The 144,179-nt window shown below is 40.6% G+C and overlaps 1 protein-coding gene across 4 annotated transcripts; it reads left to right on the top strand.

Moving 5' to 3' along the window:
- Positions 1-39,900: 39,900 nt before the first annotated feature.
- Positions 39,901-135,016, top strand: RORA (RAR related orphan receptor A). 4 transcript variants are annotated; one of them, XM_057722653.1, is made up of 11 exons: positions 41,680-41,695; positions 98,147-98,232; positions 111,662-111,956; positions 115,005-115,146; positions 117,886-118,281; positions 123,747-123,868; positions 125,485-125,617; positions 126,256-126,363; positions 127,769-127,879; positions 128,820-128,932; positions 130,531-135,016. In XM_057722653.1, exons 4-11 carry the CDS (start codon positions 115,134-115,136, stop codon positions 130,693-130,695), a joined length of 1,161 nt encoding a protein of 386 aa, XP_057578636.1. In that variant the 5' UTR covers positions 41,680-41,695; positions 98,147-98,232; positions 111,662-111,956; positions 115,005-115,133; the 3' UTR covers positions 130,696-135,016. The 4 variants fall into 4 exon arrangements, with proteins under 4 accessions (XP_057578635.1, XP_057578634.1, XP_057578633.1 ...); XM_057722652.1 differs by lacking the exons at positions 41,680-41,695; positions 111,662-111,956 and adding an exon at positions 39,901-39,919; XM_057722651.1 differs by lacking the exon at positions 111,662-111,956 and having other exon boundaries at positions 41,518-41,695; positions 125,488-125,617.
- The last annotated feature ends 9,163 nt before the right edge of the window (positions 135,017-144,179 follow it).

The raw sequence follows: 144,179 nt of genomic DNA, 5'->3' as shown, positions 1-144,179 counted from the left end.
GATTTTTCTCCAGACCGGTCCAAAGTGAATTGGGTTGTGTTTTTTTTTAAGTTGAAATTAAAAGCAAAATGCAGAGTGTACTTTGTCCAGTTCGTTTACTCTAACAATGTTAAGCATGTTTCTGTTTCTAAGGAAATGGAGGGCCCGAGTCTCTGATTCATTTCTGTGATGCCATCCCGCATCCTTGAGTGAAAGCATCACTGTCCAGAAAGCCTTGAACGCTTTTGGAAAGCCTTTTAACCTGTTCTTTTCTTTTCCCTTTAGATCTTTTGGTTGCATTTGGACTGCGGAAAGCATATTTTATATCAATAGCAGCAAATCTAATTAAAATCTGAGTACACAGATTTTGGGTGTCTGGCCAGAAACACCTTGTCAGTGATCACAGCTTCCTCCAGTTTGATTATATGATTCATCGTGGCTATGTTTTCTTTATATCTAGAACCCAGGAATTAGGAAAACTTAGCTTTTTCATCTAATTTTCTTTGGATTCAAAGATCTCTTTTCTCCCCTCTCTCCAACAGCAACAACAAAATCTAATTTATTCGAGTCAGACTAAAAGACATAATTCAGCAATAGGCCACCATCACCCTAAGGTTTAATGTTCTCTCTCCTGAACATAAGTAAAAATAGCACATTATCCTCAAAGTTGGTGGTTAGAAGGAGAAAAATACGGAAAGAGCGTAACATAACAGCTATCCTTAAACTGCAGTTTGAGGGCCACCCTCATTTGCACCCCTCCGCCTGCCCTGAGGCAGCACCCCATCTGCAGAGTCATGGCCACTACTGCTTGGCCTGGGGGGCAGAAACCATTCAAGAGAAGCAGAGAGCCAGGCCACGCTCCATGGGTTTCATTAGCTCACTTGTTGTGTAGGATGTAAACGATGTCTAAAGGGCTCTGGACTTGCTAACCCAAATGTTTATCACTTAGAAACAGCAAGAAATTAGTTAGTGAGATGCTTATCAAGTACCTAGAACCAGAACTGACTTTCTGTGAAACATCATTGTGGAATCCAAGCCAAAATCTCTCTCTTCTATTGAGCTGAGCCTGAAAGAAATCATCACGTCAGAATTAGTAAGGCAAACAACAAAGAGAGGGGAGTGAGAACAAGCTGATACTGAAAAGGGCTGGGGGGAGGATACCTACGCTGCAGTAATCACAGAAGAGCTCAGATTCTGAGAGCTTAAAAAAGATTGGTTGCACTGCTTCTCTCAGAAGGACAAATGTCTCGAATACAGAAGGGGTATTGAGTTTCTCAGGTGGGTCAGGGAGAGGACTGTGCTTAATAGGGTGCGATTATGAGGGGACACTAAATGGTCTCCTTAAAATTCAGGTTGAAGTGAGTTTTACTGGGAGAGTATGTGTTTTGTATCTTTGTTTCTTACTTATTATGAAAGTAATAAGTAAGTACAGTTATTTTAAAAATAAAATGTGTATGTTTTATACATTGGATAAATATGTAAATAGAAGAGAATAGAATCAGAATATACCAAATAACCCTATGGCTAGAAAACAATGAAATAATATCAAAATATTTTAAAAGTTGGGGGTATTTTTCATGTTTGTAAGCATATGCTAACATATATTTCAGAGTATGTGTGTGTGTGTGTGTGTGTGTGTGTGTGTTGTGTGTTTAGTGACTACTTCTTTGCCTCCAAGAGCCCCTAAAAGTTTCCAACTTCCTGGCCATGAGAGAAGAAAAGAATATCTGAAGATCATTGGTAAATAATACTTTGAATCTCTCTGCAGCTTATCAAATTGAATCAGTCTTATTTAAAGAAAAGTTCCTGTGGTAAAAAGTCTTTATATGTGTTTCTAAGGCAGGAGAAGGACAGAAGAAACTACCCGCAAAACTTGGGTTGGGCAATTGATTTTAATCGTGGTTTCTATTAATTACTCAGCAATTTCAGGCAATTCTCCGTGTTCACACCATCGTTTTCCCTTGCGTAAAATGGAAAGGGTGATAGAAACACTGAACTTGAGGACTCGGTCTCCCAGCACTGCTACCAGCTGCACGTGCCTTTTGGCCACCTTTTCTCAGCTGAGGTCAGACGTTCTGCCAGCTGACAGGAGCCAGGAGGCTTCATTACCTGTGGTTTCAAAGACCTCTGAACTCTCTTAGGAGGCGGGCTGTTGAAGTTCAATGTCATAGTCTCCAGTTCCTGAAGCATTCATTTCAGAGAGAGAGAGAAAGGAAGAGTACAGAGATTGTGCTATGCTCCAAAGGAAACGTAGAAAAGGGTTTTCTGTAAGTTTTAAGTTGAGGAAATGCTTCCTGATTTGAGAAAAGTCACAATAGACTCCCACACAAATAAGATGCTTCTCAGAAATTAAATCCTTAGATTAGCTATTAAGTTAAGGTCATCGAAATTCAAACTGGCCATGTTCACCTTCTCTCTCCTTTACTAGAAGTTGCTCTGTGATCACCTCGTCCCTTAGCTTGTGCTGACAAGCCTGTATGATGTGCAGCATTGCTGCAGCTTTTATGCTCCTGTGGCATACCCCAGCTGGGTGTGCTCGGATCCCAGGGCCAGCACCACACGGCAACAGTTTCCACAAAACTGAGGGTGGTGTATTGGAAGGTTGCCAACTTTATTTAAGAAGTATTATTCTTTTTTCTAAGAGTGTGGCCTTCCTATTTGGGGGATATTCAAATGTTATTTTCTTTTACAAATTAATGATCATTGAAGATGGCGGTTGTGGTATTTTTAACATTCTTATTTGATCGAATTTAAACTTGGCAACCACATATTGATCTCACAATTTCACAATTTCCTTTTCTTTTTACATTTCACTGCTCTGCAGAATCCACACTCTGGAAAACATCAGTCTATGGCTAATTCTGTCTATATGGTAATAGGGAGGATGCAGCTAATCACCATTTTCAATCCAAAGTATCAAATTCCTCCCCTACTAGAACATGAGCCTCAGCTGATGGTAAGTAGGGCACCCAATGTGTTTGAATTGTATTTCTCTCTCCACCCTCTAATAGGGTTCCTAAAATTAAGCCACCAAAAGGTCAAGAAAGAAGGAAGCAGAGGCAAAAATTATCTGAATAATAAATAAGCCGGCCGAGTAGCAGACCCAGTGTCAATTAAAAATGAATAAAAGTATGTCCTATGCAATGTTTGGAACATACTTACACTAAAAATTTGTGCATTGTTTATTTTTAATTCAACTCTAACTGAATATTCTGTATTTTATCTGGCAGCCCTACAGCCAACACTATCTGACCTTTTAGAAAATACATAGGTAGTAAAACATGACTTCAAGTAGCCCATACATACAAATGGCTATTTAAGGAAATACACCTAAGTGGCTATTAATGACATACTCTTTTGGTTGTCTTTATGTCGTCTAGTTTTCTCATCTATCTGTGAAATATTTAAATGATTGGGTTCTTATAAAACATAGCAACCTTCAATTAAATCCAGAGAAGAATAAAACACGTTAACTTACCCCCAGTTGGCTTACCTTGCGAATGAGCTGATAACCAATGTTTACAGGCTGGTCCGGCCAAGTCACCTCAGCTGCCCACCGCCGAGCTGGCTGTTCAGGTGCTGCAGAGTGATTCTTTTCAGCCCACGCGATGTTTAAGAATCTGAAAGTTTGTGCATGGGAAGAGAGGTGGAAAGCCAGGATCCTGTGAGGTGCTCTTCCATGTACAGCACGCAGCCAACATACTTGTTCTTTGTTTCTTGTTTGCCCTCTGATGTTAAAACTAATGCAAAGTTAAAAACTCTACCTTTTGAAATAATGCCATTTGCAGCAATATGGATGGACCTAGAGATTATCATACTAACTTCAGTAAGTCAAAGACAAATACCATATGATATCACTTATATGTGGACTCTAAAAAAAAGGAAAAGGATACAAATGAACTCATATACAAAACAGAAATAGACCCACAGACATAGAAAACAAACTTATGGTTACCAAAAGGGAAAGGGGGGAGGGATAAATTATTATAGGAGTTTGGGATTAACATATACACACTACTATATATTAAATAGATAACCAACCAGGACCTACTGTATAGCACAGGGAACTATACTCAACATCTCAATATTCTGTAATAACCTATAAGGGAAAAGAATCTGAAAAGGATATATTATATATCACTCTGCTGTGTGCCTGAAACTGACACAACATTGTAATTCAACTATACTTCAGTAAAAAAATAAAATAAAATAAAAATAAAAGAATTAAACTCTACCTTTTTTCACCAGACTACCTAGCAAAGGCAGAGTTCCCCACCTTAGCTTGAAACAAAAGTAATAATAAAACTGTCCAGTGGTGCTAACAATCGGCCTGATAATATTTGCAGGGAAATTACTTTCCATCTGCAAAGTTGACACCTGTTTTCTGTTAGGGAAATGAATTGATATGAGCTGGAGATTGGCAGGGAAGTAAGAGTCCAGGTCAGATACCTGGTGTGCATTTCATTTGAACAAGTGTGAATGTGGGTAGTGTTGTGTTTTGTTTCTCCCCCAGCCACCTCAAGGTTGTTGTGGAAGTAATGGAAGGAGAAAAAATATATAGTGAACAGTGATTGATATATTTGAATATATTCAAATGAATGAAGAGTGAAAACCAAAATGTAGAATCAGAGCCAATTTTGTGGTCAGTTTCCAGGTGAGTAACTGAGGATTGGGAAAGGAAAGCTGGGTTAGAAGGTCTCATCCTGGCTCCAAAGCCATCTACCCAGGTGACTGTGGGCAGATCACGTTGTCCTCTGGACATTAGTTTCCTCCCTTCTTAAATGAAGGGATTGCAGAGGTTAATACCTGCCGTCCCTTTAGGCCCTGATCTAAGGGCGCACAGAGGAGAAAAGGAATTCCTATGTTACAAGTCGGTGAACAGGACTCACGTGCTTACCTTCTAGGAGTTCAAAGGCTGTAGATTTAAAATAGCAAACACACATTGCTTGATCTCGTGTTCTGACCTTCAGATGTAGAAGTGCAGCCATTCTTCATACCTTCCTCTGCCCACCCCTACCTTGTCAGAGGAAGATTGGTTGGACCGTGTTCTTGGTCCTCGTGGGAACCCTGTGAGCCCTGTCACCGACGGCCCCTCTGGACTCCCAAACACACAGGTCATTGTTACCTTTCTTCTTTAGGGCTGTTACTTGGGTTGGATGAGAAATAGGCAGAGTTCAAGCATTGTAATTATTCATATAGGTATACACAGACGACACATACCACTTCAGTTTCTAAATCATCCTCTGGACTCAGAGTTTCTTTGCCATATGCTTTCCAGACCTTTTCCCATTGGGCTTGTTCCAGTCAGAATCTATGAAACACTGCCCTTTGGTCAGCATTTTTAAACTGAACTCAGATGGGAATATATATACTTTTCAAGGTAATCAGCACATACTCCAATCCTGTCCTTTGTAACCATGTAGAAAACCTGGTGGAAATTATCCAAGATTTCAATAGAGTCCTTTCCATCCTGAGCCCAGAAGCTTATTGATTTCTTCATGCTTCCAAAGATGGCTGTTGTGTCGTGGTACTAAATCCTAGAGCAAAAATCACAAGCCTTCATCTTCCATTTTATGTTTCTCACTCATTCAGAAGCATTGACTTAAGTGCCCTTTTTTCTCCTTGGGTTTATGCCAACACTAGAGAAGTTAAAGCGGGCACCCCCTTTGCTTCCCAGAGCTTCTGTGTTATTCTCATTCATGGGGTACATTCTCAGCTTAGACAGACATTCCTACAGCCCCCAGCCCTCCCTTGACCCCACTCATTCCTTATTTCCCATTTTTTGACTGTGAACCCTTGTTGGTCTTCCCAAAATGGAAAATTACTGAATGGCCTCTACCTCTGTGCACACCACACCTAGTACATTGCTGGCATTTGCCCAAATTATGCCACCCTGTTCAGGATCACCTGACACCATTGTGATCAGTCTCATGACCTGGCAGCATCCCACTGCCTACCCAGGTCATTGCTCCATCCCAGGGCCTCTTCTAGGGCTCATGGATTATCTCGCTGTCTCATGTCTTATCTGGTTCATCCAACATCAACCCTTTTATTTATTCACCAGGATAACTGGCGTACCACTATGTGTGGGTCATGTGCTCAAAGTGAATTAAAAAATACAGTCCTTGTCCTCAAGGAGCTTAGACTCTAGTGAGAGAGACAGACAACAAGGAAATAAACAATCAGTATACACATTGACAAAAGCTATGAAGAAAACAAGCAAATTTGCTGACAGGGACAGGTGGAGCCTATTTTTGATAATGTGGTCTGCAGGGAGAAGCCAGAGAGGGGTTGGAAATGCCTTCCAGACCTTGGGCTCAGCAGGTAAGCAGACCCTAAGGCAGGGAAGGAGCGGGGTGTGTTTGAGAACTGAAAAAGGCTTCTCTAAATCCTCCCTGCTTTTCCAGTCCCTTCTTTCACATAGACGTTGCTGGCTTCACCCACTCACGCTGATTAATCCGTCTCCTGAGCTGCCACAGGTCATTCTCCTGGCTCCCTTGTTTGACACATGCTGTCTTTTGCCATTTAACAGCGTGGAAGATCTTTACAAGGCTTGGGCTCCTACCTCATCTCTCCAAGAGCATCGCTCGGCGTTCTATTTATATCGAAGGTGCTAAAGAAACACTTGAATTCTACTCAGTTCATTAACCATTAAATCAAAAGCCTGGTCTATGCTAGGTGGTACATGTTAGGTATTTTGCCCAGTGCTGGTGTTTAAAAATTAAAAAAAACCTCGGTCTAACCATGATAAAAACATTAGATAACCCCAAATTGAACAGCATTCTACAACATATGTGACCTGTATGCCTCAAAGCTGTCAAGGTCATCAAAAACAAGGAAAGTTCAAGAAACTGTCACAGACCAGAGGAGGCTAAGGAGACGTGACAACTAAACGTAATGTGGTACTCAGATGACATCTAGAATAGAGAAGGACATTAGGGAAAAACTAGTGAAATCTGAATAAACCGTGAAAATTAGTTAATAGTAGCAACCTGGTGTTGATTCCTTAGTTGTAACAAATATACTATTGTTAAGCCAGATGTTACCAATAGGGGAAACCAGGCAAGGGGTATAGAACTACTCTCTGTGTTATCTTCATATCTTCTTTATAAGTCTAAAACTATTCTAAAATAGTTTATTTAAATTCAAAATAAATAAATAAGACATAGAATCTGCCTTCTGTGAGTTTACACTCCCATCAAAAACCACACACCTAAGTAAACATTTGCAATACAGCATGATAAGAGCAACACTGAAATTATGTACCAAGCACAAAAGTAGCCCAAATGAGGCCATGATTGTCCCTAAGAATTTTTTTTAAGTAATTTATTTGGTTGCACTGGGTCTTAGTTGCAGCAGGCTGGCTCCTTAGCTGTGGCACACTGGCTCCTTAGTTGCGGCACGCATGTGGGATCTAGTTCCCTGACCAGGAATCGAACCTGGGCCCCCTGCATTGGGAGCTTGGAGTCTTAACCACTGTACCACCAAGGAAGTCCCTGTCACTAAGAATTTAAGGAAGGATTTACTGGGGAGAGAAATGCCTGGAGCTGGGTTTTAAAGGATTATTAGGAGTTTGAAGAATGTGGAAGACAAGCTTGGAGAGGTTTGTTCAGGTCAACTATTTGACAAGGCATGGAATCCTTTCAAGCAGTTTGGCACTGACAGAAGAGAAATAAGGAAGGAAAGAGAAGAGCACCGCTTGGGTATTTGCTGACCAGTTATAGTGGAATGGTTGGTAACCTCATTATTTGTGGCTGGGGCTTGAGCATTGTCCACCAGAATTCCCTCCCATCACTCTCCACCCAACTGTGAAGGCCATCTGCTTGGTCCCCTTGGACTCTGTAGTACACTGGGCAAAGTTTCTGGACCTGGAAAGAAAACCAGGAAAAGGCATGAGTACAGGGAACCATAGGAGCTGTGACGTGGGGACTGAGACAAGAGCTCAGTGGTCAATCATGGTCATTGTCTCCAAACTGCACAGGCCAGAATGTCTGCCGCCCCCATCACTGCAGGTCAAGGAGGGAGAAAGTGAGTCCATGGAGAGCAAGGGCTTTGTGCTCTGCTGGTACTACACCCCCAGTGCCCCAGTGCCTGGTTTGAGGTCAGTTCCCCAAAAAAAGCTTTGATGCGTGAAGCAGAAGATTTAACCCAGGGACTTCCCTGGTGGTGCAGTGGTTAAGAATTCTTCTTCCAATGCAGGGGACACAGGTTCAATCCCTGAGCTGTGAAGATCCCACATGCTGCAGAGCAACTAAGCCCATGTGCCACAACTACTGAGCCTATACTCTAGAGCCCGCGAGCCACAACTACTGATCCCGCGTGTTTCAACTACTGAAGCCTGTGTGGCTAGAGCCCGTGCTCCGCAACAAGAAAAGCCACCACAGTGAGAAGCCCATGCACTGCAATGAAGAGTAGCCCCGGCTCACCACAACAAGAGAAAGCCCGTGCACAGTAACAAAGACCCAGTGCAGCCAACAAATAAATAAATAAATATAAAAGAAAATTTTAAATGATTTCAAAAAAAAAAAAAAGACAACCCCAAGAGGCCTGGTAGCCCTCAGCCACGGGGAAATGAAACAGAATGGGAACGTGACCTGGGACAGCCCACACTCAGGTCTGGAAGTGGCCGGCCTCCAGGGGGATGACCTCTCAGATTCTCTCTCATGGGAGTAGACAGGAGGTCTGAAGAGGAGAAGGCGGTTGGGAGGCAGCTGGAGCACAGAGGAGAACGTGAGGTGGAGGAGGGTCTTGAAGGGCCGCGCTTGAAGGACTTGAGGAAGCAACCTCAGTGAGTGAGCCCAGCGGGTAGCCAATAAGCCAGCTGAGACCAGAACAGAGAAGCAAAGCTACAGGGAGAAGCCACAGCCCTGAGCGACCTCCTGGGAGCTGCCCAGGGGAATGAGACTGGGGGAGCAGCAGATTTTCCATTTCCAAGGCCCTGTCACTCTGTAACACCTGGGACTTCTACAAGGTCCTATAGAATGGGGGTAATAGTGGTAGCATCATGGGTTTGTGGTAGGATTGAAGCGACATTATCTGAACAAAGCACTTAGCACAATGCTTAGCACCTAAGTGCTCTGTGTGGTTATTTTTGAGATTATTGTTTTATTATTCTTATTAGATTCCCATAAGAAATATTCTTATTACTCCACATATAGCCTTGTGACGAGCATCCCCTAGCTTGGTGAGTCTTTGTTCCTTGCAGCACCCCTCCCAAACAAACACTTAACTCCACAATTATCACGGGTCCGAGTTGCACCAGGTGTTTGGCATAGCCCAGTGGGGTCCTAATCCGTAGGGATCATTTCCCCCGTCAGTCCTACAGAGAGGGTCCTGCAGACTCGGATCTCTGTTTGCTGGGTCTGGTGCTGATCAGGGATTTCCTGGTTTGGGGACCGTTAGCTCAAAGAGGTGCCATGCTGACCCACCCTGAACTGAGCTGTGGACAACCAGGAAAGTCAGAGGATGGGAAGCCAGGTATCAAGAGGAACATGGGAGAGCTCTGAAGACACACCTCATCCAGCCCCATCCCCAGAAAATGGTAAAAGGTTCATCATTTTACTTTGTCACTTAATCAGTGGTTTCATACACATTAACATTATTTAATTTTTGAAAGGGTCACATGAGTACATGATACAGTATTCAAAAAGGATATAAATCCATTTTTGTATCCTTTCTATGAATATATGAGCATGATGAGTCCAAACATACATATTCAAATATATTTACACACACACACACACACTGTTCTGTATATGGGTGCTTTTCGATTAACAGTACATCTTTAGAGCTAATTCTGTAGAGTGTGTACAGAGCTGCCTTATTCTTATTAACAACTGTGTCATACTCCATTTTATGGATATACCATAAGTTATGTAATTCCCTACTATTAAACTTTTAAGTTGTTTTCAGACTTGACTGATACAAACAGTGCTACAGTGAATAGCCTCAAGCATGTACCATTTTGCATATATGCAAATAGATGTACAGGATAAATTCCTGGATGTGGAATTGTTAAGATAACGGGAAAGATCCATTTGTAATGTCAGTGGATACTGCAAAGTGGTCCTCCATAGAGAGTTTAGCAGTTTACGTGCCCACCAAGAATGTATGTGAGTGCCTGTTGCCCTACACCCTCGCCAACCCAGAATGCATACGTTTTTTATTTAGAAAAAAAGGATTTGGTTTTGTAGCAAAAATAAACATACGAGCAAAAGCCTTTTGCCCAGTTTTTTTCTGAAGCCCAGTCTCTCTCTCTCTCTGAATGTCTGTCTCTCTTTTCTCATCTCCTGTGCAGACATGTGCACTCACAAAATACTTTGCCCTCTCCCTGCTGCAGTTTGATTTTAAAAGCTTTAATTCTTTCTTTTTCATATTGCGGTGGGTTTTCATCTTAGGTGGTTTCCATTTGCAAAAAAAAAAGAAAAAGTAATTCTTGGGCGAGTGTGTCCACTGAATCCTGCATTCCCCAGTGCAGAGGGTCTCTTAATCTTTCCAGAAGCAATTGCAGCTGCCAGTATGCCAGGACCCATTTTTTCATTACTTTTTCCTAAAGTCCTGATAATACTGAGGGGCCGGATACTGGGGTCGATAAGACCCAATAATTCTCAGTATTTACAGAGTTTCTTTGTCTGAGATCTCAAAGCACTTGACAGCATTAAATCCTCACCCCCTTGGCTGTCTCAGAAGCATCTTTGAACCTAGATGGCTGCTGCAGAGAAATGAAAACTCTGCTTTCTAGCCAGATTGTCTGAAAGATGACCAGGAAGAGAACACAAACCAGCATAGTTTCTACCATAGCAGCATGTGATTTTGGTTACTCTAATTTTTTTACTTTGTGTGGTTGCTTTTCCAGCGATTCACCTGTGTATAAAACACAAATAGAAAAGTCTCTCTTTTGTGCATGTGGTAAAGGGGTTAAAGTATACCCCGGGGTGTGAGTCCCTGGATGCAAAGACAGGTGTGCTCAGGCCTTCAAGTGACTCACGTTCTCTCTGCTCTGAGTCTCTGCTCAGCTTTTCTACCTGAGAAAACGCATAAATATGACAGAATACGACTTCCACTGGCCCAGAAGAAGAAAGGGGGGGGGGGGGGCGGGGAGGCAGGCAAGAGGAGGGAAGGGCCTAATTCTGATCTGATGTTTTTGTCCCATGTTGGACTGTATCTTCTGAGCGGAAAGCCCAGCCCAGCCTCACGCATTACACCTGATCCCACCAGTGAGTAACCGTCCTCGTAAAGAGATTTGCCCTCACCCCATCCTACTCCTCCCCACCTTTTCCCACCCCCTAGTCTCCACAATCTCCATATCCCACACACAGAATATCAACCATAGAGCAAGTATCTTAATGGGGAAATGTTAGCAAATATGATGTCATATTTCCGATACAGAAACCAAGGCACAGGGAAGCTGTAATTTATTTAGTGACCAAGATTCTATGTTAGGCACACATTTCCCAACCTGCATCCACTGGGTCAGGAATTATCCATCAATAGGGTTAATTTTTTTAAACCATTTCACGAATAACACTGAACATTGAAATGAAAGTAAACATCACCGCATTCCTACCACCCTCAGCCAATCATACTGCTTTCTTCCCCCTCCATGTCCTTTGAAATTCTTAGTTCACAGGCACATAAAATAGTAACCAGAACCTAGAGAGCATAAAATTGCGTGCAAGAGCCCAGGCCCTGGAGCCACGCTACTTGTGCTTATATCCAGCTCCACTGTTGAGTAGCTGGGCCTCAGTTCCCCCATCTGTAAAATGGGAATATTAATAGTACCCACCTCATGGAGCTGTTATGGGGAATCAGTGAGATACCCATGTTAAGTAGCTAGTGCCTAGAATATAGCCTGCACCTCGTAAATATTAGCTGCTGCTACTGCTGCTATTATTAAAATTCGCTTTCTGCAAGTACAGCAAAATTGTTTGATAGATCACAAACCCTTACTAAGCTGACTGCCCACTCCTGGTGGCGCTATTTCCTCTAGGCTCCTGGGGGAGGGTCCTTCCACTGCAGAGGGACAGGCAATATCTTTTAGCCCCTTTCCTTTCGGACCCTCTGCAGAGCACACCTGCTATGGGCTTCCCTGCTATCCTGACTCTCTCACCCTACAAATCTCAAGGTTTTAGGAAAAAAGAATAGGGTGGGGATATTGTCCATCAGCTGTACATCAGTTTAAAAAAGAACAGAGTGGGGAAGTGAAGAGGAAACCACAGAAGATGCCACACTCCTCAGGGCTCCCAAGTCCTGGGTGGGTAGCTGCATCCAGCTGACCAGCCCGTGTTCTGATGCCTGCTTTTCAGAATGATGGTAATAAAAAGCTGTGTCATTCTGGTAGTTTTAAAACAAATCTGGTATTTTTTGTACTTTAAAGGTTTTTTTTGAAATTTTTGTGTTGGTGTAATTTCAACGTTATAGAAATTTGCAAGTATAGCACAAGTGCCCTTTATCTGGACTCACCAGTTGTTAACTTTTTGTCCTATTTGCTTTCTCATTCTAATTCTCTCTCTCTCTGCCCCCCCATATACAAGTGTGTGTGTGTATACACAAATATATATATATATATTATATCTATAGAAAGAGAGAGAGAGAGATTCCTCTTTACTCTTAGAGTAGATTTCCTGGGAGCCAGGTCTTTCTCCTCTGTGACCGCAGTACAGCGATCATAATCAGAGAATGTAATGTCCTCCAGCCCCCAATCTGCTTCTGTATTTTTAAAGCCTCACTGGAAAAAGCAGGTATGGGACAAAGACGATAAATGTACATGACAGCCTAATTAGGCCACTTGTTCACCTGGCGACCTTCTCGCGGGAGTCATTCTTCAAAGCCCGGCTCGAACAAGACTCCCCTGCAAGCCTTTGTGGCTTCTCTCTCACCTGGCAGAAAAAACACGTCTCTGCTGGGCAGCCCTCTGTGCAGCCACCGCGGTAGCTCTCCGTAGCGTGTAGCTACCATGCATACCGTCTGTCTCCACACCGGACTGTGAGCTGCTCAGGGTTCCCAGAGCCCCCTTGTGTAACTGACAGATAACTGGTGCTTAGGAAATGTTTGTTAAAAAAATGAATGAGCAAATAGACAAAATGGAAGCCTCCGGTGAGTTGAACGTGATAAAGAGATTGTTTCTTTAAATCGACGAGCTGAAAACTCGGCTGTGCCCAATACAGTGGGTGAGATTATATATTCATCTCAGGAACATCTTAGGGCAAGCAGAAAAAAACATACACGGCATCTTGGCGCACGCCTTGCTGCCACTCCCTCAAACTTTTTTTCTCCTCCCTCTGCTCCAAAATATAGTGACTGCTGAAAAGAATACAGTTATGTGCCGGGGACGTGTATAGACTAGACTCTCAGAAGAGCCGTGCCTGCGAGCGGAAGAAACGCAGCCCAGGATTCCAGCACTTGGCAGCCCCGGGCTTTCCGTGGTTCCTGCCACGTTAGCACGCAGTAACTTTCCGTGCCGGCTCGGGGCGGCGAGGCGGGGGGCGGGGCCCCGGGCTGTCCCCATCACCGCGGGAGCCACCCGCGGCGGGCGCCAGGGTGCCCGGCAACCGCTCCTCCTCCGCGGGCTAACGCGCAAAGCCACATGTCCCCGTCCAGGGAGCGCTCCAGCTGAGTGTGTGGCAGAACCTGGGAACTTCCAGGGCCCTTGAACGGGAGCGTGGAGCTCGCTGTGTTCACAAGAGCTGCCCCTTCTGGAAGGCGCTGTCACCCACCAGCCCATGGGTCCTGGCAGCCCATGCTGGTTCACGGGTCTCAAAACAGAGACCGAGGTTGAGGTCAGCCTTTATTGAGCAGGCTCTCTGGTAGGTTCTGGCATTGCGATGGTATCTAATTTTCGTTTCTTTGTAACAGATGCCTCTGTGGCGTTTGCTGCATACCTGGCACTTGGTCTAAACAGTTTACAAATATGAACTCATTTAATCCTCGTGACAGCCTGTGAAGTCGGTACTGTTATTGTTTCAATTTGGGGGCACACAGGGAGGTTAAGTAACAGAAGAGGGTAGGACTGGGTTTCTGCTTTTGTGTAAATTGAAGCTGTGATGTCTTTTTCTCTTGCACATTTTCTACACTGTTTTCACTGGACTACTTTGCCGTTTGACAATGATCTCATCAACATTGTTATTGGGATCAGTCTGTAAATACGAGTGAATAACTTCCCATGCACTCCAGAGAAGTCTGAAGGATATTCGTCACTCTAAAAACAGTAGTTTGATTAGGGAGGTGAAACAGCTACACTTTAGCAACAAAGGGAGAGGGTGAGAGATGCTGACCGTGGGAGCGTCAAGGAGTCAAAAGGAAGGGGCAGAGTCCTCCTGTGGGCAGGAATGGTTGGGAAGGGCTTTAGAGAAGGTGGATGGAACCCTTTGAAAATCAGATCGGCTTTGGAGAAATGGAACAGAGAGGGTCAGCCTTATGTGGACAATGGCTTCCTGGGCTTTGAGGCCTGAAAATATAGGCAAAGATGCTATGTACTTTCTGTAGAAAGTGTCTCAAGTAATGTCTGTGGTTCTACACCTGAGTCATGAAGCCCTAAAATCTTGGGTAGTTTGCTTGTTCTACTAGCTCCCTAGCCCCAGGAAAGTGTTGGAGATGGCTGATCCTTGTGCTACAGTCCATCAAGACTCATGTGATGAAGTGATGATAAGAAAAGCGTGGGGAGAGCAGAATTCCAACTTAAATGTAGACAGATTTCAATGCTATGAGACTCATGAAGAAGGAAAGCAGTTAATGTGTTTAAGGTTCCAGGACTGTAAGTTTTTCAGTTTCCTTATACTTTATGATATTCTTATGCAGTACAATTTTCATTTTTTAACAATTAAAGCAAAACCAAATATTTTTCAAACCCACTCGTCATGAATGCACCCAAAAGGAATCATCGTGATACATCATTTGTGATAGGGGGTGGCCATATCCGTAGCCCCTAGATATTTTACACCAAAACTGGCCAAAAGAAGCTGAAATGACTGCTGACAGTGCAAAACACTAAATTCGATCCTCTGTAATCAGAGGAATCAGAACGTGCCTTTGTCTCCAAAGAAAGATAATCTAGTGAAGGAGATGTGTCAATTTTTGTAGTGGTTTTATTACCATAATCATGCTTTAAATCAAAGAAGCCATTACTGTGTATTGAATTCTGGAGAGTGCACTTTCCATTATGAAACGTTACGGTAAGCAGCTTATGTCCGACATGACTGCAATTAGAGTTCAGTAAACCATAAGGGACAACGCATGTAGGATACATCGTGTAAACTCCTTTGCCAGGAACAAGTTTTAACCTTTGTACAGCTGTTGAGGGGAAGGTTCCAGTATTCCCTGTGAGAATATCTGTCAGGTTTTCATTTGAACAGGGAACACCTAATTTATGTTTTCGAAGACCACTCCCTTCTTAAGCTGAGCACCTTTGGGCGTGTGTCAGCAGGAGGTGTTGGGAAAGATTAAAAAAAAAAAATTGCACGAGCTTCAAACCCAGCAGATTAGCAAGACTTGGGGAAATGGCAAGACAGAAAACAAATCCAAAGAAACTGTCCTTTCCTATCTCGTAGATGTAAATTTGGGGAAGCGATATTTGGAGAGTTATTACGGGAACGGTGAGGAAGGGATTGTGTTTAAAAAATAAAGTTCACAAGAAAGATGACTTTCTGTTCTCTTGAAATAAGAAAGTAAGTTATTTTTATTTGTGCCACCAAAGTACGAAGAACATATTACGTACATATCCTGACTTTCACAAAGCCTTTTTATGGACAATAAATATGTGAGAAAAGTTGTGTCCACATAATTTTATAGCGAGTTAAAGCTTGGTAGGGTCAAATAAAGCATGAGTAGGTACCCTGCCTGCTAATATTTTAATCCAGTCATTCAACATTTGACATACCCTTGGCCCTATGTTCTGCGGTTTCTGCCTCCACGGATTCAACCAACCACAGGTTGAAAATATTTGGGGAAAAAATTCCAGAAAGTTCCAAAAAGGAAAACTTGAATTTGCCTTGGACCCAGCAACTATTTATGTGGCATTTGTGTTGTATTAGGTATTATAAGTAACCTAGATATGATTTAAAGTATACAGGAGAATGTGCGTAGATTATATGCAAATACTATGCCGTATTATAGAAGGAACTTGAGCATCCTCGGATTTTGGTGTCTGTGGGGGGGTCCTTGAACCAATCCCCCATGGATGATGAGGAACAACTGTATTCCTTAGGCACTGCTGTGTGCCAGGTGTCTGGAGTGCACACAACAGGACATGCATCAGGATGTGTATATGTACGTGTGTGTGTAAAGACTCTGTGTCAGCATGTACTCTGAGCGTTTGTGGGGGGGCTGTGTGGGTAGGTGGGGGACAGCAAAGAGAGGAAGGTAGCAGAGGTCACCTCTTGGCCTTGGCCAGTGTTGGGAGAGGCTTGAGTCCTGACATCCAGGCACTGCTCCATCGCTCTTGCTCAGCATGGCGTTGCCGTCCCATTCCTGGAGCCCCCATTTACATCTGCCTCACCTCCAGGAACACAAGGGGGAAAATCCAGCCAAGCTAAGTGTTAATGGCCAAGAAAGGAAAAATATGTGGTGATAATTAGAAGGACGTTTAACAGCTTATCTGTGGCCTATAATTGTCCAATCCCAATCAGATCATTAAAAATTGCCCTCAGATACAAACCCCAGTCACTTCTTTATCACTTAATAGTTTTAAGAAGCAGAGTTTGACTTACCATCATCACTCTTAAGAGCACAACACCCTTTCCAGGAATCTCTCATTCCCAGCTGCCTCCCTACCTTTTCCCCATCCACCCCAGTCCCTAACGCACTAGGGCCCTACCTCTGAAATAGCTCTTTCCCAAGTTAGGCTTAGCAACTGTGTCAAGGACCAGAGGAAGCCAGGCTTTCTGCCCTCCCTGAGGCAGATCTGCCCATCACCAGGTAGATCTGTGTGAGTGTATATTTTTCTTTGTGAGTGTGTATATTTTTTTGCTTTATTCTTTCTTCCTGATTAATAGGGCTCGTCACCCACGGTGTTATGAAACTGTAACAGGCATTGAAATTGGCGCATGACAGCTCTACCACCAGTCCCTCTGAGGGGGCCTGTGGACAGGGTGTTCTCGGAGAGGGCTTCTCACTGTCACTGTTCTGCTTCTTGCTGAGTTGCTACCGCAGACCTTGCTGCCCTTTAAGACTCCGTACAGAGTTCACCTTTTGCTCCTGTATCTCTGAAGTAAAAATAGAGGCCCCACATTTCACTGGCACCAGGTGTAATTTTTTTTTTTTGCCTCACTTAGTGGACAAGCCCTTATTGGGGAGCCACTGGGTTCCCCGCCCTGCACGATTGATTGATTAACAATTATGAACAAGGAAAATGGCACACAGTGGGCTAGCACTGCACGGTGGGCTCTGAGACCTTCTCACTGAGCCAGACTGAGACATTCCTTGTCCTAATGGGCTCAGCGGCAAAGACCCTGTATAGCCCCTGCCTTTAATAAGTTATGGTAAGATTAAAAGGAAAGATCGTGGGGCTGCTGGTGGTTTTTGTTTTTTTCTTTCTGATTTTTTGTTTTGAAGCATTTCTGTATGGTAGAAGTTTCCCCCAAAATGAATTATCTTTTTAAATGAAGCTTGTCTGTCACAGTAAGAGCATTTCCATCAAATCTTCTTTAAGTTATTCTCTGCTCCAGAGGTATATATGTGACACTGGGCTGAGAACAAGGGATTTCCTACAGCCTTGCCGTGGACTCAGCAAACCTTTGAGCTAGCTGGGCTGACCCTGGATCTGCCCCAGCCATAGAATGGAAGTGTGGTCATTTTTATTTGTGCAATGTACAAGATTATTCAGGGAAAATCAGTTTATTTTTACCTGACAGGCTTCCTTTCTCCAAGCACCCTTCCTGGAACGTCGTTCTGACACATTTGGGGTCTGTTTTGGTTCCAAGATCAGAATCTCTTAAACCCTGTGACCACGGGAATTCCTTGAGACTTCCCCAAAACGCTCTTTTGGGGCTCTTCCAGACTCTTGATTTCTTTCTGAACCTTTCTAAGGACTACAAGGGATATTTTCTAACTTTTGGTTTACAACAGATACCGGTAAAACAACAAGCAGTAGTCGAAATTTCTCAATTGTCGCCAACCAGCAATGGCCCCCGTGTAACTGGGAGGGTGCCTGGCAAGTGTGGGAGATAGATTTTAATAGACAAGGGGAGAGAGAGGAGAGAGCGCGTGCATGTGCTGGCATCCGTCTCATACGCGCCGAAGACACGTCACCGCACCACCCTGGAGAAACACACACCCTCACGGGGTTGATCACCACTTGTACTTAACTGTTTAACACTATCGAGTCACGTGTTCCCAAATGTACCTTGCTCTTATTGATCCCCAAACCACAGATGCATATTTGTGTATGTATACATGCACCCATTCATTAAACAGGATGTAAAGTATATATATGTGTATGTGTGTGTGTGTATTTACAAAACTTTCTGTATTTTCTAATCCTCTGCATACTAAATCTTATGAATCGAGTGGAGTTGCATTAGCTTTCCCTGGAGCTGTGGCACTTTGGGGACGAAATAAATGCAGCTCACCCGCATGAGACGTATCCATACCGGAACATTTCTGGATTGCCCACGTGTAGAGGAGTAGGATGGAGAGTGAGAAAACAGACTCCCTTCCAAAGCAGCCCTCTCACCCTTGGTCCACCAGCCTCCAGGCAGCTGAGGGTTTTCACAGCAGCAGGGCCTCATCAGTCCTTCTTTGCTCATTAACGAAAGGACTTGTCATCTGGAGAACTGGTTGCCATGTATTTATTATTAGGAGTTCAGGACAAACAGGTTCAGCAATGCACAAAGGGTTTTTGGCAAACAGAAAACATAAACAATTTCTATATGAGCTGGGAGCTGCCGGGGAGGGAGCAGCCTCCCCAGGCCCTGGTTCTTGTGTGCTTACGTACTTCCTCTGCCCACCAGCCACTGCCTGTCGTGGGTTTTCCTGGGTAAACTCACAAGCCATCATTAGCCTTCTCTTCCCCGGCTGCTGACAGAGCCTCAGGTACAGAGTCACCTGCCAGCTCCCAGGAAGTCCTCGGAGCCCTCATCTCATGTGACTTTGGAGCGAACTTCCCTCCCTTCCTCATTTTATACATGTTTCAAGGTGCAAGTTAGAGGGGGCTGGGGTGTTATTCTTTCTACTACCTGCCTCCCAAATAGGCAAACCTTCAGGACTTAGAAACTGTGTGTCGGGGCTCAGTAGAGAACAGAAGCCACCCTGTACCCCTTTATCTGTATCCTCTCACCCCCAGCGTGGGGTATGACAGGATTCAGAATATAGGAATCAGAGCGATCAGCTCAGCCAAGTGCTCCAGCCCTAAGATGAAGAAACACGAAAGAGCATTAGGGCTTTCGACTGGATAATGGCAGCGAATCCCCCACCACGTTCTCAGCAGCAGTGGGGGCCTGCAGGGTAGGGTGGCGCTGCTTCTTTTCACTGGCAGCTCTTAAGCCATGGCTCCCTGAGAAAACTGTCCTGGTCCCTCCTTGTGTATAGAGACCTGGATGCAGCCACAACCTTAACCTTATTAATTTTCGTATTATCTCAGGATGGGAGTTCCTATTTTTTCTCATCCCTGTAGCAAGCATAGGTATGTAATTTGGGAGCTTACTGTGTTCCAGGCATTTTCTATGTATGTAAGTGTGTGTGTGTGTGTGTGTGTGTGTGTGTGTGTTGTGTATAATCTCATTTAAACCTTATGAGAACTGTGACTATTAAGTGTAACTATGAATATTCGTTGAGGAAGCTGAGTTTCAGATGTTAAGCAACTTGCTCAACCCACATAGCTAGTGAGTGGCGGAGGCGGACTTGAACCTGGCTTCTTCTGTCAAGCCCTGAAACCCTTGTCCTACCTGCTGTGCCAGGCTGCCCCGCACCTCCCAAGGTTCGTAGGACCGAAGGCAGAGGCCATGTCTTTGTAAGCCAGAGTGTCGGTGAGCTATATTATTATTTTTTTTAGTTTTTTTGCCCACGCTGCACCGTGTGTGGGATCTTCGTTCCCTGACCAGGGATTGAACCTACACCCCCTGCACTGGAAGCTCGGAGTCTTAACCACTGGACCCCCGGGGAAGTCCCAGTGTGAGCTGTATTCTAAACTCTTGAATACTTGGGGCCTTCTCAAGGGGTATCGAGCTTATCAGTGCACTCTATGCATGCCTCTTTTCTTCAAAAATATACACAACCCCCCCCAAAATAACCAGCCCCTTAAGGGTCCTCCCTGTACTTCTTGCCCTGCCTCTACTGCTTTCTCTTTTCCGTTTTCCACCCGCTCCAGCTCCTATTTAGAGCCCACTTTCTCTAAGTCTGCTCCCCGCAGCAGGTAGCCATCCTCCAAAATTGTCCTTCCTTCCTCTTCCTCAACTTCGTCGACGCCCGCGTTCACTCTGCTCTTAGGAGGAAAGTATTCCCTGAAGCCAAGCTTGATTCAAGTTCCATTTCTGAGATATTTACCTTTTGACCAGATAGCCCACCAACCTAAACAGATGAATTGCCAATCATAGGATACCCTGTTTTCCACCTAAATGTCTAACCTCATTAGACACATGATAAAGCATATGATACAGGAGGGAAAAAAAAGTACCCATTTTTCTCACTAATCTACCAAAAAGATGTCCAGTTTTCCTGTCTCATGTTTTATCTTATGCATAGGTCACTTTTATGTTTTTGTGATTATAATGTAGATTCAAACTGGTGTTATTTTTTTCCTATATAAACTCTCTGTATCAGGGGAAAGGCCTGTTTGTCTGAAGGAAAGTCCTGTTTGTCTGAAGGAAAGGCTGACCAAGGTTACAGCAGCAAACTTTTTGTCCCCTAGTGCATCAGTTATTGACTCGGGAGTTTGAGGGTGCCGCTTTACTAAACAGTAAAGATAAAAGGAGAAAGTCTTTCTCTTTGACACCGGCTTTCCAGGTGAGTTTGGTGACCCTGATCCTACCACGAAAATCAGACATCAGATTTGAAATGTTATGAGTAATATCCTCTCTTACATACTACTAACTGATGATTTTTAGGATTTTCGAAGGTCAGAAAGAGACATTCATTGAACACCACGTACCTGGCACCCTGGTGGGCACGTTCAGTGAGTTGTTGGATTTCAATCACACAGCAACCCTGGGGGGAAGGTACTGTTACTCACATTTACAGATGAGGAAACCAGTTTCCGAAGGATGAAGCTCCCTGCACCTCTGACAAGTGACAGGACAAGATTCAAAGCTCTTCTCAACTTGCCACCTGACTTTCCTCTTAGAAAAACCTTCACTAAATAAATGAGTGTTAGTTCATGTTTCATTTCCAAGACATACCAGAGCAAACGTAACAAAGAAAGGGAAATGGACAAGGTTTTCCAGTCAGTGACACACACATATACTACAGGCACACAGAGAATATGAAACAAATGTAAATTTATTCAAAAATTATGAGAGAGGCAGCTGTAGTGATACATGTTAACAAGAGACCTATTACTCATAATTGATTTTACTAATATTTTAGCATCTGACCTGTTTCTCTTAATTGAATTGAAATGTCTTATGCAACACATTTGTTTTACTGACTTTGGAAAGATATAATCACCTTCACTTACACTATTCATTTTAAAATAGAGGTCTTTAAAAAAAATAATAATTCCTGAACAGTGGCCTTAAAGATAAGTAAAACGCAATTAGAGTTTTCTTTGCTAGGAAATGCCTAGAAAATTGCAGTGACTTTGTTTTAAGGGGAAAAAAAATAAAGAAATGGCATTTTGCACAATGATCGGTGAGGTCACCCTGAACGAAAATAAAATATGTCCGTTAAACTCTTCCCAAGAATCACAGATCGAGTCACTTGGGAGTCACTACTCTGTCCTGTTTAACTTAGTCAAAATTAGTCATTCCAAAGCCCTTAAAATATAAGCTAATTTCATGTTTGCAGAAAATACTTCACCACCGGGAACAGGGTAAATCAGAGAGACACAGAGAGATTCTTATGGGAGCAGAGGCGTCTCAGATCTCAGCTTCTCAGGACAGATGACTTGCTCTGCCTAACTACAGAGAATGCCAGCCTGCTGGGTTTGCTAATGCCTGGGCCCGCAGTATACCAAGAATGAGAATTCAAGAACATACCAGGAAATTGTTCGTGAAAGCAGGTAAAAAAATGATGGCTCTCACTTCAGGCTTCAACTGGGCTCACATCCACCAGTCTCTGCCCTGGGTTAGTTGAGGCTTGGAGAAACATGCCAACATTAGGGGAGGCTCATTTTTGTTTTTCAAGTTGGCAGGTCTTGTCTTGGAAAAGAAACAGAATTGGTATACCAGCTTTATTGGATTATAAGATGATTGAGCATTGGGCGAGAGCAGAGGGGAAGGAAAGGCAAGCAAAAAGAACAGAAAAAAATTTTGAGAACTTGCCGGAAAGAGGTCTTGCTGGCCAACAGTGGCCCTAGGTTGACATCTGTTGTATGTTAGTTTCAAATGTGTCTGTTTCTTAGTAAATGATCTCAGAACTTCAGTGATAGCATCCAAGGGAAAATTACAAAATGAGCTTGAGGAAACATTTTTCTGGGTTCCTTCTCCCTGTGCCCAACAGGGAAAGAGAGGAGAGAAGCCCTGCCTAGTCTAACTTGAGGCCACCCATTGGCTGGTAGGACTAGGATGAAACATCAGCACCTTTAATGTGGGGTTGAAAAACGGAATGCCAGGAAGTTAAAAGGACTTAGGGGAAAATGTCCTTTGGCCTTCCGCTGCGTGACAGGATTCTGAAGTGACAGCTAGTGAGCAGAGTAGACTCAGTTAGTCCAGTCAGAGGAAAAAAGCAGCAAAACCAGAGGACCAACATCAGTAATATCTTTGAGTACAGTGATGAAAGAGTGAGGATGGCTCTGCCAGGAAGGCGGGCCTCTTCATCAGGTTTCCCAAAGCAGTTTGCGTCTCTGGGCAGCTGTCGGAGGAAATGAGCGCTGCCTATGGGCTGGTATTTACTGAGCACCTACTAGGTGCTCAGAGTACTCTAGACTCATTGTGCAAAGAAGACTTCATCCTTCCTTATTATTGCCAAGCTTAAGATTGTTTGAGATGGAGACAGGTGGTGATTTAGTTGCCTACCGGGAAAAAGAAACTAAAATGTGGAATGGAATAATGAAAAAAACATATTTTCATATCGATAGGAATCCAGTAGTGTACAAACACCAAAATCTTTGAGGAGGGTTAAAGCTATGGTGAATTGAATCCCTTTTGCCCTCCAACTGTACCCTCTTCTCATGCTGATTCGGTGCTGGATGCCTGGTGGGGTATGGGATGAACAGGCAAAGGTAATAGAAGAAATCAGAACCAGGCTCCAGCCTCTCCTGTTCTAGAGACTCGCTTGGGGATCTTTGAGATCTGAGAGATTGAATCCGTTCAAGAGTAGAGAATTCTCCCTTCCCCACTGCCTAGGTAATAATTAAACTACAACCCAGCCCAACAGAGTGAAGATAATCAAATGGGAAGAGATGGTTTAATTTCCCTTCACATGCAAACTCCCTTTGACTTATCCCTACTAAGGCACACCTCCTCCCTCCCTTTTGTCCAAAATTAGGTTAATGGTTACCACAGGAAAAACCACTGGCCCATTATCTTTAGATGACGTGACTTCTTAGCTTTACTACAGATACATCACTTTTGATCATCTGAAGATTCTGTACCTTACATGAACCGAAACACTCTCAATTCAGGGGTGTTATAGACAATTATCTGCATGAAAACAGAATAATTTTTTAAGTCTATATATTATATCTTCACAGTGCAATTCACCTGCATTGTATTTGAGTGAAATGCACAGTTTTTATTCAGATGATTGCCCTGGATTGGACACAGTCCTAAAGACTCTCTCTGATCCTTTTAATTTTCTCTTTCACACTCTCTCTTTCTCTCTGACCTGGGTGCGATTGCTCAATTGTGCTGTTTCTATCATTGCCTACTCAGTAACAGCAATGGGAAATGAGCCATAAAAGTGATAACCCATCGTATTTTTTTTTTTATTCTGCTGGTCTCATAAAAAACTACCAGTCACTTATTTCATCTCACTTATGGTAGATCAGTCCCACATTTTTCACCTCCTTACCGTGATTTTCTTTGTGCTGTGGTTCCCAGCCACGGCCCGCTTCCTGCTGAATTAAACTGCAACCCAGACAAAACCAAAGAGCACATCTCTCCCCAAGTTCACTCAGAAGGTCGCCCCTGGTGAGATGGACATTGCAGATGTGCTCGAAAGATTAGAGGCTGCTTTGATAAAACCCATTTCTGTTCTCTGCTCCGGGTCCTCAGAGTGGAAGATCGGGTGGATTGCCATTGCCTTGCATTATTTAAAAGTTTTGATGAGCAGCTCCCATCAAAATTCCCCACAGACTGTGGACAGTGCATGTGTGTGTGTGTGTGTGTGTGTGTGTGTGTGTGTGTGTGTGTTTTAAACAGCACTTTAGAATGATTGAGATGTTCAAAGGGACATTGCTGTGTGAGCTCTTTGCAGGGCTCACGTTCCATTAGATTGCCCTTCCTTGAGGTCTCTTGGTGGCCCTTCTGTTCTATTTGATGGCAAATTCTGTTCATTCCAGATTGTATTAAATCCCTTTAGCAGCTTCAAACAGCTCTCTCGTGCTGCAGTTTTCGCATGTGGGTGCTGATCACACCAGCCCCTGAACTTTTGTTATTTTCCACGCCTTTGATGGCTTTCCTTCGTTCTTCTGTTTTCGTTGCTCTCCTCTTTCATCTCTACTGTCTGTTCCGTGATGGTGTTATCTATTCATCCGAGCGAGTCCAGCCATTCAGCCCTCTGAAGATACGGCCATTTCCTCTCCTCCTTGGCCTGGCTGTCCCAGTGGGTTGTCCGTGATTTGTACCTTTCATCACACAACTGTGGAGGCCTCTCTTTGGGCAACCACTTTGGTGATAGGATCAGGATGGGCACATCATGATTACATTTTTATCAACCTCTTCTGTGTCTTCCCATTGTTAGTTGAGATGCAGCGGTTTCTATTATGGCAGGTATTTTTATAAATGGCTTCAGCTCTGATAATTGCAAATGATGCACATTAGGCCACCTCATTTCCATCTCTGGACTTTCCACAGATGTATATTTTTTATCTCTTCCTAGAGTGTGACCAAATGATCAGAACATTGAATGGGAATGAGATGTTGAGGATTTTATTCCTGGGTCTGTCAGTATCTCTACCTGAGACTTTTACCCCCTACAGCTACTACACTTTTGTTCTGTCTAAAATCCTTGCCATAGATATAGCATGTTATTTTGCACAATTAAAATTTTCATATTTTATTTCAAAAGCCTTACTATCAAATAATACAACTTTTGAAGGTAATATAACCTATTATGTTTCTTTGATAAACTAATTCAGTATTTTATACCAAGCAAAGGCTGGTAAGAGCAAAGTTATGGGGGAAGGATGCCAAAGGAGCACCGCTTAAATGTGAAAGAGGTTTTGGAATTAATCATAGCAATCGCTCCCTTATACAGCTGAAAAACACATGTGATACTGCCTGCCTGGACTCCCCCTCCCCAACCTGAATGGATAAAATATTAAAAGGTAGCAGAAAAGTTTAATTAATAAAAAGAGAGATCCATAAAAAAAGAAGAGACATAACTTCAAAGTATACAGTTCTTAACTTCTGAGGCCATTGTAGCGATGGGCACTGGGGCCCCTTACAAGCACTCTGTGTATCTCTTTCACTCAGAAAGGGCAGAAACTATGACACAACCATCATATGACCAGGCTTGGTTTATAACCTGCATCATATGAGCTAGTTTTCTGTGGACCGTCATGAGGTCCAATAATTAACATTTAATTGGTGATTTATTGGTGGCATATCGTTGAAGAGCCGTGTAAATTCTCTCTCGTGGCAGGAATGAATAGATAACACAAAAATGTATGAACCGAAAGGAAGATATAATTAGTGACAGAAGTCTTCTGAAAAAATATGACAGCCTCGTGTTTCACTTTCAGAAATCCTACAGTGGAAAATGTTCCCTGTAGGTGCCAATCTGAGTTTCTCAGAATATACATTCTTACAGAATAGGAAATCGGTTTTCAATATCTAGCATGTGGCAGCATTTATTGAGCACTGGACTGAGAGTCAGAAGCCCGGGCTCAAGTCCCAGCTTTCACTTTTGCGGTGTCCCAGGCTAAGCTGGAAAACATCCCCCAGCTTCATTTACCCTATCTGCAAGTGGCAATACTGACTCTGCCTGCTGTCTTCACGGGCATTGGTGAGTGCCGAGTGGGAGCCTTTAAACTGCCTTCTCATTAACGAGGACGGCAAGAGTCGTAATGAAGATAATAATTCATATAACAGCAGTTTAGAGGTGGCCATGGTGATTTTAATGCAAAAAGCATTATTCTGGAGCATGGACAATAGGTGGAGTGAAAGCGGCAGAAATCCGAAAGTATGGTCCAGGCAGTTCCGAGCGGTGGGTTCCCTTTCCTCCCTCTAGCCTGGAGCGGAGAGCATTCGTCTCGGGACCTTCGGCTCCTGCGTTGTAGCGTCTGCACAATGTGGATCTAGCTGGCAGGTGTAGAAGCAGCAGTTTCCATGACTCCAATAAATTAACTAGTGTTCATGGATGTTTTGCAGCTGCCCTGGAAACAGGCTAGCAGTTTTGAGAAAGGATTATTGCAGCCATGAAGAAGGGTGTTGGTGTCATGCGTATGCATGTAAAAAGCATACTTTTAAAAAACCTATCACTTCACCTGCCCTGAATGAAAACAATGCCAAGTTGTACCGATGTTTTTCTTTCCTTTTTTTTTCCCCTTTGAACTTATTTCACTAACTTTTCCTTCTCCAGAATTCCGGCAGGTTAAACATTATTATATAAATAGCCTTTACTATTATATAAATAGCAAGTATCTTAATATAATGATATGTATTTAAACCTCATCCCTGAACACTCATAATTCAAGTAAACATTTGCAAAATCATTGTCGCTTTAAAAATAGAGGGGGTATTTGAACAGTTTTTATTTTATTTATATTTGGCTAATAATAAAATTGAATGAAATACCGGTGTATAAAACAGTTATTCCTACCAAGGAAAGCTCTTTATTTTTCCAACCGGCTTCAGAATATTGCTTGCTGAAACTGGAATAACCTAGACCCTAATTGTAAGGTCTTAAGTAATTAGGGTTATTATTTGTAGTATGTATATCAATACCACATTCACAGACATTATTAGAAAACGTGATATTCCATATAAACTAATTTTCTGGAGTGTATCTGTCTAAGTGCTACTTCATTCTATTTGGCAGTGGGGGAAGCCTTTCAAAATATATTATGTAAGTCCCTGGCTTCTTAGAGTGCATGGGTTAATCCATTCTTAATGTTTCAAAGTCATTATAAACACTAATTATGATGGTGTGTACAGTATGCTGTGAGACAGGATGGCCTCGGAGACTTTGCAGGTGTGGCTCGTCTGCCCCTATGCTAAGTAGTCCCATGCTGCTATACTTTTTGAGTTCTTATGTCTAACTTATTTTTTATCTTTTCCTGCAGTATTTATTGTTTCTCCTTGTTCCTATGATCAGAACTCTCTACTCCTTTCTGCTGGGCTTTTTTATTTTTAATATATTCTGTATACTGGAAAATCAGATATCAAGGTTGTCAGAACTGTCTTACATAAGAGTGAATAGTCTCTGAGTGAATGCCTGAGGGATTTTTTTAAGCACAAACATGAACTCTAGTTATTGGAATTTTGATCTTTGTGGATCTTTCTTTCTTTCTGTTTTGTTTTCTTCCATGTTCCATTTCATAAGGTTTTCCAATGAGCATTGACTAATTATGAAAAGTGTGGTAATTATTTATACTACTTTGATAGCAGTTCTAATTTAGTATCACTTAGATAAACATTTGCTTCACCTGTGGATATTCTGGAACCTGCACCCCTTCTACGAGTCTTAATGACCATTCTTGGTGTGTAAGCAAGGGTAGGATGTTTTTAACTTTATGTTTCAAATATCTCACACAGCGCCTCCCCCATAGTCTGTGCTCAGAAAATATCTGGTGATTAACTGAGATTTAAAAATAATTATCGTGTACAAGCTACATACAAATGAAACTTTCGAAGAACTGAAATTGTCTTTCATGTTCTAGAAAATGCTTCAGTGCTATTCACACCTTAGTTTAAAAAAAAAAAATCAAGAAAGACCAAGTTAAGCAGAAATGATTTTAAAAAATTGTAAAGGAGCTGAAAATAGAACTCCTCATAGATATGAATTCCAAGTACATTGCCACTTCCCTATGGGATTATTTTGTTGATGGAGGAATTTGTAGCTCATAATTAGAAACTCTTTAATTCATTCACTTATTCCAACAATAGCATTTATTGAATGCCTGCTGGGCCCCACCAGGGATGCACAGGCCTATCAGAAACAATCTCAGGAAATAGACATTTTGGCCAGAATTTGAAGGTTGCTGTGAGTCAGAGCCCAGCAGCCATATGTTAGAAGCATCTCCCCCAGTTAAAACTGACGCTTCACGTGAAACTAGCCTTGATTCCATTAGAACGATCCCAAATATTTCATGTTCTGGGAAGAAATCTGGAGAAGCGGTGTCATAATGTTTTCTTGTTCCCTGACAAGTCATTCAGTAGCCCCATCCAAGATCATTTAGAATAGCCTGGACGTGATCGGAAGTGATGTCCCTCTGTGGAAAACACTTGGGGGATGCCTGTCAGCAAGTAGTGTTTTAAACTCTAGGTTTAATTTAGGGCTGTGGTTAGGTTCCTTATAAGAATTTATATATCGAAAAAATATCGTCTCGAGAAAAGTTACTATGAATCTAATTTCGGAAACAAGGAAAATTTCATATAAAATAATGATTATTGATTCTGAGGTTTTACTATCTGTTCTGCTTTGTAATCAAGTACACTAAGTTAACATCTCTCCCTCCCTCCCATTACGTTACTTTGCCAGTGAATCATCATGCTTTGCATCTACTAAAGACCAGTAAGCTTAAAGAGTGTCACTTAATCATATCTGATGATTATAATTTTGTAAGGCAGTCCTCTGTATACATTTTGAGTGATGTAACCATTGGATTGTTTGTGCAATTTCTTTTCCACAGGACTTGAGCATTTAGTTTATTTTGTTAGCCTTAGCTACACACAAAAGGATTGTGATAATTTTGTAGAAATTATTGATTTTGATTGCCTTGAAGTCTTCAGGGATATAAGAGATCTTTGCAAGAAAACCTTTTAGGCAGAATCATGATACGCTTATTAATTAAATTTAATTTTTTTGTTTTTACAGTAGTGATTGAAAGAGAAAAAAAAATCTTGTTTCCAAAGAACACAAATTCTGTGTTACTGAAGAGTGGCTTTCAAACATTCAGAAAATATTTTTGAAATGGAATAGATAAATCATCAGTTCGTATGAAGATATATTCATAGTATACAGTGTATATAACCTTTGATCCTGAAGAGTGTGTCTTGATGGAATGCCAAAACTTCTACTTCTAAAGTGAGAAATTATCTCAACTATTGGAGTACCCTGAGTTCATAAAACCAAATACACAAAGAGTTGGTAGTATGTGGATGGCTAAATAAACTCACGGCTCATGGTGTTCATCCGTGTATTTTATATTGCTCATATAGTTATAAAAGTCTAGTTGTGGTTCAGAAACCATTCCAATCCAGTGACTTGGATATCAACAGTGTGCCAGATACTAACATTTTCATGTTTATTGTCTGACTTTAAAGCCTTAAATTTTTTTGAAATATGGGTATTCTTTTTCCAGTTTTATAGGTGAGAAAACTGAGGCTCAAGGAATATAAGTAACTTGTCACCAGTCACACAACCACTAGGTATTAGAACTTGGATGGGAATACAGATTTTCCAGCTCCAGTCCTAGTGCTCTTTCCACCATACATGCTGCTTTAAAAGAAGCATTCATTTATTCAACAAATAGTTATCCAACATGCAGTGTATACCAGGCACTGTGCTAAGCCTTCATATTACAAGAGATACAAAGGTGAATCCCTGCCTCTTAGAGTGTAAAATCCAGTGAAGAAGACAGAAAAGAGAACAAATGATTACAAAAAACGAAAAACAGTGTGAAAGCATTAGGTTTACAGAAAGGGAAGAACAGGATGCCAATGGGAGTCCAAAGCTCATCTAATGAAGGCTAGCAGTTTGTATAAGACATCCTCAAGAGACTATAGGATGCAAAAATAGATAGAAGATAGATAGATAGACAGATAGATAGATAGATAGATAGATAACTGAGACTTTAGGATGAGACTTTAAACTGAGACTATAGGATGCAAAAATAGATAGAAGATAGATAGATAGATAGATAGATAGATAGATAGATAGATAGATAATAGATGATAGATAGATGATAGACAGATGGATGATAGATGATAGATAGATCGATAGATGATAGGTGGGTGATAGATGGATGATAGATAGATAGATAGATAGATAGATAGATGATAGACAGATAGATGGATGATAGATGATAGATAGATAGATGATAGATGGATGATAGATAGATAGATAGATAGATAGATAGATAGATAGATAGAGTTGATTCACATTATTTGGCAGATTCTGTATTTGATATTTGCCTACTCACCAAAATTTATTTATAATCCCCAGATCAATACTTGCTGCCATTAACATTACTCAGCCATGAAAAAGAATGAAATAGTGCCATTAGCAGCAACATGAATGGATCTAGAGAATATTATACTTAGTGAAGTAAGTCAGGCAGAGAAAGACAAATACTTTATGATATCACTTACATGTGGAATCTAAATAAAACAAGTGAAACTATATACAAAACAGAAACAGACCCACAGACAGAAAATAAACTTACCAAAGGAGGGGTGAGGATTAGGAGTATGGGATTACCAGATAGAAACTGCTATACGTAAAATAGATAAGCAACAAGGATTTACTGTACAGCACAGGGAACTATATTCAATATCTTCTAATAACCTATAATGGAAAAATAATCTGAAATAATATATAAGTGAATCACTTTGCTATACACCTGAAACTAACACAATATTGCAAATCAACTATACTGTAAATCAATTATACTTCAACTATAAAAAAAAATGTACTGGCTGCCTTTCTCACACTTATGCAAGCACAGAGCATCCTGACATACATGTTCCCAGCTGCGGGCAGGTGAGGCAACCCTCTGCCTCCTTGTTTCAGCTCTCAGACGGTAAACAAGTGTCCTTTTCGCAGTCTATTCAGTGCCACATTTTTCTAATTTGTGTGCTTTTTGTTGGTGATATTGCTGTTTAAAGTGACTGCCTAGCGTAGTGCTGAAGTGCTGGCTAGTGTTCCTAAGTGTGAGGTGTCTTACAGAGAAGATACGTGTTAGATAAGCTTTGTTCATTGCTGTTGGCTGTGGGTTCCATGTTAGTGAATCAATAGTATGTACCAAATAAGATGTCTTTAAACAGAAGCCCACAGAAATAAGGTTATATATTGATCAGTTGACAAAAATGTTATAAGCACAAACTCCCGGGAATTTAACCCTATATTTCCCCTAGAGAAAATTATTCAGTATTCACTAACTCAGTGATCCCAGGGACTTTATACAACATAACTACCTCAAATAACAAGAGAGATAAATACCTGCCAACAGCAAGTGCTGGTGAGGACATGGAGCAACTGGAACTCTCACACATCGCTAATGAGGAATGCAAAAATGGCACAGCTGCTCTGGAAAACCACGTGGTATTTCTTATATTTAAACTTCTATGGCCCATATAATATAAAAGTCCCATTACTAGATATTTACCCAAGTAAAATAAAAACCTGTGTTCACACAAAAACCTGTACGTGCATGTTCATAGCCGCTTTATTTGTGATTGCTGAAAAATGGAAACAATCTAAATGTCCTTCAATTCGGTAATGAGTAAACTGCAGAATGGAGTACTACTCAACTATAGAAAGTAACAAATTATTGACTTGCTCATGGAGTGTATCTGAAATGCGTTATGCTAAGTAAAGAAACCAGAGTCAAAGGGCTCACATGAATGTATGTTTTCATTTAAATGATATTCTTTAAAGGCCAAAGTATAGTGATAGAAGACAGATCTGTAGTTGCCAGGGTTTGGAGAAGGGGAATAAGTTGGCTACAGAGGGCACAAAAGAATTTGGGAGGAGAGGGAGATGGAATTCTTTCATCTTGATTGTGTTGGTCATTATGAAATTAAAAACCTTTGTCAGAATTCATAGAACTGTACACTAAGAAGAGTGAGCTTTACTATATGTAAATTATAGTTTGATAAGAAATGAAAAACACTTGAGATCTGAAGGTGAATCAAAATACAATTCTTCTAGTTTGCCACAGTAACATCAGAGAATACTATTAAAATATGTATTTTACTACAGTTCTCATTGATAAAACAGTTAGTGTAGAATAAACACTATGTAATAATTTGTTACACCATAAATTGAGCAGTGGATACTATGAATGTAAAAGACATGTTTTCTTTTGTATTGTTTTGGAATGCTGAAATTTTGTGTGGTTCTTACTGGTTTACAGGAAATATTTTCTTACTGGTTTTTGACAAGCAGTGAAATCTTCAACTTATACCATAACTCTAATATTCAATATATGCATTATTCATAAAAGAACAAAACTTTCATTTGACTTGAATTACCCAGTGAAATGGCATATGGACCCTGGGATAATAGAGAAAACACGACAACGGAAAAAATACAGTATCACTTATCTTGCTTATATGATTATTTAATGATAGGCAACAGTCAGACATGGACATTTAGCTGCTCAATCCTCGGAAGCAAGGAAGACCTACCACATGACCTCTTTGAGTGTCTCCCAATTCTTATATGTCCTTCTAAAATTGTTTCCTTGTTTACAATGACTGTGCCACGTTATCTCTGTTATATTTCAAGGAGCAAAGATGTGATAAAGTTAAAAAATTACTTTATATTTTACGTAAGATGTGTTGTCAAAACATCTTGAGGCTATGTATGTACCATGTCTTTGTATAAATAATGAGGCGATGTGTGACTATAGTCCCTTAATAAATATAGACAATGGTTTATTCAAAGTGTATTGAAAATTAAGTAGCTCTGCTTAAGATTATTATACTATGGAAGCCATTTGTTGAGTGATTAAAATAGGTGAAGGAAATGCTATATTATATGACATGTTGCAAAAACTGTTTATAGAAAGAGCAGTGATGATACAATTGAGAAAAGTAAAAACAGTAACTGTTTCTATCTTGTGCTTTTTCTATAGAATAGCATGAAGTATAAAATTATTATTTTTTTGTGTTTCTGACAGATTTGTTATTTTGTTTGGCGTCTTTTAGAAATGCCAGCTTTGGCTTTTGTCAGTTTTCAGTTTCCTTCTATTCCTATGTCGCGTTCCATTGCCAATAGAGTGGTTTAATTATTCCAAAAGAGCAAAGAATTCCCCTCACGAGCTAATTTAATGTGTAGCAAGTGTTTCTTAAATGGACAAATGACAACACTGTTTTCAAACAGGATAATTATAGCCGTGTACAGTATGTTTCTTCATTAGTAAGTAATTAAATAATTTACTAAATTGTGTAATAATTCATAATGATACAAGCTAACCCTGCTCCATGATGGGAGCCAGTGATAAAAAAATGTCTTGCACACACGCCTAAATTTCATAGTAGTCAATTTTGATTCCTGAAAATGGCAGCTTGCCTTTTTCAAAATACTGAGTAGTGCACAGTTAAAGGAAAATTCAGAAAATGTTTGAGTCATAACAGGGGTTAAGAGTGCACACCCTAGATTCAGTTCACGTGGGTTTTTCTTATCCTTCCTTGTGTTCTTGGACGAGAGATAATTTAAATGTGTGTCAGTTTCCTCATCTATAAAAAGAGAGTTTTGAGAGAATTCAGTGTTAAAAAGTGCCTACCACAGAGTAAGTTCCAGGGAGTTGTGAACCAATAGGTGATGTAAAAGCAAGAACAGCAGTAGTGTGATATAATTAGTGGAAAGTCATTTTGATTTCACAAAATCGTCTTTGGGGGACACAGGGTTTAACTGGATACTAAAATCTCGTGAGTTTTGGAGCATCTGAATGTAATGCCTAATTTCATCAACCTCCATCTTACAAAATGTAGGAATCTTTTTTTTCCCAAGAGAAAAGTATTTTTTAATATGAATCTACATATTTTGAAGGATTTAACATTTTTTATGAAATGAAAACCACACCCAAGTCTGTTCTTATTTCAGTCCTCATAGCCCTGCTTCCCCTGTACAGGACTGGACATAAGTAATAAGCATACTTCTGAGGGCAGAGAACAGACTTCTGACCCGACACTGTCAGCCCAGTGAGTTCCATCCTATGAGATGGAGCTTAAATGGGAGCCTCAAAACCACTATTGACATGTGGCACGACTGTCTGAAATGTCAATAGTTATAAAATGAGTATTTCATAACGCAGAATAATTGATTACTTTGCTTGACTGAACAGAAACATATTTTCTCTGCAAAAGCAAAATAACGCCAGCATTTGCTCCTGGAACGCTCCTAGCTGCGAGACTCGGATTTCCCAGTGAAGCCCACGTTACACTGTGGTCCTTGATCATGCGTGACAAAAATAGGGAAAACCATCTGTAACTGCTTATCTTCTCTCCATTATTTGAAAATACATATTTTAGGAGAGCTCTTAAAAAATAAAATATGGCCTCTATATGAGGCATCTGTATTAATCGAACTGTCTCAGATCATTTTCAGAACTGAAATGGATGAGATACAAAATCAAATAACATTCAATTTATCTTGTTCCTCTTAAAATGCTCTGCTTAGCTTTTCGCTCAGATGAAATAACACCCATTTCCAGTTTTATTCTTCCTCAGTGTGCTGTGATGTGGAACTCTTTCGCTCTATGTGTTTTATTAAGTGTAATTTAACTTTATGGCTATCAAATCAACTATTAATCCTTAGAATAAGACTATGAAATAGGCAAGCTGCAAAGAGATTTATTTTCTAAAGCACAGTTCCCTTCTTCTGCCCTCAATTCTTTTTTCAAAACTCGTTCTTGAAATGTGTATAGTTTGCAAAGCTCTGTACAAGGCACTTTGAAGGAAAGCAAAAGAAATAGCTACAACCTACATTTGAGGCTTTCTCCCTTCCTTATCTGTATGTACTTCATGTTACTCTTCCATAAGTAAAAAATGCATTTTCTGTCTCTATGCTTTTACCTGTATTCTGCCCTCCTTCTAGGATGCCCTTTTGCCCATTATTCCTTTTTCTATCCACTAAAATTTGATTTGTCTTTCAAGGTCTAGTTTAAGTGGTACCTCCTCCATGAAGTCCTTCTGCTCATAAAGTGTAAGATTAACCCTGCACAAAGTAACCTCGCACTCTTGGCTCACATAGCACATTCTGCCTTATATTATAAGCATTGCATTCATTTTCCTACTAGATCACAAGCTCCTTTAGGGAAGGTCTGACATCTTTTTCCTTTCTTCGCCATGTCCCAGCACACATCTGTGTAATGCATAGATGTTTATCATTGTTCATTGGATGGGAACTTGCATTGTTATAGGAAACAAGACATAAAAAAGCCTGAACTCTTATAAAAAATAATACATAAAAAAGAGGCCCCTTATGCCAAGGGGTAATTTTTGTTCATCTTTGTATTCCCAATACTTAGCACGTGCTTAATAAATGCTTGGTACACACACACGTGCACACACACATTTCAGAATTGTACAAAGCTTATCAAAAGTGCTTGCTGATAATCATTTCAACACATCTTTATTAAGGTCAATAACTTTTGTCAGGCACAGGGTCTGTGTGTATAACAGTGTGGGAGTGGTGATGGTATTTCCACTTATAAGTCTGCTAAGAGACCATCGCTGTGTCCTTTCTTTAAATTGTTTCATTTAATCCTCCCAGTGTCCCTACAAGGCTCTACTATCCTTTCACATGTGAGGAAACAAAAGTTTGCTCAAGATCACTCAGCTAGTAAGTAGGATGAAGGTTGGTTTGGAGCTCAGCTTTGTCTAATGCCATACCGTGGGATTCAGTGAGACAAGGAAGGCTCCTTGGAGAAGCAAGTGGACATGGCGCCCCAGAGAGAAAGGCCTGGAATATGGTCCTGAAAGTCGTCATAGGATGTTTGAGTTACAGGAGCCCTTTGAGGTCTATTACCATTTCTTCATTCTACAGGTCAGGGGCCTGACAGGCTGAGAGAGGATATAACTTGCCCAAGGTGACGTAGAACGCTAGTGACAAGTGTGAAACTTGAACCCAGGGCTCCAAGTTCTGAGTTCGCTTCTACTACCCATATTCCTTTAGCTAAAAAAAAAAAAAAATCATTTCCTGCACTCTTTACAATAGCCCAGAACCAGAAACAACCTAAATGTCCATTGACAGATGAATGGGTAAAAAGATGTGGTATATATATATGATGGACTATTAGCCATAAAAAGGAATGAAATAATGCCATTTGCAGCAACATGGATGGACCTAGGAATTGTCATACTAAATGAAGTAAGTCAGACAAAGACAAATATCATATATCACTTATATGTGGAATCTAAAGTATGAAACAAGTGAACTTATCTACGAAACAGAACCAGATACAGATACAGAGAACAGATTTGTGGTTGCCGGGGGGCAAAAGGGTGGAGGAGGGATGGATTGGGAGTTTGGGATTAGCAGATGCAAACTGTTATACATAGAATAGATAAACAACAAGGCCCTACTGTGTAGCACAGGGAACTATATTCAATATCCTGTAATAAACCATAGTGGAAAAGAATATGAAAAAGAGTATATATGAGTATATATTGTATATATATACTATGTATGACTGAATCACTTTGCTGTGCAGCAGAAATTAACACATTGTAAATCAACTATACTTCAATAAAATAATTTTAAAAATCATTTCCTGAATGCCTGTTCCACTGCCAGCTGTAGGAGTAGGGTGAGGACATCTCATGGGAACACCTGGGATGACAGTGCCTCTGGCCTCTGACTGGGTCTCCTTCCTTCCTGCCTTGGCAGGTGTGGGTGTAGTGAGGCATCTGCCACCTACCTATTCTGTGGAGGTTGCGCAGGTCTGAATGCCTATGAATTTTACCCTTTCCCTCCTTGTGATGGTTACAAAAACATCTGCCAGTTCTTGAATTTCCTAATAGGTATATGAGATATATGGTTCCAGAAATCTCAGAATCCCTTCACCATCGTCCCAATTTAGCCAAATCCTTCACCTCCAGCATCCCATTACATTAACAGCCACGCTAACAATCTGCAGCCGTCCATCAACTGTGAGGGGTGAAGTGCTGTACAAACATCTTTTCAGTGGGTGGCCAGACATTGCCTTTCTTTAGGAAAGTTCAGACTCAGGGAACTGACTTCTGTATAAAGTTTTCAGAGCCAAGGTCAGCTGATTAGAGAGCTTCTGAAGATCAGAGCTATTGTCTTGTTCTTGTTTGAGTCTCCAGTCCAGGGCCAGGCACCTGAGAAATATTCAGTAAATGTGCTTGATAATGTGAAATATATATATATGTGTGTGTGAGTGTGTGTGTAAAATTGAAAATGTCTCTTGCCATCAAAATACTATTAATTTCACCATATTTCATGGACTATGTATGTGCATACATACATGTACATTTAAATCTGGCATCTATATCTGCTTTAAAATCAAGAATAATACAGACAGGTTATATTAATCCGTTCATCCCCTCCCCCTTAACACACATAAATAAGGGGACCGCTCTGTCACCTTGGTCTTACCAGTATTATTCCATTTATAAATGTTTCTTTGTGAGACTTTGGCTCCTTCCAGTCTCAAAACTAAGCAAGGCTGTGATCTGTTGTAGGTAAGTTAGAGTCTGCTCTGTAGCTGCCCAAGTAGTCTTGCTTAGAACTCTCTAGGTCTGACCCTGTTTGCTCTATAGGAGACCTGGTCCCCTGGCTTTATGTTGGCCCAAATGGCCCAGCTCCTAAAGATCACAGTGCCATGGAGGCTAAGGATTCAGCTGAATCGAGCTGCCTAGGACCACGCTAACCTTTTACTGATCCCTTTCTTGTTCAGCTAGAAGGAAGTTAATTGAATTCGCAAGCTGCCACACACTGGAGAGAGAGAATCAGGGCCCAGGCGAGACAGAACCTCAGAGCCACAATGCTCCCTCTCATGTGCATCGGCCAGCTTTGAAAACATCTTGGTACTGCGAGCCACTTGCCAATTCTGGACAAGCTTGTCAACCCATCGTTTTGCCATTTTCCCCAATAGCACTCCATGTGTGAGTCGGTGTAGTATACCATGAGATCAGATTCCGTTTGGTAGAAAACCAAATATACTTTCCTAAAGTCAAGGATCATTTGTTTAACCTCTGAAAGTAGGAAGACAGGCACCAGTGTACTGATTATATGCCAGTCTAGACCTCTGCAGAAATCCAGCAGGCTTTTCTCATAGGTATTTTGGAACAACCTGACATCAGTCATGGCCCTCCACTACCTTGCTGAGTGACAGATCCAGTGTGAAACCCAGTACATAGGGACACCATGTGGGGCTGTCTCTATAGGACTCTGAGTTGAATTACATGTGTTTTAAGTATACGGTGTGCCTTCATTTTCTGAGATTAGCCAGCAGAAATATTTGACTTGAGGTTACATATATGATAGAATCCCATTCATGGTCAAGAGTTCCCATCCTGTTTATCTTCATGTAAGCAATATTCTATTTATGTTTTTTTTTTTTTTTCAGAACACTTGGTAAAAATTTTTCAAATGGAAAAAGTATACTGCTTAACACTGTTTTCTCCCTGTAGTATGTACTCCAGGAATGTGTATTTAATGGAATCCAAATAATTATTCCTGCATTTTAATATTTAGCTAGTAAAATTTTGCACTGAAATGTGCATCTTTTTTAGTTCCAGTTTGGTAGTATTGAAGAGAACTATACATCCTTTCATTCCTGACCGATTTACTTGGTTGAGGGCTTATAACTCTGTAGAAAAGTTGTATTTCAAGAGGTTTAAAAAAAAAAACTCTCATTTTTACTTTTGAAGTTGCATGAGAGCTTTGTGTTAATGTAAAGAACACTAATATACCCTGGGTTAAAAGCTGTGTTAAAAATGAAAAAAAAAAAACATTTAATAGAGGCATGTATTACAAATAGCATCTAGCCACACAGGAAGGTTATGACTTAATATCTGAAATTCTGTTGCTCATTAGTTGTAGCGTGAGAATGAAATACATTTCTAAAGGGCAAGGTCAATATTACATTATCCTGGAAATGTCTTTGTTGAATAAATGTGTAAATATTTCAAATAAGTATTATGAGATTATATTTCTATTGGGGACATATCTATAGGATAAATGATTCTTCTCCTTGTAATTGCAGGAGCACATGTCACGTTACGTGTCACTCCCTATTACTGATTTCATTTGAAATGGTCTGGAAATAAATACCGATTACTAGTAATGTAAGACTATTTACCTTGGAGTCAGATGTCTGACAGGCAGGCTGGAGCTAATGGATTTGGTCATTTTCAGAGTGTTATTTTCTAAAGCAGGATGCTGTTTTAAAGTAACACTGAGTTTTCAGAGTTGCATATCTGGATTCGTTTGTAGTGAGTATGGAAGGACACCCCTATGAGCATGCAGTCTCTGATGTTTTTCCATCCTTTAACAGTACAAAGGAAAGAAAATTGTACCCAGGACCTACCAACAGGACAGCTTGGCATCACCCGTCCTTGTTAAAGTCATTAGGACAAGGGAAACCAAGAACCACATATGAAGGATAGTGTCAGTGTAACTGAGGGCCATTGCCTCACTGGGAGATGCAGTTGCATCATGGGAACGTGGTGTGATTTAATTTCATCATTGTAAACATCACAGTGGGTACGGTTGATTCATTTGAAACTGTTGTCCACTTCGCTATGGCTGGACAGCTGAGTTAACATGGGTAGGTCTTGGTTTCACACTCTTATGATTTCTTATTTTTGTGGTTTTATTTGGAAAAAACTCTACAGTAAAAAACCATGTTAGGATGACTTTAGCTGAAATCAAACTTTTATAAAGCTACAGCTTCATTTAAGTTATGATGAATTTTTTTGACCTTTTAAATCAGAGCACTCTGTAAATTTTGCCTTGAAGGGGGTTGCAGGGGTGGGAGTGTATGAATCCCAGCTTTTCCAGTGCTGATTGTCTGCATGTGTTTTAAATTGTGGTCCAACTCAAAGGCAAGGACAGCTCTGTTATATGGGAAAAATGTTAGGACTCTCCTTGTTTAATTACCATGAATGCAACAATTAATAACCATCTAATATTTGAGTTGTAAATGGAGACAGAGACCATCAGAAAAGAAAGCAGAGTTGAAATTGTGTGAAGGAACAGTAGTATGTAGCAAACCTGGCTTTTGATAACTTTTTCTGCTATGCGCAATACTGAAGATAAGCCTGCTAAAATTTTAAATAATACAGACTCTGGGTATGTAGCAACTGAAATTCATACCAAGGAGATTCATCTGATAATAATATCATGATTTAAGTTTCCATAAGGCCGGTAAAAAGGATTAAGTGTCATAGTTTGGAGGGAATTAAGTCTTAGTTGTAAGTTAAAATTCACAAAGTTGACCTTTAGAGGTTGTTTGGTTTTTTGTTGATGGTGGTGGTTTTTTGTTTTTTGGGATTTTTTTCCTGTCCAAAGTACTACAATATCTCATTTTTAGGGTGTGAAAACTAGAACCCTTTCCCCTTGTAGATGGGTTCTCTGGAGAGAATGGTGGAAATAGAAGAGCCTGGGAAATTAGTAGCTCAAATCCTCTGGCGACTGGAGTTCATTTAGGTGATTCACACAGTTTTCTGCTCTCCTTCCAGGTATCAGTGGTCCTGGGGGAAGGGCGAGGTGTAAACCAGGACCTTAGGTGTTGGTGCGATGAGAAATATCAAAGTCTGGGTGCGCGGAGTCCCCACTTCCCAGGCCGAGGCTCCCAAGAAAGACTGAGGAGGCGCTTATTACACGCCCGAACAGTCCGGATGACTGCGTTCTCCACGGCCCTGGAGAGGGCTCTCCCTTCCGAATAAAGCTGGGGCGATCTGGGAAATTGGAAGTGAGGGTGACTACAGCCCTCCCCCCCCCCCCCCCCGCCAGACCGAACAAACCCCTCTTTTCCACCAACGAGTTGACTCATTTATCCTCCCTGGGAGATCCGGGAAGGGAGCGGGAAAGTAGCACCGGGTTGCGCCTCTCTTGCCCAAGGGGTCGGGGGGAGAAAGCAGACGCGCGATCTGCGGGGCGCTGCGCGCAGAAAACTCCCGGGCGGCCACAGGTGCCCGGGGAGGCGGACAGAAGGCTGGGGGCCCGGGCGAGGACCGGGGGCGCAGCAGGGCAGCGCCGGCCGGGGTGCGCCCGGGAGCCGCGGCCGCTCACCTGCCCGCGGGGGCGGGGCGGGGTGCGGCGCTGGGGCGCGCCCGCCTCCCGCCGCCCGCCTCCCGCCCGGGGAGGAAGCGGAGGGGCGCGGTGTAAACAGAGCGGCGGCCGTGATGTCAGCCGGTCACATGGAGCCTCTTATGGCTCGGGATGGCTCTCGGCGGACGGGCAGCTGCGGCAGCTGCTGCTGTGGCTCGGGCGGCGGCGGCGCGGCGGCGGCAGAGGGGGCTCCGGGGTCGGACCATCCGCTCTCCCTGCGCTCTCCGCACCGCGGCTTAAATGATGTATTTTGTGATCGCAGCGATGAAAGGTGAGCCCGGGCGCCCCGCCGGGGCCGGGTGGGCTGGCTGCTCCGGGGGGCGGGGAGGCGGGCGCGCAGGGGGAGGGGTGGGCGCGCCTGCCGGAGCGCACGTACCGCCCGAGACCGGGCGCCGGAGCCCCGCCGGGGCCTCTCGGGCCCCTGCAAGGCGCCCCCTGAGCCCGGCCGCGGGACCTGCCTGCCTCCGGTGGGGGGCAGGGGCGCAGGGGCTGGGCCCCCCTCTTCGGTCCCCTCCGGCTCCTGTCCGTCGCCCGGGTCCGCCTGGCACCCGGCGGGGCTCCCGGAAGAAAGTTTGCCGGGAGTCGCCGCGCTTCTGGAAAGGAGGGCAGGGTCTGAGGAGCGCGGAGGAAGTCGGGGGTGCCCGCGACGGCTCCCCAGGGCCCGCACCCGGCTCCGCTCCGGCCTGCGCGGGGAGGGCGCCGCGGCCGGGCCGGGCCGGGCCGGGCCGAGCGTGCGCGCGGGCGCGGTGTCATCTCTGGGGACTGGTCAGCGCCCCGGGCCTTGCACGCTCCCCCCGCCGCACGGCCCGGCAGCCCCGAGCGCCCCGCCGGCCGCCGGCCGGTCTGCCTTGCGTGCCCGCCGAGGCCGCTTCCCAAAGCGCCCAGGCCCGAGCGAGACGGGCTTCGGGAGCGTGCCAGGGCTCCCTCGGCGGCAGCCGCAGCGCACCCCCACTTGATACTTTGGGTTGTGGACGGCCGCGGGCAGCCAAGTCCTCCCTTCGGAGGATTCGCGGGCAGTGGTGGCGGTTAGACGGCGGCGCGGGCTGCTCGCGGCCAAGCCTCCTCGCCCGGCCTTCCGCCCTGATCAGAAGTCCTCTGCAGGGCTGCTGGCGGGATGGCAGCGGGGACTGTTTGGAGGGAGGGCTGGCTTCAGGTCCTCCCAGGTGAGGGGGGGGGGAGACACCGTGGCAGGTCAGGGAAGTTTCTAATGGGAAAGCCCAAGTTTGGAGGTGTGCACACAGGAAGTCGCCTGCGCGGTCCGGAGAAGCCGAGACACGCAAACAGCCCGAGAGAAACTCAGCCCGCCGCCCGCCGCCCGCTCGAGCGCCGGCAGGTTCTTCGGGGAAGATAATCTGCCCGAGCGGCTTCGCAGAGCCGGCCGCCGGCAGTGGGGATTTAGAGCCCCATCTGTTTGCGGCGCACAGGGCTCCCCTCTTGCGCAGCAGTTTTGCACACCCAGCCTGTCCTGCGGGTTCTGCCCATCCGCACGGGCGCGGGGCGCTCGTTAAACGTTTGCTAGGGTTGAGGTTTTGTTGCAATCCTGGATGAAGGACACCGGTCCGGTATCTGCGCTGGGTTTACTTTCGGAGCTTTGCCTTTCTTCACTAGCGATTGGGTGGCATCTCTTGTATTAATTATTAACAGGCCGAAACGTACTGGACGCTAAGATGAGCTTGCTTGAGATGAAATCTTTCTATACGACGTGCCCAGAGCAAATTTTTGTCTTTTCCCCGGTGGCTTGCGGGAAGTGAAATTTAATCATTTTTAGAATATGCAACCGATAAAGTAAGGGGGAGGAGACCTTCCTGTGATCCACGTTCTTAAGCACTTAACTTTTTTTTTCTTCCCAAAATGATTTTAAGATTTTCTTACCGACTTCTTATGTAGAAGAAATGTATGCTCCTCCCCTCCCACTCGAAAAAACTTTTATGCTATTTCCTGCTATTCATTAATCCTGTAAGAGTAAAACGATCCAGATGGCCTTTGTGGTTAAAACACTTTCTTCCACTTTTTCCTTTAAGGTGTGAAATAGATTTGGGGAGGAGTCAATGCTAGTCCTTATCTGTTTTATTTAGTATAATCGGTGTCGATTGCGGAAGGGTGAGACGCTGAGACTATTTTCCCTAATGAACAGTAACCACCAAACAATAAGGAAAGTGCGTTTTAATATTTTAATTTTGATGTTTCTAAGTAAATAGGCTTTTGCTTTCGTAGTTCTAGTACAAAATGAAGTTCCATACTATCCCTTAGTGATATAATCACGGGAATCACACCACTACCATATCCCCCAAAAGCTCTAGCCCACACATGTGTCTTGGAGTGACCTCTGGCTGCCATAAGATAATAGATTCATAGTATTGTGCTTTGAGAAAAGTAACTCAGATGTACTGGCAATGCAGCTTTTCTATAAACTCAGCTTGGGGGGGGGGGGTAGAAATAAAATGCATCTAGACAATTAGAGTATTTCATTCCCAATATCTTAATATCCTGTGTCATAATGGGATTATCTTGCTTTGGTGCATTTTTAAACTGAAGAAAAACAGTTTGTGGGAAAATAAGGAATGCTGTAAATGTTTCCATATCAGATTTAAGGAGGAAGAAAACTGGCCCAGCATCATATTAAATACTTCCCTACTGCCTCTCAGTTTTAATAGTTAAATTGGTTCCATATGTAAGAGAGTTTGTATAATTAGATTTTTCATACAAAACAGAAACATTCTTTACAATACAGTTTTTTGGTGTGTGTATGCATGTGGCCAGGGGAAGAGAAAGCAAGTCACCATAAAAGAGAACCATTCTCTTTGTTGGCTGATTTACAAATGTTTTTTAAACATCATTAAATCGGGCCTTTTGAACTCACCAAAGAAGAAAATCCTTCCTCTGCGTTAGTTGTCAAATAAATTTAGGCTTAAAGTGGGTTCATGTTTAGAAGTAATAAATCTTCATTTGAGCAACTCTAGTCTCATCCTTCAGTTTTGTTTTTGTTTAATTAACAACAGGATTCCAATACCATGTGGATTGCTTCTTGGGCAAACGGAGAGAGCCAGCGATAACATTTATAATCAGGGGAGCACTTGTTCTGCTCGTCATAAAAGTGCTTTGGCCACATGTCAGGCGGCGGCCAGTGCTGAAAGGAAATGCGAGTGCTTCATCAGTTTCAGTAGATTATACACCTCTTTGCTTACTGGGAGCGCTCAGCCTGTGTTCATGTAAATAGAGTTGAGTGAAGGGAGGCTTAAGGGGACTGTCTGTCCCATCATAGATTCTTCCCCCAGCACAATCCGTGTGCAAACACAAGGCACGTTACCGCTTTGAAAATACTGTATATGTGGGTGATGAGGGGTATTTCCAGCTCTAGTAAGTGTGATTTTATAGTTTTGAAGAACTGGCCTTTCTCTTTCCCAAATGAAACTTGAATTTTATCCCTCGTCTTATTTTAAGTACTGTGTCTTATTTTAATCCCTTAGCTGGGATTTTTGTTCCATTTTGTCCCATCCTTTGATGGGTAGGATTGGGAGAAGGTGATGGCTGGATCTTGTAAAGAGAAAACCCACATGGCTATTTCAGCGAGCAGAGTGTGTAGCAGGCAAGGAGAGGTCATTTCTTTTAAAGACAAAGAGTATCTCTGAGTCCATTTGTCCACTGGGGGAGGAGGGAGCTCGGACCTTCTGTGAAGTAGAGAATATTTTAGAAGTACCATTTTCATGAGTAGCCTCTCGATTTTATATATTTCAATCACATCACTTGAAATGCAAAGCAGTATCATACTCAAGTAAACCACTTGGCCCTCGATTTGAATTGAGTATCAGATAATTTCTTTAATGCTGCCCAGTTATAAAATAATACACTTTCTAAACAGACTTAGTGATTTAAATATTAGGGTTTTTTAACTGTCTAGTAGATGTATTAGTAAATATATTAATAGTTCTTACTAGACTCCTTTTTCTCACACCTTTCCCTCCCAGCCAAGTGAATCGTGATAAAATGATGGGATCAGCAAGTAGATGATTGCAAAGCATCTGCAGTAGCACCCAGGTACTTTGTCATTTGCCCTGGGGCATCTAAGAAAATAATATTTACAAATGACCACTTACTGGGAGAAAAAGTTACTGGATGGATACATAGATAGATAGCTAGATCTGCAGAGGTAGAGCTGAGTTTTCTTAAAATTTTCTCAACTTATTTTAGGGATCAGTAAACCCCTTGTGTGGAACAAATCTATGAATACTTTGTCACAGAAATTTTTTGCATGGGTTCTAAATATTCAGTGTTTATTAATAAGAAATCAAGCCTGCTTTAATGTATGTATTTTGTATTTATTAATTTAAAAAACCATAATTAGATGCTCAGTTAGCAGCTACACTGTGTTTATGTTTCTTTGCTATAAAAATGACAGTAATTTGGAGAGGTCCACCAGTGACAAAACAGCTGTGAATTCACATTTGATATTATCTCGGAGACCACATATTGACCCTCTGAGGAATGATTTACTCATTCTCTCTGCCCCCTCTAGCTCCTCCACTGAGGATGCCTCCTTCCCACACCAGCCTTTGAGTCATGGACTTAGAGATTTGCAGTCAGAGATTTTTGTATCTGTCAGTATTGTCTGTGTCCTGCTGGAACATGGTTTGTCTGTTCATTGTCAGAGTGCTATATCCAGAGATAAGAGGTCTAAATAGACAGATAATAGCATATGTCAGCCAACAGGCAAAATGCAAGAAAGCAGTTGAAGTCTTTCGTTTCTGGATTTTCTCTTTTAAGTGGCATTTGTTAGCCCTCATCGTATTATAAGGAAGTAATATGATGACTTTAAAATCTTTGTATAAAAAGTAATGTCAAACCTATTCCCTAGGTTTGCCAGCGATTTCATTTTTTGCTTTTGATTTCATCGCCTCTGAAATTTACTAGGCATTTCATAAACAGAAGTTTGATGTTAATCTATATTTGTTTTTTGCTTTATGGTTTACAGACATTCTTGTCTCATTTAATCCTCCCTGGAAAGTCATTGACACTGTCATGGTTTTTAGTCAAAGAAAGTGAGGCTCATAGAGGGTATGTGTTGTAGCCAAGCTCTTCCATGATGAAGCGAGGACTAGAAAGAGCCCTAATTTCTACTGTCTTTGTGCTGCCTCCCCTGGAGGAAGCTGTGAAAATGTCCTGGATATAACTTTGTCTCTAGTTAGTGGAAATTATAACTCTGGCATTTATAAGGAAAAAAAAATAGATTCAATTATATAATGCTTTGCTGAGCCTAATATCTTTAAATTACTATTTAATAAAATCAATCTGGTACAAATGGGGTTACTCTTATTTGCTTGCCATTAGCTCTCTTCATCCACAATTTGCATTAAGTCTGCTGTTTGTAAGAGGATCTGGGTGAAATATAAGCATTACTTTCCTAAAGAATATGGAATACTATGAAATGCAGCTAACCTGTGTAACCTATCTCCATTATGATAGAATCGAGCTGGAGATTTATCTATATGGTCCACTTTTCTTTAGGCAAAGGGAGCATTCACAAATACATCTTCTAAATTTAATATCCCTTTGTGGAGCAGAAAGCTCAGGAATCCTTGGGCTTATGAATGCTGTTCTGGTTGTTTCCATGACAGCTAAGGGGCATGATCATGGACGTATTCTTGAGAAATCTGTTGTCTTTTAGAACATCAGAGTCAAAGTTTCCGAGTAGATAGATCTGCAAAAGCTCATTTCTCACTTGATGGGGGTTTATTTCTCTGGCAACAGGATTGAGTTGTCTTTGCCTGAACGCAAATAAGCATCACTTCATAGAGTCTGAGGGAGAGCAGAAACCTAAGATGTCATTCAGATACACACCCTATTGGCATTTGGTTCCTCCCCACAGCATTCTGGCAAACTGTTGTCTGGTTATGCTTGAACACCTCCTATGATGGGGAGCTCATCATCATTAGAGGAAGCTTATTGCATCTTGAGTAAGAAAATCCTTTTTATATCAAGCATAAATCTCTTTTTTGTACTTTTAATCCCTTAGTTCTGATCCTTTCTTTTGGGGCTGTATACAGCACATTTAATCCATCTTTCATATGAAAGATTGAAAGCTTGTCAGTTGTTTGAAGACTAAGTATGAAACACACACACACACACCCTCAATCTTTGCTGTGCCTCTCCACTCCATTCTGTTCACAGTCAGCCTTCAAGCAACTTTGGTCCATTTTTTCCTCAAACACATTTCAGTTTGTCTAGAACCTCTTAGAATTCTTGTACCAAACTTTTTTTACCACAACCCGCATCCTAGTTGTGATATGATTGACTCAGCACTTAACCCACTAGGTAGTAAAGGGTAAAGATTTTAACTTTTATTTTAAATTGTTTGAGATACATAATCCAGGTTGTATCTTTTGACCATGTCATGACTGGCTTTTGTGATACCATTGTAATTTATGAACGTGGACTTTTGACCTACTTAGAAATACTTTTGGATGAACTGAAATTGATATTAAATATCCAAGAAAATCAAAGATATTGAAAAAATAATTAAAGGAACATTAGAAGCATTTCTGAGGTGTTTTTCTCCGAAGTAGTGTCAGAGCTGAAATAAGACTGCCCTCTAGTGGTTACTTTCTCATGGAAGGCTAAAAGTGGTAACGGTGCCAATGAATTTCCCATCAGGCTAGTGGAGAAGGTCAAAGGTTGAAGTTATTTTCTCGATTGCTGTGGGGCATTCTACATCAGATTCAAAAGTGTAATTTATTGTTTTGCATGGTTATTAGAAATGTATCCGTGGGAGAGATAATGAATGTTAAAAGTTTGCTTAGAAGGAAGGGAATTTTTTTTTTTTAAACTTAAAGTTGATTTATAAAACTCTGTTTGGCTCCCCATATTAAAGTTAAATATTGGGCTTCCTAGGTGGCGCAGTGGTTGAGAATCCGCCTGCCAATGCAGGGGACACGGGTTCAATTAAAAAACTAAAAAACTAAAAAAATAAATAAATATAAATGTAAATAAAAATAAAGTTAAATATTTAACTGAGATTTGGTTTGTGAGTGAACAATTATCATCTTCGCGGTAATCCTTGTTTTTTTTTTTTTTTTTTTAGAGTTTAAACCTCAATTCCATTCCCCTACCCTTGAATATTTTTTAAAAAGAGACTGTCAGTCATTTTGATCAGAAAAATCCAGCATTTTTCCCTTTTTAAATCTAAAGCTTTTTTTTTTTTTTCCAAAAAAGGGAAACATTTAGAAAGAAGTAAACTATTGTAGCTCTTTTTGGCAATAAAACAGTTTTTCAATGGATGCAAAACTATTAAGCCGTTGGTTTCTGAAGACTTAAGGTTAGAGGATTTCGTTCACTTAAATATATAAAATTTGCCAAAGAAATCGAGTATATGTTATGCAGGTTTTTAGGACATTGTATCATTTATGCTTTAGAACACTGCTCGAAGTAGAGATGAGCATTCCTTTGTGTAATTCTCAGGATAAATAGATAATATAAGTGAAATGTGTGCTTAGATTTCGGTGGTATATCGTGTGAAACAATTATGAAACAATCTGGTTTCTGTATTGGAATCAAAAAAATAAGTATTGATCTTCCTATTTCCTTAAATATCATTTGTCACTGATGCTATGGAGAGACAAGAGAATGCAAGTTTACGTGAATTTTGCATTGCTCAAGTAAATCGAGGCTTCTGAGCTGAGCTAGAATAACTAGGGTGACCATAATGACAGATACTCACCAGGATTTTAAAGGACGACAGTGCTTACTTATTCCTACCGGAAAGATGAAATTGCATCCTTACGTGAAAAGAAGGAAAGGAATTTTAAAAAGCCAGGAAAACCTGCTGTTTAAACCTTTTCATCATAGAAATAAGGCAGTGGTTCAAAAGTGAAGACTTGTGGTTAAGTTTCAGATCAGTTATTGAAGCAAACCGTTTTTCAAACTGCGCCACCCAGAAGTGTGATTCTTTCACCACATGAGAAATAGTCTCTTTTTTCACAGAATGTTATTTTCATTTTTCAGTCATTGGGTTTTTTTTTTTCTTCTCTTCTTTATCTCGTCAAATCTTTGGTAGAACCCTGGGTATAAATAATGAAATAAAGTTGTTTCAGCAAATACTTATTAAGTGCCTACTGTGTGCTACATTATTTAGGTGCCACCCATGTGCTTTTATAATAGAACAAAGACACCTTCTTCCCCATCGTGTATCTTAAGCCATGAATCAGCGTTTAAAGACGTGCACTGAGAAATTGGCAGCCACGCTTAACCAGAGAAGACTGCTTTAAGATTATTGCGCTTATAGGTTTGTAGTTTCTATGAGCTCCATGGCATTTAAAACAAAGATTTTGCAACACGCAATGAAACATTAATGTAATTGGATAAAGTTAATCCTTCTATTTATGTGTGAGCACGATTCCCTTCCAAATAAGCCATAGAGTAGCTCTAAAATCCTGCCTTAGCAGTGGCCCTGAAACTCTGGAGAACAACCCATAACCTGGAGAGTTACAAAGGCAGATTCCCGGATACCCCCTGGGGAGACCCCGATTTTGTCAGCTTGGTCTTCCCAGCCCAGGAAGGTGAGTATTTAAAAGGTGTCTCAGGTGTTGCCAATTCAGATGGTCCTCCTCGCTCCCTCTGTGAAACCTCGCCCCTGCCTGTCAGAGCTCAGATGGGCAGCAGAATCCTCCAGCCTTTCAGTGGTTCCCAAATATCATTGATCTTCACGGTTAGCTGAGAAGCATTTAAAAAAAATAAGTGCCCGGTCTCCAGCACCACCTATATGGATCCTGATTCTGATCATCTGGGGTGAGGCCAAGGAATTTGAATTTGTAAAAACTGCCCTTGGTGACTGAGGATCTGACGGATTTGGGAACTACTACTCTAGTCTAACCCTCTCCTCTTACTAGTGAGGAAAGGATGGCCAGAAGGTCAGTGACATTAAGGTAAGCATAAACTTTCCTTTGAGGCCACTGAAATCTTTCAGAGTGGAAGTGGTGCCCATCATGAGCTGTTTCTGCCATTGTTTGGATGTATTAACACATTTGAGACTTTCTTCTGCTTATTTCTGGCCTTTCTATCCACCAGTGTGTAGGAAACAAGTGAGCAGACTCCCGTCTGTTATCCCAAATGGTCCAAACAAGAGAGGACCCTGTGATACTTTCCCAACCCAGTAGTCCTTTGCTGCATTAATCCTGCCCAGAAGCTCTGGCCTTCTAGCCCTCCGTGAGCCCCCAGGGCTGGGTCTTGCCACCATCATGACCATCCAGTGGGGCAGGCTGGGGATGTGCCGCAGAAGTCAAGGCCAACTCCAGTGGCAACAGGGATGGCTTTTCTATGTTGCTTTTTTTCAGCAACAAAGTACAGATTTTAGAGCCCTGCAAGCTTGTGAATGCTTCCTATTTACCAGATGGTGTTTCTCAGGCCCTGAGCGCCTGACCTGTATCTGCTCCCATCCAGGCACTGAAATGGCCAAGTTTGAATGACACAGACACAACACTGCCTTTGTGGAACTTAGATTCTAGTCTGGTGAAACAGAGAGAAGTCGAACTGCTCTGGTTGATGCGGAGGAAGGCCAACCCCCTTCCACACCAACTCCAGCCCCCTCCTTCTTTGGAAAATGGTGGCACCATAGCCCATCATGTGGCAGATGTGATGCCGGGGGCCGCGGGGGCAAGAGCGAACACAGCCAACTTCATCTCTGGTCTCTGCGAGTGTATGTTCTGGTGGGAAGAGGTAGATAATACCTAAGTAAACATATAAATGAACTAGATAAGTACAGACAGTGACAACAACTCAGCCAACATAGAAATTGTAATGGCTTAGAATTGCTTATGGCCTCATGGATGAACAGCAGGGACGAAACCCAAGAATTTTTTCTAACCGGTGGTGGATGCTCTGCCGTAGACCCAAGAGGGCGTTTAGAAGTCATCTGCTGTCTTAGTTCTCAGCCTCCTCTGCCCACTAGACTGTCTAGAGAGGTTTTTGAAAAACACCAGCCCAGGCTCCACTCCTGGAAGCTCTGATTTTATTGCTCTGCGGCAGGTCTCAAGTATTGATAATTTGTTAAAGCTAGATGATGCTGGTCGAGAAACCTCTGAGGTCCAGCACCCTCACTTGACATGTGAGTCATCTGTCCGCAGTGCAGGGCGGCAGCGTTGGATGGTGGAAACCACCCACGCCCCCACCCCATATAGGGTGGGAGAAGACATGGGTTCTCCTACCAGGTCGGCTACTCAATAATTGTCAGACTACCTCAATTGCACCCTTTCCCCATTTGTAAAATTGATAGCCATCGAGAGGTTTTCCAGCTCTCCCATTCTGTGAAAATGTTTCTCTTAAAACAGAAGAAAAGGTCTAGTTTCTTGTCCAAGACCGAGAGGAAGCAAAACAAAAGCCCTCGTTTCCTTAACCCTTGTCTCAACCCCTAATTGCTAGAGGTGCCTCCATCGGCTGATCAGTTCCTTTAGGGAGTGAAAATTTGAGGTAGAAAGAGATAATTACTTCTTGCCAATTATTTACATAAATTTAAGAATAAGCAAGCTTTCATTAATATTAACGCCCAGACGTAGTTCTGGTACATTACAGTCATACCTTATTTATCAAATTCTAGCCCAAAGCCTTTTCCATTTTTGATGGTTGAGTTAAAACCGAGGCGGTTGGGATAGGGAGGTTGCTTAAAAATGGAAACCCTGAAATAGTCTTAACCATCACACACCACAGTAATTTATTCCTTACCAAATCTTCCAGGCCAGAAACCCAAAGACATTTAGTTTCTCCCACTATATTGTTTGCAGTTTTTTAACAAGCAGAAACAGTATATCTCCTTTGTTGCCAGCTTATAAAAGAAAACTACAGAACTAAGTTCTATCAGGAAGAATATCATTGTGCTTCCTCATCTGTGACCCTGTATCTCTAGGAACTTGGGTTACATTGAAACATTTATTCAGAAAGATAGCAGTTCGTTATAAACCAGCATGGTGTGATGTAAGCACCTTATTTCCTTTTTGTGTGGAATCTCCCAGTGGGGGTTGAAAATATTCGGCAGTTGCACAAGTGATAAAGGAATTTGAAAAGTAAATCTCAGGGGAGCTGGTAAAGGAAATTAGAGTCATGTCTTTTTCAACAGATTTTTTTCAGGATGAGCACACTGCCTGTTTTGCATGTATATATTTAAGAAATTGGACACACGTTGATATATATCCATATGTTCTCCTTAGACAGAAAATTATAGAAAGCCCTCTTCCTGTAACTTAAGTTGCATCCATAAATAGCAAGCACCTTCTGAAAATGATACCGTTTAACAAAATAATTGGCAGCAATCTATTTCAAAAGCAATGTTTCTATCACAAGCATAATCATGTAGAACAGAAGTGTTTTGTTTCCAGAGAAACAAAGTCGTCTAATATGAGTTAAGATGTCTCAAAGTTTTGGCAGACTTTCTAAGCCCCCTGCTGCTGTTGCATTCAGAATCCCTTTTAAAGTGGCTTGGAAGTTTCTATGTGATTTCAATGGCTGCTTAGGGGAAATATTGGCTAAACTCCTCATTTTGACTGTGAAGATGGCTTGAGTGTTTTCAGAATGTTTTCATTTGCTAGAAATATGTTTTGCGCTCAGGCGTCTCTTGTTGAAGAAGGTTGGTTACCAGCCATCTGATGACGCCTCAGGGTGTTTACAGAAAATGTGGGTGCTGTAGTTATACTGGAGCACGGCCCTCCCCCAACAAAGATAGTGTGGTAATCAGCAGAAATGCGAAAACATGTACTTAAGGATTGATGCTTGTAAAAGAGGTGCCATAAAGAAACATAGTTGTTCAGATGTAAGACATGACTGACAGCTCTCCTTGTAGGCATGCTAGTAACAATAAAGTCTAGAAGTTCAACATCAAAGGGATCACAGCTTACTCCACCAGTGACTTGCACATCAAAGAGGGAGCGCAAGACAAAGGAAGTGCACGGAGGTATGTTTCTGCCTCGTAGCCAGATGCTCAGAGGGAGCTCCCAAAGCTCCTTTCTTGAATGCAAAGTGATTTTTTGCAGATCAGCGTCTTCATTTCATAAATGACCAGGAATATAAAAGGAGGGCAAATGAGTGCTATAATTGCTCCCCATCACTCTAAGTTTGGTTAGGAGAGACTCATCGCAGGAGAGATTGGTCTCTCTGGTTTCTTTAAGTAGTGAATTCTGTACCAACGTGGGCAACTCTAGCTTCACCTAATAGGGTCCAGGGAATTATTCACAAAATAAGAGAGTACAAATTGGATACATTTCAAGTTATTTGTTTTGAATTATCCTTGACATAAAACTGGACCTAACTTTCTGGAGTTCTCTCTCTCTTTTTTAACATTCCCCTTGTGGGTGGATTTTTGCTGAATCAGGTGTGTGTTACCTAACAGGTGTGTGTGATAATGAAATTTAGACCTGTTAAACTGGCTCTTAATTAATCACAAGATCTGTGCCTCAGTTCTCTAAAGCAAATGGTGTGTACTCCAGAATGCTAAAAGTAGAACAGGAAGAAGAGTCTGGATTTGACTTTTCCTCCCCTTCTCTTGTTATTAAATCAAAAATAAAATTAACCATGCAAACATTATGGGTGGTTTGAAATAATATGCTTTTTTTCCTTGCTTGCCTTTGAAATTTGAAATTCTTTTATAGTTCATCCAGTAATTTACTCATTTTTAAATGCTATTGGAAAATAGTAGTGCTCTGTGTAGTCATTAATAAATACAAAGCAGCTTTCTCAAGGCTCTAGGGAGACCTAATAAACACAACTGTGTTACTAATTGATGCTATACTGAGCTGACAAAAGTAGTGCATCGGTAAACAGAAGTTAGAAAGCAAGAAGTTAAAGAACTATAGGGGGTTATGTAGACATCAAGGGTTGGAAATTATCATAAGGCCTCTTTAGGGGAGCATTAATTTGCATGTGGCTGAATTAGGACACCCAATTATTTCTAAGGACACCATGAAGAGCTCAGCCAAAATACCCCCGAAGTGAAAGGTTTGGGAGGTTTGGGAGTTAGATGGGATAGAGGGGGAACTGAGCATGTCATATTTCCTATAATTCACAGTAGTTTTCCCAATAGCTTGTTAGAGTAGCTTTCTTTGTTGGGGAGAAAAATGCTGATGAACTCAAGAGTACTGCAATTTCTTTGTTCTATACACTCAATTTATGTTGGATTGCCACAATGGAATTTTTTTAAGTGGGGAGGGCAGGAATGTGGAGACAGAAATAAACCTTTTAAATCTTCTTTCTGTGAACCCCACAAGGACATAAGCATTGAGCAGATTAGACATTGGATTTATACTGGTACTATCTGCTACAGCACTGGCCCTCAACATGTGAGCCACGCATCCCTGGGGGTCCCCAAGGCCCTTTCAGGGGTTCCAAGAGATTAAAACTCTTTGCATAATAACACAAAGACATTATTTGCCCTTTTGATTGTATTGATCATTTGCATTGATAGTGCCAAAGCATTGGCAGATAAAACTCCTGGTACCTTTGCAGGAATCAAGGCAGTAGTCGTTTTCACTATTACAGTGGACTTGCTGGTAACAAAAACATTACCAAGTTCATATGAGACTGTCTTAATGAAGCAGTAAAAATTGTTAAGCTTATTAAATTTTGACCCTTAAGTACAAGTCTTTTTGACGAAATGGGAAGTACATATAAAGCACAGAGAGCGCTTCTGCTCTGCACCAAAGAAGGATGTTGATCTCCAGGGACAAGTACTTGTACCATTGTTTAAGAGCTGAAATCACTGCTTTTTTAGTGGAATGCCATTTTCTTACTAGAACAACTGACTGCAGTTCTTCAGACTTAGGTATATGTCCTACATTTTCTCAAAAATGAACCAAGTAAGCCCATCATTTCAAGAAAAAATAGTTGACAGTATTTATTGACAATAGATTCAAGCTTTCAGGCAAATATTAGAATTTTGGAACACTTGTATCCAACACCATGAACTTGACAGCATCCCAATATATAAAGAATTTTCTGATGATGTAGGTGGTGATATCAATAAATGTGATTACTCGATATAATCCCATTTGGTAATGAAATTTGGTAATGCAACATGTCAACATCTGGAAGAGCTACATAATTCATTGAACTAATAGCTTCCAAGTGACCAAACGCATGCTATTATAAAAATATGCATGGGTGTAAAAGATTCATTCAAAGTACAAAACATACCAATGTATTTGAATTTAGCAGAGTACAGAAAATTACTGATACGGTTTCAGGTTCCATATTCCAACTAACCTTTAAGAAACTATCACTTGTTGAGTTTTGGTATAGTATCAAAGAAGAAAATCCAAAATTATCAGAAAAGCCCAATAAAATGTTCCCTTTTCCAGCTGTATATCTGTGTGAGGCCAGACTTTCTTCACGTACTTCAACCAAAAGAACATAACAGATTGAATGTAGAAGCAGATATGAGAATCTACCTGTCTTCTCTTAAGCCAGAGATTAAAGATACAAAAATAATGGCATTTTTTTACCTTTTTTTGTTTTGTAAATATATATTTATTTTTCATAAAAATACTTTGTCAATATGTAATGAATTTATTACTATTTTCAAATTAATTATAGATAAATATTGTTAAATGTTCTCAGTTTTAATCCCTTGTACAGTAATTATTGCTAGCTAGCCCACATAAACAAAAGCTCTCCTAAGAGCGTGAAATGATCCGGACACCAAAAGTCTGAGAACTGCTCTTTGTAATTTACTCTAGGAGACACAGATTTTGTGACAAAGCACAAGGTAACAATAGAAGGGGCTTTAAATTAAGACAGATTTAGCAGATGAACCCCAAACTATATATTAAACAAAGCACTTTCAAACATGAACTTAGGAACAAATTTTCTACCCCCCATTTTCTTTATAATGTACTTTATTGGCTATGGAAGACCATTGCTGATGGTTATCTTTTGGTTGCTTTTTTTAATAAAACAGAGACTTGGCATAAAATTGTGGTTTATGGAGGCTTTACGATTTATCTTTAATCATTTGCACCCTATGTTAGCAAAAGTAGTAGTAAATTACTGCCATTCATCTTTTCAGGTTGGACTTGTACCAAGAAAAATATATTTTGTACAATTAGTACAACTTCCGGAAGGATCCCAACTCCTGGTAGATGTGAGATTTTGGCCACTAATGTGGGCGCTTTGGGAAATTTATTGTTGTGTGTAGTGATGGAAAGCCCTCGAGGTCCTGCCACCCCTTAAGGGATGGGTCCCTTCCCCTGAGTTCATTAGTCACACTTCCCTCAGACCTTCTCCAAGAGAGAAGAGTTTTGCCCAGATTGGCACCTAGAGTATGACAAGAAGGCTGAGACTTCAACTGAGTTCCAATGCACTTGGCAGAATCAGTTCCATTACGCTAATGAAATGTATGAAAGTCCAACCTTCCCTGAAATTTCATGTGAAAAATAATGGGCAGTTAGAAAGCAATGCTCAGATACTTAATTTTATAATTGCTTTGTTGGCATCTAACATATAGACATTGACATTGCCCTTTGTAGCTGGGCCGTTGGCCTCTTTGCTGTTATCAAATAAGGGGCATGCAGGTCTTGGTTCCATTTGGTTACCTATCAACAGGCTGTCAGTTAACTGGGAGCAGATGCATTTTGGCACATTCTGTATTGCCAGTGTCTTGCTCCTGACTCCTGTTGCTAAGAGAAGAGTCGGTGCCCCTAGAGCCAGCTCAGTGTCAGAGTATCGGGATACCTTGCTCCTGGCGTGGTTTTATTAGCCAATTAAAGGTTAGGCTGAAACACACTCACTGTGTCAACAGAGGTTGTGCAATGGCCCAGAGCGAGCCTGGCCAGGAGAAAGAGTGCCTCATTTCCTCTTGGATCTGCCCAAAAGCAGGAGGGCTAAGGAGAGTGAGTGAGAGGGTGAGATGGCCTCGTTGCAGAACAACAGGCAGTGATAATATGAGGGAAGGGTGGGAGTGGAGAGGAAGGAAACAGAGATAGCGTCCTCTCTCCTGGGAAAGGTTGAGGGGAAGGCAAAGCCCTCACCTTTGTCAAAAGGGTTAGAGAGTGAACTGCACGCCTAATCGTGGTTACAGAGAAAACAAAACTTCCTCCAAATTTCCAAGATAATTAATTCTCTTTGAAGGAAAATGGCTCTTTTTTAGGCATTGTATTTTATTAAATTTCTAACATTTTCCTGCTAACTGAACTTAAAATAATACATTTTATACCTTCCGTTTTGCATTAGTCAGTGGTTTTAACCCAGACATAGAAAAACTAAAAACCAAAAAGCATTTATTTCTCTCGATCTGAGAGCGTTTACTGTGAAAATTCATCAAGCTTACATGTGTGAGTTGGGCCTATTCTGTGTATGTGCACGTCGATAAAACACTTACTGAAAGGTGGGGGCATTCTAGTACCCTTTGTGTAAGTAAGACATTCACAGTTCTGAAAATATTCTCTAGACTCCAGGCTTTGGAATTTTTCACTGTCATTTAACACACATTTTGTTTATTCTTAATTCCTTCATACCACCGCCTCACAAACAGAAGACTGAATCTGTGACCTGATAAAAGGGAAACGAAAGGCATTTATATACTTCAAAAATGTGTACAAAGCCATAACTATATCACAGTAGCCACCCTTACATTTTTCTTTTCTTTTCTCTTTTTATTTTTTAATATTGGCTTTTGAATGAGCCAGGAGGAAGGTAGGAGGAGAAAGTGAATCAGAAGACATGGTGATATTGTTATGGATACAAGAAGTTCTTCGAAGACTTAATGCTTTCTGTGTACTTTCTAGCTCTTTGCTAAGGGTTCCGGTTCTAGGTAAGGATGGGCTCAGCACACTGGCGGAGTTTTCAAAGTCCATCTTCTTCTTTCTCAGCATTCCCAGTGGTCTCCTGGCTTCGCATGGAGGGGAGAGTTGCCTCCCCACCCCCACCGCCGCGACATGAAGATAGGTAGTGCCCCTTTCCAGACCACCTCCTCTTCCCTCTCCCCAAGCTCAGTGTTTCCATCTTGTGTCCCATTCGGTCCCAGCTCTTCCAGGTGACATAAAGGAAATAAATAATGAAGTAATATAAGAAATTTGGCATAAGAGCATGGATAGATTTGGAAGTTTTACCAAATAGAAGGTTTAAATCCCAGAAATATGGCATGCTAGCTGAAGGATCTTAGGCAAATCATATAACCTCTCTACACCTCAGTTTAACTGTAACATTAAAAAATAATAACATGGACCTCATGTGGGTTTTGGAAAGTAGGAAGTAACACATCCAAGATGCTTTCTACAATGTTTAGCCCACAGTGGGCAGTGAACAGGCGTTATGATGGATACCGTGCCCGTCGTGTTCACATAGGAGTGGGACACACACCGTGTACACAAATTTGAAGTCGGGGTAGTGACTCCATCCAGTCTTATCTCAGCTGATGCACACTGGCATTTTAACGGGAGCCCTTGCCAGTGCGCAGAGACATGAGCTATGTGATCTAGTCAGATGGGGCTGGTGGAACGGGCACTTGGATGATATTTCTCATATACCCTCAGAGGCTTCTAATTCTGCACAACCCAAGCCCTGCCACTGTGAACAGTAGTACAGGTCCTAAGCTGTGGTTTTTTAAGTGCTTCCTCTGTGCCAAGTACTATGAAATGTATTCCCACATGTCACATTCCTGTGAGCCTTTCACCACCACCCCCCAACTTGGAGGCTGGGCAACCTTTCCACAACCACAGAGCTAGCACATAGCTGCTTTTGGAGGCCAAGCCTGTTGACCCCCAAGCCCATGTTTCAAACCTGTTGCTACTCAGACCCAACAGTAGGGCACCAGGGGAGTCTCACAAGGATACATTGTTCCAGACTCTGAGCTTGGGTGCAAGCCGGTTAGGGGCTCCAGCAGAGCACGTCCTGGGAGTGGGAGGTCGGCAAAATATGCACCAGATGTTTAGGGACCATCTTATGTGTGACAGGGACTGTACAAAGTGCTAGAGGCAGAGACAAGGGAAGCCGTTGTCCCTGCCTTCAAGGAGCTCACAGGCCAGTGAGGACCCGAGGTGGAAACAGAATCGTGACACAGCGTAAGTGCCAGGTTGGAGTAATGGGGGGTTTGTTGGGAGCACACAGGAGGAGCCCGAATTAGATGGAGGGGGTAGGAACAGCTTTCTGGAGGAAGCAAAGGCTTAGCTGAGCTTTGAAGCAAAGGAAGGTATTTCCAACAAAGGGTAGAGCTTGTGAAAATTCTCAAAGGCTTGACAGAGGGAGGCAAGTTTGGGGGTGGCAAGTACTTGAGTGTGGCCTGTGGGGACCGCAGGAGAGGAGGCAGCTAGAGGAGGCCGGCGGGGTTCAGACCGTGAAAGGCCCCAGCTGTCGCTCTAAGGGAGTTGTTCTTTAGAAAGAGGGAGATGGTGAGCCACTGAGGGGAGTCACCAGACATTTTTAAAGCACGTGGAATCATTAGGAACAATCAGATGTTCTCAGTATCTTTCTTGCCCTTAATCATTTCAGGGAAGGGAAAAAGAAAAGCTTTTTAGATGTAGCAGAAGACCCTTCTGTGGTATGATTTGGGTTTCTGTGCGGACACTTTGCCTCTTGCGTGCTGTTGAGAGATATATGAAAGGTACCTGCCACAAGACTCCTTCAATGGATTTTTGCGCTTTGCTTGTTAGAAATTGATTCCAGGACTTCATTAGGATGTCGTGAAGATGAATGGGGCAGTAGTGTTTTGGCTTATGCTGCCAGGAGGAGGGAAAACAAGGTTCTGTGGTGCTGCAGTTCAATCACGCTGCTTACAGAAGTAGGGCCATGAAAGGATGGAGGAGTGTGTCTTTGATACTGGAAACCCTGTAGCCCTGTTGGTGCTACAAGCGAATGCTTAAATTAAAGGTTGGAGCCCACTTTCAAGTATTGACTAGCAAGCAAAAAGCTCGGCCCACGCTCGTGCACCTACTCAAGCTTGTTAAAATAAAAATCCACTCTCAGCGAGGCTCATGTCACAGCCAGCGTAATTGTGACATGGAAGACTGCTGTTTGAATTTGAGAGGCTGGAGCACACGTTTATTTAAAGATATGCTTGGTAATTGAATACGTGTTAGTCAGGACTCAGGCCCAAACTGCGAAGAAGTAAATATCGTTGCCAGCTGCCTCTCAGGTGGTTTCTCCTTCATGTGTTCAAGATCAACACTTGGCACTGGGCAAATTCATCCAAAAGAGAAGTGATTTGACTCCCTTATCTTAGGATGGGTTACTTCCCTTTCTCAGCTCTCCCCCACCAACAGGGATAATCACGGCATCGCCTCAGTGAATTGAGGACTAAATGAGATCATACATTTAAGGTGCTTGGCCCATCACTGAGTGCTTCATTTCTTTTTTAAGGTTTTGACTCTATTTATTGACGTAGAGTTGACTCACAATGTTGTGTTAATTTCTGCTGTACAGCAAAGTGATTCACTTATACATATATACATTCTTTTTTTAATATTCTTTTCCATAACGGTTTAATCTCAGGATATTGAATATAGTTCCCTGTGCTATACAGTAGGACCTTGTTGTTTATCCATAATGTAGTTTTATTATCAATAGTATAGATGTTTTTTAAACAGTGGGCAGGAATATGATTTAAATGCCCCTCTTTTTGTCTGGCTACCACTAATAATAGCCTTGGGCTTATTAAGCCTGTTGAGTTAGACTCCCTGCATTTCTGGTGGTTAAATAGTATGTTCACATTATCCACGTGTTTGGGAAGGCCGTGGTATCGTGCTCATTTTGTGACTGGTTTCTTGTGGTTCTTCCCCTTGCCATACAAACTTTGAAGTCATTCTCCCCTCCTTGCCCTGTATGGACCCTGTGAAATGTAGGGCAACGTCTTCTCCAACCAGTGAATCCCCTTTATACCCACTTTATGCTGAGCTTCTTTCTACATTTAAGGCTGCTCAACCTTGCTATGTCATTTTAAGACCCCAAAATTCAAATTATGGATATTGAGGAACAGAAGAGGGTATACCTAGTATCTTTTCTGCAGAATCTGCAGAATCGCATGCATGGAACTTAGAGCTTAGGCCTCCTGCTCCCCATCTCGGAGTGCTGAGATTTATGACCTCTGCAGCATGCTCTGGTATATTTAAGTTAGGGCACAATGCTATTTATATAACATCCTCTGCACTTTTGCATGGATTATTACATTTTAACGAGAAAAGCAGTGAGGTCAGTTATGAGTTGGCACAGTGCTCTGATAAGTGAATTTTGATAACTCCCCAGCTGGGAGCAGGATTTTGATTGTGGAAGATGAATTAGCTGAAAACAACAGTCCCTTAGCTAGTCAGGCATTTTATAGGATATTTGACATATAGCAACTTCAAAAGTCATCTAGTCCAATCTGTGTACATTACATAGCAGGTCCTTGGGAGATGAACTCTCCTGCCCAGGGTAAGCTAGTAGCAGGTTGACTAGAATCAGAGTCTCTTAACTCCTCTTCTAGAACTGTTTTCACTGATCCTGTTTCATCTAAGAGAGCTACAAAGAGTTTACTTGGAATATTCTTTTTTTTTTTTACACTAAGTATATGCAGTTTATTGTAAAAAATAAAAAAAATTAAAAAATAAATTCATCAGTGATATTGGTCTGTAATTTTCTTTTTTTTGTAGTATCTTTGTCTGGTTTTGCTATCAGGGTAATGGTGGCCTCACAGAATGAGTTTTGGAGTGTTCCTTCCTCTGAAATTTTTTGGAAGAGTTTGAAAAGGATGGGTGTTAGCTTGTCTCTAAATGTTTGATAAAATTCACCTGTGAATCTATCCTGTCCTGGACTTTTGTTTGTTGGAAGATTTTTAATTACAGTTTCAATTTCATTACTTGTGATTGGTCTGTTCATATTTTCTATTTCTTCCTGATTCAGTCTTGGAAGATTATACCTTTCTAAGAATCTGTCCATTTCATCCAGGTTGTCCATTTTATTGGCATATAGTTGCTTGTATAGTCTCTTATGGTGCTTTTTATTTCTGCAGTGTCTGTTGTAACTTCTCCTGTTTCATTTCTGATTTTATTGATTTGAGCCCTCTCTGTCTTTTTCTTGCTGAGTCTTGGAATATTCTTATATCAGAGCTGTAAGTGATGTGTTAGGTCTGTTTAACTCTTTTAGTAATGAGGCCATTCGTTTTTATCAAAATGTCTGATTGCATCATTATTTGTATTTCATGGGAAAGGGACAAAAATTCATTCCAGCTAAGAGTAACAGCACAGAGAAGACCTGGGCTTTAATGTAGTCTTTAAAACACGGAAAAACACAGGAAACCACTTCAAATATACCATCACCATGAGTTCAGACTGTGTCAGAGATGCCAGCAGAGCAGTGTCCCTTCTTGCTGAGTATTGTGAAAATCTATCCTCGTTGTTTGCTGTGGTCTCCCTACAAGGGACACATCAAAATTCCTCCCCAAGGGAAAAAAAATAGCAGGAACAGTAAATAACAACCCTCAGATAATACAGATGGGTAAACATTTCCAGCATTGATTATATAAAGTACTGTTGACAAGCCACGAGCAGGCAAAACGAGGAGAGAGTAGAAAAGAGGACTTTCATCTGCCATTCAACTCTGGGCTTATGAGGCAGGAGAGAAACAGCAAAAGACGTGATTAACATGGTAATGTACTTCATGGCATGCCTAGGATCACAAGAGGGTCCTGAGAGTTACCTGGCCTGGGCCACTCCTGTTACTCCAGAGGAAGCAGAAACTCGGAAAGGTTAAGTGGCTGGCCCAGCGTCACACACTTCACAGTAAAGCCAATTTTGGAACCCTGGTCTCCTGCCTGTCAGTCCAGTGTTCCAGCTACTGTAGCATGACCCCCTAATTGAATCTATGACAGGAGCGGTGTCAGGGGTACAGGATGAGGCTCATAGACATTTCTCTAAATAGATAGATGTTTTAAAATCATCTCCAAAGGGCAAAAACGTGTTAATTCGATACTGTATAAAATCGTAAGCTGTCATCAGATCCAGAAAGGAAGGAACTTTTCATGTGTATTTTGTTACGCAACAAATATTTACTGAGTGCCTGTGCTGTATTTGTGTGACCTGTGGTCCACACTCAATTATCCTCTCTGTTTTCTCAGACTCTGATACGCAGGGGGATCTCTGGATCTGTTTGCTTCACCTTCCCTTCTGTCTAAGGATGTCATGCTCACATCGTCTTACTGTTCTCTTCTTTTTCCTATCCTTTTAATCTAGTCTTTAAATGTCAGTCTCTGTTCGCGTCTCCTTTTCTAGCCAGTGTGGGTTTCTGCCGTTTCTCTTACTCTCCCTTTGCTGACGTATTTGCATCACTTTAGCTGCAGTTAATATCTGCTAAATCAAACCATTTGTATTGAATAGCTTCCATTGATTTGTGAATAAAAGGATGCTTCAGCTGCCCAGCCCTTCTCTCTGTCCCTTCTTTGTCACCAGTAGGTTTAACTTACTCAAAGCCCTCCTTGTCCTTGTCCCTCTGTTACCCCTGTGTTGTTCCTTCTCCCCCTGTTCAAGCTGGCTCATCCTTTTGAACCGTCGTTACTATCAACACGATCTCTGCGGAGGTGCCTGCTATTTTACTTACTCATTATTTACTGAATGAGAAGACCAGTTGTCATTTTCTTTTTTCTTACTGTTGTTCTGTTTTTACTTTTACCCATCACCCCTCCCCCAAATTATCGTGAGGACCAGAATCCTTGTAGTCATGAGCTAAACCATATCGAGCACCTACTCCCTATTTGCTAAATATTGGAAGACTTGAATTTTGTAAAAAAAAAAAAAAAAAAAGGTGGAGCCTTTGGTTTCTTTTGAGAAGGGGTACACAATGAACAAGCCACTTTCCTTGATTAATTTAATTCAACCAATTTTCTCTATATAACACCTTTCCCCAGAGAGAAGTGATTAGATTCTATATGCCGAAAGAAGGAAGTGTGAAAAGCACTAACCACAAAAATATGATTCTGTAGGTCATATCATCAGCTTATCTATTTCACACTCCAGGAAATGCCATCATCTTGATTTTTGTTTTTTCTTAGTTCAAAACCACTCCAACCTGAAATCCATATGAAAAATATCAAAACTCTTCCGTCGACTTTTACCTACTTCTCGGCTTTGTCACTCAACAGTTGCCCACTCTCCCCTGTAAAAGAAGCTCGTCTTTTTTGCTTATACTAGGAAAGCATACAAAATCACACTGACAGATTGCTGGTAGAACAATAATGCTTAGATTTAAGAGAAACATATTCCAGGAAAGATGAAGGAAACTCTCAGATACGTGAGCTCTGTGTTGGAGCCCTTAGAGTTGGAGACGAGGAGGCCCTGGAAGAGGTCTGATGTGTTCCGAGGTCTGTACCTGGCCTCTCCCAGGTGTTAGCACTGCTCTCCCCAGTCGCACACAGAGTGGACCTCACCCCTGCCTTGCTAGGGTGAAGAGGCTTCATCTGTCCTCAGAGACATTCTGACACCACACCTGGCCAGAGTATGGGAATGGGGAGGTTTGGGTCTTGAGAGCAAAACATGTAAGTTCCTGTCTTCTTTCCCTCAACTACATCAGTAATAAAGAGCATAGAAAGAGGGGCCCTTGGTACAAATGAACTTATGTACAAAACAGAAATAGTTACAGATATAGAAAACAATCTTGTGGTTACCAGGGGGGGATTGGGGGTAGGAATAAATTGGGAGATAAGGATTAACATATACACACTGCTATATATGAAACAGATAACTAATAAGGACCTACTGTATAGCACAGGGAACTCTGTACTCTGTAATGGCCTCTATGGGAAAAGAATCTAAAAAATAGTGGATATATGTATCAATATCTGTATACATGATTCACTTTGCTGTATACTTTACCTAGCACAACATTGTAAATCAACTATACTCCAATAAAAATTTTTTAAAAAAAGAAAGAAAGAGGAGCCTTCACGGCTGCACCGCCTCCTGAAGGCGTTTGAAGGTTCTTGCAGGTAGGAGAGGCTTTGGGGGCCTATTTTGGCATCACTAGCTGAGGCTGCCTGGCTGCTCCGCCTGCCGGTAATTGGGGTAAGCTGTGTCTCGGCAGAATGGAAAGGTGCACAGCGGCAGAAGTAACAGTAGGAGGTACCAGGCATCATCCTGTCCCTTTTCTAGCAGAGTACTACTCCTCTACCCAGAGCTTATTTTCCTGGAAACCCTCCTCCCCATAGAGCAGCAGTTCTCAACGGGGAGTGATTCGAACTCCTAGGGGACATTTGTCAATGTTTGACACGTGGAGACCCGTCTGATTATCACAAGTGGAGAGTGCTACTAGCATTCAGTGGGTGGAGGCCAGAGATGCTGCTAAACATTCTACAATGTCCAGGGCAGCTTCCCAAGATAAATAATTATCCAGCCCTAAATGTCAATAGTTCTAAGGTTGAGAAATCCTGCCATAGAGCCTGTTCTTTACCCCCATGTGCTCCTCACGCATGACACCTGCCTTTTCAACCCACATACGTTTTATTTAAAAGTACTTATCTTCACTTTTAAATAAAGCTATAATCGGAAAACCTCACTGGCAGGAGAGGCCCAAGAAAGAAAAGAAAAAGGTATGTTCTTGCCAAAGCAGCCAGAAATCATAGTATCAATTAACTCACTGAAGTTAATTTATGCTGCTTGTAGTGGTAGAAAGACATGTGCTGTTGAAAGGGACATCTCTTTAAAAGAGAAGGCACAGATCCAAGTGGTTAGTGCCCCTGGGCAGGTGATGTGAGTGTGGCAGAGACAAGAGGCACCTGACCCACTGGACAGCACACGTGCCATCTGGAGTGGGCCACCTCCCTTGGCTCGGACCAACTGTCAACATTTACAATAACTGGTCCACCATGGCCAGGTCGTTTGCTTTTTTCAAGAAAATCTGGAGAACTGAGCTCTTATTGAAATTCCCTGGTTTTTAACTGTGAGAAACAAATTTTAAAACTCATAAGCTTCGTGCCGTTGAGCATGGATCAGAATCTCTTCTAATACGTGGATCTGCATAGGCTGCCCACCTCCGCCGTTCAAAATCTCTCAGTGACTTTAAGTCCGAACTCCTTTGCAAAGTATTCGAGACCTTTTAAGATTAGGTCTCACCAACCTGGCTACCTACTTTCCATACATTAGCTCCTCCCCACCCTTCCTTTGAACACACCATGCATGCGTACTTGGGGACCTCAGCCTGGCTTCTTCCCTCACTCGCATTGCAACTTTCACTGCCTATTGAACTGTGATATTCATTCTTCACGGCCCAGATCAGATGACAAAGGATCTTCCTGCATTCCCTCAAAAAAATCTGGTTTGGTGTCTTTTTGTTATCATGATCTTTACAATTTACCATGTATTCATCTCTTTTTTTTTAAATAAATTTATTTGTTTATTTATTTATTGGCTGCGTTGGGTCTTTGTTGCTGCATGCAGGCTTTCTCTAGTTGTGGTGAGCGGGGGCTACTCTTCATTGTGGTGTGTGGGCTTCTCATTGTGGTGGCTTCTCTTGTTGCGGAGCACGGGCTCTAGGCTCGTGGGCTTCAGTAGTTGTGGCACATGGGCTCAGTAGGTGTGGCTCGCAGGCTTAGTTGCTCTGGGGCATGTGGGATCTTCCTGGACCAGGGCTCGAACCCATGTCCCCTGCATTGGCAGCTGGATTCTTAACCACTGCACCACCAGGGAAGTCCCACCATCTATTCATCTTGTCATCTCCCCATTTCAAGTAACACATAAGACTTCGAGGCTAGGAACCCACCTTTATTTATTGTTCTCCCCTGCACATAAACTTAGTGTTCAGTAAGTTTAAATCACCTTCTCCTTAACCATCCATCAGTATGCACTGTGATTAATATGGTAGGTTCTCTGTGTAACACCAAGCTTTCTCTCTTTCCTTTCTATGACCAAATTCTTCCCCCAAATTAAAATAATACTGAAATAATGTTACTAATGGCAATAAGGGAATTGTGAAATTTTTTGCAGCATCTAAGACCTTTTTATTAAGAGAAAGAAAGTAAAACTTCAGAGTAATACTTATTAAACATTTGGAATAGCATTAAAGTAACTATTTTTACATAGTTAAATATTTGCATCTATACTTAGATATATAAATTACTATTCTTTGAACTTGAAGTGGATTTTGAACTGTACGCTCCATAATTATAATAATCATCCAGTTTATTTACATATGGTTGGGCTGTGTAGACATTAACCAATTAATTCTTGATCACATTGCCTAATAAGAAGACTTTCCTTGGTACCCTATTTTTAGAGTGCGCATAGGAGTGTGTGTTAATTATAGACCTCTGTTATTAACTTTGCATTATATTGCCCAAATACATACTTAATAATTTACCAACATCAAGGGGGTAGGTGGACAAGAAACTTGTATCAGACTTGAAGTTCTGTTTTCAAGCCAGGAGGCAAGTGACATTTATAAACCCATCAAATACCTGGCCTTAGTTCAAGGACAATTTATTTTCTTTAAGTGTTTGAGTAGTTGTTCAAGGGGATGTGTTGGCTTTCTCAATCAAGTCTCATCATAATTAGCTAATTTTTGTTAAAAAAGGAAAAAAAAAAAACAGGGATGATGGAATATGTGTTTGAGCCAAGAGTTTTATTACAAGCCTGGTTCTCTATAGATGATATAGGTAATAATTAAGTTATCCCCATTCAGTTATGCTTTCAGAAGTTGCTGTCACCTGCTGCCTATCTCATTAAAAAACTACCTTCATTATTAATTTTAACATGAAACAGATCCATGTAGAGAAAATCCATTATGAAGGAGACAGAGTTGTTTGTTGAGTAACATAGATTCAGGCTCAAGGCTAAATATAAATGTGGTACAAATGGGAAGTTATTGGACAAATGCGATTTATCTCATTATTCAGCAGCGAGGTATTCCGAATGCCTAATGAACGCAAAAAAATAGATTGCATATAACATGCACACTGTGAGTCGCATTTGCAGAATTATTTTTGCCACCTCTACCACTGTCTGAAACCAGTCCTGTTTGAATAGTAACAGTTCTTGAGCTTCTGGTTACAAGAAAGAGCTCCTTAAAAAAGAAAAAAGAGAAGTCAGTGTCTTATCTGTGGAATTTACCTTTATGCAAGAATTCTTTGGAATCCATCAGTTTTATCTAAGTCCAATTGTGTTGTCCTCTGTTAAACCTCTATTGTCTCTTGAAATCAGTCCACGTGAAAAGAAGGCAATGTTCTTCTTCAAAGCTCTGGTAGACGAATGCAGAGACTGAGGTTTCTGGAACACTCCGTCTCTTTGCTGAGATATTGGTAGAACACAATAGATAATATTCACCAAGCTCACGGTGAGGACACTGCTTGCCCATAGCAGTTTGTAAGCAGTTGGTTGTGGCACTGAATTTAAAAGCCCCAAAGAGTAAGGCAGAAATGTGTGATGATGCTATTACTGCCCTGGTTACAGGGTTTTAACTCGGGTGTTATTCCGATATTGAGTGATTTAAATATCACTATATGCTCTCTTATAATTTTCTGAGAAGCATTATTTTACTTTGAGAAAAGTGTTTAATCTAGAATTCTCTCAGATTCCCATTCCCCCAAATATATCTGAAAAATACATCTGTTGAAAGTTCAACAAGTCGAAGATGACTTGCTCTCATGGGCCCCCATCTTTCATCATTAGAGGATTGTCCTAATGAGACTGAAAGATCAGATTTACAACAGCCCAGGAGACTTCAAACACCGGAAAACAAATTTTTTGCAGCCCTCCTTTGTACTCCTAACCCTAGCCAGCTGTCTCCTAAGTGGAAGTAAAAGCAACCGGATGAGAAAGTGTGGATGATTCTCTGTAAGTTATCATGCAACCGGATGAGAAAGTGTGGATGATTCTCTGTAAGTTATCATCCCTGCAAGTTAAAAACCAGCTCTGGAAGAAGATCCTAGTTAGAGAGCCAGATGTGATACCATGTTAGGGTAAAATCAGCAACAGTAACAACACAAGCTGTCATTTATTGAATCTTTTATATCTGCCAGGCCCTGGGCTCAGCAGTCAATGTGCATGGTCACATTTCACTTTTCACAGCTCCCTAAGTAGGAACCATGGTTCCTCCCCTTTTACAGATGAGGATGGGAGAGGTCAAAGTGACTTGCACAAGGCCACATGGTGCTATGAACTGGATTTGCATGTAGGTGCCTAACCCGGAGCCTCTCGACCATGTCTCTATAGCCACGCTGTGTACCAATTGTTAAGTGTGCACATTTCTCAGACATCAGTCGTTGTCTGGACATATAACTTACAGGCTGAAGGAAAGAAGCATGTGGTGACAAGCACGCTTAAGTTAGAAGGCCTGTGGAAGGCTGCACATGAGAGGACGACTCAAAGGCTGGATCCAAGCCCACATTTCACCCAATCCTGAGTCACTGTTCAATAAATATGTAGGCCATTGTTACCAACGTGTGTACTCGCCATTATTGGAACCAATTTCCTGATGACAACTCAGAGGGAACCACAGTGAATTAGAACCTAAGTCCTCTGATAAACAATGTCTGTGATGTCGCCACACAGGAAAAGCCATGGTTTGAACCTCTGGGAAGCCAGTCTCCTACATTTACGGAGAGTCCTCTATCCCCCAAGCACTGTACTATTTCATTTTGTTTTTAGGACACCATGAGATGAGGTGATTGGTAAGGTCCCCATAGATACAATTTTTAAAAATTAAAAAAGAAAAATATGAAGCCTGGCAGGCTATATCCCTCTTAATTTGTTAATTTTTCTTTTTGCTTTTCCACTGTTTGTACAGTTTTCCCTAGGCTGTGGAATAGGGTAAAGAGGAAAAATATGTATGAAAATATCAATTTAAAAAACTCTCCTCATGAAGTGCTATTTACATTATAAGGAGAGTTTTTTAAATTGAAGAAAAATCTTGAATTTGGTGTAATTTGCATCTGCATCGTTCTTTGAAAAACATGAATTAAAGGTGTTGCCAAAAAAAAAAAAAAAAAAAAATCCCCATGCTACAAGTGGAGAAACCAAGGCTCAAGGAAATTTTCCTAAGATCTCTTTATGTAAGTGGCAGAACAGAAATCCTGTGTGTTCTTCAGAACTACAGTAGATGAAAATATACATAGGGGCTAAAATCTCAGAAAGCTTCCCTAATCAAACTCACAAGGTAGACTTCATTTTGAAGTGAAGGGAGACATCTTCTAAATCAAAGCCTGTTTAATATCTTCTATCCATTAGAATAAATGTACACTTTCGCCAAAATACAAGAAGTGGAATCCCACGTGGAATCCCACAGACATATCCAGTTAGGCAGAGAAACACAAAAGACTGGGCAGCTGTCTGGCACACCTGGTATCTGCATAATTAGGATCTTGCACATAGTAGGTATTCAGCAAGTATTTGTGATTTGTTTCAGTAATAGCGATTTTGGTCTGAATATTTGAATACTCACCTCATTCTGGATTTGCTTTGGTGGGCTAACTCTGTGTTCCCTTTGGGAGAACTTCAACTTCCACGGATATAGTTTTGAATTGACATTTACTTTCCTTCTGTTTTTCCTGACCCTTTCTAAAAATACGCTGGTATTTTATGATTTGGAATCTGTGGAAGGAGGTCCAAAACCTTGGGGGCCATCTTGTGGTTAAAGCATCTCCCTAAAGTTTTCCTGCATTGACGACACTGGGTGAAATTCTTGCATTCATTTCAAAGTTAAAGAGCTTAAATTTTTCTTTATTACTTTTTTAATCACAATTATAATTTGTCTCAATTATTTATAAATATTTGCATTTTCTAGTATTAAAAAAGTACAAATTAAAATCCTGTGCATGGAAGCACTTGTATTTTAAAACATTAAGTGTTTTGAAATGCGTGTGGTGTATGTATAAAGGCATGTACATATTTAAAGCTATGATTATCTCTAGGAGTGAAGACTGTGAAAACACATTTTTTATACGTTCTCTTTATTTTCTAAATTCTGTTCACTAAGCCTGTGTAACTTTTAAACAGGAAAAAATATTTTGCCTAAAATTACAGTTAAATATTAGCAGCTGCTGCTAAGGGCAAATCAACACATTGCCCAAGCAGCCACGGTAGAGGGAGGATAACTACTTGAATCCAGTTGTTAATCAGAAATGTAAAAACATGGACTAGCAGCTCATTTCTGGTGTTAATAAAATATTAAGGGTGTGACTGGGGCAAGATGACCCTGGCCGGGTCATGTGATTTTTGATTGTTTCAGAAAGCACTCTCGAAAACCAAAAGAAGAAAAGAAAAGAAAAAAATGTTAAGTACTCTTGTTACGCGACGTTTTTTAAGTGGTGTACATTTTAACATACAGCCAGCGTGCATTTTCTGTCTGTATAATCATTTTCAACCTGAATCTCCTTAAGAAGTGAGGCAGATACTCTAGAGAGATTTAAATGTAACACAGTCTCATAGGAAACAATAAAGACTTGCTCTGATAAACTTCTTGCTTTGCCACATACGAATGACACATGATTGGTTGATGGGGTCTAAGATGAACTCAAACCACACATTCAGGTCATTCACAGACAGCTTATTAAGCTTAAGGTAACCCCTTAAGAAAAATCAACTATAGTAACTTTTGACTATCTGTAAGAAGGGAAAAAAGACAGTAACCAGAATTTATAAAGTCTGTGTATTTGGCTTGGAATATTTGAGGGGAGCATAAAATTTGTCTTGCTAAAGTAATATCAAATCAATTTGCTGTTCCTTAAAACATATCCACTTGAAGGCATTGAGAAGGGTCTGAGAAACTTCCTCAAACTGAGTGTGCTTTCAATAATTATCAAGCCCTAATGCTTGATAGTCATATCTGCACACACTTTCTCTGGGTAACTTGAAGAACATGGTCTTACAATGACTTTGTTTGCCTTCCCACTGTAGCAATACTTCACCCATGATAAATCTGTCCTCTTGCAACCTCTTCTATCAGGAACCATCTGAGGACTTACACAGGAAGCAAACGGGCCTTTGGGTTGCCAAAACAGAGGCCCAGAGTTCAAGCACAACAGCTCATGCACTTGACTCGGAGGAAATCCCTGTAGACCCAATACATCCTATTTGTAATTGGTTTTTATACAGGTCCTCCGACAAGTTTGGTTATCTGGTTGAGTTCCAAGCACATAGCTAATTCTGAGATGAAATATTAATTATAAGTAGAAGGAGGGCCTCATAACATGTAGTACATGGCTACAGATGGAAGGAAAGCAACTCATAAAGGGGAAAAAACTATAAAAGGGACAAGAGACTAGGGCATTTAACTTTGGGGCACAATGTCATATAAACCTTAGAAGGCCTTAAGAGTATTACAGCATATAAAATAATTTTGTACTGTTTTGATAAGTTTCTAGTAAGTTTTTAAAATAGTTTTGTAATGATACTTCATCATCAGGAAAGAGTAAATTATGTTCCAAATATTCTAAGAAGCAAAATATATCGTGATTTTAGAAATATATCATGATTTTAGAAATATTCCATAAAAAAGATTTACAATAGCTACCCTCTTTGTTTTGATGTGCTTGCTTGGATAAAACTCCAGCTATTAGAAAATTTAGCTATCCTAAATTACTTAGTAAAGCTCTAATCATCTGAGATTCATTGCTGTTTGCTCTGGTGATGCTATAAAATACATAATGTTCACACAGTTTTCTGCAGTTAGCAGAATTTACTTCATTTAATTCTTTGAGAAAACTATTGAGAAAATGACTTCTATTTGTTTCCAGTTTGCAAGATGTTTCTCATGTAGCCCAAGGGAATATGCTCCCAATGAAAGGTGGGCTTGACAGACTAAGAGGAGGGAGGTCAGAATTTCCTGTGTTTATCCTCGCATCCCAGAGTTTTAACAGTTGACTCTGGTTATTTAAACTCAAGCAAGGCTGAGCTTGTACTTCATTACATAATAGTACAAAGTAACTTAGCCAAAACACAGTGTTCACTACCCTGGCCCTTCGTGTCATGTAACCACGACCCCTATGATTTTTGCTGCTTCCAAATGAAGGCCAAACCACATCTTACACATTCTCTTCTAGGGCCCAAAAGCCCCACTCTCTAGTTCCCAGGTAACCGTAACAGTTGTGTGCAATTTAGATCTTACTTAAGAAAGTGGGTTAATTTTAGGTATGACTATAGAGGAATAATGCAAATTCTTCCATGGCAACTTGAAGTTCAGCCTTCACAGAATCAGAGAATACTGGCCAGAAAGAATACAGGTGGCAAAAAACTATTCCTTTCAGCAAGGAGGAGGAGGAGGGATTTCTTTAGCAAAAAGGAGAAAAAGACATCCAGTGCCAGTGGGATTAAATCAGAGAGTCATCGGAGTGGGCTGTTTAAAGGGTATTTATGGGGTACTTATTGCTGTTCAAGCATTTGGAGATGATACAGAAATATCCACTGCAATAAATCTGTTCCTTGTCACGTGTCGCTGAATTGGGGTAGACATACAAATGTTCCTGGAGGGAAAGTGGGAAGGTAACATGTTCACCAAAGGAAGATGAGGAAGTTCACACTGGGAACATGAATGGAAGGAAGCATTTGTTGTAATTTAAAAGGTTTCTTTGTTTTAGAAGGCTTTTAGGAGGAAGTAAGGTTTGAATCCAGCGTGGAGTCTATGGTAGAACCTGGAATGATGGATAGAGAGGGGAAGCCATGAACTTTCAGGCACAGCAGATCTCATTAGTGGCCAGTGGATTTGTGGATGCTGACTTTGACTTGGCCCACAGCACTTTCACCCACCCCACCTTCTCAGAGTGTGGTGAGTAGTCAGTGGCACTGTCTTCACCTGCAGAGTAAACAGAACCAAGGAGATAGCCTGCATCTTCAGAGTAGGAAAAATATCCCCCTAAAATATTTAGATGCGTAACACAGAACTTGTTTTTGGATAACTGCCTAGTTCTCTGTTTTTACATGATGTGCTCGTGAAAGAGAAGGGGCATGAGAAGAGGTGAGGATCAATGGTATAAATTCAGAAGTTGTCACTTAGGCCAGATGTTTTTCCTCCCTGCTCCTATTCATGAAACTTTCCACAGCAGCTTCAGTTTTGAGGACAGATTTCATTTGGAGACGGCTAGGGAACGGCCGGGTCTGAGGGAGGAAAAGTACGAAATAAAGATGAGAGACACCCAAGAGGTATCCCGTTTTTTCCCTAAACACTCACCTGAGATGCGAGATGCTCTAAAAGTGTTCATTACAGATAATGCAATACCCTTCTGTTGTCTGTGCTTCTTGGGAACATAGATGGACCCCTCTTTCAAGTGGAGGAGATTTGTGTAACAAAAAGAATTAGCAGAAAATAGGTCAACAAAGTCAAGTGACCTACACAGATGGGTGCTTTGAGATGTGTAAGCTGTGGTTCCACGGTCACTACCCAGATTCACTTAAAGTAAAGGCTGGAAGTGGGAATATATTCTCTGGGCAGGTAGCAGAGGGGAAGATGGAGATGTGCGTTATCATCCTTCTTTCAAGTAACTATCACTTGAAACTTTTTTTAAACTTCCCTTAAAGTCATTTTGCTCCACAGATGACAGTGCTACTTAGAAAAGAAGCAGAAGAAAATGTCAAGCAATGTGAGTGTCCTCCCAGCCTTCCCTCGCTTCCTACCAGTGGACAAAAGACAATTCCTTTTTCCTTTATTGGCCCCATTCTGCTTGAAAATCGCAAATTCGTGCAATCACTTCTTGTTTCAGACAGTAACCTAATACCAAACAGAATTTAAACATAGCCACTAATTCTTTTGAACAAGTCTTTGTTGGCAGTTATGAAACAGGGCAGACGTTGTTGGCAAGCGCTTCGGAATAATTATAGGGTTCCTCGAGTAGTACAGTATAAATAATTGCAGGTTTTAAAGCATTATGGTGAGCAGCAATTTATACTCAAATTTATATTTGCTCCTTGAAACCAATATACGTTGAGTGCCTCGCTCCCACCCCCACGTCTCCACCTTGAGATCTCAAGGGCTTTGGAAGCTTTTGATTCCACTGCACTTTTAACTCAGCAAGGCAACTGCAAGGCCTGTCTGGGCTGTAGTAAATAAGGGCAAGACTAATGCACTTAATCAGTGGGCATGAATGAAGTAATGAAACGCTTCCAGCTCTGGCCACCCGGTGTGCTCCCAGGATACTGATGTGCAGAAAGGCCATTTTGGTACAGAGAGAAGCTAAGAAGTGCAGTGGTATCACTTTTGCCTGGCAAGTAGGACACATCGAAGAAGATTATCGCCTCCTCTTTGGCTGGTGATGGTGTGGATGTGAGGCACAGAGGACTGAGACACAGGAAACTCGTGGAGATAATGCAGCTCTAAAATAGCCACAGAGACTTATTAAAATATCTATTCTCCTCTCTGTGGAAATTTTCATTTTATCCTATGGCACAGGAACGACGGGTAGGGATGTCAGGAAAGTAGGGGGTGGAGCTGGGATGGGGGCCGGGGAAAGCCTGGGTGATGGAGGGAGCTGTTTGTTTGTAAAGGGCTCTGCTCTCAGGGTGAATGCTGAATAGAGGCCTTTCTTATCCAAGCAGGTGACTGGATGTGACATCTTCTTGTCTTTCTCTTGATCCTAGTGGCTTCTCTTACCCGGTCTGAGAACTCCCCTGAGATGTTCACATCCTGAATGTTTCTCACCAAAGTAGCCGGTATCCTCGGCTAATGTGGTTTTCGTTTCAATTGCTGTTCCCAGTTTCTGCTCTTTAAAACCCTTTTAAACCATATTTTCCATGATTGTTCAGTGCTGGCTTTGGTATTTAAATAAGCCTTTCAATGGGTCATTAGCTCTGTAATTAATTCCAGCTATTTTTAAATGGTGCCTTGGTTATTAAAGAGCTGCCATATTCTCCACAGCCTTGTCTTTCTTGGAGCATCCCTGAGCATTAGCTGATCCTTCTTTTTTTGTGTGTGCCAAAAATATGGTAATTTTTTCCTCCTTTCAAATATATTCCTCCTTGGTAGGAAGAGTCAAACTTTTTGAATGAGAAAATATTGAGCTGTTACACTTCCGCATAACAGCCTTGGGCTTTTATTTTTCTTTCAAATGATCTCAACAGATAACCATCAAGGACTTCCTGTAGGCCAGGCCCTGCCTTATGTATTTTTTACTTATGTTTTTAAAATCAAGATTGGTAAATCACAGGATTTGAATAGAAAGTGATGTTATGGAGAAGTGGCTGGAACAAAATCACTTTAGCCAATTAGTTACAGAGCTCGGGTTAAAACCCAGACCACCTGACTCTTAGCCCCTTCTTTCCATTTCTTTATGCTTTGTTATATAATATTAACATAGCTGTTAGTCTCTGTGACACCAGAAGAGGCTTACCAATTCTAATATTAGCACCAGCGAGCCTGTCCCCACACCCTTGGCACACATCACAAACAACCACAGCACAATGCATCGCAACCACCATCCCAGGCATCCACTAGAAATCCATCTGACTTGGAAAACGAGCTGAATCCCACTTGTCACCTTGACCTTATAGTAATCCCAGGGTAAAGGAGTAATGCCTGGTTCAGAAAAGCAGATGGAGATTAACTTTGATGATTGAGTATTATCTGAGATCAGATAAAAATACCAATAGCTCATATGATGATAGTAATAGGGCTACCTTTGTGTGCCAGGCACTGAGCTAGTTGTTTAGATGTCTTCTTGCATTGAGCCTCCTGACAATCCTGTGAAATCATTATATTACCTCCGTGGCACAGATTACACAGTAGAGGATCGGACAAGTTAAATAACTTGCCTGGGATCACTGAGCTGATAAGTGGCCAGCTCAGCTTTTGGACCCAGCTCTCTCTATCTCTAAAGCTACTCCTTGCCATCTGACAGCCCACACAGGGCATCCGTGTGCTGACCACTGGCGGACCAGCCCTCGGTGTCAGAGGAGTATTCCTACATTTCTTATCCTCTGAGTCCCCCTTGCCTCCAGCCCCAGCGTTTTTTAAAAATTTTCAATCCTGTGAATTCCTTTGACCTCTTTGGGTTGCAGGTTCTAGTAAATGTAGTTCAGAAAAGAATGCTTGCCCCAAGTGATTTATGTTTGTTTCGTTTTTGTGATAAATTAGGAATCCTTTCATTTATTTTGGTTCTCACCATGGTTTCCATGCTGGGAGGAAATGCCTAGGGCTGTCTAGGATAGCTGTAACAACGCTTTCATTCCCTCTAGGGTACTAGAGAGTACATGCCAGAAGCAGGTGATAGAATTCTCTAATTTATTCATTTCTTTGGAGCCCCTGCTGTGTGTCAGGCACTGAACTAGGCACTGGGGATATTGGATAAGGAGGAAAGACTGATTTCTGAGCTCTACACCTTCCATTCTCAACGCGTGGAGACAGCTAATAATTATGTATCATTCCAGGGAGCGTTAAATGCTGTGAAGAGTGAATCCAAGTATTATAATAGCAGATGACTTGGGGGTAGAAGTCTAGTAATGCCTCTGGTTTTTTATTTCCTGTGGACCCTAGCACAAATATTAAGGAAGACTTTAAAAGGCAGGTTAAGCTTCTGTATCTCTAGATATGTCTGCAGTACACGGTGGCTAGGACTGAGACTGGGGGAAAATGTCCAGTGGACACAGTTTTATTACAATAAAATCTTCTTTGGTACCACCATCATTTTTTTTAATACATCTTTATTGGCGTATAATTGCTTTACAATGTTGTGCTAGTTTCTGCTGTACAACAAAGTGACTCAGCTATATATATACATGTATCCCCATATCCCCTCCCTCTTGAGCCTCCCTCCCACCCTCCCTATCTCCACCCCTCTAGGTCATCACACAGAACCAAGCTTATCTCCCTGCGTATGCAGCAGCTTTCCATTAGCTATCTGTTTTACCTTTGATAGTGTATATTGTCAATGCTACTCTCTCACTACGTCCCAGTTTCCTCTTGCCCCACTGTGTCCTCTAGTCCATTCTCTACATCTGCATCTTTATTCCTGCTCTGCCACTCTGTTCATCAGTACCGTTTCTCTAGATTCCATATATATGCGTTAGCATACATGGTACCACCATCATTTTTTTCAATCTGCCAGAACCTTCTCTCCCGGATAGCTCTCTCCACCCGCAGCTGCTCGGCATTGTGCCTGGGATGCCAAAGCTCTCTGCTTCTCCCTTCCACAGCCACCGTGAACCATGAACTGTCCTGTGTTTCATGTCGTCAAGGTCAGGCTCCCTGCGGCTGCCAGGACCTCAACTAGCCACCCTGATTAAATTAACCTCTGCTCACCCCTCCCAAGTGAGTGATTTCTGTTGACACCGATTCTGTTTCTTCAGCTGTGAAATGGGGAGGTTGGGGTAAACCTGGCTGGAAGCATGGCAGGAGAGTGAGCACATGTGGGTGGCAATCTCTCCTGGGTCTCCCACCAACTTGGTAATCTCGGGATGGTCATTTTACCTCTCTGAGCCCCAGTTGCCTTAGCTAAAAAGTTAGGGGTGTGATTGGGGGATCTCAGAGGTCTTTACAGAGGTCTCCTGGAATTCTGTTATCTGAAACATTAGGTTTAGCTCTTTAGAGCATACTAAACAAAACAAAACTATGATTCACAAGAGGTGAATCATACCTTTACTGTCTAACCCAGAGAAGGAGTTTCAGACAAGGAAGGGGGCCATCGAGGTATCATTGCAAGGGCAGTAGGAGAAATTATTCGAGGTTTTCTAACTTCCCTTCCCAAGAACAGTTAGTGTGATGGACTCTTACTGAGATTGTTAATGAAATGAGAACAGAGAGAGTTCTTCGTATACCCAAACTATGTTTACTATCTTAAACCTTGGAAATAGCAGCTTTTAAGTCCACCACATCTGCTGACCAAGATGTGGGAACTGAGCAGAAACCAGAATGAGCCAAAGCATCACAATCACTAACTTGTGTAAGCAACCGGCTTCTTCCTTGGTATCTGTCATTGAACTCCACATTGAGGTCAGAGTGGTAAAGCCCTTTTGCAGTATATGTTTCCTTTTGCTTAAAAGATTAGAGATTATCAAGGCAACAGGCAGTCACTCTTACCAATAATTTCCAAATGCTGAAGATAAATGCGTGGATCTGTTCTACATGGGTATATTAATGTGTTGCGTATGCCTTATATAGCTATAGTTATCACTCGATTGGTGTCACTTATGGAATCCTGAGACATCTCCTTGCAGAAATCTGAAAGATGAAACGATGTGACTTAATTCATAGCTGTCTTGTCTTCTTCTGAAGTTGTTGGTTTAGCGTGATAAAGAACAAGCAGTCCACACAGCACATTTTCTGCACAAACTAAATTAGCAGAGAGAGCAGCAAAACCAGTGTGTTTCTGCAAAGTGCCTCTCTTGTTTTCTATAAGTGTGGTAATGATTTCTCACAACTGGAGACCCTTTTTTGTAAGCCTGTATTTGGTGTAATATTGAGGTGTGAATTCAGCCATTCATTGCCTGAACTATTATTGTTTTAGAATTAAGGCAGCATTATTTAGATTCCTTCTTCATCTCTTTTGAGAGTCACCACTTACAGGATAATGTATACCTCCGTTTGCGTCTTTTTCTGACTGTCCTTGAGAAAATCAAACAACATCAAGAAGATTAATCCTTTTCCAGTGAAAGCTTATTATACACTGACAATAACTTTAATCTACTTAATATTCTAAATAAAGAAGATTGATAACACATGACACCTCTATTGATATTTCCAGATATGATTCTATGGCAAAAAAAGAATTTTAATGTCTTTTTGGTGAGCACTACAGGAAGAAACCATTGATATATAGATTATAAATTCTTAGCCTTTAAACATTATTTTTTGAAATGAATGTGTTGTGAGTTTTGAAACTTTAAAATGCCCATCCAGATTTCAAGCTTAGATATTCTTCTCCTATACCTTTTACTAGGTCAAAAGCAGCTCAAATATAAGCAGTTACGTCCTTTGGTCATTTAGCTTTCAAATATCAGTTATATTTTGTTTTATACAATGAGCTATGTTGTCCTCCTGAGCTCACTGATGGCTGGAAGAAAATCCGAAATTTTGTGTAAAGCAAACTTACAAAACTCCAGATTGCTATTTGTGGCTGTTTCGTAATACAAATAATAAAATATAAATTTTTGTTTGTTTTGTAGATTAGAAATGAGATGGGAGAGGATGGAGAGTGACGTTATAGTTTGAATTTATAATTTGAAGGCATAGAAAACAAGTGAAATAAAAAGATTATCATAAAAGTATCACCATTTTCGCACCCACCCTGCTCCCAACACCCAGGCAATCTGTGAGAATTCACCTTGGCTGTTTAAAACTCATTGCAATAAAAAAGTGATATTAAAAATAGTATACTACCACTTTAGCAAGTACAACACCTATGTGATATCCCAGGAAACTGCAAAATATTTTCTTATCCAAAGTTTGGTACCTTGCTTTTAGAGTTTTGAAACCAACTAATATAGCAAATACTGTTTTATATTTCACCTATTCCCTGATGCCTTGCTTATTTCTTAAATTAATTCATGGGCAATTAATTTAAGTTTATTAATTAATCAGTGAGGAAAATTACGAAAGCAAAATACACTGATGATGTGACAATAAAAGCAAATGGGGACATATATACACTACCAACTGTAAAATAGATAGCTCATGGGAAGTTCCTGCATAACATATGGAGATAAACTCGATGATCAGTGATGACTTAGAGGGCCAGGACAGGGAAGGTGGGAGGGAGTCGCGGGAGGGAGGGGATGTGGGGATATATGTATATAAATACAACTGATTTACTTTGGTGTACCTCAAAAATTGGCACAACAGTGTAAAGCAATTATATTCCAATAAAGAGCTTAATAAAAAAAATCAAATATACCTACCTAGAGAGATGCTGAGAAATATGATTGTACTGAAACAGAAAATATTTATCACGAGTGCTAAATGTTTTAAAAAGCCACCAGACTGGTAAAGATTTTCTCAGTAATAAAATCCAGAGTATTTTCCCTAAAAAAAAGCAAACGGAGGGAGGAAAATAACAAAAGCAAAATACACTGATGATGTAATAGTGAGTACCACTTCCTAACGCTCCCAATCTAAGAAAGTGGCTTTATTTTCTTATCTCTTGTTCCCAACTTGATTGCATAGAGCCAAAAAATAGATGGCAACTGTTTTTTAATGTACTGTTAGTACCCCCCCCAACACAACATGCTTAATCCCTCATTCATCATGACTTTGGGATGAAGTGTTTTGTTGTTTGTTTACAGTATAGTCAGGCAACAGATACCATACATAAAAGGTGCTACATGTCAGCAAACATATCAGGAATGCCAGAGAGTTTTCTGCTTTCATCAGTAAGACGGCTCTGCTGTACATATCAAGAAGTTCAATGGGGACTTCCCCGGTGGTGCAGTGGTTAGGAGTCCGCCTGTCAATGCAGGGGACATGGGTTTGACCCCCGGTCCCGGGGGATCCCATATGCTGCCGAGCACCTAAGCCTGTGCGCTCTGGAGCCTACGGGCCACGACTGCTGAAGCCTGCACGCCTGGGGCCCGAGCTCCGCAACAAGAGAGGCCACTGCAATGAGAAGCCCACGCACAGCAGCAAAGAGTGGCCCCCACTCGCTGCAGCTAGAGAAAGCCCGTGTGCAGCAACGAAGACCCAATGCAGCCTAATAATAAATTAATTAATTAAAAAAAGTTCAATGGGAGCACTAGAAAGCTACTCTGCTATTTTTTTATCCACTACATTATTTTGAACCAACCCTATGGACCTTTAAATGTAGTATTTACACATCTTGCCTTTCAAAGTTTGAGGATTTCATCATTCACTTGCAGTACTTCTCAGAAAGGAACGCGTTCTCGTGAAAATTACTGGCTAACGTTAGCGAGTTCAGGCCACCTGTTCATTGAAGAGTGCTGTATTTATTCGAGTACCTAGAATGGATTGCCCAAAGATTCTCTTTTGGAGAAGTACCAGCACAGTGCCCGAAATACCAGCGAGTGGAAAGTCATGGTCTGGATGGGGAGTGACGGTTGCGTTCATGGAGACAGTGTTTTCGCATGGCTGACATTAATGACAACCCAGTGCTATGCACTCACTGACTGTTTTCATTTCAGAAGAGCATCAAAACCACTGAGTCCTTTCAAGTCGTCTTCTTTTACTGCGAAACCAGAAACCATGCCGTCGGCGACTTCCAGTAATAACCTGGGTCCCAGCTGCAGGCTGTATTAAACTCCTTGTCGTATAATTTTCTAATTTGTGTGTAGGTAGTTGTAGCAAACAACTTAGTTTATTTCAGAGCATGACATCAGAGAGCATATTTTAATGCAGCAGTGATGGGTCATGAAATGAGAATTTCCACAAAATCTGCTCAAAGTGAACAGTAACATCAGGAGGAGGAAACAGGAGATTCAGAAGTTCCTCCCAAAGTCATTTCCACGATTAGGCAATGAGGCTGATTTTATTTTAACAAAAGTGCTTGAAGGTGCAGCTGCCTGTGGACATCGCCCCTTCAACGCAGTCAGCTGGGGAGGCTAAACCTCTGTGCCCGAAACACTGTCGCAGCCAAAACCCAATATGTGGTCCCTCTTCTGGAACCGCTTTTGGCTCCTTTAGCAAAGTTTTCATATTCTGCGTAGTGGCCACTGTTCCTCTGAAAAGTGAATTTTGATTCACTGTGGTGAATAAAAAGAGGAAACCAAGCCAGGCTGTTTTCCTTTCAAAAAAAAAAAAAAAAAAAAAGTGACTGTAAAGTGACAAAGTTGTCTTTCTCATCTCATCTCATTGGCACTGAGATCAGTTGCCAGAGAAGGAGTTCAAAGCAGTCTGTGGCAATGACAACACCACTACTTTGAAAATCAGTCCTCATTCTGGGGTAGAGGCTGGTGCCAGTGATTTTCCTGGAAGAACAGATCGGCCGCTAATTTTCTTCTCCCAGAAAATTAATATAGTAGGTAATGGCCACAACAGAAACAAAAGATGGTCCCACCACAGCCCAGGAGCACCTCCACACGTCCAGTGTGTGTCCAGGGTCCAGACGACCTCATGCCCATCACCCGTGCCAGTATTACTATTCCTGTGACTAACAGAATTGTGCAGCAAGCGGCGAGGGTGGGAAACCAAGTGGAGGGAAAACAAAAGGGAAACTCCTGCCCAAGAGGACCACGGCATGGTGACTTTCATTGTCACAATCCCATGGTGATCGCAGGAGAGTTCTGACTGCAGCCACCAGTTGAGAAATCACTAAGAGGAAGCAGAGTTTGGTTGTGGGGCAGCTCGGTGCTTTTACTGCAGTCAGTGCAGAGTTCCCTGGCTCTGGGCTGGGCGAACCTCACTGACTCAGCACGGGGGTTCAAGACAAGGGCACCCTGGGGAATTCGATGGAAACAGGAGTTGCGGCATTAAAGTTTTCTCCATGAGAAGTCCTCTGGAACTACCCATGTTTTATCCTATTTCGCAGTTTGATGTGTTTGGGCTATAAAAATGGGCTCTCTTAAAGTTTTTTTTTTTTTTTAAGGTTTATGAAATGTTACTGGATACTATGTAGAACTGCTACCTATCTTCTTGTCCCTGTGCCTTTCTCCCCCGGGATTGTTTTTTGACTTGTTGCAGATGGAGAAAAATAACCACAGCGAGCGAAATGAGGGCAGCAGCCCTGGAGGAAGCTTTCTTAGATCTCCCCTCGTGATCTCAAACCCCTCAGCCAGCTAAGCCCATTGCTAAAGTCTTTGTGACTAATCTCCCCCAGTTTAGCAATTACTCTCTCCATAAAACGACCAAAGATTAATTCAAATAATAATTAACATGAACTTAAATTCCTAGAATATTAAAATACATCATTAGTTTAGGAACTAAAACCTTTGAGGTTTTTAGCTTTCTCCTATATCATCTTCTTCCTCCCCATCTCTCAATTATAGTTGAATAGAACATGGGCCTGGTAAAGTCAACAGGGATGGAAGAACCACACAGCTGTTTATCAGGTTAGGAGAGGGGTAAACAAATGTGGTATCTGGTGGGGTGAAGGCTCCCCAGCCCTTTGACCCCTTGACGTATGTTAGACTGAAGCCAGCCTGATCACCACTTTCAAGGTTTGGTTTTCTCCATTTTAATCTCTTCCTGAAAGCCCCTTTAAGGAAAGCCCCTGGGCTGACACAATATAAAAGTCACAAAGATCTTCTTTGAATCATTGCTCTCACTATACCTGAGAACTCCCCGCCTTATTGATAACATTATGTTTTTGCAAACTGCCGTGAACTCTGGTATAGGTTCTCAAAGAATATTTGTAAAATTATGCCCCAAGAAAACGTTCTTGGAAATGAATTAGTAATGTCCAGCAGTCAAGAAAGAAAGGAAGGGAAGAAAGTAAGATAAGAAATTCACTTTAAAATGAACTATAATATCTAATTGGCCAATGAAGTGTATCTTTTGAGCACCGTTTAGCTCAACAGACCAGAAGAGGGGAAAGGACTGCGCTTTCATAGATGAAGTAATTCGCTCTCAAGAAACATTTTTGAAGTGGACTGATATTTCTCTGGCAAAGTTGCCTGCTTTGGTAAATTTTAGGGTAATCAGTTCATCTTGTCTGACAACTCAAAAAGCTGATTCCAAGAACAGGAAATTGGCTTCAATAGAAATACTATTTGTTTATTTTAGAGGGTGGGGATGGGTGAGGACCTGGTCAAGCTTATTCTCATAACTTATTTTAAAGGATGTTTTAAATGAATAATAATTCCTCCTAAGTGCTAGCCATCCTTTGATTATTGGTAGGTGTGTTTGATGGGTGTGACTGATTTTTTAAACAAACCTACCAAGGTTATGCACCTAAAAAAATCCTGTTCCATTCAGAATTTCAATTTGAAGTTCTGTATACTTATTCAAATTATTTTTTTCTAAGCATTTATTTTTTTCAAGCTCCATTTTTGGGAATTGCTTTCAGTGACTGGTTTGGTTTCCCTTTAAATAACAGGGAAGGCAAGATCAGGGCAGGTCATGGTGAGTAGTTAGGTTAATTTTCCTGGAGCTCTGGGTTGACTCCAGTCACCCCTCTGGGCATTGGTTCCCCAACATCTCACAGGGAAGGCTCTTGTCTGATGAGGACATTTTGGTGTTACCACCAGACCTTGCTTCAAAAGTTACTTCTCTGTGTCCTGATGGTTCCCTGATATGGCCTTGGACTTGGTCTCAGACATTTAATGCCTTAGACAGTTATAGCTGGGAACCGTGTAGCTTGAGTTCCTAAAATGCTTCATTGGTGGAGGTGGGTTTGTTTTGAAAAACAAATAACAATGGGAAATAGAGTTGCATTACTGATGCCACCTGCCATGGGCTTTGCCTCTGTGGATTTAAAGCAGAAGCGCACCTACTATGGCCTTCGATGAGAGAGAAGAAAATAAAAACAACCTAATTCAGTCCCAGGACTGTCAATTGAAATTGTTTACCTTGAAGGGAAAAAAGATACTTTATTTTCCATCCATAGCATATTAGCATTGTGCTGCCCTGTGTCTTCTATATGGCAGGGTGTGGTATCCAAAGGAATTCTCTTTGATAGTAATAAACATTGTTTTTTCAGTAAGGCCAAAAAAGAAGGGGACAGGTGTGTAGAAATAGAGTGTTCTAGCTCCAGCGGGTATTCTGCCAGAGCTTTTACTCTGGACCTTGACGAGAACATTTCAGTGTGTTCCCTTTTCTAAACCAAGATACAATTAAAATGGACAAACTGGTTGCCAGATGGGCTTCTCTTCCACATTCTATGACTACTTTTCCTGACTAGTGATACCTGCTGGCTTTTTCCATTTAAGATGTCCCAGCTGTTGGAGAAATGACAGTTGAACTCACTCGGAATCATCATATCACTGTGTGATGTGGCAGGACCGGATCTGGAAGATGATCTCGTACAACGCTACCCCTAGGGGCAGGGAATATCTACAGTATTCCCTAAGAGGGAAGCTGAGCACTGGAGGAAGAGGGTCACAAAGTTTCACGTGTCTGGTAAATTTCACTGTCAGCAGGTAGTTTTAGAAGCCTCCTAACCCTGTAGCTGAGTCCTTTCCCTACCTCACCACACAGCTCTTAGAAGCCTCGCTCCCACTTCCCCTGCTCACCACCTCTTCAAGATGCCAGCCTTGCTGTGGGCTTTACCTAGGAAGTGGGGAGCTGCTTCATACCCAGTGGTTTCTTTCCATCATGCTTTGTGCCTGCGTAGTGTTATTTCTCCTATTAGGCCTCTGCATTAGAAACAAAGCTGCTGATCTCCATGCCTTTATCTGAAAGGCATGCAATGACCTCTCCCTCTTCAATCTTCTGCTCGTTCCCGCAACCCCAGTCGCAGCTCTTGCCAGATACTACTGTCCTTGAAAAATAGGTGGTGGTGATAGCTAATATTTATTGACACTTACTATGTGCTATGTGCTGATTCTACAAGCACTTGGTTACCCTATAATAAGGAGGTAGGGATCGTTTTAAAGGTGAAGAAAATAAGGCACAGAGAGATTAAGAAAGGTGAGCAGTTCACATAGCTAGTAAGCAACAGGGATTCAACCCCAGCCTCTAGAGCTTGCAAAGTGAGCCTCTCCACTTTACCTTCAAGGTTGTACTTTCCTTTCTTCTCCTTTAAAAAAAGTGCTCACTGTCATCCTTGATTCACGTACAGTAAAGCTGATGTAACAAGACAAAGTGGGCTAATGGGTTCTGTATACCCCCTTGGCATCCCTGGTGCCTAGTTGTGCAGGTTCCTGGCAAGTGGTGGTAGGACTTACAGCTGGAGAGACTTGTGTGTGAGCATATAGAACATGTGTGTGTGTGTCGGGGCGGAGTGGGGGTGGGGGTGATGATTTAAGATGGTAGCAGCCATTGGCGTTAAAAAGGACCTGCTATTCTGAGCTCCGGCTGTGACAGTAAGATGTGCCTGTAGCAGCTGTTAGCAATCAGAGTGTGTTTCCATCTGATGTGACGTGTGCTGCCATCACTTGTGAAATGGATTTCAAAACCTCGCTGTCCTGAAGTACCAAAGTGTGTGAATGGTGTGCTTTTACTGCAAATTAGAAAGATTCACTTATGCCAGTGATAGTGTCACACTCACTAAAGCTCTCTTAAGTGACAAAGACACACATTGCCAAGTGCTGGCTAGCTGATAGGAGTATGTGCAGGACAGTCATAAAATATCATCTGAAATGTTTGTCTGCAGGCAAAAGAAGCTCCTCAGATTAGAGGACCAGAAACTGAAAATGGAATAGAAAGGAGAGTGTCGTGAACCTTATTTTGCTATCTTTCCATGGCTGTGGCATTCTTACCCCACCCCTAGTGAATGACTTACATAAAGATAGATAGTTTCAAGGTAAACCCCCAAGATATACATTTTCTTTTGTAGGAAAAAATGACATTTATTAGATGTTGTCGTCTGGGCGTTGATGCGTAGATGTCAGACCTTCTTAAAGTAAATCTGACAATCTCTAAGCTTGGTCCAGAGCATCCTTTCTTCTCCTGTCTCACAACTACTTAATATCCTCAAGGCTCTGCTGCCTTTTTCCTGTATTTCCCTTTCCAGTGAAGAAATAGCTACAAGCGCCTGCTTTCCCCCTTTGAGAACAGACATAGAAAACAACTCTGTCTCAGCTATCAGCCCATATTGGTATCCATTGTCTAGCTGATGTTATATATTATAACCAAGAATGGAAATGTTTCTTTAATAAGCAAGTTTAAAGAACATGAGTTTAGATAGAGAGTCAGAAAAAAACTCCTTCGGGCATTTGTCTGGTTATTCCTATGTCTGGCTGAACTGGTTGTCTTAGAAAAGCATTACAAAAGAGAATCTTTTTTTTTTTCATTACCATTGACCTGCAGTCCAGAAATACATCTCTGATGTATTCGAAGGCTTAGAACTTGCCATATCTGTTGTTTAGATGTCATTGGCTATGTCCTGGAAATTGGACGTAGAGAACCTAGCAGAATTTGTCTTCTAGGAATTGCTCAGGAATCCTTCAAGATCTTAGAGTCTTAAAATGATTAGTATGACAACATCTACATTTCTGCTTCTGGCAAGTCTAAATAATTTGCTTGTGATTTTTAATAAAAACCAGACCCTTCCCTGGTCTCTTGCCCAGAGCTCCATTTTCCCTATTAGTTCTAGGGAGACTTTGTGAGGTGGGAAACCGTGCAAAGGTAGAGTGGGGATCTGGGCTGTGAGATAATCGTCTTAACCATCCTCACCCACTAAAATGATCTGTGGACCAAGAAATTTTCGGTGTCACCAGTCTGTGTTCCTTTGGCTGTGGATGTGTTGTCATCTTTGTCCTCAAAGGTTTAATATAGAGGAAAGCAAATGTATTTTCAAGGTTTAAAGTTACAAGTTATTTCCAGCTCTTTTGCTGTGAATCCAAACAATTTGGGTAGGGAATAGTAGTTCTTAAATGACATGATCTAATCAGTAATTGATCTTCACAAAAAGTACCTAAGCTAATGGAAAAAAACAACAGGTTCCTTTGCCTGGTGAGCTATGATGACTTAACCTGGATTCTTGTCATTTTGACCCACTTCTGCACATCTTCAGCAGGAGGTGGCACCATTAAGAGTCACAGAAATTGTGCAATAGGAATTAGCAATCAGTAGCTGACTTTTTAGGCAGGAGACCTTGGCCCTTTAAAGAGAATTCTGAGGCAAACAGAATGTTTTGATTGATTTATTCAGTGAATTATGATGCTATGTGCTAAGCATACAAGGGACCAGACTCATAGGAAGCCATGGAACAAATAGGTTTAAACAGATATCCTACTTGTTATAAGACCCATTTCTGTGTCAATGGATTTTTCTGTCTTTGGACTTGTAATTGAATCACCACGTTTGTTTATTTTTGTAGCATTCTGTGTATCCATTGAAAAATAAAAGCCTGTAAATCGAATTGCCAAGATCATACAGTGGCTATAACTTGAGGTGTACATAGATAGATAGACAGGTGCGAAGTTAAGAGAGCTATAAAATGCACTGCTTATCTCTTGGGCTTAAGTGTGAGAATTTTGGGGTAATGGTGTAAAGTAAAGTTATTTCATAAAATGCAACAAGAGTAATTTTGATGTTTTTGATAAAACAGAAACTAGATAAGATCTCCAGATTTGGTTTGGTTTTAAAGATGTTCTTTTCTGTTGTTGTGAAAAACAGACTTTGAATGATGAAAGCAAAGGGCTGACCCCATTGCTCTCAACTGTGAGCAAAGGAAGACGTAACCTAAATGTGGCACAATTGCTCTTGTTAAGGGGAAAAAAGGCATTGGTATCTAGAGTGAGGTTGATCGCTAGAAAAGATTAGCTGCAGTTATGTGAGTCAGATGACACTTTTTTTTTTTTTGGTCTGGTATTATCCAGAATTATATAAGGGACACATACCTATTGTTGGAAAACAAGTTTTTAAGAAATTCTCTTAATCGTAGTCTAACCACTTAGTAAGATAAGATGGATTCTTTTTCCTGCTGATATGAAATGACTTAACCCACACTGAGAGATTCAAGAGAAAGATTTTAATTAGACATTTCTGATCTCAAGGTCCTAGAAAATCTGCAAGAACTTTATATTGAAAAAATGTAGTTAATTCTAGAATCTTAGAAGGACCTTATCCCAACTGAGAGTAATTGGCTGAACGGCCAGTTACCTTTGTCTCAGTTCCTGATTTCACATAACCTCACAAATCCTCAACAACAAGTAAGTTCCATTGTTCACAAAAGTGATAGAGGTTAGTTAGGAAAGACCAAAAAGAGAAAAGCGTCTGTATTGCTGATCTTAATGGCATCATCTTTTGTTGGGTGAGAATTTATTCAGTATACGATCTACTGGATAAGTAAAGTGAAGTATTAGGAAGGATCTTCTCTTGCTGCTCAATTGTTATTCAAGCTTCAGTTGGTCACCAGCTAATTGCCAAAAGAGATAAAGTGTGTACTTCCTTAAATTGAGGTCTTCTGTGCATGACTGTGTAGTAGGGGAATTCTAGAGAGAATTGAATTTAAAAATCAAAGCCATCCGCTCTTCCTCTGCATGAAAAATCTGTTTCCTCTCTGATTTGACAGAATTTCCCCATCTAGGGACAAAAGTACTCCTTTGGATTTGGCTTTTAGCAAAGATACATGTGCATCAGGGAATGCGAGTCAGTTTCTCTGGAAAGCTTAATCCAGTAGAGATAGAAACATATTACAAAGGATTAATATTCTGTTCCCATTGTCAGATCTACGTGCATATTCACAGAAAGCCACATGACAACATGCGCCCGTCTTCCTCATTCTTCAGATATTTCCTGCATACACAGCTTTCTCTGAATTCATGTGGGGCCTTCTGGCCCAGTGTTTTAACTCTTATGCACTTGAGTCTTATATGTGTGAAGACTGAAGGAAATAAAGTTTTAAAACTCTAATTTTGTAATGTTTAGAATTTAGTTTGCAAATGCGTGATCTCTTGAAGAGTTTGAAGTGTTTATATGTATGTATTTTGCAAGTATATGTAACTTTTTATTTTAAAAAATGATTTTTAAAAAACTGTTACCTTTTCAGCAGAAATCACAATCAAGTTAAAGTTTTTAAGAGATGGCTTTAAATAGTATATAAGGTATAGGACTTTGGTGGACAGGGAGGCAAATAAGGTATAGGACCTTTTTTGGGATGGCTATAATTCGACAGGGTCCTTTGAATCAGACATGCACTTAATACCAAGGTTCAGGATGTCAGAGGGCAACATGTATGTCTATTGTATATAACAAGTGGGATCATACGATGTCCAGGATACCTGTGCAAGACAGCCCAAGCCCTGGGGAAGGGCTTAGTTCAGTGACTTGGCTTGTGACAGCTATTACAGAGAGGTGACTTCTCCATCTATGGGCTTCTTCTCTCAAACTGAGACAAAGATAGTAACATCTGGACCCATTAGTCCCTCAGGAAGGCATTTTGGAAACCAACAATTTAAAAAACCTTTAAGTGAATCGAGTTAGCAGATGAAAATTACAGTTCTCTGGATTTTTCTTTCTTCTCTTTGTGACAGAGCCTATTGTGGGTAGTGAGGGCACAGCATCCTGGTCCTTGCCAAGAATGATACGCCAGGCTTCCTAAAGCTTCCCATTTATGTACGTCTTTTCATCTTCAAAGAGCTTTGTGAGCATTCATTTACCACCACCTGCCTGGGAGGTAGGAGTTATTCCCATTTTATAGATGGAGGACGTGGAGGTGTAAGTGACTTGCTTGAGGCCACCCAGGGAGTTGAGGGTCAGAGGGAGATGCACAGGGAGTGCCAAGTCCACTTCTTAGCTGGATCAACCTCCAGCTCTTTCTCTCCCATGGTGTTGCGCCTTGAGAGACCCAGGCTGATGACAACATAAATCTAAAGGCATCAAATAATCCTGAGCAGGAAAGAGACACCAAGTCTGTCTTCCCGTTTTTTGTTTTTTGTTTTTTCTTTTTTCTTTCTTTCTTTTTCTTTTTCTTTTTTTTTTTTTTTTTTTTTTTGCCTTTGGTGGCTGCCTCTACAGTTAAACCCTGGGAAATCTAGACATAGAGAAGAAGCCCTTTAACCATCCACGTCTGTAGAATGGGGCTAATAAGACCCATCTGCCTGCTTCAGAGTTGTTGTGAACACCAGAATCAAAACAAGCGCACGAGGACAAAAGCTTTAAAAACTGTTACAGAACTCTGCAAATGTCAAGCATTATTGTTGTTGCCAGAATTGACCACAAGACCGCTCCACCAAAAGTCCACCGGTAGGACTTTTCTAATTAGGGGGCTAATTGCTTTGGTGATGTTCAGCTAGGATCAAGTACTGTTATGAAAGAATCCAAAAATCAGTAGAAGGAAAGACTATACCAGGGACACATACCAGTATTATATTTGGTATATATTTAGTAGACAAAATAGCAGAACAAGTTGATTATTAGTTTGCAGGGTGTGTAGCTGGAACTCGGCCCTCCCCACCCAGGAGGACTATTGAACATGCCTGGTCTGTGAAACAAATCCATGCTATACTCCAAGCCTTAGGTCCAGGGTGACAGAATGTGCCAAACTGTTCGAAGCCCACAGTCTGTTCTCCTCCCACCACGAAGATGCATTGAGAGCTCTCTGCAAACCCTGATGGCGTCCTGGGGGCTCCAGTGGCAGCAGTGAGAGAGTGGAGATAGAAAAAGACTCCCTTACTCCATGCTGTTCCAGCCACTCTGCAGCAGGGCTCACAGGCAGGCCAATTTCAGCCCCTGCTTTTGCCTCCTCAGCTGAGCTCCATGGGCAGGGTCTTGGAGACCCTGGAACTAGAGGTGGCCAGACCCAGAAGGGCTACAAAACTCTAGAAGTCAGGTGTCGCCAAAGTCCCTCCAGGGAAGCAGGTGAAGACTCCCTGCTCCCCTCCAGCCGGCCTTGACATGCAGGCCACACTGCCATCCAGGCAGCTGCAGAAGCCTTTAATATCCCAGCAGGTTTAAACAGGGGATAAAATAAAGTGACTAATCCATAAAGGACTCAAGCCATTTTGCTGAAAATAAAATCAAATGCCTTAGGGTTTTTCTCTTTAATCCTTATTGGTTTTTCTGCTTACAAAAGTAATACATGCTGGTTGTAAAAAATTCAAACATTACAGAAATATGTGACATAGCAGGTGAAAAGTCCTCCATATTCTAAGTCCTCCAGGAAAAACACTGTCAACAGATTGGTGTAAAGATAGTTGGTTTTTTTAATTGGTTTTTGGTTTGTTGTTGTTTTTTTAAGTAGCAGTTCTCAGCAGTTTTTGCAAGACACACAAAATTGCTTGGCATTCACATGTGTGACATGTTGTCATGGGTGTACCCAAGGTTTGGCCATTTCCTGGCAAGCCAGCAGTAACCCCACCCTGTTCAGTCCAATTCTAGAAAGTTTATGGTTGTGCAATGAGTGAAAGATATTATTGGGGTAAACTTAGGTCCGTGTTAGTTTATTTTGAACCAATAAAAACTTTATTTTTTTACTATTATTAGCAACAAATGCCTGGTGGCACACCCCACACTGATTACAACATGCTGCTATGTTGCAGCAAACAGTTAAGGGCCACCGTGGTAAAGGATTGCTGTGGTAGCTGGTTACGAACTGCCTGTCATATTATTTGGAGGATAAGCCGCTTTCCTTCATCCCCACTTTGGGAAGAGATTGAAGTCTGCAGAAAAGAATTTCATTTCGCTATAAGGCAGGATTTCTTATCAACAATAACAATAACTGTGTTTTGAGTGCCAACTGTTTCTAAGAATTGTGTGATGTGCATATATGTGGAGTACTGTATAAAATAATCACGTGTGCTGTGTCGTTTATACATTGAATCGTTGAATCTTCAGAGAGGAAACTGAGACTCAGAGAGGCAGGTGAAGTAATTTTCCCAGTCTTAAGGCGTGTTTAACATTGGTATTGGTCACCCTAAGGTCAAAAACGCTACTTGAAATTTTATAAAATTGAGAGGAATGGTCTTAGGAAGTTGATTATTTCCAGTTATAAACTAGTCAGGTAACTCTCAGAAAGACATCTTGAGTAGTATTAAGTTTAACCAGATTACTTGTGAGATGTCTTTGATCCTTGGTTAATGGTTTCCTACCAAGAGCAGTGTGTTCCTGATGTTTGTTATTGGAGTGACTTAGCTTGACTGTTCAGTATGATGAGAAAGGGGCGTGGGGGTGGAGAGGGAATAAGCTTTTGAGTTAAGCACCAAAATGTGTCCAAATTCCAGCCTTACCTCTTCTTAGCTCTCTGACTTTGGGCAAGTTATTTAGTCTTTCTGAGCTTCAGTTTTCTCACCTAAAAAATGCAGATAGTGATGATAATGATACCACCTACCTCACAGAGTTGTTGGAACAGGAAATTAGATAATGCCTGAGACTTTATAGCCCCAAATACATGTTAAATATTTTCGATTATCAATCTATTTAGATTATCATCAAGAGATCACTATTCACCCACAGAATGAAGTGATGGGTACAATTCCTGTGCAATTGTATTTTTTAATTCTTGGGGAGAATGGGCATTTTTCTCTGGACTACAATAAATCCAGAAATAGGTCCTGAGGAACAAGCAAGGTGTGAAGAACACCAGTGTCTTTTTACCTTTTATAATGAAAAGTAAAAAGCAAACTTTTTTACGGAGGTGCACCTCTCAATGACAGCCCAGCTAAGGACCGCTTGGCTAATTAGCACACCTGCATTCTAGGATTTCCTGACGCCCCGCTGCACTTGTTGTCAGCTCCTTGAAAGTGCAGAAATTTGCCTGTGCAGGTGTGGAGAGCCTGCTTGAATTATTTAGGGTGCATGAAAGAGCAAATTATTTAGGCAATAGAGCTGAAAATGTGGGCAAATTAGAATTTTTCATAGCAAGATCGCTCATTGTTAAGCCAATTCATGGTTATACGTGTGTCTTGCTTCAGATATTCCACTACACAATAAACCTCTTTGCTGCATGAATATGGATGTGGACTAATTTAATCAATATACTTGTGACAGTAGTGGTGTCTGACAGATTTCATGCTTTGAAATACCGACTGAGTTAATGTGTGCAGTATATACATGGGCCAAGACTCATAATTTTTGTTACAGGAAGATTATTTTGAAAAGACACAACACTGCCTGTTAGGAAGTGGAAAAGCCTGAGGGATGGAAAGCAAAGGGCAAGGGGATTTTTGTCCTTTTCGCTCTTATTGGTCTAAAAACTCAAATTTATGGAACTAAGCTGCTTTCTTTTTGAAAAATTTGTAAGGCATTGACTTTTTTTTTTCTCCTTGATACGTTTGAATTCTATAAATTGACTAAAAGGTGGAGGGAGGTGGGTTTTGTGCATTGTTGGATGAAATGGAAGATTAAGTGCCCCGCTCCGATCTGCAAATGTTGGCTTTCTGGCAAGATCAATACATGATCAGATCACTTTCAGAGAATTTGTTCCTTGGAGCAAGTGGATTTTAGTCATTTCCTAAAGAGCACTTGCAACTGAAATTGTCTGCTGAGATAAGAGAGCCACCCAAGGGGGTAGGCTAGTAGAACAGTTTAATCCAACCAATCAGAATATCAGAACCTGGCTTTGGAGAACCCTCCCATCACCTCACCATGAGATTCCTCAGGAAGCTTGTTCTAACTAGTTCGGAATCTTTGGCCAACATTGCCCACTGGAGCCAAGCACAGACACAGTTGTGGGGGGCAAAGGTCTAGGCAAATGGCCCCTCACTTGCAAATGCAGGCCAGTCTACATACTAAGCATCTTGGCCTCCATAAAGAGTTATAAACTGTCTCAGCTTGAGTGCCCTCCAGATCTGAAAGACACTGGGAGTGGAAGCAAGGCTGAGACCACAAGTTAGGGGGCCTGACTTAGGCCAGTGGTCCTCTGGCAGTAGTGGCACCAAACTCTGGATTTATACTACAATGACTTTCCCAACTCTCACTCCCACCCTCTCCCCAGCCAGGCTGAGAGCCATTCCAAGGGTAGAAGTGCTACCTGGGGTGTCAATGCCAGGGGCACCCCCATTGTAATCAGACCCTCCCTGCCAGATCTCCAGATCACTTGCAAGATTACAGGAGCCTTTAGTAGGCATTTTGGCCACTACCTTAAATATCATCATGTCACTTCTCATGGGTCATCCACTAGGAGTCCAGGCAGAGTGAACAATAATACACCAGTTTCCATTTGATCCAGATACATACAGTTTTACTCACTGTTCCCTATGTGGCCTGCCCAGAGCTTTCCTATCTTATAAAGGACTAAATAGATACGCTTGATCTCTCGGTTACTAAGATGGAATGAAAATAACTCTTGAAAGGCCCAAGTTTAGTGCTAGTGTTGCTTTTAGTTTTGATGCTGACGTAAACTATAGGGCCTAACAAGATGTGTCTAAGTCTAATTTCTGTGATTACAGCTTGAGGTAAGACATAAGCAGAAGCAGCTCAGTGTCTGTCTTTTTTATTTCTTATATAAGTTTTATTTAATAAATTGTCCAAGTACTTCGTGTTGCTTAATTATTCTCTTCCTTAGGCGTTGGGATGGGGGAGACTGGTTCTCATTACAGACTAGTTAATTCCTGTGGGAAAATCCAGGCAACTTTCAGCTGATATCACCTTTCAGAATTTCTCTATTACCACTTGGCTTTTGTAAGTCTCTGAAAAGCATCGGACGTAACCCTCTCTCTCTAGAGTTGCAGGCAATCTGTGGCACAAAACTTTGCCTTGACTGTATAGTAACAATATTGGAGAGGTCAAAAGTGTGAAATGTTATTAGAGTTTAGATTTCACAAAGAATTTTCCTTGAAGAAATCAAGCTAGTCTCTAAGATGAGGAGGCCAATTTGAAGATGATCGTTTTTGTTAAGCGTGATCTTATAGCATATTAAGTTGCATAACTCAGAATAGACATATTAGACAGCGTTATTGGGGTATTAGAAGTCTTCAAGATTACAGCGCATTTATTGAATGTGAGATTTTGTACAGTCTCTAATTCTGGACGATGAAATTCAGTATGTCAACACTAAAAGTGATTGATAGGAAAAGGACTCACAAAAAAGCACTGCAGTACTTGTAGTCCCCTTGAAAGGAAGTTAGCAGGAATATGTGGTTTATAATGAGGTTAAATCCAGTAATTTAATGTGTGCTTTTTCGAAGTAGTGAATACAACATTGTGTCAAATCCAGAGTAGGTGGTTGTGCAAATTACCTCAGGATATGAGATTAGGTTGGAAGAAGGCTCTGTGGATGTGTGTTTCTTACATCCTGCAATGCATTCCTTAGACTAAGTCACTGCTTTGTGTGAGGCATGGCACTAGATAGGGGCTTTATGAAAATGAAATATACTTGGGCACGTGCAACTGTGTTTGTGTGTGTGACTTAGTAGGTAATCTTACATGATATCCGGTAGTGCAAACCATGGAAAATAAATTTAGTGTAACGGAGCATTCCAGGTAAACCGGTAAACGTTGTCATGCTGTATATACAGCTCAGTTTTGGTTCTTTATTTCACATATAAATTATATTTAATAGGTGGTGCAAGTACTTTGTTTTGCCTAATTATTCTATTCCTTAGGTTATTTTTTAGTCCTTAATTATACTGTTTCCAACTCTGCTCAAGATTTAATGTGTTTGCTTAGAAATGTGCTTTATCATATTTGTGAACTTTGGTGTAATATATTTTAGTTACTTGGTTATTCTTCCACTATGAGGCAGCTTCAAGTAATCTGTTAGATAGAAACACATGCACACTGTACTAGAAAATCAATTTCCAATGTAAAGAACTCAGAAGCTACATATTCTATTTGTCCAGATTCATTATTATTAAATTCAGATAGGATATTCACTTCATGGTTGAAAGGTTTTGATTGTACACAAGTGGACTAATTTTTAACACATGGCAAGTACGTTAATTTAAAAAAGATGAGTAAGGAATTCTTACCATCATGTGTAACTTATTAATATTTTGAATTGAATCATTTTCCTAAGTAGTCTTGACTTTTTGGAGTCTATTTTTCTCCGCCAGCCGAGCTGCAATGCTCAGCCAAGACAGATTGATGATGACCTTTTAAAAATAATGATGGAAAATGAGATCGGAGGAAACATTTTAGTATCTGCTTTGCTCTGAGGCCTAAACTGCGAACTCTCTAGTTCTTGAAGGTTTTGAAATGCTGATTCCAGTCTTCTTGTGGGTTCTTAAACACCTTCTCCAATGACCCATTTTAATAACCCGAAAGCTATTCTATAACAGCAGCCATAATTTAGTCCAGGGCTCTAGGGGGACCCTCACAGTTCAGCAATGAATAGTTAATGCAGTATAATGTTTAGCAGGTTATTAGTTTTCACTATACAAATGCTGATCAGGGAACGCTTTTATAAGGTGTTTAAAAGGAAATGTAATTAACTGGTTGCGTGCTTCTGTTGCAGCTCAAATTGAAATTATTCCATGCAAGATCTGTGGAGACAAATCATCAGGAATCCATTACGGTGTCATTACATGTGAAGGCTGCAAGGTAAGCCTTTTTAATTGTTGTTGTTTCTATTAATGTGAGGATGTATCTTTGTGACTTTTATATTTTACTTCTATCATGCCTAAAAATTCAACTGCTTGGCATTTTGAGTGATGAGAAATGACAGGACAGAATAAATATGTGGGTGTTCATCACAATCAAGGAAGATATATAGATATTTTTATGCTTCCCATCAAAATAACGGGACGCTGGAGAAAAGTATTTGAGTGTGGCTTGTTTGTCACTTCCGATCCCAGAATTGATTGAACTGATGAAATATCTCTTTGGTTATCTTTTTTCAAAAGAGAGATGGCTCTAGACTTCTGTAGTGTCCCTGTTATAAGCTTTATAAGAAGGTGTTTCAAAGAAGTTCAATGGGAATGTGATTGAAAGTCTTATTGTTGGCACACAGATGTTGACACATCTGGCCAAATCATGGCAAGGTTTTTGGAAAGAATTGAGTTCTGGCCCTGGGACCGCCACTTGTCCATATTGTTTTGGGCATGTCTTCATCTTTTAGTGACTCTCTTTCTTCATCTGTGAAGTGGCATCTTCCTACCTTTAGGAACTGTCCCAAGAATAAAGATAAAAACTGTAAATAAAAGTCCTTATAAAATGAAAAGTGCTACTTAAATCTAATAATCTTATTGCTGTTGTTACTATTTTAATTATTACTGATACTGATCTCAGGGCAACATGGACAGCACATGCATGATGTGGGAATGGAAAATAGAGATGTTTATGCTAATCATTCAAGACCCCCGAACCTAGATTGCCTCCGTTATTCAAATTTCAATGTATTAAGATTTAAATCCTGCGTATATTGGAAGAGCCTTGAGTGAGCTTACAGAATAAAACAGTGCAAAATAAACAGGAGAGAAGCTATTTAGACATGCAGGAGACCTCTGAGACAGTTGTTTGCCACTGAACCAGGCCTGAATTAGCCCTAAAGCATTTGGAAGCTGAAGCAAAAAATAAAATCCACAGATCTGGTTAGCTTTCTTTTAATGACACTAAAAAATACAATGTCATAAAATACAAAATCACCTTCAGACACAAATAACTACTGGGAGACTTCAGGGAAATTTGCCTTGTAATTTCCTTACATCTTTGTTTTACTATTAATCATTGTAACATCTGCCACTTTGTACTTATATAAATGCTTCATATTGATCCTGTCTTAGGGAAGCTTGAGATTTCTGCACACCACCTACCATACTTCATTTTATTAAAAAAATTCACCCACCATTAAGAATAGAGAGCTTTCTACTCAAAAGGGATTTTGAATGATTCATCTCTATGGTACCCTCAAGACCACCTCAAGGTTCTGGATTACCAAGGAAAAAAATTATTTCCTCAATTTGCCCTACCTCCAAATTAATTAATGAATTAAAATTAAACAAAATAAAATCAACTGCCTGGCCCGTGTTATCCCAAGATGTAAGCAAAAGAGGAATCTGCCTGTAACAGCTGTCACTGCGTTGTTTTGGGGGTTAATTCAGGGGATGTAGCTGGGCAGCTCTCACGCTTCACTCTCACCCACCCTGTGGACGCACCTTCTTAGCACTGTGAGAGGGTGGCTTGGCCTTTCTTGATGAAGGGTGTGTAGACAGCAGTGCTCCCCTACAAGCAGTTCCAAGCGGACTTGATTTTTGTGCATTGCCTATCACCTAGGTATTTTCTTAATGCTCACGGTCCCAGGCATTAACCACATGCAGCTTCATGCTGTTCACGAAACTGATCACCCTCTGTGTTTCTCAGTAATGCCACATGTAGTTTTATGTGGCAAACTGAATTGAGCACAATACCTAGGAATGGCGTCCAGGGCAGAACCAGGGAGAAGGTGGGGGCTACTTCATAGGAAACACCCCAGTAATTCATAAGATTAATTAACAAAATGCTATTCAATAATATTTGAATTCTCTGAGTACCACGGTGTTTACAGAGGCATAAACAATGTGTGTTTTCTTTTTAACCCAGTGTTTATTTACGACAAAAATAAAAGCAGTAAGAAAACAAAGGGCAGCTATTATTTCACTGTCGTCATTTTTCTAGTTTCCCTTCCAGAACTTGTACAGCTTCAGTGCCAAAGTCTTTTTCAGTTATCTGCAGTTCTGTTTCTCTTTTCTATTGACTTTATACGATGGAAATCACAAAAGCAAACAATTAAAACTTAACTTTATTAACAGATTGGGCCTGTGCCCATTCTGGGACCCATACGGTGATATATGTTTATATTCGATGCATGTAGTATTTGCTCTATATCATAGTTTCTGCCACAACTAACATTGTTTTAATTGAAGTATAGTTGATTTACGATGTCATGGTTGTTTCAGGTGTACAGCACAGTGATTCAGAATCTTTTTCAGATTCTTTTCCCCTTAAAGGTTATTTCAAAATATTGAGTATAGTTCCCTGTGCTATACAGTAAGTCCTTGTTGGTTATCTATTTTATATATAGTAGTATGTACATTACAGCTAACATTTTTATCTCTAGTTTCAGTGAAGTCAAGAGACTTCTGCTTTTGCCCCCGATGTTAATCATTTATCATGTTCTAACCAGGTGAAGGTGGTTGTATTGTGACAAACTGTAAATAATTTATCTCTGTGATACTATCATTAGACTTAATGAAAATTTCTAATTAGGTATATAAATAGATATCAAATGAGAGAGCAAAAATGACTGTCATTTCCTGAGCTAATTGCTTTGTGAATGTATTTTTTAAAATAAATTTATCTATTTATGTATGTATGTCTGTATTGGCTGCTTTGGTTCTTCGGTGCTGTGCGCAGGCTTTCTCTAGTTGTGGCGAGTGTGGGCTGCTCTTCACTGCAGTGTGCGGGCTACTCATGGCAGTGGCTTCTCTTGTTGCGGAGCACAGGCTCTAGGCGCACGGTCTTCAGTAGTTGCAGTGCGTGGGTTCAGTAGTTGTGGCACACGGGCTTAGTTGCTCCACGGCATGTGGGATCTTCCCAGACCAGGGATAGAACTCATGTCCCCTGCATTGGCAGCAGATTCTTAACCGCTGCGCCACCAGGGAAATCCCAAAATATTTAAGAGCTCTGTTATGCCAAGGTTTTCATCATAAAAATATTTTCCTTGTTCTTTGGAAATAATAAAGGAACAGTGTACTAGCACTGGGCCAGCCCTGAATATTTCATTTAAGAAGACCATTGAATCCAGGCCTACAAGAGCTTAGTTCTGTCAATAAAGACGTTTCTGAGTTCTGGGAACAGACTTTAGTCCCAGCCCTGGGTGAGCACTAACAGGGTGTGTAAGGTAAGCTGGGCAGGCCTGGCAGGGAGGAGGGGCCAGGTCATGGAGCATGGGGACAGTGCAGAAGACCAGAAATAAAACGAAAGGCTGCAGATGTTAGGGTTAAGGTTAGATCTTCAAAGTGAATACAAATGCTGAAGTGTTTATAGAAAAGCGGCTATTGGTTGAGGCTTTCTTTCAAGAAATGGTTCTATCATTCAACTTCAGTTCCTAGCTTCAGTGTTAGATACGGTGGCTGCTTAGAGGAGGAGGATGAAAAATTTATCTCAAGATTAAAAACACACACACAGAGGTTTCAGTCCATATCTTTTTAGACTTTGGAGATCTACCATAACTTTTTCCCAATTTTGTTGAAAAATAATTGACATACGTTACGGTGTACGTTTAAGGCATTCAAGCGTAATGGCTTGACTTACATGGCTTGCGAAATGATTACCACAAGAGTTTCAGCTAACATCCGTCTTCTTGTACACAGTTCACCCTTGAACAACACGGGTTTGAACTGCATGGATCCGCTTACTTATATGGATTTTTTTTGATAAACATTGGAAAAAATATTTGTAAATAAATATGAATTTCTTTTTAACATCATCTTTTCTTTTTTGATGTCTAATATTGGTAATACATATAAGGTCTCCTGTATCATATACGATAATATGGATGTAGATGCCGACAGACAGACAACTCACCTTGAAAACAGAGGACATAAACTTATGGTATTGTTAAATACAGTACAGTACTGTCAATGTGTTTTCTCTTCCGTATGATTTTTTTAAATAATATTTTCTTTTCTCTAGCTTACTTTATTGTAAGAATACAGTATAACAACATACAAAATTTTTGTTAGTCAGCTGTTTATGTTATCAGTAAGATTTCTGGTCAACTGTAGACTATTAGTAGTTAAGTTTGGGGGCAGTCAAAAGTTAAACTCAGATTTTTTCCCTGCGCCGGGGTCTATAACCCCAGCCCCGGCATTGTTCAAGAGTCAACTGCAGATACAATCAAAAGAAAAGAAGAAAAAAAATTTTTTCTGTTTGTGATGAAAACTCTTAGGATTTACTCTCATAGCAACTTTCCTTTATATCATGAAGCAGTAGTAGCTATGATTATCATTCAGTTGTAACTTCTTAAATAATAATGCACAATTGAGTATTGAAGTTCGTGAATTGATTTCTGATTACATTTAAGACCCTTTGCCTCATGATAAATCTAAGAATAGAGTCTATTCATGTGTCAAATATTTATCCATCAGTTAATACATTGAAAATGATGTCTTATGCAAGGCTTCCTCTTCCACCCAGGAAAGGGAGGACTTGGAATAGTTTCTTTGCATTAACAAATATGCTCTCTGAGAGTAACAATAAAAAATCTTTTCAAAGATATCCAGAATGTATAATTGGTACTTTTTTTTTTTTTCCCCTGAAAGAGTTAAAGTGTTTTCTGGAGCTTTTTATGTATTAGGTTAAAAATGCATATCCATAAATGTTCCTTTTAGGCCCAAATTGTTTTTTAAAGGATTCTAATATTTTTATTTCAGTTGTAAAATATCACTAGCCCTGGATCAATTTTGTCCACTTTTCAGCATTGGTACATTCATGCACAAGATTTTTACTTTCATGTTTTAGAACACTTGGCCCCAGTATTAGAGCTAGCCGTTTAAAATGAAAATTAGACTTGGCTTTTATTACATCCTGTGACATCAGAGTTTCATTTCTGTTATATAAAGGTGACAAGAACAAATGTTTTATTTAGCAAAAATCTTCCAAGCCTGTGATGAAATAAATGCACAAGTGATAGAATGTGTTAAACCCCAATTTGCATCAAGATGATTTGGATATTTGAGGGGGCTTTTTTGTTTGTTTTTTGGGGTTTCTTTGGTTTGGTCTTAATCGTGCCTCAGCTCACAGAAGATTCCGGGCTTGTGACTTTGTCGTAGATAGGGTCTAACATGGTGTCTGTCTCAGAGTAGGGCCTCTCGTGCTTGCCTGGGAATCACTGTTGCTGAATGTGTCCATGCATTGGATCTGAGGGTGGCAGTTCATCGTATGGCAAAGCAGGCATCTCCACTTACCAAAGATGACACATGAGGTCAGCTTTAATTAGAGATCATTTACACATACAATTCTACGGGGAGGCCAGTCACTGTTGAGGGAGAAAGTGGTTGAGGAGATCCGCATTTCCATGATTTATTGCCACCAGATGCCGAGCGAGCGTGGGGCCTTACCAGCACACTTTGGCGAATGAGGTTTCCTGTTCTTTTCTAAAGACCAAATTTCCTTCTTCATTTGCTTCCTTGGGGACTGTTATTCCTGCCTCCTCCCTCCATTTTAACTTTATCATTTATTCTGCCTCTTCCTCTCTCTGATTTTAATGTATGCATGCCCTCTCTCTCCCCCTCAATAAAATTAAGTTGCCAATTATCTTCTTTCTTAACTTTAAATCCTTAACTTTCTGCCCACGTTTATCCAAAGATATTTCTTCTTCCTCGCCCCCATACTTCCGAACATTCCAACAGAAAGTTCCCAAGATAAATAAACTTGAAACAGAGATCATGCTTTTCCGTCTAGGAGTCTCTGCTCTTCTCAGCCTCAGAAATGCAACGAGAGGGATTCCCATGTCCATAGTCCCCCGGATCCCAACATTTCGGTTGGATTAGAAAAAACAATAATCTCCTCAGGCGTATGAGGGTTCACAATACATCACAGAGTTATGAATAAATCTTGGTTATCAAAAGCAAATGTGTAGCCATTCCAACGCGTCTGCCATTAGAATTCAGCAAGGCAGCTGTCAGCTGTTTTCTTGTAATTAAACAGCCAATGAGCAGCTAATTAAGACATATGTGTATACAGAAGTGGAAGTGGGTATGTTGATGAACTGTAGGAATCCATTCATTAAGTGAAAATTGTCAAAAGACCAAACATCAGATCAGCATTTGAGCCTGTGGCTCACTGGGAAGGAGCCCCGAGCAGGAGGGGAGCCCCTCAGAGCCAGACCCCACTCCCCTGGCACTTTCCCAGCCACACCCACAGGTCTCTGTCCAGCCAACACCCACCTGGGGGCAAAACCAGCAATAACCTCAGTAGGAAATGCCACGGCTATTTCAAAGCTTCTTCTTAAGGAGACCTAGCAAAGGGTAGTGTTTTCCTACATTTGTAAACCTGGTATTCGATACCCTATAAAATGCCATCTCCCTCACCTTGTGTCAGAACCATTATGTGGAACTTTGCACAGCTGAAAAGTGAGGCTTTTATACTTGTTTGGTTTTTTGTTTGGGTTTTTGTTTGGTCCGCCCCACATGTTTGTCTGGGTGCCTTTCGGTTAGTGTAGTAAGAAGTCTCTGGCCTTTGGGTCAAGATGCACCCAGGGTTCTGGGTTTCAAATCCTGGCTCCAATCTTCACCTGCTGTGTGAGTTTGGATACATGGTTTAACGTCTCTGAACTGTCATTTTCTCATTTGTAAACAGATATAAAAGTATCTGCTTTGCAAGGTTGTTGTGAATTGCAAGTAAATCATGTTTGCGAAGTGTCCTCCACAGTGCCTGGTATAGAACCGGGGCTCAGCATATGATTGTCACCACTGTTCTGATCACTGGCATCATTTTTCCTCTGGTCATTCATTTCACAAGCGTTTGTTGACTGCTCCAAGTACTAGGTTAGCTACTGGAAACAAAGAAACAAAGTGGGCAGTGAGGGAGACAAATTAGTAATATAGCAAGTTAAGGGCTATAAGGGGTGCACAGGGGAGGGGTCCCTCAACCAGCCTTGGGAAGGGCAGTCAGAGAAAGCGAATTCTCAAGAGAAGAGGAGGGACTTCCCTGGTGGCACAGGGGTTAAGAATCTGCCTGCCAATGCAGGGGACATGGGTTTGATCCCTGGTCCGGGAAGATCCCACATGCCAGGGAGCAACTAAGCCTGTGCACCGCAACTACTGAGCCTGCGCTCTGGAGCCCATAAGCCACAACTGCTGAGGCTGAGTGCCACAATTGCTGAAGCCCATGCACGGAGAGCCCGTGCTCTGCAACAAAGAGAAGGCACCACAGTGAGAAGCCCGCACATTGCAATGAAGAGTAGCCCCTGCTTGCCGCGACTACAGACAGCCTGCACACAGCAACAGACCCAACACAGCCAAAAATGAATAAATAAATAAACAAATAAATTTATAAAAAAAAAAGAGAATGAGAGCAGGAGAGAAGAGGAGACCTTCCAGGAAGGTTGCGGGGAAGGGTGTCCTCAGAGGAACTGTGAACACAGTGGTTTAGGTTTGGCCAGAGTGTGACTTTGAGAAGAGGAGGGAGCTGCCTGGACAGGTGGTCATAGCCTGGTCATCAGTAAGGAGCCATTGAGGGCTCATAAGCAGGGAAGGGACTTGATCTGGTTTCTGTTTTTAGAAAGAGATCTTCAGTGACTGTGTGAAGATGGATTGGAGGGAGTGAAGATGGAAGCAGGGAGCAGTGAGGAGGCTGTGTAATAACCCACTCAGGAGATGGTAGATGTGGGAACCTGAGAAAATTGCAGTAAAGATGGAGAAAGGTAGATGGATTTGAGAAATATGAAGGTGACCAGAAGCAGCCTAATTTAGTGACTGCATGGATGTGGGTTGGGAGGAGGCAGGGAAGCCCATCTCTCTGCCTTGAGTATCTGGGTTGAAGGTGCTACCTTTGAGCAAGAAAACTCTGGAGGAGAAGAGGCTGGAAAAATGGTCGGTGGGTCAGGAAATGTTCTGTTTGGAATGAAGCCATTCAGTATATAGAGAGTGGAGAAACAGCAAGGTCCTACTGTAGAGCACAGAGAAAAACTATATTCACTATCCTGTGATAAACCGTAATGGAAAAGAATATAAAAAAGAAGGTATATGTGTATAACTGAGTCACTTTGCTGTACAGCACAAATTAACACAACGTAGTATATCAACTATACTTCAGTAAGAAAAAAGAAAGATACAGTCATTCGGCTGAAGTTGCTGGAGAGTGTGGTCATATGTGTGTGTCTGTGGTGGGGGTGACAGGGCTATAGAAGACCAAGCCACAACTTTGGGTACATGCCTGTCCAAAATAGGGAGGGGCCACTCAGACAGCCTGGTGGAAAGCTGGGGATTCGGCAGGGGCTGGGCTCGGTCCAGTCACGTGCTGCTCAGTTTTTAACACCCGACTCTCTGGAAAGCAGTGTCTATATGTATATTCATAACTTTAGTGTACGTGTCACTGATATAATTTTGTACAATTTACAAGTAGTAAAATCGACATTACTTTATTATAAGCAGAGTATATAATATACAGACGGACGATCCTCACGGAATGTGCTCATTGACTTTTGCTGAACTCTTACATCCATACCTGTGGTTGCAGTTGACCAAAGACTGTAGTGCCAACATTTTTCGTTTACATTAATGAATAAGAGGAAAGTGAAACAAGGAAAAACCTGTTTTGGAACTTCACTCATTCGTCAGTGAGGACGTGAGCGACTTCTTTGCCGAATCAGATAGTAGTTTTTAAAAGCCAGAGAAATATTTCTTCACATTTTTTGTGTGCTCTTCACAATGTGATGGCTACAGACATGACATACTTTTAAATTCAACCCTCATCATTACCATTTTCTTCATCACTTTTTAAAAACTCTTATTGAAATATAGTTGATTTACAATGTCATGTTAGTTTCAGGTATACCGCAAAGTGACTCAGTTATGTATGTACATGTATCTATTCTTTTTCATATTCTTTTCCCATATAGATTATTACAGAGTATTGAGTGGATTCCCTGTGCTATACAGTAGGTCCTTATTCATTACCTACTTTATATTTAGTAGTGTGTATATGTTAATCCCGAACTCCTAATTTATCTTCAGCACTTTTTAAATCTAGACAGTAAGCAGAGCAATAAATCAAGCCCCAGTTCGTAGCACTTGCCAGTGTCTGTGGTGTAAATACTCTCGGCACATGGTCAATTTCAAACCTCCCCAAGTGAGGTTGCACTGCACTCAGGATAAGGAAGAGGTGCACAGCAGCACACCGTTATGCAGTATCTCCACCATTCAGATATAATTAATGTAAATAACCTCAAGAATAAGGATGATAGCAAAATAGTAATAAAATAATAAGTTAATGTTTAGTAATGGTGATGTTTAACAATTGGTTCACAAAATTCCTGGAACTTTAACATTCAACTCTTGCAACCTGGTATCAGCCTTCTCCCACACCCATGGCCTCAGTCCCGGTCCTGGGGAGCTCCAATCTAGTGGGATCAATGAAAAATTTCCTAGTATACAGCCAGATTTTTTTTTTAATTAGGCAATAGAATTTTCCAGAAAACAGAGGCAGAAACCAGAAATAAAACTCAATGAAAGGCACGTTGAAAGGCTTGGTGAAATAAGGGAGGAAACACCGGAGAGTTTCTTTGAGGCAGTGGAAATGGAGGCAGAAGGTTGACGTGTGTGAGGAAATCAAGACTGTGTGACGTGGGTTTTGTTAGGCCAACACTGCAGGAGAGATGCTTGTGTGGGAGGGCACTGCACTTAAAATTAGGACACTGGAGTTCGAGTCCCAGCACTGATAACATAGCCGTGGGACAGCCTTGGACAAATAACTTACCATTCTCAGCTTCATTTTTTATCTACAAAATCAGAAAACTAGAATAGGTCTCTGGTTCTTAACAAGGAGATGGCAGCAGAGTCTTCAGGACACTTTGTTAAAATCTTTACTATACAAAATGACATTTCTTCTTTTTTGACCTACAAAAATGGCACTTTCGTGTTGTTCAAACAAGTATATGTATCTGGGACTATACCCCCAAAGGTTCTGGTTCAATAGATCTCAGGTGTGTTTTATAAAAACTCCACGGGTTGGGACTTCCCTCGTGGTGCAGTGGTTAAGACTCCATGCTCCCAATGCAGGGGACCCGGGTTTGATCTCTGGTCGGGGAACTAGATCCCGCATGCATGCTGCAACTAAGAGTTCGCATGCCACAACTAAGAGTAATTTGCATGCCACAACTAAGAGTCTGCATGCTACAACTAAGGATCCCACATGCCACAAGGAAGACCCGCCTGCTGTAACTAAGACCCAGCACAACCAAAAGAAATAAATATTTTTAAAATGAAAAGAAGAAATATGAGAATGATTTGAATTAATTTTTTTAAAAAGGACTTCCCTGGTGGCCCAGTGGTTAAGACTCCGTGCTCCCAATGCTGGGGGCCTGGGTTCGACCCCTCATCAGGGAACTAGATCCTGCATGCATGCCACAACTAAGAGTTCACATGCCACAACTAAGGAGCCCACCTGCCACAACTAAGACCTGATACAACCAAATTAATTAATTGATTAATTAATTAATTTTAAAAATATATTTTAAAAAATCTCCATGGGTGATTCTGATACCTTGCTAGTTTGAGAACTACTGAATCTGATCATCTCTCTACTTCCTTTTGTCTCTGAAGGCCTGTTTGTATTATTCTAATGTATTGCAACAACTGCATGTGAGTATGTTGCCACTAGGTGGTGGTAGTGTGCCACAGTCACCCCAAGTGCTGTCTCCTACCCTGAAATTCATCATGGTGGCCCTCTGCTCAAGCCCACCAGGTTTATAATGCCATATCTCCATGCATCTTGACATCCATAAAAAGTGAACGTTTAAGAAAGCCAAAGAAGTCATTCATTAGGTCAGGTTTTAGAAATAAAACTCCAAAACTGTGTCTTTAATATCTTTCCCAGCTGACTCACAGCTTCAGCACTTTCTTCTTTATACATCCTCCTCAGTTCCGCCCCAGAACTCCAAGCACTGCCTTGTGCTGTCGCTGCTCTCTGTGTGGCCTCAAGCTGCCCAGCCCCTAGAACTGGTCTCAGCTTAGTCCTTTCTCAGTGGGACCCTCCCCAGGATGGCTCCCCAGCCAGTCAAGATCCTGCTTCTACATTTATAAGCATACTTCTCCCTGTAAGAAGGAAGGTACCCACCATACTTTCTACCTTTCTTCCTCTTCTTTCTTGCTCTTTAATCCTTCTTCTCTTAGTGCTCATTAGCTTTAAATACTTTATCAGTTTAACTGCCCAAATCCTCTGAGAAACCCCAAGGAATACGGAAATGAAGTGAAGAGGGTTTGTGTTTTTTGTTTTGTGTGTGTGTGTTTAAGGGAAAAGGGAGGCAGGAAAGGAAGACCAAGCCCTCATTCTGTCTGAAATGCAAAGCTTAATGTGTCTGAATCACTCAGGCTTACCCTTTTTCTCCCTTCACCGCTCTCACCTTATAACCCCACCTAACCCCTCTCGTTTGGTATTTGATAGCTAGCCTTGTGGGCATACTCTGTTAACTTAATCCAAAAGAAAGGTCTCTTCTCTGGTTCTTAGTGCTGCCACTCCCTGAACTTTCCACAGGCACTTGCTCAAATGACTCAGTGAGAAATAAATGGTGTTGTAAGGAGTAAGGTGTGTCTGTTTGCACGCTTGCTTTCCCCAAACCCTTCAAAGCTGAGGCATCCATGCACAGAGAGCTGTACTCAATATCCTGTGATAAGCCATCATGGAAAAGACTATTTAAATAAAGAATGTGTATATGTGTATAACTGAATCACTTTGCTGTGTAGCAGAAATTAACACAACCTTGTAGATCAACTATACTCCAATAAAAAAAAAGAAAAAAGAAAAAAAAAGCTGAGCCATCTGAAGAAGTGTAGTCCTTTTCCAAACGTTGGTTCCAGCCTCAGTGCCATTGCTCCAAGAGCACGTGGAAAGCCTTGTGGATTTGCCTTGCAGTTGATGGCATGATTTCTCAGACATCTTTAATGATAGTGACTGTGTCCTTGAAGTCAATTTGTTGTTGTTATTGTTTTGTTTGTTTCCTAAATGAGCCAGAGTAATTTAGAAATAAGTAAGGTGAAAAAAAGGGGACATAATCCTCCTGGTCAGAAATGTGGGAAAGTCATGACATTGTGAGACTGGCTTTCTCATGTGAATAACCTGCGTCAGGAGGTGTCGATAGAAGAAGAATCTGTAAAATGCCTGGGCAGTGGCACGGGGCCAGCTAAAGAGCTCACCCAAAGGAAGACAATAATTTCAGAGCAGGTCCGTCTTGCGCCTTTGTCATGCGTAGCTTGTGTCTTGACACTGCCTCCTTTAATGGTTGCCTTCTAGTGGAACCCCCACGTGGGCATCCTTTTGACACACAAAGGAAGCAGAAAAACAACAAAAGGGATAAAGGTGTGAGTTCTGGAATTAAACCACCTTGAATTCACATCCTGGCTTTACCCCATGCTGGGGGGCTGGGGGCTGGCGGGTAAGAGTGGGGGCTGGTTCTGAGTTAGTGCTTCTCTAAGCCTCAGGTTCTTTCACCTAAAAACCAGGAAAATGATATCACCTGCCTCATGTTACCCTTGTCAAAATTAAGTGACGGAATCCACATAAAGCACAGGGTGCCTAGCAAATAATAAGCTCTGTTGTAATGACACCTGGGATTGGTTTTCATTAAGTAGGGGAGACACATAGACAAGAAATGACTGCCGTGAAGAGAGAAGTTTGTTATAACATAGGTCCCTAAAAACAGGCGGCACAGCATGCCACGCAGGGGGGCACAGTGGGAAGCACAGTCAGGAGGCGGAGGGAGGGAGGCGGAAACATGGGGGGAGGTGGCTCAGGTGTCCAGGCTCTGGGTCGGTTGGTCTGCACATGAAAGGTGTGCTCCCGGGCAAGGTGTGTGCTATTTCTAGGAATTAGGTAGGGTCATCTCTGGGAAGTGTCATCTCTCCTGGGTTAGCACGACCTCAAGATGTCAAAGCAGTGAAAATACAGATAAAAAGATATGATTAATACAAACACTCATTAAGATCTCTCATCATCGCATCACCATTATCCCCTCCCTCCCGAGACTCCCTCGCACCCTCCCCATCCTGGCCCTCTAAGGCATCACCCATCATCGAGTTGATCTCCCTTTGTTATACAGCAACTTCCTGCTAGCTCTCTGTTTTACAGCTGGTAGTGTATATATATGTCTATGCTAAGAGTAGCCTTTTTTTCCTTTGATAATGACCCCAGCATTATTCAAGAGCTGTGTCTACTCCTGGATTTCAGACTTTTTTAAGAAAGTGGAGAAATTGGAAAGGATCCTAAGAAGAAATACTAAAGGTACAAAAGAACCTAGAAAGAAAGGTGACAGATGCTGTGATTTGGTCTACAGATGAGGTCCTGGGAGATAACTTGGCAGCCTGCAAGTACTGGTTCCATTTAAAGAAAAAGAGAGAGATCGTGCAGACATTCTGCATATTCAACGATTATAGAGCAAAATGGAGCAGGCTCGTTGTGAAGGAAGCAAAATTCAGCCTCAGCTAAAGGAAAAGCAAAGGATTCCTGATCCCAGGCGCCTGCAGTGACAGCAAACATGGAGGGTCGGAAGGTGGTAGAGTCTCAAGAAAGAAACACCTTTCAGCCTTGACAGAGATTGTGTCTCAGGTGCAGCTGAATACCTAGAACAGGTGACCTCTTGGTACTCTTTCTAAGGATTATCTGCCTCTGTTACCATTTATATTTTCTTGAATTCTCTCCACTAAGCCCCAAAGAAAGCTTTACTTCTTCTTACTTTCTTTTCACAGAGAAAAAAAAAATTAAAAAAAAAAACGCCACAGCTTTTCAGATATTTTAAGAAAAGAGAGATTGCCTCACAGAAGAGGCCAGACTTGATATCAGGAAGATTTGGAATACAATAGAGAGACAGTCTGAGACCTTGGGCCCCCAGCCTTGCCCACATTGGTTAATGAGCAGCTTGGCAGAGATCAGAGAGGTGGTAAGAGGTCAGTGCCTGCCCCTCCCCTCCTAGGTTGGTTTCCAATAGGAAGGAACTGGGAACTGAGGTAATATTCATCATAACCATGACTTAAGCCACAAAGTCCCCAGCTAGCACAGAAGAAAGCAGATGTACTGAGTAGTTCTTCCTGAGTAGCTCATATACCTTTCCACCCACGTGCTGTAGAAAAATCAGAAAGCACAGATAAACAGAAAGAAAATTAAGGTCACTCATGGCCCCACCAACCAGTGCCCGCAGTTCTTTTCATTTGAGGGAATATTTTCCCAAAGTTTCTTCGATGTTAAATGTATGGCTTTTTCCCTCCAAAATTGGATTATATTGTGTTTAGTTCTTTAGCTGTTTTATTTTTAAAATTCAGCAGTATATTTTTATCACCTTTTTATGTCAATAATTGGATTTCAGAAATACCATTTTTAATGGTTGCTGAATGTGTAGATATCCAATATAACTCTTCCACTGACTGCTGTTGGACATTTAGCATCTTTCTAAATTTTTTTTTAGAACATCCATGTAGGTAAATCTTTGTAACTTTTTTTTAAGAGAGGCGTATTTTATTTTATTTTTTACTTTTTATTACTATTATTATTATTATTATTATTATTATTATTATTATTATTATTATTTTGCTGCACTGCACAGGATGCGGGATCTTAGTTCTCCAACCAGGGATCGAACCTGTGCCGCCTGCAGTGGAAGTGCAGATTCTTAACCACTGGACTGCCAGGGAAGTCCCTGTACCATTCTTAACATTCCTTTAAAATATATTCCTTAAAGGGAAACTACTGGTTCAATGGATAGACATGTTTTTAAGGATTTTGATAGAACTGCCAAGTTGGCTTCCAGAAAAATCTTCTGATGAGAGAGTACTCTTACCAGTTTGCCCAGCACTCTGTCATTCTATCAGTTCTTCAGGATTTTACACTATCCTTCGCCACTAATGTCCCCTTGGTTGAGGTTATCTGTCTTTCCCATTAAAGATTTGAAGATGATAATACTGTTTTGTACCCTTCATGGGTCTGCTTCTTAGAAATAACTCTGGTTACCTTCTTCTTTTTTTTTTTCTTTTCAGAGTACATCCCTAAATTGCTAAACCACTGAGAGATAAGACAACAATTGAAAGATAGCCAGAAACAACCCCCCCATAAGTTTGGAAATTATAAATGTGCTTGAATAGATAAACAGCAAGATCCTACTATAGAGAACAAGGAACTATAGTCAATAGCTTGTAATAACCTATGATGGAAAAGAAACTGAAAAAGATTATATATATATATGTGTGTGTATATGTATATATGTGTGTATATATATAGAGAGAGTATATAAATGTAACTGAGTCACTTTAACTGTACCCCAGAAACTAATACAACATTGTAAATCAACTATACTTCAACTTTTTAAAAATGTGCTTCTAAATAACATATGGATTAAAGAAGAAAGCTACTGAAAACTACAGTGTGTTTCAAACTGAATAATCATGTAAATACTACATAGCAGAACTTGTGGGTTGCTACCAAAATGTAACTAAAAAGAATATTTGCAGCTTTAAGAAAAGAAACAGGACTTCCTTGGTGGCACAGTGATTAAGAATCCACCTGCCAATGCAGGGGACATGAGTTTGATCCCTGGTCCAGGAACTAAGCCTGTGCACCACAACTACTGAGCTCTAGAGCCCCTGAGCCACAACTGCTGAGCCTGCATGATACAACTACTGAAGCCCACACACCTAGAGCCTGTGCTCCACAGCGAGAGAAGCCAGTGCAGTGAGAAGCCCACGCACCACAATGAAGAGTAGCCCCTGCTCGCCTCAACCAGACAAAGCCTGCACACAGCAACCAAGACCCAACGCAGCCAATTAAATAAAATAAATTAATTAATTAAAAAAAGAAACAACAGTGAAAATTAATGAGCTAGTAAGAATCCAGCTCAAGACGTTAACAAGAATGAATGAATGAGTGAATGAATGAGTGAAATCACTGAGGTCAGTACTCCTTATGAATCTTCGTGCATCTTCTCATTTCCAGGACAGTGCTTAACAAATAAGTGGAACTTGGTGCACATCAGATTGGATTTGCTCAATCTTCAAGGCTGTGATTCTGAACACATGGTGTTTCCAGACTCACAAGGGTGGAGTATTCCCAGTCCGATTGATCTGCCAAGCTATTCCACCCAAGTGTCACTTAGCTTCTTGGGGCAGTAGATTGTGACTTGGGGAATGGAAGACACTTAAAGGGTGGTGGATTTACGTGGTCTGGTTGAGATTACCACAGTGTACCAGGATTGCAGCCACCTGGGTTATGGTGAGGCTACATTTTCTTATCTCTGGACATCCCAGAGAAGTGTTTTGTGTGTATTCTACTAAAAATGTTTCGGAGATAAAGGTTAGAGATGAGTGCCTTTGTACCATTTTCATTAAGCACATAGCTTTTGAGCATCAGAAGCCAAGAACAGGGCCCGATGCTGTGCCTTCTACATGGACAACCATCTGTTGGAGTTAAAGAAGGTTTTGCATGTGTAAGGGACAGAGGGTTGGGCTCTGGGGATCCATTTTACTCAAGGAAGAAAGAAGTGACTTTAATTTCATCAATGGTCTCCAGGATGATTATGCTACAAATTTGTCTTCATTAAATATTCATGCCGCTTGGCGCTTTGTTTCCTGCCTTTAGCATCATTTAGCTCTAACTGACACTAACCTGTTTTCTATTTCATAACTGAATCACAGGGCTTTTTCAGGAGAAGTCAGCAAAGCAATGCCACCTACTCCTGTCCTCGCCAGAAGAACTGTTTAATCGATCGAACCAGTAGAAACCGCTGCCAACACTGTCGATTACAGAAATGCCTTGCCGTGGGGATGTCTCGAGATGGTGAGCGCCCGCAGTCTGCGTTGTGCAGTAGCATGGGCTTGTGAACATGCCTTTGGAAGCGTGGGCCCAGATCTGCGAGAATATGTCCCCTCTGACCCCACCCTCCACCCTTCCCTCCTTTGGTGGCTCTGCAGGTGTCACAGCAGTTACTTTCTCCTCCATAAACCATTCGTCAGCTCACTGGCTGATGGAGGGTAGCACGGATGAGAAATGTCTGTGTGGTCAGAACAGCTGCAGATTTTTGACGTTTAAGACATTGCAGGTGGATGCATTGATGGACGATAAATGTCACCTGAAGGTGTTAAAAAGGATACCTTCTAGAAGCATTTCCCCATGGAAAATACAAGCCAGAGCTCACTATTACATGCTTTACACTAGTAAGCTTATTGGCAGTTGGGATGAATTAGCTTTTATGCTAACTGGACCCAAAGTCAAATATTTGTACATAATATACTATGTGTGAAAATAGTGCAAAGCGTGCCTCAGTGAGAAATATTCTTTTCATTAAAAGAAGCTATTTTAAAAACCAGAGACCATCTACCATTCAGTTTCAAAACAGTTCAGGATCTTCCTGGAAAACTATCTCAAGTGGACTGACTAATTAACACCAGATTTTATGACAGTTCTTGTATAAGGAAATTTGTGCAGATAGTACAGTGGATACATTTTAAGGACTTTTCCGAATATACTAGCTGGCTGGTTCTCTTGAGAGAGAGATTGCTTTGAAGGAAACAGCTCTTCCAATGGAGTTTCGGCCTGTGGAAAAATAACTTTAGACTGCTGGGCAGGCATTCTGAAGGTCTGCTTTCCCCATAATCACATGTCCTTGGGGCCTGTGGACCCACCCAGGCACAAGTTGTACAGAGGGTGACCTCTTAAAATTTGTAGGACCAAAGTGAAGTTTTGGGGATTGGAAGATGCAAGTCAGAGAACTTATACTGTATTCTCAGAAATTCCTGTGATATGCAACTCTGGAGATTTCATCTTCCAATGGCACTAAACTCACAAAATTAGGCACGTCTCTTATGAATCTGTAAGTTAAAAATCACAAGTTGTGTGTGCATTTTCTCAAGACCTGATCCAGGGAATTCCCTGGCGTTCCAGTGGTTAGGGCTCTGCGCTTCCACTGCAGGGGGCACGGGTTCGATGCCTGGTTGCCTGGTTGGGAAACTAAGATTCCACAAGCCACACAGCGTGGCCAAAAAAAAAAAAAAAGACCGGATCCATTCATTTTATTTATGGAATAGTATGGTTACTGTTGTTAATATTAAGAAAAGAGTTAAAACACAATTCAGTGTCATGGCGGAACAAATTCCCCTATGGGTATTAATCCCCTTGGGGGTTTTAGAGTATTCTTTTCAAAAAATTAAGTACCTTCAGTATGCCTTGTGGAGATTTTGCATATAAGTGACAGCACATGTTGTTGTGAGCTTGGGGTGAATTTGGGGGCTTATACAACTACAGGCCTGAAATTCAGAGACCACATCAGCCTGACTGCCATCTAACCAACCCCACTCAAGTTTGTCACCTGAGTCGTGGAAACCAGAAATTGACCAGAATCTAGCTCACTTGTTTCCTCTGTGCAAAAGGAAAGCACATCCTCCTTGGCAGGAAAAGGATCTACCAGGTGGCCTGAGTGGTGGCCCTGATTCCCAACTTCACTTCCATCTATCCTGTCTCCTGCCCCGAGACTCATAGAATTAGGCTGATGGTCAAATGGGTGAATTCATCCACCCGGTCAGGTATAAATTTAACCATAATCAATTAGGAGAGCTTAGTCCCTCCAGCAGAGGCTTTATCTGCACATACAGAGTCAGGCTGAGAAATAAATGGGTTAGTGGGGGAGTTCAGACCAGAAAATCACAGGATTTTTTTTTTCTCAATTATCTTGGTGTTTCAGGAGAAATCATTTGGGATTCTAAATGAACTGGAAAGTTACTCCAGTCACTGTTCCACTTTAAATATGGGGACATACCACACAGAGAAGGGCTGCAAACACAAATTCTCCCAGCAGGGATCTTCCGCAGGGTCTGCCCTTTCCAAAATACTGATATTCTTTTTACTTGAGGCTAAATGAGAACAGCAGAAAGTGTCCTTTAAGGAGAGGTCCAAGGGTTTCACAGGGGCCACATGAGCCAGGAGCAGGAGAGGGGGTAGACGCAGAGATGTAATTCAGGGAATTGCAAACACTTCATCCAGTCTGTTGATCTTTCTCAAGGAAGCCCCAGATCTGACTGTTTGACCAGGAAGAAACTCATGTAAGCGTAGGGATTAGTGAAATCAATGCAAGTTGAGGTTTGACTGCTTGGCCCCGATGTACCCTCGTGAGTCTGTGCATCCCTGTGCTCTGGTCTGAACACTGGGGAGAGAAATGTCTAGACCAACTGCCTGGGTAGAGAGGGAACAAGCCCATTAAGTCGTGTTTCAGTGGCTCCCACTGAGCGTAGGGTTATGTGACAGCACGAAAACGTAGGTGGTCATTGCTCTAGGTCTATTCTTACCAGCCCTGGGTCTTTTTCTGAAACTTAGCTCCTCTGGGATGTGCCTTTGCTGTTGGGGATGTGGAACAAGCCTGTGTGAGGTGGGACCATTTTCACCTCTGGACCATGTCCTTATTTTGTGGTTCTGTGATTTGTGATTGAAATTGTCTGCAACTTCAAAGGAACTCCTAAAGCATGCCAGAGAGGATCATGGAGAAAAGCATGTTGTATATGGTGTGGCTTGGCTTTTTTCTTCCAGCTGTAAAATTTGGCCGCATGTCGAAAAAGCAAAGAGACAGCTTGTACGCAGAAGTACAGAAACACCGGATGCAGCAGCAGCAGCGAGACCACCAACAGCAGCCTGGAGAGGCCGAGCCGCTGACTCCCACCTACAACATCTCGGCCAATGGGCTTACGGAGCTTCACGACGACCTCAGCAACTACATTGACGGGCACACCCCCGAGGGCAGCAAGGCAGACTCTGCCGTCAGCAGCTTCTACCTGGACATACAGCCTTCCCCGGACCAGTCAGGTCTTGATATCAATGGAATCAAACCAGAACCAATATGTGACTACACACCAGCATCAGGCTTCTTCCCCTACTGCTCTTTCACCAATGGAGAGACTTCCCCAACTGTGTCCATGGCAGAACTAGGTAATGGCTTCCATGTTTCCGTTGGGAGGTACTACCTGTGCCCTTTGAAGGAAACGGGATATGTCTGACTTCCCTCTGATGAGTTATGTTATTAAAATGATGCATCTAGAAGGGTGATTCACCTTTACCATTTGGACCACTTCATAATTCCAGCCTGGTCCCTTGCTTTTGACTGTCCACTATTTCCCATCATATATCCAAGAAACTCACTGACCTCTCAGCATCAGAGCTGAGACAACATGAACTTAAAGCAGTCTCTAAATTCCACAGAAAACTGTGGAAAGCTCAGGGAGTGGCCCCATTAACTCCATTGCTTTAGTAATGTTCTAGGTATTGCTTTATACCGAAAGCTATAAAAATGGCAACCCACAAACTTAACCTGGCCGAAAGACATGGTTTTTTGACCAGTGCAGAGCTTTACAATTTTTGAATTGGTTGCCAAAATTTTAAAGCTAGAGAATTCCACCTGCAAGTTCAGATTTTCAGTTCCTTATGGAAGGTAAAAGAAAAAATGATCTAGTTACACTGGACCAGCATTTATGAATGGCAATGACCAACTGGTACCAGTTAGGGCCTAACACCTTTAAATGGGCCCATCCCACTTGCCGCATTTATATCACTGCCCAGTTCCTGTATACATCTAAGTTTTGCAACTCCGATGTATTCTATAGTCATTAAAGGGAAGTTGGCTTCTTTATGTGCCAAAATGTTTTGGTGATGCATATTAATGACAAAACTGATGTATTGAAAAGACCACTCACCATGCCAAAAGAAAAAAGAAACAACCCCTGTCATTTCCTTATTTCTGTGGCATTGGTGCTTCTTGGGAGATGTGACCTAGAAATGTTAAAACAGACAATGGCAAACTTTCATTTCAAGGAAGTTGTGTTATAACCTCCTCTGTTATATTTAATCGATTTTTAAGTACAGCACTATTATTAGAGAAACTTTGATAAGGACCTTTGCTGTTTGAGAATTTGATCTGCTCCTCCCCATGGTTCCTCACACAAGGTTATAATCCTTCGGGATATTTCAATTAGTTGCTGTGAAGATGACTAAGCTAAGATGAGGAGAGAATGAAGACTTCACATGGAAAAGAACCAGCAGGTTCTGACTTGAGCACAGACGTCCTTAGTTCACAGAAATAACGGTTATGTTCTTTAGATGGTTTCTCCACCTCTGTATCCCATAAAACATTTTTTAAGTGAAATTTATATTTCCAGTAAAATCCTTCTCCAAATAGAACAAATTGAATGTTCTTTACGGTTTTTACACAAGCACCTCTTTATGGGTCTAAATTTAAATCCTCAAGAGCAGGGACATTTTAAGCCTGGTCTTTAACCACTGAACAGCATTAAAGGTGTATCACAACTCTTTTGATTAACAGAGAAACCTCTGAACTAGAAGCCAAGCTGAGCAGAGCTGGGTTTGATTTTTTTTTTCTTGAACTAGAACAAAAACCTTCCGTTTTTGTCGTGAGATCTTGGTTGCCTGAGCCTTAAGCAGAGCTGTAATGAAAGTAAAATTTTCAGAAATGAATAAGGATTTGATTGAAAGCTGACATGATATCGTGAAAAATGACCTGGCTCGCTTTAGGTGTGCTTCTGCTTTATCATAGACACTAGTGAATCTATCCTGTTTGCTTGTCAAACGCTCAACCCGGAAATAAACCCACACAGCTTGGCCTATGTGTGGCCTTTGAACATGGCACTTGGCTAATATCCGAGTGGAGCCAGAAGTGGCTCAGCTGATTTCCCCAGCCCCTCCTTCCCCCACAAATCCCTTTCCTCTTCCACAGCTGTCACCTCCCAGTGAGTTTGGGAGCCCTGTGCCCTCATCTGTTCTCCATGTTCTCCAAAACAAGGGATTTCATGTGTAATTGTGGCATTTTCCACGATGAATAAAATTAACTTCTCACTAGGATTTGCCCCAAACCCAAGAATTTAGCTGAAATGGGTATAATAGGGCTCCGATTTTCTGTCCCATTTACATGTGCAAAATATCAATAGTTCGAGGAGGTAAGAGTAGCATAAAAATGGCCAAAGACTTTACTGCTGCTTCTTCAAAGCTCTCTAAAGTTCCCTGACATTTCCTTGGGCGGTTAAGTCCTGCTCTTTCTTTAACTAACTTGACTTCATTTTAGGCTAAATTTGTCATCAGGTTTGAAACAAATGAAACTATTTGTGCAATTGGAAAATAAATTATAAATTAACATATTCTAACTGCACTTATTACTATAATTCTCTCTTTCACTCATAGTATCTACTAATCCATTACTGTGAGTGGAAATACATCTGTATTCCTGACTATGAGATTTTGCCCTCGATGTACAGTTAGTACCTGAATTATACATTCCAAATAAACGATCTAGGTTCATTTAAAAAAAAAAAGCTAACTGCACTTATTACTATAATGAATAAGTAAAGCCTTGTGCATAAGAGACAACTGATACCTTGGGCAAAACATAAGTCAGCTTATGTGGGTCGTGGTCCTAGCTTTGCTGCAGGTTGTACAACCTAGTATGTCATGTTACCTCTGCAAGCTGCAGTCTCCCTACCCATGGAATATAAAGATTCAGAGCATAGACTCTGGAGCCAAATTGTGTATGTTTGAATCACTGGCCACTTGCCAGTTATGACACCTTGAAAAGTCACCTAACCTCACTGTGGCTTGTTTTTTCATCTGTAAAATGGAGATAATACTAGTATCTTCCCCCTAGAACTGTCATGAAGATTAAGGAAAAATATATGTATATATACATAGTGTATACACACACACACACACACTTTATATATATACATAAAGTTATATGAGTCTGGCATATAGTAAACTCTACCTATGTGTTAACTTTTATCATCATCGTTAATGTTATTATCTAAAAGGGAGGAGAGTTTGGACCAGATGATATCTAAAGTTCCATCCCACTATGAAAATCTGTGACTTACTCAGAAGACAGGATTTTCCATCTGAAGTATCTAGCCCTGGGCTGTACTGACAAAGCCATCATGGTTGAGGAGGTGAACTGATTTGTCTGTCACAAAATGAGTTATCCAACTGAGCTCAGAGCAGAAACCAGGTCTCCTAACTCCTAGATCCAAGGTATTTCATCATCCCAGACTGTCTGAGAGACCACACTAGCTTCTTAGCTTTTACTTAGTCTGACCACATTCTCCTCTGCTGAAATGGAGACTTAAAAATAGCAAAGTATCTAAAATCTTACACTTGCCAAATCAAGTATGAATTTTGATCAAAGGCAGCTGGTGAGAATGCAGCCACTGCCCTCTACTGGTCATTGGACATTGCATCATTTGTTGTTGCTCCTAAAAGCAGGACTCAAATAGGGAGGATGGGTAGGGACAATTTCTAGGATGAAGTGAAACAAGAAGATGCTGACCATATTAACTGGAAAAAAAAGAATAATCTGGAAGAGAATACTGTGAGCTTCTTCTCATTTTTCCCCTCCTGAAATTCTCCCTGCTTTGCTGTGAACGCTTCATCATTTTTTTTCATATTTACAAAAATTGAATTTACTATTTACGCATTTGTTTTCTTATTTCTGATTCCCCATTGTTTTTGTCTTTACTCCCCTCTTCTCTTCTCTTCTCTTCTCAAGCATCACTGATTCTGACATAATTTCTCTTTCTCTCTCTCAGTTTCTGTCCCTTTCCTTTAAATTTTTTCTGTTATTTATGTTTTGTTTTTTGTGATATTTACTCATGTTGTTTTCATGTCTGTTGCCAAGTCAGGTTGTTAAGGTTTATTATGTTTCAGTGCCTCTGAGAAGATTCTAGTTTCACCCTAAGTGAACCTGCTCTGTTTTCACACAAACAAATCTGATTCTGTGTGACAAAAGCAGTAACAAATTTCCAGATAAATCGACACTCTTACTAGTGTTGCTAAATTTGCATTCAGCATCATTGTTTTAAATAACTTTCCTATTATATATTCAAGACCCTGGGAGAGGGATCACTTTGGGGCATGGTTTTATATTCTTAGAGTCTTGTCAATTCTTCTTTTAAAATACTTCTTTAATTGTCCTTCCCTTCCATAACAATTATTAGCAACCTATTTCAAGTTCTTAGTCCCTTACATTTAGATTCCAGCAGATTCCAATTAGATTCCTTCTAATTGGTCCTCCTGCCTCCAGCCTCTTCACCCTCCAGTCCACCAGTGACAAACCTGCTTGTTCTGTTTCCCCAAATACAATGTGCAGTATGTCAGCTCCCCCTTGAGAATTCTGCCGACTCCTTTTGTTAATCAAATCCATACTCTCAGTCTCAACATTCAGGATCCTTCAGGATTTGGACTCTTATCTGCCCATAATTCTGTTTTGACACCATCACTTTGTCACATCTTCCTGTCTCCTATAAATGCCATATCTGTTCTTTCATCTACCATCCCTCAAATGTGGAGCTGGTCCACTGGCTTCTGCCTACCAAATCCTCCCCATCCTCCAGGGTCCAATCCAAATGTTCCTCTTCTACCAAGAAGCATCCACTAATTCTCCTCATCTCTCCCTTCCCTGATAGCACCTGTTATCTTTTTTTTCTCTCCTGATATAATTCAACTTCACGCTTTATTGTCTGATGTCTTAAATTGTCCTTTCAGCATGTCTGTACATGTTCACCAGATTATAAGTTCCTAGAGAAACTTATCTGGGATCTATTTCTTTTAATATCTTCAAAATCTGTACACTTCAGTATAATAAGAATAAATGTTTATGTAGCAGATGCTATGTTATCCACTATTCTAAGTGCTCAACTCATTTAATTCTCACAGATGCCCTATGATAAATAGGAAAATAGGTACTATTTTCCTCATTTTACAAATAAGGAGACTGACGCACAGAGATGTTAAGTAACTTACCGAAGATCACACAGCTACTAAGTAGCAGAGCTGAGATTCAAACCCAGGCAGTCTGGCTCCAGAGTCCATCTCTTAACCACCACACTGTATACAGTGACATAGTAGGCTTTCGATAATGCTTGTTCTGCCATTTTTGCAGGAAAAACAAAAGAAATATGTAGTTGTTGTATAAAAAATACCATTTCCTAATTTTTCAAGAGTAATCCTTTCCCAGTCAATGTACGTGGCAGATGTGTCTTCATAAAGATGCCAGGCAGAGGTTGTGTCAGTCATCTTTCACACTTCTGTAGGTCAATGTTATCAACTCCAACATTTTCTCCCAGACGTTGGTATAAAGGCCCAGAAGAAGGTCAAGGTCAGGAGGGTCTTTGAAGACCCCAAGCCTCATTGCTAAATGTTGGTTTTACCTATTCTTCATCCTCATGTCCCAAAATACAGAATGGTCCCAAATTGCTTACTTAAATATGTCAAGATAATTAAAACTGGTTCTGCCTGTTGCTTCATACTTGTTACTTTTTAAATTAGATATTAAGTAGGGAAAACCCTGATTACCCAAAGAAGAACTTAGCTTTTCATGTTTTCTCCTGTTTTCTGCTTAGAACACCTTGCACAGAATATATCTAAATCACATCTGGAAACTTGCCAGTACTTGAGAGAAGAGCTCCAGCAAATAACGTGGCAGACCTTTCTGCAGGAGGAGATTGAGAATTATCAAAACAAGGTAGACTGAAGAATTTTACCTAAGATTGAGGCAATGTTGGGAAGGGTGTTTGTGCAGGAGACTTGAATACAAACAGACCAAAGACGCTTTTCATCAGATATCAGATTTCTGTTTAACAATCTTTCTTCCAGAGCTGATCGCGTTCTTGGGGCTTTGTCGCCTTACTGAGATGCCACAGTGCAAAATTTCAGAAATAGCATACAGATTCTATTGTTCCTATAGCTATACACATATGTCCTATCATTTGTCAACAGGGGGCTAAATTAAGCAGCTTCCGAAAGCCCCAGTGAATCGGGATTTGCCCCTATATCACAATGGGAGATTTCACAGTCTGGAAGTTGATATAAAGTAACCTCAGCCTCATGGTTCCAGAAGTTAAAGAGAAGGAATTTTGAGCATGTGTTAAAAAAAAAATTAAAAAAAGGTTTGGAAGTTATGATCCTAATTCCAGTCTGAATCTAGCAATATGAGCCTGACAAGTATGCTGCCACTTGCCTTTTTCTATAAAACACTGTGATCAACAAATTACCTAAATGGAAGGGCAGGGCTGGAGAAGGGAGACTTTTAATTATCCATTCTGCCTTTAGGAAAAGAAAATGCTGCTGTTTTCCCCAATAACTATAGAAATTCAGGCTTAGGGCGTGTACCGTAGAGATTATCGAAGTTAATCCTCCCCTTTATTTTACATATGAGGAAACTAACATCCCTTGGCACATGGCTGAGAGTGAAGACATCAGGACTAGACCATGAGTCCTGGGTCCTAAGTCAGTGTTGCTTCCACGCTGTTGTATGGGTGGAAATGGCCTTAAACTAAGATTGGGGAAATAAGTGAACAAAAAGATGGATCCAGGTTAGCCTGTAACTAAATTGGAGGGTGGGTATATAAAAGGAATTACACAGGACAGGTTGGGGAAGTAGCAGCACATCACCTTGTGTACCTCTGAGATAGCAGGTAACACCAGCAGCCAAAGCTACAAAGGGAAGCAAGAAAGCGGTAAACAGCAGCAAGGTGTGTGAAATGGGATTCAGAGTCAGAAATGCTGGGATTTGAACCCCAGCTCCAATACCTCTTAGCTGCGAAACCTCTGTGAGCATTTATGTCCATTTATGGAAAATGGAGAAACGTTCCTGTAAAAATGAAATGAGACAAAGATGTCATAAAGCACCCAGCTCCAGCTCCTAGCAGGTGCACAATAAATGTAACTGACTCCTCTTCCCTTCCCTTCCCTTCCCCCAGTAAAGCGGTGTGAAAGTCCCCAAGGCAAAATAATTGCTTAAAAGGAGATTTTACTTTGCTGCTCTCCACGGCCCAGGGTTAAAGCAGTGCTGTACATTGCTTTCCTGGCTCACATTTTCATCTTCCGCTGCGTATATGCTCATAACATCTTCCTCCTGTCCCTTTGCCACCAAAACGGTAAGAGAGGAATTGGAGGAAACCGGGAAGCACTTGGAAGCAATCATTACAACCTAAGGAACTGGCCAACTGTTTATTTTTAAATCCTCTAGCTCTTGGGGATCCATTACCAAGGAAGGATTTGACAGAATAGGAATACTTAAAACAACGGTGTCGAGGGTATGGGTAGCGGTGGATGTTAATGGGTTTCCCTCTTCGACAGCAGCGGGAGGTGATGTGGCAGTTGTGTGCCATCAAAATCACAGAAGCGATACAGTATGTGGTGGAGTTTGCCAAACGCATTGATGGATTTATGGAACTGTGTCAAAACGATCAAATTGTGCTTCTCAAAGCAGGTATGTGCTTTGCAAGTGAATTTTGAGATCTCTTCCTAACCTGCTTTCACCGCCTTATTAAAGAAATGCTGGGTAAGGAAGGTGTCGGGAACAGTTTTTCTCCAAACGATAATAGCTCGGGTTTCTCTTTGCAGAAACTGAGGGTTTTGAATTTTTTTTAAGGTTTTTGAGCTACTTGCAGGAAACCTTGCCTCCATTTTGCCTCTCCTCTGGGTGAAAAGATTAATTTGAAAGACACCTGCATTCCCCAATTTTAACCATCACCTATGTTTCATTTCTATGCCCCAGGTCCTCAGGAGGTTTTAATAAGTTGTTAGAAAGAAGGCTGTTTGTGGAGCTCAGACATCCCTGGCTTTTTGTTTGTTTTAATAACAGGAGTCCATGTTTTTCTAGCAACTCTGAGACTCCGTGTTATTGCAGGACAGAAGAGTGCCAGAGAAGTAATTTGTAGATCAATCTCTCTTCAGTAATACAGGCCTTAGCTTCGGCACAAGTCCTTAATTACGCTAATGAACTCTACCCTTTCACATAGAGAGCCCGCTAGCTAAGCCCAGCTCCATTGGCTCAGAAGGGGGTCTCTATGGTCAAAATCAACTCCCCAAGACAGAATAACCCACCCCGTTTCTGCCTTTGTGCAGGTTCTCTAGAGGTGGTATTTATCAGAATGTGCCGTGCCTTTGACTCTCAGAACAATACCGTGTACTTTGATGGGAAATATGCTAGCCCTGACGTCTTCAAATCCTTAGGTAAGGAAATCTCGGGGTGCTTTGTCTTCAAATCAGGACTAGGGGAAAAGATGGGAGTTGGGGGAAAGCTCTTCTTGAACAAAATGGACATTGGTTTTTTTGGACACAAGAGTTAAAGGATTTTATGCCTATGTTACTTTATAGTTAATCACCATAGAAAATTTACACAGCTCAAATGCCTTTTGTCTGTATTATATGTGAGGGTCTAGAGTTTCATTTTATCTAATTGGTAATCGAAGAAATTTATGTTATATATCCTTCCAGTTCCCTTCCAGATTTTAAGAACCAGGTTTGTAGGAAATATATTATTCAATATGTTAGAGGATGTGGTTTGCTACATAAAATCAAGCAGAGAGCTAAAAGTCTGCCCTTCCAGACCTTGCAAATAACAACCATTAATGAGATATCAAAGAAAGTATAGCTAAGTGAAACTGTGACATATACCTTAAAACTAAATTATTTTAGATTTCTGTAATTTAACTAAAGTGAGATTAAAGTCATTAAGAAGAATGGGATGGTATCCAAGATATGTTAAGTGATTTTAAAAACAGTTAAATGATGGAAGGTGTGTATACTTGAGAATAGCCCATTGACATTTAACTATATGTACATAATATGGAAATCCGAAAGAATAGACACCAAACTTAACCAGTTTTGTGGGGGTGGGTTTTTTATTTTATAGGACTTTCACATTCTGTTTTCAGTTCTATAATAATTATAATGGGGACGTCCCTGGCAGTCCAGTGGTTACGACTCTGTGCTTCCAATGCAGGGGGCATGAGTTCAATCCCTGGTCAGAGAAGTAAGATCCCACATGCCGTGTGGCTCGGCCAAAAAAAATACAAGTTATAACGGTTTTACCACCGTAATGTGTCATTTGTTTTCATTTTTAAGGGCGTTGTACATAAGAGTAGAAAACCAAAAGAATAAGCAAGTTAACATTTTGGTTAGATTATAGCTGTTAGACTCTATTGGTTAAGAGTGTGGGGTCTGAAGCCAGGCAGCTGGCTTTGAATCTCAGGCTGTCACTTCCTACCTGTGGAATCTTCAGCACAGTCCTTTTCTTCCCAAGTCTTGTTTCCTCGCCTTTAAAATGGGGATAGTAAGAATAATAGCTCCCTCATAGGGCTGTTGTGAGATAGTAGAATTCCCAAAGAATCGTCTCAGAGCAGCACCTAACATAGTAATCACACAACAGAAGTTCACTGTCATTATTGTGAATGATGATGGTGGCGATGGTGATGGTGGCCAAACTGATTTTTCTTTTACGATTTGAAAGTATTAAACTACAGAAATGTTATTACTGTTCCCTCTGATCTTCCACTGCTAGATCCCTCTTTACCTTCTTCCATATTTTTCTCCTAGGATAGTAACCAAAATCCTAACCTGTCTTTAATTTTGGCAGGTTGTGAAGACTTTATTAGCTTTGTATTTGAATTTGGAAAGAGTTTATGTTCTATGCACCTGACTGAAGATGAAATTGCATTATTTTCTGCATTTGTCCTGATGTCAGCAGGTAAGATAACCAAATACAATAGTTTTTAAGTTGTCCAGGTAAAGAATTTTTTCCAAGTACATAACTTATAATGGCTATAGGATGTTTAGAATGCCATCCTTGTTAAATGTAATTTTCAGTTTTTCAGATACCAACCCCTGCTACACACATATATATATACAGGTACCCTTTTATGAAGACCTCATGCCATTCTGATAATATCTTAAGAAATGAGAATTGAATAAAATCGCATCTACAATTAACCTCCTCATACCAAGAGAAATGCTACGGTAGAGTAGGTTTGCCCTTCTTAACATTCATCTCCAAGATACTGTGGTTTTTAAAACATTCTACTTTTTCTTAAAATCCACTTGGATGTTATCCACAAGTTTATCTGAATTTAATCTATTCTGTGTTTTCAACCAATACTGCCTCTTGGTGATAATCACTTTTGCAAATTTGCTGTCTTCTTTTTGGAATTCTTAGACATAAAGACTTTATCCCAAATTAACAATCCTTACTTCATTTGGCTTTCTCTTGACAATTTTAGTCGCCTTGGACTGTAAGGCAATTTTTGTATTTGCCAGAAAGACTAGCAGGATTGTGATATGAGTATGTCATTCAGAAACGTAACTATTAGAAAGGCTTGAGGGGCCACGGTGGTTTCATTTCACTTGTCCGAACATGGCCTTAGATTAAATGGCTATCTTTTTGGAAGGGGAGAACCCTCCCTTCCTTCAAGTGTCAGTAAAAGTGAAGAGGCTTAACACTCTGTTTTGTAACTGTCATAGATCAGTTTTCAGCTCCTTTAGGAGCAAATTTTGAATGAGGGGTGCAAGTGGCCTGTTAGTCCCTAACTCTGCATTGTGGTGTAATAATCTGAATCTAGAAGTCAGGAGGAGTTGGGATGTTCTGACACTATGTTGGAAGAATACTAAGGAATATGGTTTTTCATGTTTAGATCGCTCATGGCTGCAGGAAAAGGTAAAAATTGAAAAACTGCAACAAAAAATTCAGCTAGCTCTTCAACACGTCCTACAGAAGAATCACCGAGAAGATGGAATACTAACAAAGGTGAGAGCCAAAGGTTTCCAGTTGACAAGACTGAATTGTCCCTTGCCCAGATCACGCCAGCCACGCTTATAAGTCATCCAGCCAGACCCAAAAATATCAGTAAGCAACAGGCTACTGAAAAGAAAGAAGTATCTCCATTTCAAAAAATTCTCTTGTGCCAAAATTCAAGTTAAATTCTACTTATCATCATTGGTTATAAAGAGTCCTGGAATAATAGAGCAATGGTAGAATTTTTTTTTAAGCATTAATACAGTCTGAAAAATCCTCCACCTATTCCATCAGAGATGGATAGAGAGCAGAGTTAATGTTCTGCATTGATATAAACTAGAGAATTTATCATTTAAATCTTTGATTTTAGAAGAAGGAAGTTATGAAGGATTAAAACAATTAACCAGGATAACCATCTATTCTAATATTAGTTCTAGTTTCGTTAAAGTCATTAGTAATGAACAGTAATCGACTTTTGTATTTCCGTCATCAATTTCTCATTACTACCCTGTATTCAAAGCATAAGGTTTCATTTTTGCTAATTATCTTTTGCAATAAAAATATAATTAGGATGTCAATTTAAATATGCTAATGTCCTTCGGTGCTACTGCTAGTAGTATGTATTTGGTTTTAGAAAAATCATCCCTGTTCTTTCTTGGATTATTTTATGTGTTTTATTGTTCCAGAAGATGATTTGAAAGGTTTGGGTTTTCTTCCTGTCTGTTTTCTTTCTTTTTCTCCTGATAGCTAGGTTAGGTCAGAAGGGGAAATTGGGGGTTACAGTTTTGTTTTTGATTTTGTACCTGTTAATGAGACACTGAGGCAGGATTAGGAAATAGAAGGAAGAAGAACTCTTCTCCATCTTCTTGCCCCAGTGCGAGGATACCATTAGGGTCTTTGATTATCCAGCACACCTAACACACGGCCAAGATTGGTGCTCTGGTGAAAACATTTCTTTGGATTATTCTGGGTGGAGATAATATTTTGAGCTGTACAGTGCTTTAGAGTTTAAAAAGCATTTTTGCAAGTCATGTTATTATACGCAATAGGTAAATAGTCAATGCTGAGACTTCCACCAGGCCTGTTTTTTTTTTTTCAATCAGAGCCTTTTGCTCAGACCCAGAATTGCTTTATTCTAGGCAGAGCTCTTTCTTGAGAAGAAATTTGTTGTCACTGGAGTTGACTAGTACTCATTTTGCATAAAATATGTAGGGGATGCCTGTCACCTCTAGTTGCAGTGACCTCACCTACCCCTGGCTGCCCCCTTGCCCACTTCTCTGTCACCAGTGGTAGAGGGCGGGATTCAAGGATGGTAGGACAGAAAGCGGGTTGGACTAGGAGGAGGAGGTGAGAGACTTGGGTTCTTTTCCTTATGAACATCTTTTCGGGTTACAAATTATTTGTGTCCACAGTCATCTTTAATGTGCACCTGGTATTCTATGGTAGGACTCGGTCATCATTTATTTTTACCATCCTTCTCTTACTGGACGTTTAAGTTGCTTCAGGTGTGTTTCGCCATTGTAGACAATGTTGAAGATCATCCAGATTCCCTGATGTTTGATTCTCACGTCTCTTCTCTCCTGACCCCATGTCCTTTCTTCCACTTACAGTTAATATGCAAGGTGTCTACATTAAGAGCCTTATGTGGACGACATACAGAAAAGCTAATGGCGTTTAAAGCAATATACCCAGACATTGTGCGACTTCATTTTCCTCCATTATACAAGGAGTTGTTCACTTCAGAATTTGAGCCAGCAATGCAGATTGATGGGTAAACGTATCACCTGAGCACTTCTAGAATGTCTGACGTCCAAACAATGAAAAACAAACAAACAAACAGATTAACCGAGACACTTTATATGGCCCTGCGCAGCCCTGGAGCGCCAACACACTGCACATCCTTTGGCGATCGGGGTCAGGCAGAGGAGGGGAAACAATGAAAACAAATAAAAGTTGAACTTGTTTTTCTCATGCATATGATTTCCATTATGCCTACAGATATGGACCCTTTTTCTGTCTCGACTTCTTGATCGTTGACCTCTGTTTACAACAGAAGGCGGGTACTAAAGTCGGAGGATGTCCTTTTCTTGTAGCTCACTGCCCACAGACTTTCCACAGAGTCACCCATCTGTCGGTAACAACAGAGAGTCCAGCACTAATCGGTGACTGGTGTGCTTAGCGGAGGTTGCGGCATTACTTTGCACAACTTGCTCTTTGTCTCATGAAGGAAGTTTTTATTTTTTCACCGATTATTGCCAGTCAGCAGGATGGCACGAAAAGGGTCCGTAGCACTAGCAACAATAGCATTATAATATATTACAGGGTAAATGGGCATGAAGACTATATATAGCTAAAAGAGATATTGTTTATATATTGTTTTAATTAATATAAAATGTAGTTACTGGTGTAGCTTTTCCTGTTGAATTGATAAGGCACTTTCATTTTGCACCTTTTTTCTTTAAATTAAATGCTAGCGTGTTCACTGTCGTGTCGCATGTGCACCAGAAACACAAGTTTAACTGAGAAGGCTTGGAAGGTACGTCGGGAAGTATTTATGCTGCTGTTTACACAATTACTTTGAAAAGACTGGCTGGTCATATCTAGAAATCATGCTGGTGGATTAATTTTTTTTTTTTTTTGCACATGAATTTGGAATTAGAAACGGAACTCTCACTAAATTGTACTTTGTTTTGGGGTAAGTTTAAGGGTAGATGTATTTATGCTTCATACAGAGTTGAATGATTGATTGGTGCTGTGGACTTACACCCTCATGCACAGTATTTTTTAAAAGCTTTTGAAAATGCCACCTCATGGAGGCAGGGGAGGGGAGGCTCATTTTACACAGTTGCATAGTTGTATAGACTCAGCCTCGACTTAGAATTCTTATGCTTTAAGAACAGATAAGTAACCAGAATATTTATCAGAATCTAGCTTTTATTAGAAGAAGGACCCAAAGATTATATCTGGAGCAAAGGCACACTCCCCATGTGAAAACATGAAGCATTTACTTTGCGAATGTTTATGTTCTTGGTATAATCTAGGAACCCTGAGAGTTTATCTCAGAGTGAATGTTTTCTAGACTAACTGCCTCTAGATGGTGTCATTCTAGAACACTGTTCTCCATATTTTATAGTCAGTAGATAGGAGGGCAAAGGAGGTATACGATATTGAACCAGTTTCTCTTATTTAAATATTAAATAATTTAAGCCTTTAAAGTGAAGTCGATGCAAGCTGCAAACATTTACTTTTGTATTTATCTTCACTAGAAAACTGTGGACTATAATTTATTTTATTAAATCTTTAGACGATTGTTTGGCTTTTGTGTTCAGGTGAGAAATATCGAGTTGTTTTTGCTTAATTTTGTGGGGTTTTTTAAAAAATAATTCCCAGTTGGGGAAAGGAGAAGGAACAGTCTGATAGACAAGTGTGCATATGTTAAAATAAGCGACCTTTGGGAATGTAGGCATTTACAGGATGATTTTAGTTACACTTGAAGTGGGATTCAAACTTCTGAAGACCATGTTTGTACAGAAAAGAGAACATCTTCTCGTTGTATAAAGGTGGGAGTTTCCAAGCAGCCCTTTAGAGCGAAGGAGGTGTCTCCTCTACCACCAGGGTCCCTCCTGGATCTTCTGCAGGAATTCGGCTCCTGCTGTCGTGCTGGGTCACCAAGCACGAGTTTCCCAGAGCCCTCCACTCTGTTTTTAACTCCACTGACTTTCTGACTTGTTTCCTGAGGGACTTGGAAAAGGGGAAGGAATTATTCATACAGAAGTGTGTATGAAGCCTAAATAACATCTAAAAAATTTTTTTTTTCAAAAATATAGTAAGGGTTTAACCATAACTAGAAGATGAGAGTAACATGTACTTAAATTTCTTACAAGCATATAAAACTTTATGCGACTTTATATAGAGAGGTAACTATCAGCATATAGTATTTATATTTGGGCAAGAAGGGTTAAATCAAATTTTTAATTTAAATAAGCATAGTTCCTTGAAAGATCAATAGTATTTATACTCTGAAAAGGGCACCATGCTTAGTTCAGTTATTTATTTATCCATTTTTTTTTTTCCTGATGTTCCTCCTTTGGGAGGAAGCAGTGTCTTTTTATTTTGGTTTTGGTTTGTTTTTTGTTTTTGTTTTTTGTCATTCTGATTCACTAAATTTGGGGGTGGTTTTATTAAAGTCTATTAACTTCTTTTTAACCAAAGCTTTCTGAATATGACCAGCCTCAGGTGCTAGCGTATTAAAGAGCAACTAAACCTAATTCCAGTGTCCATTTGTGAAGTGATGAGAGCTAATTGAACTTCTCTGAGGGTGAGAGAGAACACCTTGAACTTAAATTCCTTTTCCCAGAAAGGATTTTGCATGTAACTAATGCAAAAAAAAAAAAAAAAAAAAAAAAGATGCTCTAATCTCAGTAATAGTCACACCATGGTGACATTTCTTTTAGAGTAAACCAAGACACATTTGACATGATGCTGCTACTAGGTCTTTGTGAAAGAAAAACAGGGTGTGGACTTTTAAGACAAAGTACATCGACAGTGTAGGAACAGAGTAGAGAGTAGTAGAGGCGCGCTCGGTGAAATGAGGGAACAACTATTATTCGGATCAAAGTTGGGATCTGAAGTTAAACAATAATTTCTGTTGAAAAAAATATGAAGTGCAGAGAAGGATGTGAAAAACTTTGTATTTTTATTTTCTTATTATAGAAACACCTGTGTGATGACACAAAATACATGGTGATATAGAACAATTACTATTAATCGTTCTTATAATTAAAATTTCATAAACGTAAATGTCCAATAGTCTTTTAAAGATTGGAATCACATCATTGTTATCCCGGCTGCTATAATGCCTTTTATACAATTTTTAAATGTAGGGTAAATAAGGCTTTTGCACAAAGCCTGAATACCTTTGGTTACAATGATGTCCAAATGGTTGCATTATATTGTGAAGAAACTGGCCGTGGTCACAATGAAATCAAAAGTGCAGATGAAAGTGCTTTGGGGGGCAGTTTGCAAATTGTGGTTAAAGCTATGGATTTTTTTTTTAAGTGTTCAGCATCCTAATTTGCTTTAAAGGTGTGGATTTTTTTTTAAGTCTTCAGCATCCTTGTTCACCCTTTCTAACTTAAAGAAAACATGACTTAAGACACTGCTTCTAAGTTTGGTTGTTCTTTATAGTGTGGATATTCAGATCTCTGTGAGCGTATGGGGGTGGGCTGAAGGTCAGGTGAGGAGGGAACGTGTGTGTGTGTGTCTGTGTGTGTGGTTTTCGTATGATGTGTGTGTGTCAAACCGCTTCTAGGCTACTAAGTGTCAATGGAAAAGAAAATGTATTCAAAATACTTAAATCAAAACTAGAAGATGGAAAAAAAAATTTATTCTATACAAAGCCTTGTCTGGACCACTTTAGAGAGACTTCTATTTTTTTAACCCTTCTATAAATATTTGATGGCACTTGAAATATTCCTGCAATAAAATGTGATTTGTGTAAAGAAAAAAAAAGATTTTGTAATGTGAAACAAAGAAAGAAAGTAATGTAATTTTCTAAAAAAAAAAATACAAACAAACAAACTTTGTATTATTTTCTTGATGGAATTTGTCTATCTGTCTTTGGAAAACTTTTTATTTCATTGAATGTGCCATAGTAGAAATACATGTTTTTGGTTTTAGGCTTAAGGAGTAGCTGTTTGTGTTCCGACATTCCAAAATGCAAAACAACCTAGTAGACTCTTTAATGGAAAGGTTTAAGTAGGATGTAAGCTTCTCTCATTGTTGCTTTTTTGCACACGTTCTTCATTCCTCTCTAGTGCAATATGTACATAGAACACTTGCGGGTGTACCTTGATCCCTCAGGGAAAAATACATATTTGTACAGTTTTTTTGGTTTTGTTTCTTGTTTTGTTTTTTGTGGGTTTTTTGCCTTTTGTTTTTGGCTAAGGAATGTCGATTGAATCACTTGTTATTGTTGAGGGGCAGCCAGATAATAATCCTAAAGCCACTGTTTCAGACATTGATTGTTTAAATCATGTGTCCTCCCAGTGCTATTATTTGAAGATAATGATAATAATAAAAAGTTATTTTCTGACAGTTCTTTGTGCTGATTGGTGAAAAAAAAGGGTAAATAAGCACCTTACGATTGACTTACTGTGAATGACAATCCATCTTGATATCAACAAGAGAAGCCCTATCATTTTGGAGTTGGGGTTAAGAGTCAGAAAACAATGTGCTCAGGGATCTTCTAAAACTCTTAAAACAGGGTGGCCAGTACTACTGGGACAAAATTGTGTTTTGTATTGTTAATAGTAATGATAATACTATCCCTCCAAGGCACAAGTGAACTGTGCAGAACTGCATGTGTGTATAAACTTCGCTGTTGTTCACTTTGTTTTGTTGAAAATGTATGTGTTCTTCAGTCTTGCGTGCTTAAAAACATTGAGCAACTTCCAAAGCAGTACAAAGGGATGCCAGTATGTTCAAAAGATAAATTAACAGGTCATATTTCAACAAAGAGCATCATTCAAAGTGCAGTCCTGCGTAATCCACTTACTGTTTCTCCAATAAATATTCTTGATAAATGTATGTATAACATTATATATTAAAAACTATTATTTCAAATCCTATATAGTATGGATAAAAAATTCTTACAGCAGTAATGAGAAGAGAGCCCTGCCTCTCAGTGCAGTGAGAGAGGTAAAAGATGAAGCATTGGTTTTTTTCCCCCAATACCAGCAAATAACTCCCATTTTCACCGTGTTCTCCTCTAGAAACAAACCAAAAAAAAAAAAAATCCCTTTATGTAACACAATTCTTCTACTTCCACATTTGTAATCTGTTGAATTAATAAGAGAGCTAATGTTTAAAGACAAACAAAACCCACCACTGTAACAGCAATGTGAGCCAGCTTTTAGGTTTACATTTTACATTTTGAAAGTAATATTTTGATATATAACTTTCCATAAGGTCAGTGAACCTCAGTATAATTGTTGGCTTTGATTCTTCCACACCTAGAATACACTTTCAGAAGAAGCTTTACATGTTTTTTTTTTTTTATTATCCATGGAAAAGCAAAATTTGGGATAACTTTCCATGTTGTTTAGATAAAAAAGAAACCATCACTTTGTTGTTTTGTTGATAAAAAATATGGGAAATGGCAGAAATCCCTCTCTCTCTCTTTCTGCCTCTCTCTCTCTATATGTATATGCACACACATATACATATACACATATACACACACACACACACACACAAGCTATTGACATACATATTGTAACATTTGGTTGCCACTTCTTACTTACAAAGATGTGACACAGCAGAACCCCATAAAAACAACTTTATACCATGGATCAAATTATATGCCCATAAATGCAATTGCAACAGTAAATCTTCCTCTATTACTAAAAGTCTGTGATACAGGTCTCCACTGTATTCCCAAAACAGTAGTATTATTAAAGAGGTTCCAGCAGATTGTATGAAGGAGATGTTGCTATTATTGTTTATTCTTAAGAAGAGAGCAGTCTGGCAAGCAATGTCTTTACAAAGCAGTCGGTTTCACTTCTGGGTCTGTTTGCTTGTTTATTTGTGTGAGTGAGATCATTTTTGTCAGGCTCTCAGTACAGTGTTTAAAATAATCCGGAAGCCTGGCTTCATACCGAGGAGACATCATAGGTGGGGGTGGGGGAGGGGATCTCCATGTTTAACCAGACCCTCAGAACTTAGAGCAATAAATACATTCAGTCATTTATTTATAAATGAATGACGGAATATTCAATCCAAATAGAAACAGTGTCTTTCAGTAATGCAACATAACATGGAGTCTTGTGTTAAGACGGTGAATATGAGAATTTTAAGTAGATGCCTAGAAAATCCATATTTGCTGTTGACATGAAGTGTGTTTGCCACATTAGCAATATAACACTTTCTTTTTCCCTTCTAAGAACTGATGAAAGGTAGCTTGCTGTTAGCTTTGACATGCTGCACATGCCATTATGTTGTTCTCTAAGAGCAACGAAATCCTTTGCAGTGTTCGTGTGTGATTCCTTTCTCGCTCATTATTACTTTAATGTGGATGAATACTATTTCTAGGAACTTGGTTATCATTGAACAGATTGCATATGTAAATGCAGATAATTCTTGAGCAATATAGTGAATATGATCTCACACACACAAAAACTCTGTATGTACTGTATACATCTTCCTGAATCCAAAACTCTCTTCTTATCCACAGTGGTTCGAAATCTCATATAAAACAGTGGTAAATTTTTAAACGTTAGGACATTAGCTGGCTGCTTCTTTAAATGTACCTGTATTGTCTGCCTGCTCCTTTTGTGGAGATGTGTTTTTGTATTGGATGTTTGGGCCAATGGGAGGCTTCAAGCTACAACATATTTTCCCAGTTTAAATATATTTAACATATGACAAACCCCAGACAAGGCTTTTAATATGTATAAAGAACTGCAGTGTTAGGTGGTTTATTTGCAAACCGTTTTCAATGTTGTCCATTTTTATGGCACCTTTAACAATATTCTTGTTTCCAAAGTACAAAAAAAAAAAAATAGGTTAAATAATCTAGCCATAACTGAATGTCAAGCAATAAAACAAATGACTTTTGTGCATAGACTTAAAAAAATACAAATTTTAGACATCTGCATGTAAATGCAATCTCTTGTTTACTGCTTTCTTCAACTTGAGCAATTGATTCCTTATTTACTATTAACTTAAGAACTTGTAATGGCCTGTAAACATTTTCTCTCTTACTCTTCTTTCAAATTTACCTTCGTCCCTGCTTTTGAGTCATAATATTTAATGTTGTTCTGCACATCTCTATACAGTTAACTTTTTGGCTTTCATTCTGTATAGATAAGAAAATGTTATATTATAAACAGCCTACTCAGTGCAAATATTTATCTGTTTATCAAATCCACAATATGCTGTATAATACTGGTTTTACTATATAATCTATTTTAGACATAGCTGTTTAGAACTAGAGTGTGCTATTTTTGTGTTTTTCTGATGTGTGGTGCTAGATAAGTTACTTTTGTGAACAAAAAAACCCCTTTTATTCCTAGACAATACCACCTTTGGGTCTTGTTAATTTCACTGAGTATAACTATATATTTGTATATATATACATATATATATATCTACCTATGCCCAACTGGCAGCTGTATCAGAGTGCTGGATTTGGGACATGCTTTTCTCTTTAAATACATAATATCATTATATAAATTATTCTAGAGTGTATTTAATTAGGATAAAATTACTTCCTTAGTATGGATATTTGACATCTATAGGGTGAATTTGTTTATAAATATGGATATATAAAAACGTATTAGCATTTACTTTATGTTTGCTACTTGGCTTTATACCGTATCTCCTAAGCTGAAAAATAATTTGCCAGGCCTTCAAGATCCTAAAGTAACACTCTAGTTTAATGGAGTAATATTTGTTTTCTTTCTAAGGCACCTTATTATTGGCACCTGACAGAGTTGTGTACTTAGCTCCTATTATAGGTAATAGGCGTTTATATAAAATATCCTTGGTGGCTTAATGGCAGAATAAACCTTTCCCCTCCTACCTGAGCCATGAAGAAGTAGAGAGACGCCCTATCATGGCAGAACATGGGCCATAAAGCAGCTTTGACAAGGGATGTTCTGTGTTAACATGGCCTCAACCAGTTCCATGAACTGAGTGAAGGACCTTCATTTTAAGTCATTTAATAATGAGCTTAAACTCTTTCACCTGTTCTCCCATGACCTATCGGCATTGTTAAAAAACAAAGTATATCAAATATCTAACTAAGGATGTAGTTAACCTTATTAAATATTGATTAGAATTGTTCTGTAATATTACTGAATTTGTAAGATCTTTAGCAAAGATTTTTGAGCAATTTATAAATATAGAGCAAATGTTTCTGTTTACTGCACTTTTTGTAATTGAAGGTGATAAATTCTCAAGCCATGGTTATTGGCTTCCATGCACTGAATATTTACCCACAATTCTAGACATTTTCCGTTTTTATGGAAGAGTTGCTGTTACCTTAATTATAAATGCAATCATGTGGTTAATGAGAGCTAATGCTAATAGTTAACCTTTTAAAGTGAATTGGCTACAGTTTAGAGAGACATCTCTTAATACAAATCAGCAATCATTCCTTATTGCTTCACTTAGAAAGGAATTGAAACCTTTTTTTTAAGCACCATTTAGTATTCTAAGCTTCCTGAGGATAGAGATCGTATCTCCTTGTGTCTGCACAATGGCCAGCACATGTCAGCATTTGATCATTGTTAAATGACAAAAAGTGTGCCCAAATTCAAACGTTTTTCCTGGGTTGTTTTGGTAAATTTATAAAGTATGCCAAGCCTTATGGTTAATACTTTCTTCTACAACCAAGTATTAAAGCCACATTTTAAAAGACCACATGAAATGCTGATTCTAATTGTGTGTAGGTCTTGAGGATTAAGCACACAAATTTCACAAAACTCTGTGAGTAACAAACTCAGCCTTCTGTAAATATACATGCAAGTTTGGAAACAGTAATACTGTACCTATAAATATATGCTGTCTGTTTTGTGTACAGTATGTAAAAACTCCTTTTCTGCCACACTAAAAATGCAAGCCATTTATGGGAATCCTAAAAATAGTATTGTACTAAAACTTTGCTAATGATCTTTATTAGAGGATCATCCAACTTTTCACTTACATTGGGTTTTCTTTTCAATTCACTCTTACAGTAGTCTGCTTATTTCCAGCTGTTTGTTATTTTATTGAGTCCTGAATTAAAAAAAATATTTTGATTCATTTTGTAAATACAAGCTGTAAAAAAAAAAAAGAGAGATTTAATGTTGTCTTTTAAATACTCCGATTTTCATTCTAATATGAATGTTGTTATATTGTACTTAGAAACTGTACCTTTAATATTACATTACCTTTATTAAAAGTGCATTGAACACATCAATTTTAGATGTGCTTTATGTACTGTTATCCTATAATAAAATTTCAGCTTCTAATGGAACACTTGCCTTCTTCTTTTTTCTTGGTTCTTGAGTTGTATGGTACAGAGTTTTCTAGCTTACATCTTATCTCCAGAGAATGGAGTAGTAGACCCTTGCTACTCAAAGTGCAGTCCATAGACCAGTAGCACTGGCATCACCTGCAACCTTGCCCTTGTAAGAAATGCGAAATCTTGGGCACCATCCCAGACCTACTAAAGCAGAATGTACATTTTCACAAGATTCCCAGGTGACTGGTTTGCATATTAAGGTTTGAGAAGCACTGGTGTATAGTGTGGTACTTCAAAAAAATATAATTCATTTCTATTTTGTAGGGGACAAAACATATACAAGGATCAAGCTACCCTTTGATCAGAAAAGGCAAAGAAAGAAATTTCAACTTGATAGCATCTATTGAGTGATAGTAGCTGCTAGAAATGCAGAATTAAGGATTCTGAAAGGAGTGCCATGACTGATTGGTGATATCTGCCCTGAATGTAGGAGGGGAGAAATCTTGAATGCACACCACACTTTGTCATCTTTGCTTTAGAAATCATCACAATAGAATGTCAGAATGATGCCAAAAACTTTAATGATGCCAAAGACTTTAAAAATCTGACTTTACCCAGGCTATCATTGTACCATCCCAGGCTCGCCCCTTCTCTTGAGTAGATCAGATATGAGTAAACCAACAGAATTAACATCAGCTAAATATCACACTATTTTAATGATGCAAAACCTCATCATAAATTTTCAACGTAATCTCAAGGACATTCAAATTATAACATATTCGGAGGTCAGAATAAAGACAACTGAGATGGGCTTTTCCTCCACCCACATTCTACAATACCTAAGTTCTCTTGCACTTAGTAAAATAAATACTTGAAATGATCCCCAAAGTCATTGCATGTAACAAACATCATGAGTCACACTGATGGATCCCCAGCTTGTCTGAAGGCAAGCCTAGACTCCTAAGAGTGGCAGAAGCCTCTTGCTAGACTAACAGGCACTCTATCCTGTCCCTGTAGCATCAGTTGTGAGCCAGAGAAAAATCCTGTGGTTTCCTAATGTCATTTATCTATGATGGAAGGAGCTAACAAACTACTCTTTGTGTGTTTACTTTGATTCTGGATTTTTTTTTTCTCCTTTGGAGAGGAAATATTGACTTTAGTAAGATATAGTCATGTTTCAGTAATCCATTTGTTGTTGATAGACTTCTCAAACAATATTTTTAATTACAAAATGATTTCTTTGTGGGGGAGAAGTTGCTTCAACTATGACTTGTTTTGTGCTTAGAGAACAAAAATTAATTTTAGCCTCACAATTAATTATGATAGTCACCTCCTAACAAGTCTCACATCCATCTTCTACCATTCTTTCTTTACCCCTCCTATAAGATACACACTGTATTCTACAGATAAATATAAATATTTAGTTATCCTACATCATGACCTTCTCTCTGTGGGATTGTTAGGTGCTACCTGTAAAAGACCAGCATTCATAAAGAGGGTGTAGAGAAAAAAAAACCCTCCTACACTGGTGAGAATGTAAATTGGTACAGCCACTGTGGAAAACAGTATGGAGGTTTCTTAAAAAACTAAAAGTAGTGTTGCCATCTGATTCAGCAATCTTACTCCTGGGCATATATCTGGAGGAAACTAATTCAAAGAGACACATGTATCCCAAAGTTCATAGCAGCACTATTTACAATAGCCAAGATGTGAAAGTAACCTAAATCGACAGATGAATAGATAAAGAAAATGTCGTTTGTATATACATATAATGAGATACTATTCAGCCATAAAAACGAATGAAATAACGGCATTTGCAGCAACATGGATGAACCTAGAGATTATCATATTAAATGAAATAAGTCAGAAAGAGAAAGACAAATACCATATGATATCACTTATATGTGGAATCTAAAATACGGTACAAATGAACTTATTTATAACACAGAAACAGACTCACAGACATAGAAAACAAACTTATGGTTACCAAAGGGGAGGGAAAGTAGGGGAGGGATACATTAGGAGTTTGGGATTAGCAGTTACAAACTACCAAGTAGTCCTACTGAATTGCGCAGGAAACTATATTCAATATCTGTAATAAACCATAGTGGAAAGGAATAAGAAAGAATATTTATTTATTATTTATTTATTCATTTATAACTGAATCACTTTGCTTTACACCAGAAACTAACACAACCTTGTAAATCAACTATACCTCTATTTAAAAAAATTTTCTTTAAAGACTAGCACTCAGATGAACAATTATTTCTGGGTCTCTTTTTAGCCCAGGGACAACCTTATACAGAATACAACAAAATATACTACAGAAAATATCTTCTGAGTAGAAAAGTTTGAATACTTTAGTCATTCTGTTCTGATACAGCATAACTTAGATACAGCATAGCCAGTATTTTTCTGGTTTTCAGGAGTAATGATAATCCCTCCCTGCTTGAAATATAATTTCTTGCTGAAAAGCCTAATTTGAAATACTACTATTGGCCACAGCATTTCCCCTATTGGTTTCTGAATCAATTCCTAGATTGAAACCTCTCTGCTAGAGGGCTAGTTCTGGATTTTCACTTTGAAAGGGCCTTATGGATGATTGTAAATTCAGGAAGCAATTCCCTGAGTGAAGTAGTTACTGGCCCTAAACTCTCCAAGGCCAAGTTCACCCCAGATCAAGCAAAGGAAGCCGAGGGGTAGGGAAATAACTTGGTACTGATAAAAAATCGAGGATCTTGCACAGTTCTCTGTCTTGATTTGGTCTGAACGCATACACATCTAGTAACAACTCATAACTTCACTTAGGTGCCTGCAGTTTTAAGAGTTCTTTTTGAATTTGTGGGCCACCGCAACGTTATAAATCTGAAATAAGTAACTACTGTTATAAATTCTTTCAAAATGAAATTGGCTGCTCATTCAGCTTCTAAGTTTGTTTCTCAGTTTAGCAGAAATGGAAACCAAATCTTTCTTCTGCTTGAATATCCACAGAATAAAATGGAACAATTACTTTGGAAAACTGTTTGGCAGTGTCCTAAAAAGCTGAACACAAATCTACCATACAACCCAACCATTCTATTCCTAGGTATCTACCCAAGGGAAATGAAAACACAAAGTTCACACAAAGACTTGTATACAAATGTTCATACCAATATTACTCATAATAGCCAGAAACTGGAAACGATCTAACATCCATTAAGTGTTGAAGGAATAACAAAATAAGGCATATACATAAATGGGCTATTATTCAGCAACAGAACAACTAATACCTGCTACTACAAGGATGATCCTCAAAAATAGATGGTCGACTAGGAGAAAGAATCCAGATGTGAAAGACTATATATTGTATGATTTCATTTATATGAAATGTCCAGAAAATGCAAGTCTGTAGAATCACAAAGCAGCTTTGTGTTTGCCCCGGGGCTGGGGGTGGGAAGAGAGATTAATTGCAAAGGAGCACGCAGGATTTTTCAAGGCAACGGAAATGTTCTAAACCTTGATATTGTTGATGGTTGCACAACTGTACATGGACTAAAAATCAGTGAATGATAACTAAAGTGGGTGAATTTTATGATACATAGATTACACCTCAATAAAGCTGTTTCTCTCTCTCTCTCTCACACACACACACACACACACACACACACACAGTGGTTTCCCTGTCACCCAGAGAATAAAGTCCAAATTCCAAATTCTCTAGCGTGGCATGAATACCCTCTCAGGCCCCTCCTCCCCTTTCCAGTCCAATGGCCTTCACTTCCCCCGCACAACAATATAATAGCTGTTCCCCACCCCACAACACACAGCACTGTTTCACACTTCTGTGCTCTTCACACCCTCAAAACCACAGCCCCATCTGTACCTAGTCCTTCAAGACCTAATGTAAATTAAACTTCTTCTCTGAAGTAGTCTCTAAATTATCTGTCAGAATGAGTTCCTTCCTCACTGTGTCCCCATAGAATCTATAAGATGTGTGTGTGCGCGTGAAATAAAAACACACACTATGAGAGCCGTGAGTTTCAATTTTATTTAGGGACTTACTGAGGAGCATAGCCCAGGAGACAGCCTCTCAGACAGCTCTGAGGAACCGCTCTGAAGAGGTCAGGGAAGAGGTCAGTATATATGTGATTTTGTTGCGGTGGGGGGAGGGGGGGCGGTATGTGCCACCATGCACACATCTTAGTAGAAGGTTGCTGCTCGTCACGAGGAACAGACAGTTAATGATTTTACTGCTTTTCTAAGTATGGGAAG

The sequence above is a fragment of the Hippopotamus amphibius genome, chromosome 2 (assembly GCF_030028045.1).
Source record: "Hippopotamus amphibius kiboko isolate mHipAmp2 chromosome 2, mHipAmp2.hap2, whole genome shotgun sequence".
NCBI lineage: Eukaryota > Metazoa > Chordata > Mammalia > Artiodactyla > Hippopotamidae > Hippopotamus > Hippopotamus amphibius.
Note: the sequence above shows the minus strand (reverse complement) of the source record. Positions and strands in the feature narration are given on the sequence as shown.

Bases quoted from the DNA above. Each gene is read 5' to 3' on its own strand.
- RORA (XM_057722650.1), top strand. From the start codon at position 41,665: ATGATGTATTTTGTGATCGCAGCGATGAAAG. The intron at 127,880-128,819 runs GTAAGATAACCA...TTTCATGTTTAG, and splicing joins ATTTGTCCTGATGTCAGCAG to ATCGCTCATGGCTGCAGGAA. The intron at 128,933-130,530 runs GTGAGAGCCAAA...TTCCACTTACAG, and splicing joins AAGATGGAATACTAACAAAG to TTAATATGCAAGGTGTCTAC.